The sequence below is a fragment of the Sparus aurata genome, chromosome 8 (genome assembly GCF_900880675.1).
Source record: "Sparus aurata chromosome 8, fSpaAur1.1, whole genome shotgun sequence".
Classification (NCBI taxonomy): Eukaryota; Metazoa; Chordata; class Actinopteri; order Spariformes; family Sparidae; genus Sparus; species Sparus aurata.
The window spans coordinates 29,838,224-29,980,815 of NC_044194.1; the positions used below are offsets into that span (position 1 = coordinate 29,838,224).

Here is a 142,592-nt window from a genome sequence, read left to right on the forward strand (position 1 = left end):
GGGTCTGCAGCTCAGGCCCCGGCGTCGCCAGGAAACAAGTCGGAGAAGAAATGCGTCCCGAGCTGTCTAAGACATAAACGCAGTATAAAACGTGTTGGCTGACCCAGGAGCCCCTGAGGGGCCGCAAGCAACCCTTTAAACCCCAGCAGAAACCCGATGGCCACCCAGTTACGACTCTCACAGTGACTGGGAGATCAGTCCTCCAATGGAGAAGTTTATTCAGATTCCAATTTGGACAGCTAGTCCTGTGACTGAGGATGACTGAGGACAGTGTTCGCTTTATTTGCGGTCCGTCAGAAGAGAATGAAATGATATTTTTCCTACATGTTCTGTGTTTAGAAAGTGGAGACTCTCTCAGATTTTTTTAAAAAGACAAATATAGCAAGTTCCATTTTTAAAGAACTTCATGAGTGTTTTTGTTGTTGTTGTTCAGCAGAGTGTAACTTCAGTGTAACTTATCTTGTCGTTCTTTCTATTAAATCTTTTGTTCCCCTTCAGTCTCCAGGACAAACATCACTTTTTCATCAGGCTGCCTCCTCCCCTTATCTTACACCTTCCCACAAGACTTTTTAGAAGTAGTTTTTTTTTTTTTTTGTAGCTTGTTTGCTTTGTTTTGCATTCAACACATACATTTTGTGTAGTTACTGAAGAAAAAATATGTCTACCACTAAACACTACTGTGCATGTTTTAAAAATATGAAGAACTCTTTAATTATAGACATTGATAACCAACATACATCACATAAGAAAGGTCACGCGCTGAAAAAGCTTTGATGATATCTGATAAATGTGGTCGCAAATTAACAGTTTGATATGAATGAAATGGCAGCTGTTCTGTTCTTTGCATGCTGTGTTGTTTTTGTAAAGTTGTCTCTTAAACGTGCAATAAAAGTTTGAAGAAATCAATCACAACAAGTTGTACAGAAATAACGTGTTCCTGCAGGACGCAATTACCCATACTAAGAAGCTGATTGACAGAATTGGTTTAGAGGGCCATTTAAATGTTGTCTTTAGACCAAAGATGCACATAAGGACTTCCACATTATATCCGCAGATATTGGAGCTCAGTTGTTCCTGTGGGGATACAGATTCTTATTCACAACTGCAATATTTAACTCAGAGGCCACAAGTTTTAGTCAATCACATTTTGGTGGCGTCTATGACACATCTTTAAATGACACAGCTCAGCCGGTAACAGGCAATAATAAGTCAGGATTCATGTATTTCTGGCCAAGAGGTAAAGGAATAACTCCAAAACAAGATGGAAAACAGCCCTGATATATTATCAAGTGATAATGTCGTCATGGCTAAACCTTTCCAACTTACACATTCAGCAGACAGGGACCAATAAGCATCCATTCAGAGTTGTATTTCTGGTCTTCTTTTAGCTCAGCTCATCAACTCTTGAAAAACATCTGGCTTTAGCTATTTCTCTTGTATATATAGAACTCTCTGCTAGCTAGGTCCTACGTTAGTTTGCTGTTTGGTGCAGGCAGTGTACGGTGAGAGCAGTGAGTGTGAACACAATACACAATCAGTGGTACTCATAGCCTTAAATATATAATATAGAGGATTTCAGCATTTAAATGTAGAAAAATGACTGGACCTTTATGATACTTTGTTGAGTTGTGTACTTACAATATCCCAAGTGATTCTAACAATGTTCCAAACCGAAAGGAAACTCAGAGTTCACTCAAGGTAACGATGCGCTCCATTTTGAAGTCGCCTTTGTTACATTTGGGAGGGAGTCAGAGAGTGAGGACAGAAAGGGGGCGAACATAATTAACATTTGTGCCTCAGTTGTGTCACATTAACTTTCATCAGCAATGGTGGTAATGGCGAATTCACCACCCACAAAGCAAATTTTCCCTCATCTAATAGTTAATTCGCCTCAAACAGCCAGCTGACTTCAGTTTACATTAGCTGTAAGCTAGCCAGTAACAGCATACAACCGGAGTGAGTTTGTCTGTGTGTTTGAATTCAGGTCAGTCGCTAAACTCAGCACTCACCAGGCTTTGACTCTCACTCCTCTCGCATTCTAATGTTCATGAAGTTAAGAACAGTTTCTCTCCAGCTCCAGTCTGGAGTCTAAAACTAAATACTAAAACATGCGGGTCACTTCTGCGCACCACTGGAGGTGTCAGGTTGAGAAACAGGAGAGAAGATAAATCCAAATTTCACTCCTAAAATGTGGTACATGGCTCTGGATCAAAGCCGAGTCTAATTTGACATTGGGTGCTTATTCTTCCAGAAAGTCTGGCTCTGTCTGTGATTCTCTCCTCCAGAGCTGACCGGTTAATGTTATTAAGCCCAATACTTTGGTTTAATACCAAATACTGTACACAAGCTAAAGACATTCCCATAAGCCTCAGCTGTTCTTTTTGTTGATTGCCTATTAGGAAAATGTTAGCTAGGAGCAGAGAGGGAGCATGGTAAACATAATACCTGCTAAACATCATGTGGGTCATTAGCATTGCGGCAGAAATCTAGATTTGTTTCAATCTAGCATGGATGCAGATTTGCCCAGATTTAATGGCCTCTTATCTACACCAAAAATTGAATGTCCAATTTTTTGTACCTATCCATCTTAAAAATGAAATAAACTATGTCACAAAAGGCACTAAAATACAGAAGCCCTAAAGGGCCATGCATTCATACATTTTATTTCCTCCGTTTTCCTGAGATAACGGGATAATTAATTTGAGATATTCAGAAAACAAAACGATAGCGTAGTATATTAAATCATTGCAGGAAACAACATTCAGTGTAGCAATGTCAGAGGAGCATATTGATCACTGCATCACATATCTTTTCAATCAAGGCCTGTTGCTATTACAGATAATATACACATTAGTGTGTGTAATCTAAAAAGACGGTTAGCCAGGCTTCAGCTATATCGGCGGTGCAATCTAAGCGAGCCTGACCTCGTCGTTAACTATAGCCTGCTAACAGTCTTTTTATATTACGCACACTAATGTGTATATTATCTGTGATAGCAAGGCATAATGCTATTTCAGCCTGTGTCAGGCCTTGATTGAAAAGATATGTGACATGGTGATTGATATGATCCTGCTCCTCTGACATTGCTACACTGAATGATGTCTACTGCAATGATTTAATATACTACACTATTGTTTTGTTTTCTCAAGATCTCAAATTCATTATATCGTTATCTCGGGAGCATAAAGTTTTGTTATCGAGATCTCAAGGAAATGATCCCGTTATCTCGGGAAAAAGGAGGAAATAAAACGTATGAATTCATGGCCCTTTAGGGCTTCCGTAATAAAATGTTATTTATGGCATACAAAATGTAATCAAAATTCAATAAATTGCAGATGAAACAGCGTTTTAGTAAACACTGTCTGTAATACTTGTTAGAGAGGGAGAATCACATGAAGCAAAGGAGAGGTGGTCGGATGGAAAAGTACAAATTGAGAAGAGACACAAGGTCCTGAAGTTGCCACTTTGTTTACTGCCCAGAATTATTCATTTGTTGTCCAAATACTGTGGAAACTACAGCTCACCTGCACCTTTGCACATCCGAAAACAGAGAACCAACTATGTGCGTGTGTGTGTGTGTGTGTGTGTGAGCGAGAAAGACAGAGAGCGAGAGAGCGAGAAGGAGACCTGACACTGGGGGCCCATATGACCGGACAGCAGCCCCCGCTGATCAGACAAGTCTGCTGCTGAATGTTTCATGGCCAAGATGCTAAAACGGTAACGCAGTGTTCCTGTGCATCAGGGTATACGTCTCTCTATATAGGTGTGTGTGTGTGTGCATGTGAGAGTGTACCTGAACGTGAGCGAGGAGTCAGGTTGTAGAACAGGAAGCCAAAGCTCTGGTTTCTATACAAGGGGAAGCTGATATGTCAGACTTACAACACCCACACACACACACGCACACACACACACACACACACACACACACACACACACACACACACACACACACACACACACACACACACACACACTCAACAACAACAACAGTGACCTGTAAAAGAGAATTGTGTTGGCAAAGACAGTGTAATTAATCATAACAGTTCACTTCAAAATTATATAATAGTATAATGAATTATAGTGCTACTAAGAGTAAATCAGTGTTCTTGGTGTGCTTTAATATTAACACACAGTGTCAGTCTGATGGATGACTGAATTATCAAAAGGTGGTGATAAAAAACTTCACGTCACAGTGGCAGGAATCGTTTCAAAAACTGCATCATCGATTTTTAGATCGCTGCATTTTCCTACTTTCCCACAAGGACTTAAATGCACCAATGCAAACTTATTTTTAAAATGTGACCGGCAAAAATGTTTTTGTTTAACCTCAAATCATGAAATAACGAGGAAACATCTTGGGGATTACAAAGTTCTCTAAAACAGCTCTGTAGTAGAGTTTAAAATACGCATAGTTTATATCCATTAAAGGAACAGCTCAACCAAAAATGAAACTTCAGTCATTATCTAGGCCACTACCCAATAAGCCAACGCAAAGTCGGTTGAAGTTTCCTAGTCCACAAAACATTTCTGGAGCCTTTAACAGCATGAAATGTAAAACAATAAAATGCTTTTTTTTATGTTTTAAAACAAATCCCCATTTAATTCAGCTGTTTGGGAGAATTCTACATTGTTATGTTGTGAAGATCCAGAAACAGTAACAGTAAGTATTTTTTAAATTTTTTATTTAGTGTTTAACCTTTTTAAGCACCCAGCAGATACAGAGCCACCTTATCATTTCTTTGAATCATGTTCGTGTCCACCTCATGAATGTATGTCCAATATCGACTCTCTTTCAGCTGTTTGGGTCTCTTCCAAGTCCTGTGTGAAAAATGTGTCTCTTTACCTGCTGAACGCTCCGCTGTGTCCGCCACATTATTTCTGTGCTGTCTGGTGCTGTCAGGTGTATTGTGAGTTTGTGTAATTAAAAAACAGAGAGAGCGTCATCCATCGTTTTAATTGCCTGTGAACGACCTGTCGCAGGTTTTCCGCAACTCAAGCTCCGCTTTCATACTCAAACACACACTTACGAGTCCATCAGCTGATGGGTGTCAGCATCTCATTAAAGTGGTCAGTGTCTGCTCTGTGCAGGTGTACTTGTCTTACTGTACAACGTGAGCTTTTGCAGAGGTCCACACGTCACGTGGAATATTTTGGTCAGGTTTAGTTTTCAGCGTGGGCTACGGCACATATGAATCAGGGTGGAGGTTACAGGTCGGGGTTTAAAATAGAGCCAGTGGAAGGTGTTTACTGATAACATGTCTCTCTGCAATCAATGTCAGTTTGCACCGTCTCTGTTTTGAAGTCTTATTCTAAATCTTTGTACAGAATGGCCTGTAAAAAATGGCTAATTGTGCTTTTTTGGGGTGTGATCTCTCTTTAAAGCTCCACTCAAGTCAAAATGTATCTTCCCTCCTTTCTGCAGTCAAATGTTTGAGCTTCACTGTGCAGAGGGATGTCTGTGCAGGGATTTTGACACTAGATGCTGTTTTCTTATTGGATCACAACATTACATACATGTTTACTTCAAGATAAACATTTTCAACATTGGTATGATGTAATGAGTTGTGTTTGTAGTTGTTAGACCTGCGATCTGGAATTACAACAGTGGCATTGCACTGAGAAACTGTGCCAACTTCTACATAATGTTGCTTTAAATATGTGAGATGAAAAACATTTGCAAGCTCGTAGAATCTTGACTCCTTGATGAGGGAGGAGTAGGTGTGAGTTCAAGGATTTTATAATGGTACAGTTTTTTGCAAACTCACAGACACATGTTTTTATAAGTGCCTCAACACATGCTTAATATGTACACCCAGTTTCCACTTTATTAGGTTCACCTACCTAAAACTAATGCACTCTTAATAAAACAGTACTGCAACAATTCCTCCTTCCATGAGGGTTACAATTTTCATATTATAAACTATGTTGTTTTTTTTTTTTTTAAAGTTTTCCTTTCACGTCTCACTTGTCTTGTGTTGCATCTCCTAAAAAAACCTAAATTATAATTTTCTTTTTTTTTTCACTGTTTTGGAGAGGTGCTGATTAGCTATATCAGCGTGACTTGTCATGTTTTCACCTTGCGAGTCTGTGTGTGTGTAATCATGGCAGAACGTGGTCCTGCAGACACCTTTTGTAGCGGCAGCTAACACAGATGCAATATGGTGTATTTTGCCAGGTGTTTATATGTCCATCTGTTTAACTTAACTGTGGACAGACTTTGTCAGAGTGAGTGTTGCAACTGTGCAAAATGCATTCACAAAACTTTGTACATGGGTAGTTCAGATCAAAACTGAAGGGTGTGGTCTCATGTCATAATGTAGAAATGGTTACTGAGTAGATGGTTTCTAGTTCAACTCAATGAGCATCTTGGATGTTGTGGATTATGGTGCTGTTGAACTATATTGCCTATTGTAGAGAGGTGTTTGTTATTTAGCTTAGCTTCATTGATATAAATATGGTGGACAAAATAATAAACACCCCTGACAATAATGCAATACAATTTAACTGCAGCATTGATCATAAAGTTGAATCAGTTCAGTAAAGTGGCATGTTCATGTGTAAAAGGAGAGTCACCTACCATTAACTGTAACATAACGTCTGTTATGGATTTTAATCACTTTTTTAAAAAAATAGCCTTTTAGAGTGTTTCTCAAATCAGGGCAAAATGTAACGAGCAATAAATTCACTCTCGACACAGGCAGAGTTCATCTAAATAAAAATCATTTATTTGTCATTAATATTATTATCATCATCATCATCATCATCATCATTCTATCTAGAGAGTCCACCATGCCGCTTTCAGTACTGGAGTAGTGCTAAGACGTCTGTCTGTCTGTTGGGGGATACAGGATGGTACGGAGGGGGGAGGGCAGACAGACGGATGGATGAACAGGTCGGGAGGGGAGGGGGGGGGGGGGGGGAGAGGGCTTGTACAGGCTCACACTCCTGTTCATTCTCCATGCTGATGCAAATAAAGAGGGGGTGACATAAAGGAGGGATGACAGAGAGGAGGGACTGAATTGTCTTTAAAAGTAGTTTGTCCTTGTTGACCTACATGAGACTGAGCTGGGAGGAAAACGACGATTTGGGGGACGACGGGGGAGCAGCTTCAAGCTCATTGGTCAGGCTGCTGGACAGGGAACCAGGACAAGCCAATCGCAGACTGATACAGAGGAGGAGGGTGTACGTATACATGTCTGCATAAGTGTTTGTATAGAGGGTGTGCTTGCATTGACGTGTGTGTTTGTGTGTGTGTCTGTGTGTATCCGTATGCACATATCTGAGTATGTAACTGGTCAGAGTTACTTTGATCCATTGTCACTGTACACTTGTCAAAGTTACTGTCACAACCGGGTACAAAGTTGAGGTAACAAACATCCTTCTTCTTCCACTTCTGCGGAGAGAAAGAGAACAGAGGAGAGTGAGGAGGAGGACACAGCAGAGTGGACATGACATTTCAACAGGCATTGTATCTGCAAGGTTGACCTTTTTCCCTGATCAAATTGCTGTAATGAAAACCCATCTTTGGCTGTTTATCCTTATTCTCCTCACTGAACACTTTGTAACTCTAATGACATCCCCTGGGCAGCAATCTTGTAAAAAAAGACAAACATTGTTCTCTGAAAGCTGAGAGGAAAAAAACACCAACAATAATTCTTTGGTTGAAAGGTAGAAAAGTGACATTAAAATGTATCTCAATGTGACCCTGGACAAAGTGTTGACTGCTAGCCCATTTAGCCTAAATGGAACCTGACGCTAGCTTTCTCAGCACCAACACTGCCTAAATTGTATTTTGAATATAATCAATTGATTTGGTATAACATTTACTCTCCACCTTTTACAGTATATTTGAGACAAATATTTCTACTCGATGTTGTTTGGAATTTTCATTATATTCTATGTCTACATTAACTAACTAACCATACATACATACATACATACATACATACATAGATACATACATACACCCTATGAAATCCAATCTAATACATTTTGTATTTCTAGTCTTCTGCAAAACTGTGATCAGATCAGCTCAGATCAATAAATTAGTGTCAATTGTATCCTGGTGTGTGATAGAATATTGATTTCATTGGTTTCATCTACTGTGACTCGCCCTGTACTGGCTGCACGCAGAAGAGAAGCCCTGCTGCTCACGGGGTATCTTCATATTTTTTAATTTATTTTCTTGTTATAACTATTCAGCTCTACTTCTTTCATTGCTCATTTGTCTTTCGCCATAACTTTTATACAGATTTTACAAATTATTATTACATATACAGTATATATTATGTGATATTTGTTTATTTTGTATCTAAAATCATATCATCATAATATCATATCGTATATCTCATGGCTCAGTTAGCCGGGGAGCCAGTGGATCTACAGTTTGTCCGGACTGGGACCTCAGATCTCAGGTCACCATGGGCAACGGGGCCCAGCCAACTACATTTGGCAGCTCGACGTGACACTGAATACGGCTTGGCACCAAACTGGGACCGAACACGGCCTCCTGGACTGCCTGAGGTCAGTCTGACTACAGGCGATACAGTGCGGAGGTGATTTAGACCACGGCTCAATTCAGCTGTCCACCCTCCGGACATGCAGACCGAGCCCTCGCATTCTTCAGTCATGCATACTGTGACATGTTCAATGCAATCCCATCAAGTCTGCAGGGTATGAGCCACTGATATCTGTGTACAATCTGCAAATGTATGTATTTTTGTATTATGATGTGGGAGTATTTAATTTCTGTCCGACGTGATTCAACAAACATTTTATCATGTAATTGTTTCACATATTCAAAACGAGAACTTCAATGTCACGTGCGTTTCGTTTCGTTTCGTTTTCATTTCCTTTTCTTCTGCTTTTTCCGTGAGGGTCGCAGGGATGTTACCGCTTTTATCCCCCTTTTTAAAGGGGTCGCGGGGGTTACTGGGGCCAATTCCAGTTAACTCTACGGGCGAAAAACGTATTGCCATGAGTTGTGGGCAATGAAATTGTCCTCTGACGTCCCAAGTGAACTTCCTCTACAAAAACTCTGCTTGAGAGTTTTTGTGGACAGGATGCACTGTGGGTTAGGTAGCACTCAGCGCTTGTAAAGTGCGATCACACCCGCAAAGTTCACAAGTCTGCAAAAGTAGTGACATCTGTACAACAGCTATTTGCCAGTGCAAAGTGTTATTATGAGACAGGATGGGCAGAGGCTGGTTAGCATGCTAACTTCAGTAGACATCTAGACAACACGTCAACGCTGTTGTTTCTTCCCATTCTGTTGGTGATGTGAGTCCACTTATTTCAGTGTTAAAACTAAAATAGTCATTGTCAAGTTTTACGTGTAGTGGCTTTAATACCGTGTATTACATAAAGAAATCATCAAAATACACCGTGACCAGTGAGTAATCTTCAAACTGTTACCTGTGTTTCATCGTGCTGTAGTGTTGCCACTGGAAACCATGTTGTTGTCAGAGTTCGACAGAGACTGCTCCTTTATTACTGGGTCTGCAGGAGACAAACTGCATTTTTAGACTTCAATAGAAGTTAATGCTACTTTGATTTTATATCATCTTTGAAACCCAGCAAAAAAATGCATTTTATGCTGCACTTACCTGACTTCATCACAACATCATAGCAGTTACTGTCCTAGAAAACCCCAGAAGGCTCAGTGTGTATGCTACGTGTGCGCTGTGTTTGGAAGTGTGTGTCCTGCTTACAGAAGTACGGGTGCTCCATGGCCTCTGTGGCAGTCAGTCTCTGTTGGTGGTCGTAACGTAGCAGCTTGTCCAGCAGGTCCAGAGCTTCAGGACTCACCAGGTGCTGGTTCTCTGTCTGCACAAACTGTTCCCAGCGCTTCCTGCTCTGCCTGTGGGAACACAACACACACTGCTGAGGGGACGGCTACTGATAGTGCCTCTGATACTAACAGTGACATTACTGACCCACATAACTGTTATAAGGACATTCTCTTGTGTCCTGTACTCTGGTTTGTTTTTGATATTTTTTCCCTAATGCTCGCATAGGATGAGCATTAAACTTTCCTATCTGACCGGCACATGACAACAGAAATAAAAACTGGAGTACTCAAACAGCAGCGGGAACTAAAGCAGCGGTGAACAGTGGCTGTTTGCTGCTGCAGTGACACAGAACTTAAAGGCGCCCTGTGGAGTTTTGAACACGAGTGGTGCTGTGGATCGGAGTCCAACCGATTTATCAGGTGGGATATCGGCCTATCACAGATATATCAGTATCGATGTTGTCCAATGTGTGCAGATATCAAACTTTTTTTTTTTTTTTTTCCAGAACATAATGCACAAACAACATTCGTTGGAGTAATTTATAATTCTATAAATGTAAAATATTCTGGCTCCATCCCACATTTAAGGGAACACAGTGTGTGTATTCAGTTATCAGCTTCATTCCAAATGAATAAACAATACATTAAAAAAAGAAAATAATAAATAAATATAGTAATAAAGTAAGTGGGTCCATATATATATATATATAAAACACACAATGGACACACATATCTTCAGCATTGCACTATTGCACGGTTCAACAGTTGTACCAAGAAGTGTAACAATATGTCAGAAAAAGGCAAAGAAAAGCTAGCTGGTATGAGCCTGGATTTAATGGAATCAGGTTTCTAAGGCTTCAGCGTTCTGGTGATTTACAAGAAAAATTAACAGTGAAAATTTAAGAGTGTGTAAGTGCGACTCAAACTGGTGTCAAAGACGTTTCCCCCCCAAATTTCCCCTCAGCACATTACATAACAGGAGCAATCACAGGGAGCTGCAGTGGAAAAGGTGAACTCATGTTTGTAACTATCACTGTGACGCAGTTTCAACCCAACACGTTATGAAGGCAGGCAGGCAGGACAACACGTTTCTTTGTGCGCTGGAAAGTGGAAATCGATGGTCCTAATGAGGCGTGCTAGGATTACAAGGATAGAGCCTATGATGGGGCTTCCTTTTCCAGATGTATAATGCCCTTTTTTGTGTGTGTTGGGACTATTTTAAGAGGCCAACTGTGAGTCAGAAGAGGGCCTGCAGCACTGAAAGTGTAAAAATATCAAATTAGCACTCTCAGTGAGTTGCTCAAGGACTGTAGCAGGGCAGATGTTCTTCGGCTAGTGCTCATATGGATATTTTTAGCCTGTATTCGGTCTCAACCTCTACTTCAGATTCAGCTCTGGAGCAGCTACTGTATGTCACAATATGTGAGATGGGAATGCCAGAGGCAAAGTCAGAGTGGACGTACTGTCCCAGCAGGTCTTTGAAGCGAGGGTCCAGTTCGATGTGGTATTTACGCAGGTAGCCAAACAGCTCGTCTGTCCCCAGGACCTTGGCGATTCTCACCAGCTGGAAAACACAACAGACCACGACAAATTCTGTGAAGCGCTTTGAAACACGAGGAACTCTGTCACATTGTGGTTGACACATTTATCCACTAACCCTTTACAAATAAAATCGTTCTTAGCCTCTTAGTTCAAATCTTAGAAATCTCCTCAGAGCTCTTGTTGTGTTCGTGCTGAATGACAGCGCCCTCTTTTTCTGCTAAAACTGATGACACGTGAGAGTAAGGCGCGACGGATTACAGCCGATACAGTTCCAGGACACAAATACAGGTTGTCTCCATTACATGTTTCTGACATCCTGCACCTAACCGGGACACAGGATGCACCGAACACCTCTTGTGTTTGCACAGAAGTGAGCCAGACGTTTGGATTTTTTCCCGTGAGTGTGCATGAAATCAGTAAATAACCATCTGTACTAATCTGTTTCAATCAACTTGAGTGTGCTGCTTTTGTTCCCGGTGTGTGTGTGTGTCGCAGGTACCTGGTCGTAGTTGTCTTGTCCATGGAAGAAGGGCTCTTTCTGAAAAATCATACTGGCCAGCATACAGCCCAAGCTCCACATGTCTAGACTGTAATCATACATCTGAAACACAAAATCATCAAACAGCACTGCCGATGATGAGAACACAGGCGTCAGGATTATCCATGTGTGGTGGTGACAACATTGTCTCATCAATGTGTGACTGCAGGCCTTTTAAAAATGTATATGTTGCGTGTGCACGTGTGTTCTTCTTGCGTGTAAAGCGATACAGAAAGTGAAGTATCCCTGATGGTTGTTTAAATGTGGGCAGATGTGTGTGTGTGTGTGTGTGTGTGTGTGTGTGTGGGCGTCTATGCGTGTGTTACCTGGTAGTCCACCAGCAGTTCGGGGCCTTTGAAGTATCTTGACGCCACTCTGACGTTGTACTCCTGGGATGGGTGGTAGAACTCTGCCAAACCCCAGTCTATAAGGCGTAGCTATGGAAACACACAGTTTGTCCTCATTTAGCTACACAGCCTTGGGACGGAACGTAGAGGAAGTGTGAATGAACAACGCCATCAGGTGTGACCTAACATCAATTATCAACACACCCTGGTATAAGCTGGGTGTGTGTCTGGTGTATTCTGTAAGGGGATGTTGAGTTATTTCACATCCATGTTCACCTGCTGCCCCCTGCTGGACAAGGCCAGAAGTGTATTACATGATTTAATATTGCTTTGCTCAGCAGATAGGAGTGTATTAATACAGCTGCAGTTTCAATCAGGGGGAAACTACAATGAAAATGAACAGTTGATTTTTTTTTCTTTTTTGGTGCTGATAATTAATTTGTGTGTTCTTCTCCACTCCAATTCCCAGAAACCCCTGCAGGCTCAAGCTCTCACTGTAGCCATAGCCCGGGGCTGTGACCACAGATTGAGTGACTGGGATGAGGTCAAAGCTTTGTGACCCTTTATCCATCACTCCAACAGTTACTGTGTTTTATGTCAACTGTATGGAAAGTAGAGCACGACTGAGACTGGACTTTTAGTGCTGATGCAGAAGCCGATTTAAGGAAATAAAACATTCTGACACATCAGCCGATATATATGGAAACAAGACACATTTAAGTTAAACAGTAAACGTTACTGTCTGAAATGACAGTATTAATCCCCGGCACCTTTTAAGTTTTCATGTCATAAACCCTGTTATTTCGGCTGGCCGATACTGGCCAATCACAGATACTGCTGTACGTTTTCAATGTGTCCCAGTAGATGGCGAGAAGTAAATTGTATATTTTTTTAGAGATTACAATGCAGATAAAGATGCTCGGGATAATTAAGAATTATTAAATTCCCAGTAAGTTTATGGTTTCAGTGCACTGCTGTAATTTTACACATGAAGGTTATTGCTGAAATGTAAACACCCCGTCTCTGCTACATGTCTTTGTCACAAGTGTTTGATAACCACATTAAAAATGTTATGTTAAGCAGTGTTGTCAAAAATATTGACACAAATTGTAGTTAGTAACATTCTTCTATTCTAAATTTGGACACCATGACTTTATCTTTAACTGTAATCGCGTATTGGTTTTAAATATCTGTCATCAGTCTCCGTGATTACTAATAAACGGTATCGCCACTGAAAAAACATATCAGTCGATCCCACGTAACAATTAAATGAACTTAGGTTGTGTTGTGCTTTGCACAATGAACAAGCCTCGTCATACTTTACTTAAAACACAAAACTGGAAATTCCAGTAACCTGACAACACAAGTGTATATCGCAGATGTATACTGCAGATGTACTGACAACCAAATGTTGAACTTATTTACAGTGGTATCGGAAGCGACCACACAAATCAAGTATTGGCTGGGCTTTATTACCGATACCAATTTATCTGTGACAGGCCAATATCGGCCAACTGCTTTATTGATCGGGCTCTATTGTTCAGCTCTGCAGTTGGTTTACTTAGTTTAGTTTTAATTAAAACAGGCTGATCTGTTTTCCTCTGGAAACTGATATTTTAGTCACATTGTGCCAAGATTGCGGCTGAAAAGTATCGTGTTTATAACAGGTCGCAAAGCAGAGTCTTTGGAGCTATTGTCACAATAGCTAGCACAGGCTAATTATTTTGAGTGGCTAACGCTAGAGCTGCAGTTGTGGCAGGTTGTGGTCGTAGCTGTGATTTGACTGTAGCTGTTGGCTGTAGATATGGACTGTACATTGCTGTTGCTTTGATTACGGCTATGTCTGTAGCTGTGACAGTTTAGGCAGGCTGTGACAACATTTTAATGTGTAACTCTAAATGCAAGCCACAGTGAAGCAGCAGGTTATGGTTGTGTCTGGCATCATGAAACTTTTTCCGGTCAATGTGACTATATTTGGTGCCGTGAAAAAAAGAAAAGAAGCCAGCCAGTCACAATCACAACTAACGTGGCAACTACAGTAATAGCCATTGGCGCCAAGAGCCATAACAAGACAACAATGCCCACTAGCAGCCAGAGCCTAGCGCTTCAGTCCTCGCTTGGCTTTCCTCATCTCTCTTGATCGACACAGACTTTGTTCTGCCACAACTGCTCGTGCTCATTAGTCTCCAGATTATATTTCACACTAAATGCATTCATTAGCCGGGAACAGAATGAACTGTGTTGCAGCACCCGCCGACAGAGCATAAAAAAAAAACCTACTAATTCAGATGGAAAATAAATCTGCAGTCAGTTTAATCATCTCACGCAGACCGGACTCAAACACATTACGGGGACAACATGCGTATAAAAGCCAATGCTAATGCATTACCAACCCACAATTATCTAGCTCATTTTCAAATGTGGGAGAATATAACAGGGGAGTAATGAAAGGAAGACGAATGCCAGAGAGAAAATAAACAGAGAGAGAGAGAGAGAGAGAGCGGGTGAGAGATAATATTCAGAGCGCGTGTGGGTGTGTGAAAAAAAAAAGGACTATATGGGGCACCAACTACCTTTCTCAACTGGTGGTCGATCATCACATTGTGGGGTTTAACGTCACGGTGCATGATGCCCATACTGTGACAGTAGTCCAGAGCCTGGCAGACACAATGAGCCCACATTAGCAGGAAATGTGTTGTTATCTTGTCAGGAATAGTGGGAACATTTCTTATTCATTAAATGGAACATTTTAAAAAGTGAAAAAACAGTCTCACCTTCAGTAGTTCATACATATAGAAACGGATATCATAATCTGTCAACTTCTGGTACAACTCCTGCGGGGGAAGAACACATTTACATCAGCATTTGAACCGAAATTTGAATTTCAAATTAGTTCCAGGGGAAAAAAAAGCTGATGCCCCCCCCCGCCCGCGCCATTTGCCCCCTACTGATCAAGAAGCTGCAATGTGGGTCGTGATAAAACAGGCAGCAGGGTCCGGTGAGGGCACAAAACATTCAATGTGACATCAAAGACCAAACAGCAGACCCCCAGAATCATGCAGAAGAGAGGTGATGGTTATACCTTGAAGTCTGTGTTATTGATGCATTCAAAGACGAGCGCTGGAGTTCTGGACTGTACAGCCACCGTAGCGGGAGAGAAAGGGGGGGGGGGGGCAGAGAGTCGAAATCAGTCAAATAAAAATCATCAACAACAATAAAGACTGAGTCACTCAGTCGCCTGATTAATCCCAGATTTAACCGCACCGTGATCTGAAGCTTGACAGACAGAAAGGCAGGCACTGCTGCTTGATTTCAAAACTTTTAAGTCTCCAGAAACTATGAATATAATAATGATCGTCTAACCACTGGAGTTTTAAGGGAATGTGATCCCAAAACAAAGGCTAAGTCAGTGCTCTTCCATGGCTTCCACCCCTGAAAGGTTCAACAAAGAGCTTTCCAGTCTAGCACAGACTTGAGACTAAAAATACAGGAAGGCGGCCCATTTGTTCCCCAAATTCTCCAGGTAATTTACCAAGATTTCTGACTCCACTTCTAAGGCTTTCACAGCTGCGAAATTCCAGGAAGCCCGCCACCGTAAACCAAAATAATCACAGGACGAGTAAAAATAAAACAGGGATTACAGTGTTCCCACGGCGACAGGTTTCACCCCCACGATGAACACAATAATCACATCCAGTCTGTAATCAATTAGTGCCTCCCACAAGTGATTAAATCATTTGCAACACCTGTGATCGCTTCGTAAATCCATGATTTCCTCAAACCCATCAGTACACTGCCGGCAGTTGCTTACGTGTGCTTTAAATATCCATATGCGACACAGATGTGAGGCAGCTGTTTGATCATATGCTGCAAGGGGAGTGTTATGGGGGATTGTTAAGAGTGAATGGAACAAAACAAAAGAAATGCCATCTAAACTGTGTGCTTCGTGTGAACATTAAAAATGTTACGTTACGCAGTGTTGTCAAAAATATCGACACAAATTGTAGTTAGTAACATTCCATTGCTGGCTATTCTAAATTTTGACTTTATCTTTAACTGTAACAGCGTATTGGTTTCAAATATCTGTCATCAGTCCCCATGATTACTAATAACCGGCATCGCCCCTGAAAAACACATCAGTCGATCCCACGTAACAATTAAATGAACTTGATGTATCAAACATATGATGTTTGTACTTTCAAAGATAATTTAGCGTGTCAAGACAGTCCGCTTGTTATGGAGATTGTAAAGTACCATTTAGTACCATCATCTTGCGTCATGTACAACACTAACACCAACGTGGCCGTCGCCTTGGCAAAAGGAGAGTTAGTCAGTTCTGTGAGTCTACAATTATGCAGGACTAACTCTATCAAGCTGTGGTTTCGGGTTTTGATGAGCGCTAAAAGGGCACTGTGTAGTTTTGGAGAATACATTCAAATTCAGAGTTTACATTTTTACAATATTAATGAGGTAATAATACAAACTCCAAAAAAAATAAAAAATAAATAAATAAATAATAATAATAATAATATTTATTTGTTCCATGTCTAGTTCCAAACAACCTGTTCTTGGCAAAAAATATTGTCCCAGAACGCTATTGAAGCAAGAAAGGTGGCAGGGTCCGCCACATATAAACAAAGTAAAGAGTGCGCAGAAAAAAAATCATCAAGATCTTTCTCTTCCTTGTGCCCCTTCAAATGACACGACATTACTTCCGTGTGTGTTGGGTGTGTAGTCATTCTGATAACCTACTTCCACACTCTTAAACTTAAACAGTTTAATGACCAACAATGACTTTGTCGAGTTGGAAATTGTCGATTCAACTGACAAACACCAAGTGTGTAATTCATAGCACCATGAAAAGAGATTAAAAAAAAATATCCCACACCATTAACTGCTGTACGTTGTTTCTGAAACAAGGTCCCATGGTGGAGCCCAGGACGGGGCAAAACTTCAACTCTCTGCGGGGACTCATAGCTCCCCCTGAGGTCTAGTCCATGTGTACAAGGTTATAAAACAAGAACGATCTCCATCAATACAACTCTAATCTATACAACGCGTCTGACAATGCATATCACATGGTCAGTTGAATATACTGGGCATGTGCATGCAGCAGGTCGTATACTGGTTGCTTTGTTAGACGGCGGCAGCAGGACTGCTCGTCACACAATCCTCCTGGATGCTATTATTTTCAGTAGGAATTTGTCAGCAGCCATTTTTTGTCTCGCTTTTCCATCAGTGTAGTATCAATGTCACCTTCTGTCCCTCTAAATATACAAAATATAACATCCAGATCCAAAAATAAATTCATTAAACAATCATTTTTTTAAAATAAGTAGTAATGCAACTACAAACGGCTGCAAAAGAAGAAAAATATTAGCAGGAAAAATGTGCAGATTTCCAAATACTTTCATAGTAAAAATGCCTTCAGAATGAAAAATCGATTAGCGCATCCACACCATACAAAAGGTGCATTTAAGGCAAACATTCAGCAAGTATTATCTCGTCCGTCCTCTTGCAAAATCAAAGCCAACTAATGTGTCAGAACAGTTTCAGTCCAACACTCTCACACTCATTCCCTCATCTTAACAGGACAGGTAGCGGTCCTACCACTGGGTCTTTGACTGTGTCCACCAGTCGGATGATGTTGGTCCCTCCTCGCAAGTTCTCCAGGATCTTGATCTCCCGCTTGATCTTCTTCTTTTTGACGGGCTGGTTGCACAAGGAAACCAAGCAAAGATTCAGAAGAGAGGTCTTTGGGGTATAAGAAAAGACACGCATCAAAAAAAAATCACATCATGATGTAGAAGCAGAGATGATTTCCTGTGGGCTATTTCTGACTCTGGATCTCCAACCTGCTGATCCTGATTGACAAGCTGCTGCTGCTGCTGCTGCATTCTTTCCCAGGGAATGTTCAGCATGTTCGCATGAAGAATTACTCAAATAATTACAATCCGTGCAAACAGTGTCAGGAGTTTTCAAGAATTCTAACGATGCATGACTCATTCTTCTTTTCACACTATCACGCTCACTATTTTACTCATATTTCAAGGGAGAAGGCCTCACATCACACATACAGGAAAGACATTCAGCATTCAGCTCGAGGAGACCGGACTGCTCACCTTCAGGATCTTGACCACCACCTTCTCATTGTTGGTGATGTTGATTGCCTCGAACACTTCGCTGTACTTCCCTCTGCCCAGTTTACGAACCAGCTGGTAGTCCTCCTGGTTGCTATAGGGACAGACAGAGAAACAGTGCTGAGCTTGTGTGACTATGTGAGAACGGGGGAAGATTATTTTCAGCCTCGGCGTGCAATCAAGTCACCGAGTAATTTTGAAAGTGTGCTTGTCACTGAGATGAGCTTTGCTTGAGGGAGTGAAGGGATATGTGGCTCTGAACTTGAGGTGGGTGTTATTTAAGTCAACAGACGGGGTGAACATGGGGTTACACGGTGCAGAGCCGCAGGGCAAGTGTGCTGCGAGACTGACAGACAGACTGTACTACCACCGTGTCATCACACCCTCACAGCAAATGTTTAATAATAGGCACCCATCTGCCACACTTTCCCTCTCCCACCAACACACATGCATACAGAGATCCATTATCTGCTGTGGTCAGACATCACATGCATGCAAACACAGCGACCTGCAGTAAACAGAAATATCCTCACTTCCAGTTAGGTACGTGGGCCTCGTAGTCCCAGTATTCCCGGCTCTTCAGCGTGTTGACGTCTGCGTACACACGGGACTTGCTACCGGCCACCGGACCCGGCATGGCGAGACCCGAGGCTCGGGCGCTGCTGTGGGGCGTATGTCACGGAGATCTGCTGGGGTGGTGGGGATCACTGGCAGACTGGAATTGCTGTGTGTGTGTATGTGTGTGTGTGTGTGTGTGGGTGGGTGGGTGTGAAGTGGAACAGGCCAGCCAGCTAGCTTCGCTCTGCAGCCAGGCTGAGAGAGAAGAGGGGGAGAGGGAGGGAGAGAACCGGAGATTCCGCCCAGGGTTCGCCGCAGTCAGTGCGCGCCGAGCAGCGCTCCTTGGTCGGATTGTCAGAAGCAGCAGAGCCGGTGTCGGTGGGGCTCGGAAAGGGGGCTGATGAGAGTCTGGGCGATAGTGCAGCAGAGGTTAGACACAGGGACGGGGAGGCATCGGGGTGCTGAGGTAGAGAGGAAACGGACCCCTAAAAGGCCACAGAGGAGGAGAGGGGGTTGGTGATAATATCACGGGTTAAAACTCCGAAGCTCCTCTCTTTGTGGGCCCGAAATCCGAAACGTTAGAGGGGGGGACGAGCGGGCTTCCTGCGCTAACTTAGCCGATGGACGGTCGGGGTGGGGGGGTTGCCATCGGTGGTCCAGTGTAAGCTATCAATCAACTGTTGAAGTGACGGATCGGTAGCGGGGGTCGGCCGGAGGGAGAGGGGGGTGGAGCAGCGGAGAGATCGATGTTGTTAGCTAATGTTAGCCAGCGATGCTACTTCAGCGCGGAGATGTCGCACCGACGGGGAGCGCTCGGCGCCGTGCACCACCATCGGCGGAGCCCGCGTCATGTGAGACCGGCTGTGCGGGGAAGCAGCGCCTCAGTGGCCCGGTACCAGACGCCGACGGGGGGCCCGGGATTCGGGGGTTTCTTCAACAGCCGCAGACCTCCCCGGTCGAAAGCGCAGGGAAGGAAGGCGGATTGCGATTGAAGAGGAGCGAGAGAGCCGCCCGGATGTGAAAGCAGCTGGCTGCCGGGGTGAGGATGAGGAATGTGTCGTTCAACCGAGCGGCCGGGACACAGCGCCCTCTAGTGACGAGGATGAGCTAGAGGGGCAGAAGAAGTACAACATTACACTTATTTTTATTTAATTCATTCATTTAATTTTGATTTTAATTTAATTAAACTTTTCAAAATAAATAATATAAAAATAATGACTGCTGTCGAGGGTAGCTGCTGGCGTCAGAGCTGTTTTCCTCTGACAAAAGCCACTCATACCCACTGGAGCACTCTTTCAATCACTCAGATTAATTAAAGGTGCAGTGTGCAGGGTTTGGGGGGATCTATTTGTAGGAATGGAAACAAATATTCATTATTATTATGATTATTATAATTTTTATGTTTTCATTTCATCACCTGAAACAAAGGATCATTGTTGATCCTCTTCCACACACTCCGCCATGTTTCTATAGTAGTCCAGAAAAGACAAACCCAACACTGGCTCTACGGCAGGCCTTTTGCATTTCACGTTTTTAGTAGCCACCTTTTCCCACAGGCAGGTGACTGAACGGGTTGGGGAAGGATGTCAGCAGCGCAACATCTCGCCTCTTCCTGAGGCATCTGCTGCTCTTTTGAGGTCATTAAGTGGCCATCAGGGTCTAGTTGTGTGATGTGACCACTTGTGCTAAAATAATATTACATTGGTGAAAAGTAAATTTGCTCTAAGGTAATTGAGTAATTTCCAAATCCCCTCTACAACATCTTCAGATGAAAATATTGTACTCCCCTAGATTTACCTTTTTCTTTTTTTATATATGAAGATGTTTTATACAAAATATTACAGTTTCATGAATATGATGTATGTCTTCACTACCCCACAACATCTAAAGTAATCAAAATAATCTCAATCAGAATTACATATTAATGCACCAGTAATAATGAATATATCTTAACAATGACACGAAGGGGAAGGCCATCTTCCACGGGTAGTTTTCTGGTAACTGCAATGCATTTTTTAACATGTTGTTTCCACCAGTTGGTGAAGACATAAACATGTGAACACTGCAAACTATGTGAGCTATGGCTAATGGCTTAATCTAGAACACTTAATCAACAGAGGACAGGTCAGATACAACACCTGTCTGGTCAGACGTTTAACGCTTGTATTTTCTCTACATTTTAATTGTATAAATTATCTTGGCGGCACTGACGAAGAACTGAATGAATGTGGCCTGCTGGAATATAACTTTTCAAGAAATTAAGTAAATATTCTAGAAATTAACAAAAGCCACCAATTACTAAAAACACTTCTCATAAATCAGAATCTCTCTCTCCTTCTTAAAATAATCTCTTGACTCGTGTAAGTTTATAAATGAATTTTTTTTATTTGTTAGTGCTGTGTAACTGAATGCTACATACATACAGATAATCTTAGCATGAATGTACATGTACTGTACGTCGCCACAAAGTTTTTTCTTTTCTTTTTTTCAACATCATTCACATAAACTACAGTACAATTTGAAAAAGCTATAGGAGGGAACAGTGCTGTGAGGAGGAGGGTTAGCACCAGTTCCCAGGGACAGAACACAGGAACTAACACAGCAAGCATGCAGAGGGCGAGAGACACCAGGGTCTGACGGGTTTATTTATTGGAACTGAACAAGGCAAGAGGAGGGTGGGTGGGTGAACTTAACTCAAATTCAGTCAAAACACAGAAGGATGGATTTATTTAGTTTGTGCTTATACAGGATACTTTCCTTTCCTTTCCATGAATTCTTGATGGACACGGGAAGTTCTTTTGTTGATAAACCCAGTATAAATCAAGACGTAACAAGCGCAGCTCTCCCCGGCACTGAATGTTCTACACACCTGAACAGTACTACATGACAGAGGACAAACGCATGACCAGGCAGTCATCCTCATAATGCTAATAACTAAACCAGTGCTGCTGGGGCTGGGATAATTCTTAGGCTTTGAACATACACTTGTATAAAATTAATATTATTTTTAAACAGTATTTTAGGTCCTTGCCCTGCACCTGGAGTGACTTTCTGCACATCTGATACTGGATCAGCACCAATTTACAACTAAAACGTTATCAATCACACAGAATTCTTGGCAAATATGAACCCACTCTTACTGATTTCTGATGCTTTTTGTTGATATTATGCAACTTACAGACCACCACCAACATAATTCTTTGCGTAGAGGTTGTGCAATTTGGCCTCAGAAACAATTATACATTGTAAAAACTGTGTTAAAAAATAGGGATAGACCGATTATCTGGTGGCCGATACTGAGCATTTTTCTAAATATCGGTATCAGTGTTTTTTTGGTGTCCGATTGCTGATCAGATCAATTAATTTAGAAAGGCAATAGTTTGGCTCTGATGCAGCATCCTTCTTCGGTAGTCACCTTTGTGCTCTCAATTAATGTCACGGCCACAGCACTATCTGACTGGTTACATTCTATCACTGGTTATTCCAAGTTTCATCAAGATTTTAATTTTCACTGCAAATATGTGGGCTCCAAATTTCCCAATCGGCATCCTTGATCACCACTCATCTGTATCTGGTCCAGCCCGGTCGATCCCTAAAAAAAATAGCCAGCCTTATCCCAAACCTACCCCAAGGCCCTGGTCTCTCCCTTGAGGAATATAGATATTCATATCAATTTAAAGAATATTCATTAAAAGAAATATAAACAAATGTGAAAAAAAACAAACATACAGTACTTCAATACTTTAAGTTGTTGTTCTCAAAGTCTTATAATGCCAGATTCAGGAAGTAAAAAATAAAAAAAACATGATGGATGATGGAACCAACCATCTGACCTCGCATGATGAAGGAGAAGAGACAGAAAGCAAGCAGGGAGGCACTGTGGCCTCATTTTAAGGCTAAAACAAAAACCAAAGAATTTTATGCCAGAATAAAAAAAAAAATTTAAAATGACTTCCGTCTCCTTGGCCTCCTCTGTTTGTATTCAATACTGCACTCAAACCATGAATCAACAGTGAGTGGAGGGGAGGGGAGGGGAGAGGGAGAGCAGCTCCCCACATGAACAGAGCAAGAAAGAGTGGTGATCAACGCTGAAATGTAAACCAACTTGTGTTCCAGACGTCTTATGCGCAACAAGAATCTCATAGCATTCATAGAGGAGGAGGGTGTCATTCTCTCTGACGGACACAACATCAACATTAACGCAACATGTAACAGGAGAAAAACAATATTAATATTTCTTTGAAAACATGGAAAATATTTAACACAAAATGCAGGTTCATCCCGCAAAAACAGCTCACACAGACCAGTAAGGTTAGTAAAATTTTTAAAAAAAGGCGCCGGTCTGTTGAGACATTTCTAATACAATTCTCTACAGTCTGAATTTCCCTGTTTGACAGAATACTGTTTACATTCACACACTCAGACTCACACACACGCAGGGGGCTCTTTGAGATTCCCTGCGACATACCGATACAATCACTACATGGACTACAAAAACAACAAGGAGCATTTGTCAAAACATTTCACATGGTAAAAAGTAGCAATAATACAAAAACAGTTCTTACATATTGTTTTTAAGAAAAGACACGTTCAGACATTTCCAACTCGTCTCATACAACCACAGTATGTACAGGCTGAGAAAGGAGAAATGTTCAAACGCGGATGCTTTCAGGACGCATTAGTCGCACAGCACTGACCTCTCTACGAATATGACAGGTATATTAGTGTGAAATATATATTTCTACATACTCAAATGTGAGATCGCCATCAATCATCGGGGATTTTATTGGTTAACTTCAGCTGGTTGGTTAGTCTGCACACCTTTGGGATTGGGTGCTGCTTCATACTGGTGTTTTGGTACAAACATGTGTAGCCATAAACACCATGGCCCACACATACACTCAGATACTTTATCATCCGAATTATTTCACTCTAAGATAATAAATCCTAAAAGTCCCCCAGCAGTGTTTCCCTTCACATATGTTGAGGAGCTTACTGGCCATTTCTTAAATAATAAGTGTAAACATTAAAACTTATAGAGGGATGGGGAAGCGGGCAGGTGGGTCAATAGACTGTTTCTGTATTACTGTGGGGAGATGGAAACCAAAAGTGTTAGTCAAACTTCCCAGTCTATTGATGCTAAACAGAGACAGGCTGAGACAGGAGGAGGAGGATGCAAAAAGATATGGACAGAATGAGGGAGGTAGAGACTGAAGAGTGGGGAAGAGATGTCATAGGAGAAGGAGAGGGAGAGAAAACAAGGTAATGATCCCCCCCTAGTGGAAACTATTGTCGTATAGACAGTTTCTGTTACTCACCAAACTATTACAAAAATAAAGATGTTTTTGTTGTGGGCAAGAAATTCGGAAAGATCTAAGTATTTTCTAGATTAACCTGTGTTACGGCACCCGTTTCTGTGTAACTTCTGACACTGCTATCAACTGTCTGAGCATGCGGCTGAGAAAAAGTGGGAAAGGACAGATTCAGCTTCCATCTAAGAGGTGTAACAGAAAGGAAAGTGCAGGAAGAAAAACAAAAGGCCTCCTCATGATTTTCTGGAATGACAGGGACATGGAGTATAGACGGGAAGTTTGGAAAAGCAAAATTACACTTTATGTATCACTGGTGGGAATGAGTGCATCAATAGTAGCCTGGAGTGTCCTGTAAATGTGATGATAGTTAGGCTGAATAAAAAGCCTAAAAGAGACAAACAAGAAGAGAGGGGAGCGTCTGTTGAGGGGAAATAGTCATGAGGATTTATAAGCACTGGGGCACAGGGTAACCCCCTCCATCAGCTGTGTGCTGCACCGTATGATCCTGCAAAGAGCCCAAGTCACTGAACCGCTCGCCGCACCAAACACACTTGAACTGGCCCTCTCTAGAGTGCGTGCTCTGGTGTTTGGTCAGGTGCTCGCGCTGTTTGAAGCCCTTGTTGCAGTGGCCACATTCGTATGGTTTCTCCCCCGTGTGTACACGCCGGTGTCGGTTCAGGTCTGACGAGTATTTAAAACGTTTCTCACAGTCAGGGCACTTCAGCGGCTTTTCTCGCGACGGGTCGCAGCGGTGCTGGACAAATTCCGAAGAGGACAGGAAGCGCCGGTCGCAAAGCGAGCACTTGAGGGGCTTCTCTTGGCAGTGAGAGTTTTGATGGCGCTGTAACGTGGAGCTCTTCTTGTAGCCCTTGCCACAAACGTCACACTTGTACGGCTTGTCGGGCGAGGTGTTGGACGTCTCACCGCACTTGTGTCTGAGCAGCTCTCCTGACTGGCTGAACTCCTTCTGGCATGAGGCGCACTTGAACAGGTTGTCCATGCCGTGGACGTGCTGGTGGTAGAGGAGGTGAGAGGGCTGCATGAAGCCCTTGTCGCACAGATTGCATTTGAACGGCCGGTCAGTTGGGTCTTTGTGTGTGCGTCTGTGTCGCACCAGTGCATATTGCTGCTTGAAACTCATCTGACACTCGTCACAGTGGAAGGGACGCTCTTCTGAGTGCGTGCGCTCATGTTGGCGAAGGTCAGACGGCCGCTTGAAACCCTTACCGCATGTGGCACAACGGAACGGGCGGGAACCCTGCGGGTGGCAAGGGTGGTGGAGGAGCTCTGATGACTCTTTGAAGTGCAGCTCACATAAGTTGCATTTGAACAAGTGCTCACCAGAATGCACGTACATGTGGCGCACGAGGTGGGAGCGGTGCTTGAAACTCTTTTCGCAAACGGCACACTTGAACGGGCGTTCACTGCTGTGTGTTCGCTGGTGGTGCTGGAGGTGTGACGACTGGCTGAAGGCCTTGTCGCAGGTGTCACATTTGAAGGGTTTCTCTCCCGTGTGCACCCTTTCATGCCGTGTGAGTTCTGACAGGTGTTTGAAGCCTTTCTGGCAGACAGAGCATTTGTAGGGCCGGTCTCGGGCCGAGGGAAAAGGGAGAATGGATGAGCTGCTGCTGGCTGACGCCCCATCACTGCTGGGCTGCTGGGGATTATTTGAGTTGGGTGTGTTGTTGCCAGAAGAACCGGGGCGATAGGTCTTCTCACATATTGAACACTTCATTGGGTTGTTGCTGTTATGGGAAGTGTGGTGCTGGGCTAAAGAGGTAAGTAAGGAGAAACCCATCTTACACACCCCACACACAAACGGCTTCTGCTCCACCTGAACACACTGATGTTCTAGCAAGTCTGTCGCCTGGTGAAAAATCTTCATGCACTGTGTGCACTGAAATGACCTGTCTTGACTAACCATACACTGGTGCTCATGTGGGTTGGCCAGGTGGGAGATATCATGTCCACATGCCCCACATTTGTGTCCTCCCTCTGCCCCTACCTGCAAGGATGTTTGCTGGGCCTGGGCGGGGTGCTGTTGCTGACTGTGCTGCCCAGCTCTGTGCTGCTGACTCCCGCCATGTGGCTGGCCATGTTGGCTGTGCTGTCCATGCTGGGTCTGCTGCTGTAAAGACGTAGCATCTGGCTGCAGTACGATGCCATACACAGCACAGCCCAATGCGCTCTCAGCTCCTGAGGGGAGGGTGTGGACAACTTGAGGTGGAGCGACTGCATGCTGCTGCCAGGCCTCCGTCATGCGGGCTCGGGTGTAGGGATTCAGTTTGGCAGCTGGTGTGGCCCAACTGAAAAGAAAAGGTAAAAAAAAAAAAGGTAAATGGGATTAAATAATGTGCCAGAGGCTTCAGAGTGTGCTAGGATAACAGGGCAAGAAACTCACTCCATTTCAGCAACTGGTACTGAGGAACAGGCAAGCGTGCTTGGTGGTGGGGCTGTGACGGAGGATTCAATGACAGGAATCCCCGACTTTCACTCTACTCTGGGTCTTCAGGTGGTATCTGCATGAAAGAGAATAAAAATATCAATGGTCGGAAAGAAATAACTCATTAACAACAGTGTCTTTGAAAAAGTATTTGTGTTGCTTTTCAAAGATTGAATGTATAAAGATTCACACTTGCTCCATCAGCTTGAACAGCCAGTTCTGTCCCCTCTGTGTAAACTAAACAGAAACAGGGAGACATTAAGAAAATGAAGATAAGTAAAATAGTAGGCATGTTGCAATGTTTACAACAGCCGAGTACCAGACTTTGTATTCAGCCTCTCAAACAGGATGTCTGAGCAGTTCTTTCTGACAGGAGGTAAAACGTAGGTGACAGCAGGACGTGTTTACATCAGTCTTATTTACGATCCAAAAAGCACAGAGGACAGGGGGATTCAGAACATTTTCACAATAGTTTCTACTGTAAGTTGACTTTGCTAAAATCAACCCAGCGCTATGAAACGTAATCATAAACAACTCGGAAATGTGCAACATCTGTGATCGCACAAACGCACAGCAAGTGAGCACTCACTATACACACTTAGACACGACCAATTAGCGCTAGGTCGTATATTTATATTTTTTATTACACTGGTTATGTAGTCCCACCCCTGTCTATGCAAAAATCCAAATGCTGAACGATTCGCGGTTAAAAAAGTGGAAGGCAGCGTCTGCGCATCATAACGTTTTTCGTCTCCAGGCAAAGATCACTATAATCAAGATAGGTTAGCTGGCAAGCCTAGCCGCTTGCTAACGCCGCCACAGAGGCGCAGGAGAGAGCTAACGTTAGCAAGCTAGCCACGGCACAATAATAGCCTAGTAGCAACCGCTGCGGCGGCGCGTTTGTTAGTGAGTGGTGCATGTAAACAGTGATGAGAAATTCCGTATTTACATACCCGGAGAGTCCATTCAAGCGTACTGAGTATTCACGATAAATTCCCAGTCTGTAGCAGGCTAGCTGTTACCCCGAATAGCGTTAGGTTCCTTCTTCACATCCGCAAATGGTGCTCGGATGCTCTCTTGTTCGGGCGCTGTGGCTCCGGGGGCCGAAATAATTGGGATTCGCGGGTCATTAAAATGGTCAAATTACTCCCGCGACTTCCCACATCACGCCATAAACGCTTTCGTTTCACATATACATGTGTTTGGCTCCTAGGGCATCCTCTCAGCTGGCGAAAACATATGCATTTTGTTATGTATTGCTAGCTAGCTATCGGCTAGCTTCTGAGCCTCTGCCCGCGCACGGGAACATGAATAAACCAAGAGTTAATTGGCATGCTCACAACACACGCACACACACATACACAAACACAAACGCACACAGCTTCAATGAAACACCTGCAAATGTAAATAAGATCACCACATTCAATGCTGCTGTCGTAACGAGTGAAATTAATGTTTTAGTGACTGGTTATAAGTCAATATTATTTATATAAAAATAATGGAACCTTACTCCAGTTTCAGCTTGAACCTGTCACCTCTTTTAAATGTTCTCATATAATAAATACATTATTGACAAATTAAGCAATATCAGTTTTGTTTTGTTTTTTTATTATGCCGGCCACATCGAAATAAAATGAAAAAAATATATATATATATTGCAGTATAGTAGCCAGCCTCTGAAGGGGGAACTGATTAGAGACTCGACTGTGTTTCAGTCGGACCTAAATACGCATTACAACAGGTTGTTTACATCGGAAGCGCAAAGAGACGCTGGTTGGCAGATGGAAGTCACTTGAAAAAACGTTTGCAAGCCAAACAAACATGTTTCATTCCTCTGTAGTCTAAATAAGTGTGTTAATAACTCAGTTTTATTGTTAAACATCATGTTTATATAATGTTTGATTGGTCCTGACATATAACGTAGCGTTACTTCGGGATGTTGGTGGGCTACAGCAGCAGCTCGGAGGAGGAAAATGAAGCGGCGACTGCTCAGAATAAAAGCTGCTCTCGACAGTGCCGAGAGGAAGATGATGGTGAGGGTGACTGCCCAGCGAGGAAGAAAGCAAAAACTGAGGAACACGTTCCTAAAACAAGGTATGTGGAGAGTTGTGTGGTGGCTTTCTGTAGGCGGAGTATTATAGCGTGATTTACCAGACTGTATGAGGAGAGATGACGACAAGGGAAACTCTTAACTATTTGGAAATGTATTTATTAGTTTGTTTGTTTTTTTATTTACTTCTGATAACTGTCACCACCACACTGGATGATAAACATATTGAAACTGTATTTTTAAGGTAACTGTGAAATATGAAATGGGGAATGAAGTGAGCACTCTGTGATCTGTATGCAGCAGGTTACCTCTTCCTGGATGCCTTTTGGCCATGTTTCCAGAGGATGTGGACCCTCAGGCTGAAGACGGCACACTTCATGGCGGACGCATCCGTTCCTTCAAACACGAGAGAGGCAACTGGGCCACCTATGTTTACTTGCCATGTAAGATCAGCACACTTGACACTGGTTGACTGATCATCAGCACACGTCCTGGCCCATAGTACCCCTGGAACGTCTAATGTGCTTTCTCTCCTGTCTTCTCTCCACATCAGACCACCCTGAGGAGGAGTTCAGGGACCTGTTGGAGGAGCTGCTCTCAGTAGCGAAGGCCCACGGTGTGCCTTTGAGCTCGCAGGAGGAGTTCCACCTCAGCCTGTCTCAGACTGTGGTGCTGAGACACCACTGGATCCAGCCCTTCACTCAGAGCCTCCGAGCAGGCCTGGTGCACTGCAAGAGGTTTGCCATTGCTAAATACCCATTCACAGGATTCAGTTGGCTTTTGTAAGAACTTATATTTTCTTATGATTTGTGTACTCTTTCAGCTTTACACCAGTGATCGCTAACACAGCTTTACACCAGTGATCGCTAACACTGGTGTAAAGCTCTATTCTCAGTATATACAGAGAATAATTTTTAATGTAAATGTAATTTAATTGTACAAGCACCCTTTAATAAAAAATACAATGTCGGTAAATCTTTACCGACATTGTTGGTCGGTAAATCTTTACCGACCAACAATGGTTGTTTTTTGTGATGAGAAAACAACCATTGTTTTTTCATCACAAAAACAATGGTTGTGCTGATGAAATTAAAAAAAACCTGTAGCACAAAAAACAAGGTCAGAAAGTAAGTAAAATTAAACTATGAAGAGAAATTAAATAAAAAGAGAAATATATAAAAGCTCTGTAATGACTATCTCAAGGTGATGTGTTCAAGCAGCATCCTGAGCATCACTTGTCTCGAGCAGTAGTAAGTATAAAGTTGGAAAAAAGACATGCAATGGACCAAAAAGCTGATTAATGTTGACTTTCTTGTTGACAGGTTTGTGTGCTCGGCCGGGAGATTGAGGGTCTACTGTAACGCTGAGAGAACAAGGTACAGTTAAGGTCTTTAACTATCTTTGTCATAGTCCAGATATACAGGATGACTTGGTTTCCAGCCAAGGTTTCATAATTTAAAAATGATCTGTCTGTTGCCAAAAAGTTGGTTTATGTGCCACATATACATTTTCATTATTTGGCAATGGCCAAACGATGAAAATATTTGAAGACCCATTTATGCATGTATCTGACTGGTGTGCTTTCCTTATTTGTGTTAAGTTCCTGGGAATTACTTCTTCATATCTTACTCCCTGTGCTGTTTTGTGTCTGTCTGATGTCTCCTGCAGGACATTTCTGGGGATGGAAGTGTGTACTGGGCATGCTCAGTTGTTGAACCTGGTCCAGGCAGTAGACAGAACAATGACAGAGTTTCGCCTAGACACTTTTTATGAGGTTGATTATTTTTTTATCATGTGATTCTCAATGTGAACCAGTTAATTTGTCACTCTTAAATCTGAATTAGTCTTTAACAGTGAATACAGTGAATGTGCTAAATTAGTGAATCGCATGATCAAAATTGTAATTTTAGCCAACAGGACTGGTGTGTTTTCACATTTACATTGTTTAGCACAATGTATTGATGAAAGAATGATCAGCTAATTACTGATGAATCATTAATATTTGTTTTCTCTTCAAGGAAGAGTTTGCCCAAAAATTGAAATTCAGTGATTAAAGCTCCCATGCAATGAAATTTGTAGTCCGCTAAACGTTTCTGGAGCTTCACAGCAAAACAGTGTCGGAGCTTTCTCCTGCTGCAGTAGATGAGAACATGTTTTAAAAGTAAAAAACAACCAAATAAATGAATAAAATTGGCCCCATACTGCTCATCTGACATAATCTGAGACTCGGGTGAGCCTTGAGATTCCAACGTTATTAGAAAAGACATCGTTTACCCCCTTGTAGATCTAGATCTTCACTTTAACTGCAAAACTGAAAGTGTTGGCATTACCCACGTCTGAAGTAGGTGCATAACCCCAGCTGTGTGTTGTAAGATATTGCCTTTGTAAAATCAATGTTGGTATCCCCACCTAGTGCAGCTGTTTAGGAGAAGTCTGCAACACTGTTTTGCTGTAAAATTCCAGAAATGTTTTGTGGGGTACAAAACTTCACCCAACTTTAAATCAGCATGAGGGTGAGGAGATAGCGACAACATTTTTTTCACAACATCCACGTGTTTCTGCCATAATGTTCACTCTGATTTGTTTTAATAGGATCCGTCTTTCCATGTGAGTCTGGCCTGGTGTGTTGGAGACATGACAGGACAGATGGAGGAGTGCATGAAGAAGCTGCAGGTACTCAAATCATTGCGTGTTCATAGTATTTTAGGCCATGTCGTAATGTACGAATGCCTTGAAATTTTGAAATCTCCTCAAAAGCACTTTATAAATGCTTGGACTGGGAGACAAAATCAAATATCACCATATTTTGACCAAACTACTTCAATATCAATATTGCATCAATATTGTAGGCATGACTGTTCGTCCATCCATCCATCCATTGTCAACCGCTTATCCAAAATCGGGGCGCAGGGGCAGCAGCTTTAGTAGCGAGCCCCAGGCTTCCCTTTCCCCGGCCACATTGGCTAACTCTGACTGGGGGGAGGCCAGGCCAGAGAAGAGATATAATCCGTCCACCTGGTCCTGGGTCTACCCCTAGATTTCCTCCCAGTTGGACGTGCCAGGAACACCTCCCTAGGAAGGCGCCCTGGTGGCATCCTCATCAGATGCCCGAACCACCTCAACTGGCTCCTTTCCACGCAGAGGAGCAGTGGCTCTACTCCGAGTCCCTCCCGGATGGCTGAGCTTCTCACCCTATCTCTAAGGGAGACCCCAGCCACCCTGCTAAGAAAACCCATTTCGGCCGCTTGTACCCGAGATCTCATTCTTTCGGTCATGACCCATCGCTCATGACCATAGGTGAGGATAGGGACGAAGATTGACCGGTAGATTGAGAGCTTTGCCTTCCGGCTCAGCTCCCTTTTCGTCACAACCGTGCGGTGAAGTGCATGCAACACTGTACCCACTGCTCCGACTCTCCTGTCAATCTCACGCCCCATCATCCCCTCACTCGTGAACAAAACCCAGAGGTACTTGAACTCCTTCACTTGGGGCATGGACAGATTCCCCACCTGGAGTAGGCAATCCACGGTTTCCTACTGAGAACCATGGCCTCAGATTTAGAGGTGCTGATCCTCATCCCTGCCGCTTCACACTCAGCTGCGAACTGATCCAGTGAGCGTTGTAGATCTACAGCCGATGATGCCATGGAGACCACATCATCTGCAAAAAGCAGTGATGCGATCTTAAGGTCACCGACCTGTAACCCCTCCATACCACGACTGCGCCTCGAAATCCCGCCCATGTATATCACAAACAGGATTGGGGACAAGACACAGCCATGGCGGAGGCCAACACCCACTTGGAACAAGTCCGACTTACTTCCGAGTATACGCACGCAGCTCTCGCTTTGAGAATATAGGGATTGGATGGCCCTGAGAAGGGATCCCGACAGCCCATACTCCCGCAGCACCTCCCACAGAACATCCCGGGGGACCCGGTCATACGCCTTCTGCAGATCCACAAAACACATGTGGACTGGGAGTACTCCCAGACCTCCTCCAAGACCCCTGCCAGAGTAAAGAACTTGTCCGTTGTTCCACGACCAGGACGGAATCCGCATTGTTCCTCTTCAATCTGAGGTTCGACAATCGGCCGGACCCTCCTTTCCAGCACCTTGGAGTAGACTTTCCCAGGCAGGCTGAGTAGTGTGATACCTCTGTAATTGGCACACACCCTCTGGTCCCCCTTCTTAAAGAGAGGGACCACCACTCCTTCAGCACCGACCCCGACCCCCACGCAGTGTTGAAGAGGCGTGTCAACCAAGACAGCCCCTCAACACCCAGAGCCTTCAGCATTTCTGGTGGTATCTCATCAATCCCTGGGCTTTGCCACTGTGGAGTTGTTTGACTACCACAGTGACTTCACCCAGGGAAATTGGCGATGATACCCCATCATCCTCCAGCTCTGTCTCCATTACAGAGGGTGGCTGAGTGGGACTCAGGAGGTCACCAAAGTACTCCGTCCACCGCCCTATGACCTCCTCAGTCGAAGTCAACAAGGTCCCATCCTTGCTGTACACAGCTTGGATGGTTCCCCGTTTTTTTTATACATGTGTATTTTGCTGAACACTCCTGAGCATCAGCAGCTGAGATGACAGTGGGTACAGATGATACGACTTGGCCTCAGTCACAGCAGTTTTGACTCAATGACTTGCGTAGAATTGATCAGCTGGTTACTGTTCTTATGTGTCTGATGTTGTGCTTGTTAGAGTGTGGTTGATGAACATGAAGATGGACCATTCCTGCTCCGGTTGGACTGTGTGGAGCTGCGCTGCAGGACGGGAAACAAGACATTCTGCTTTCCGCTTGAGCGATAACATTTGACATGTGTATGCCCCCGACCACTGGACCTTTTACAGCTGTGTCCTCCTGACAGATATGTCCCTACAAAGACAATCAAGGCTCAATGGCTAAAATAACGAAAAATATCTTGTTGTATATTCCTACAATATTTTTATACTGTATTTAAATAAAGTTGCTACTGGTATTAAGAGTTTTTTTTTTTGAAGAGCATAATGACGCATGTGTGAGAAGCAGCACATTTGAAAGGAAGTTGTGGGCGGATTTGATCAAATTCACGTCTCACTGTGTTGTTCCAACATGCAGTCATATCTCTCCATTTACCTCACTGAAATGAACACACAGGAGGCAGTTAGTCGTCACTTAATACGGTTAAAATGACTGTTATATTACTGAAACTTGACAAAGCTTAGGGTTCTGGAAGGTCAATATCCCATTCCCTGTTTAAGTAGTTCACTGAATTCACATGCCACTCATTTCATCTCTAGCTTGTAATGAAAACTATGCTTGTTCAGGGACAGGAGGGTCTCCAGAGTGCAAAAATGAAATGTATTTAACACAGTGTGAGAAAGAAGTATACTAGAGAAATTAAATGCACAAAGACAAGTCCAATGGCTGATTGTAATATTTGAGATATTTACTCTATAGAAGGCAGCACATGTTTGACTCACATTTATGATAGTTCACAGCAAATATGAGAATATCATTTTGGTCTGGCCCAGAGGGGCTCGATGGCACTTTACAGTCACTCACGTCAGAGAGATTCTGGCTACACGTCTACAAGGACAGGAAGTCAGGGTTTAAACTCTGCACTCAGAACTAATCAAGTCTGTTTAAACAGAAAGAGGGTATAAGCAAACAGTCATGAAAAAAAGAAAATCTGATTTATAACATAAAACAATGAAAGTCCCCTCAGTTGTTCCTGTCTAAATCCAGACAGTCGAGGGCACCTGATTCAAACCAAACCTGGGTAAAAGTTAGGCACAGAACCATGAATATACTGTATATAGAACATTTGAATAGAAGAAAAAGCGTGTGACATTGCAGGTGATCCACTTTTGTATTATACATGATTGCTAAAATTAACGTCAGAAGCAGAATTTCAATGAATTTGATTTGTTTAAACACTTAAAAAAAAATAACTGAGCTTTAAAGCTGTCAGAAACAGTTTGGTAAAATAAACACTGACTATGCACCTGCATCTCATGATCTCCATCGGCGTCCGCAGCTGTCGTGACTCGGCCTAAGTGTGGAATTTTGGTGTGATCTTTGGACTGGACAGCTCAAAACTATTGAGCAGACGAGAAGACCATGTGATGCTGTTGAAAGCCCTGGAAAAAAATAGTAACTACACCGTGAGTTAAGATTTTCTTTTTGACAAATCTTTTCACTGTACTGTTGAGGCAGCTGTAATTTCTTTCATAGAGCTTTCAACTGCATCTCCTGGTCTCCAGCAATAAACAGCAAACTCAATGAATGGACCCAGCTCCATCCATTAAGACGATGAGAAGCAGTTTAAAGCTCCTAAAAATGGCATTATAAATGGATATATTTTTATTTTGTCAGTTCTGTAAAGCTGTTAACCTTTGAGCGGCATCAACGTGCCAGAAGTCAACTTCTACAGCGCAGGTGTGGTTCCAGTCAGCCCCTCAGCACATGACTCATGTGACATGGATGACACAGTTAAACCAAAGTCCTTGAACAGCTTGTGCTGCATGCGAAACACGGATCAACGGACGAATCACTCGAAAACAAATGCCATCTGCCCAGGTCACCCGCTGCACTGAGAAAGATATGAACACTGTATGTGCTTCACCATTTCATCCAAACAACATTAGAGACAAAGGAGTTTAGAAATGTCTTCCACAACATTAATAAAAAGATCTGACTGTGATTAATAACTCTGAAAGTGGCACGTTCTGTATATCCCTGGTTTTTGACTGGTACATACACACGTTCCCCATAATAAAACGCAAATGTAGTAAGTAAAATCTCAGGTTCTTTGCGAGCTGAGACCGACATATAAAAGTTAACAACCCCCGACAGTAAACAACCCCACATTAACATAACTTGTACAGTTACAGCTATAAAATTAATTTTTTAAATTTTGACTCTTCAATTGTACTAAAACCTTTTAATACTATTTCTTCAGCAATGTGGCATGTGCAGGGGAGGATTTGGCAGTCAGTGTCCGGAGAGACAAGCGAGCTGAGTCAGTCTCTGTCCGTCCTTCATGAAGCTGTGAGTGTGAACCAAATAAATCAGTGTGTGTGTGTGTGTTTGATTAAAGCCATCTTCCTGCATCATGGTGAGAAGAGCACATTCTTGATGTAAGCCACAGTCGTGAAGTTCAGCAGCATGTTCACATGTTCGTTCCCTGGGAGCTCCATTAGCGTCACAGGCTGTTTCTGCTTCCCTATCCACCGCTTGCACTGCACGGCGCTCATCAGGTTCACAGTGCCGTCCCCGTCGCCGTACACCACGGTGGGCTCCACGTCCGGGAACTTCTCGGTGTACTGGAAGGCCTCCGACGTGTCGATGCCGCTGCCGTACAAGCAGTGGATGGCCACGCCGGGCGGTGTGAGGTCAGTCACCAGCGACTCCGTGTCCTGTCGCATCAGCCAGCCGTCCTCGAAACCGATGTCTGAGTAGAGGCGCTGGTAGTCCTGCACAGTGTAGTTGGTGGTGGGTGTCTGCACTAAGACCTGTTGGTGGATGGGTGCGAAAGACAGTCAGTCAGTAATTTGATTTGGTTACTTTCCACCAAATGCCCCCAAATGCAGCTTCTAAAGATAGCTGAAAGCTTTGACCAAAATCAAAATCAGCAAGATTACTTGACAACATTTTCTGCATGACTTTCATTATGGAGACATTTATTTTGAAAATGTACCCCACTTCCTGCTGGCTGTAGTGCATTGTGGGTAGGCACTACTCACCAACTGCTCAACAGGTTTACATTTACTTCAGTTTCAAGCTGCAGTAATTGATTTTTGGCAAATTTGGGGTTACCCTTGGAGGTTGTTTTGGCTAACATGCTAGCAAACAGTTGCCCAGCTGCGCAACCAGCAAACACAGAGCAACATTTTCCACTGTCGACAGACACTGACCGCTCAGAAAGCAAGCCAAATGGATAACTGAAAAGAGCGACAGAGATGGAAACAAACGGGAAAGAAAACGGCAAACACCTTTCTGCTAACATACACAAACACTCGCGCACAGACCTTATCTTTGGGCCAGGTGTGGGCATAGGGGAGCAGCCAGGAGGTGGAGACGGCAGAGCGTTGCTGGGAGCGAATCTTCAGCGGGCTGATCACTGGGATGCGGTTATTATCACCTGTAGGAGAAAAGAAACCAGCTATGAAGAACTGAAACTGAGCTGAGAATTTCCAGTCACAGACCCAAAACCAGGCAGGAGTTTCTTTGTGTGGCTTCTCAAAGAAAGACTACTGATGATCAGAAAATAACGTAGCCCATATCTTATAGTTTAATCCACTGTGTGTCAGGGTTACAGGTAGGGTAAGGCAGGACAGCATTTACCAACTTACAGGATCTGACATAACTGTCAATTTTGCAATTTGACCCAAGCACTTGTGAAGAAATCTATTAGAGGTCATATGAGTGCAATTGCAGCACATGATTAGGCCCTTTCCCGTCACATCCTATGAAACTGCACACAACAACTTCCTGCTTTGTTGACTCCAAAAGACAACTGAATGTTTGTCAATTTTAAAAGGACTTTACTGCCCAGTTAAGATACAACCTGACACCATTAACCTGCAGTTTACAGTTCCTTTAGTGGCAAAACAGCGGTGGACTAAAGGTTAAAGAAGGATCTTTGAAGCACTCACATTTACAGCTAGTCTCATCAGACCACCTGTTGGATTTTGCACTCAGGTTTTGTTGAGTTGCACTAAACACATCAGATGGCAGATATTTACTTCATAGTGACTCTATTATATTTTCTTTAAAAGTTACATTTTGGTTTAACTAGAAAAGATGGAACATTCGTCTCTTGTTTAAGCCCCAGGCCGGTCCTACCATCCCAGAATTTATCTGACGTAACAGCAGTAGGTGAATAATAGTTTGCCTTCAAATGGACAATAACAGACAATGTGTAGCAGTGTGTATATTTCTGCACTTGCTAAAATCACCAGGGCATTACACATTCCTGTAAAATGATGGACTCGATTGGAAACAGTTTTAGCCAAGACTTTTATTGTGAAGGGTAAATTTCACACTTCTGAACTGGGTTTTACCTGCCATTTGTAAACCCATCACCAATCATTTTGAGATGGAAAATAACTTCCAAAAAAATTGGTTGTAGGTTGTCTAACAATATATTTAATCTAGCCTCGGGCCTAAAGTCGAGTGTCTCGGTTACCACTTGAGGACACGCATTCCTCACATATATTTAATCTAATCTACAAGTATCAGATATTCTGTAATTTAAACCTGTATACTCTGTGATGTTGTTTAGTCTGTGGCTCCTCCTGAGGTTTTTCTTCCATTTTCCACCCCTGCTATGTGTTTTTCAATTTATTTTATTCTGGGGAGTTTTTCCTCTCTTGAATCAAGGCTCCAAGGACTGAGGATATCGTAAGCCACATGAGAGTTACGTACACCTTGAGATTAGTTGAGCAAATATTTATCAATCTCTCCATCGTCTGTGCTAAAACTTTATCATTTTATCAATACATAAATCTCCACTTTGTTAACAATACGCTACAACTAGGATACGTCTGAACTCACAAAGTTCTGGTTGTCTGGTTGCCCTTACGCTTCTTGAAGTGTTTTCCTAAAGGTTAATATGTTCTAATGAAATCATAAACTTTCCTGTAAACTGTCTCCGTTTTAAACGCAAAGTTCAGCAACTTCTTTTTTTAAAGGAAACGCTTCACTTCCCCTGCTAACCTCACTCTTCATTTGAAACTCATCCTTGAAGGTTAAGCCTTTTTTTTCACCGCTCCCCTTACACTTAATGTGTTGTTTTTTTCCTGTATGTGTGATACTGAGTTACTTAAACTGTACTATCGAATCAGTGATGGCTACCTGATGTCTTCTGTTGCTGCGTTTATGGTGTTACACAGAGATCCATTCGTGCGAGACTGCTTTGTTGCTCTACTTCAAGCAGGGGCAGTATGTGTGTTCATGATTAACCATGTTTCTTATTATAATGACTCACAAGTAAAGTTTAATTGTTTTATGAGAAAAGTGACTGTAATGTCGGTGTGCACGCTATGCTCTTAGTGGGACATCACTACATGGTCCTACCAAGAGAGAGGCCTGCATGTAAACCAAAAGCCTAGCATGTGGCCTCCACACACTAACAAAGCCTGAAAACAAAATGAAAGTGCGCCAACTTTCCAGTAGGCCACACCTGGTGCTACGTTTCTCCAGGTTTGAAACTCCCTTCTCCAATTAGCTGAAACACACTTGAACGCACCGTCTTTCCGGCACTATCGGAATGGTTCGACCAACTATAAGCACACAAAAAGTGTTCACATAATACCCGCGTCATGTCTTACCAGATGTGAGCACACGGAGGGTCTTGGCCACCCCGGCCCACGGTGGCCCCAGGCAGATAAAAGCTTTGATGTATCTGTCTTTCCAGGCCTGGGGCTGCTGGTTGAGGAAGTACAAGGTGTACATGTTGCCCATGCTGTGGGCGATGAGCACCACGGGCCCGCCGGCCTTCTCTGCCATCTCCTCAATCATGCGCTGCAGCTTCAGGAAATACTCTTTATTCTCATCTGATAGAGGAGAAAGGAAAAGACGATAAAAATCAGAGTGCTCCGACTGGTGCTGCTTTGAAATTCCATGCACTTGCATTGTAGGGCTGGAGTGCTTCCAAGACGACACGTTTGATCGCTTCCTGGATTAGACAGAGAAGCTCTGGCAGGAATGATCCGGTTGAAAACATGTGGCCTGATGAGTTAAACTCCCCACACCTTCCCAGGTTACTAACCCCTTATTTATTCTGACTTGACTTTCTGGCTAGAATACCCCTTTCAAAATAAAACCTCCCACCTCACCTCTTTTAAATCAAGGCTGAAGACCTTTCTGTTTGCTGCAGCGTTTCACTGAAGCAATTCAAGGCTTTCTATTCTCTAGTCTTGTCTCTTTTCAACCTATTCTATTTAGCTTACTCTCCTATCTCTTAACCTGTTTTAATGTTTTGATCGATGTCTTCCTACTTGTTTTTAATGTATTTTAAATTCAATTTGGATGCCTCTGTAAAGCACTTTCAGCTTCCTTGTGTCTGAATTGAGTATACAACTAAACTTGCCTTGTGTGCTTTTGTCATTGTGAGGAGCAGCAACACGAGCCGGACAAGTCTCAGGTCTTGTAGTGTGATTGACTCAGGAGAGGTGAGGTTTCATCATTCACAAGTTTGAATAAAGGTTTATTTATAAAAAGGATAAATGCAAGTCATGCTGGCTGTACACCTGTGTTGTGTGTGTGTGTGTGTGTATGTGTGTTTGTGTGTTGTTGCTTACTGGGGGCTTTCCTCCAGTCATACGGAGCTCCTCTGACGTCATCATCTCTGGTGTAGCCCCACTCCACCAGCGCCTGCACGATAGTAAAGAAATACATGCCTAGGAAACAGACAAACATGCACAAACACAAGATAAAAGAAATTAAGGCGACAGATATTTCAGTGTATTACTCAAAACGGTGGTAAAGGTGAACATGTGATTCTCCTTTGTCTATCATTGTGAGGATTCTTTTAAACTTTAAGAGTGGGCACATTTTTGGGAACAGAGGAAATTTCCCACAGTCCTCACTTCTTTAAAGAACTGTCTGTTTCTGGACCCTCGACTCACCAACACTGCGTTTGCTGGGGTCCAGATACTCCAGCGAATACGTCTGTCCGAACCCCGGGACACGGACTTCCACACCTGGCGGGGATGAAGTACTGTGTGTGGTCCTGTTGTAGATCAGCCTGCACACACACAATCAGACACACACACAATCATCACCAGGAGACAGATCAGTGTCAGTTCTGCATCTGTGGTGAACCAAACACACTCACAAGAACATGATACTACGACTCAAAAGAAGCACTTCTCATTTCAGTTCACCTTTGCTCTACCATCACATTAGCTGTGTGTGACAACAACTTCCCTTACTTGGTTTTATCTAAAAACCCATACAGATGTGAGAAAAAGGAAAAATCTGTGAAGTATTTCGGACATTCTGATGTTTTGTAAGCTAAAAATCTGTGCATGCTGGATAGACATATAAACTGACTAGGGCTGGGTATCACCAGGTACCTCGCGATACGATAATATCACAATATTTTGTCCACAATAACGATAATATCACGATACAGCGATTCTGCGATAATCAATATATTGCAAGAAATTTCATCCACGATACATCACGATATCTGTGTCACTGAAGAAATTCAGAATTTATTGACTGCACTGAATCCATTTCACCGGAATTACAAAACATTGTCAATCAATTTTACATGAATCACAGCCAAGTAAACAAAGAGTATATTGCACAGTGTCTCTTCTTAACACACATACTGACTACAACTATCATTAAATATCTATATGTGTGGGTTTCAGAGCTACTTAAACCATTTTTAAAATTTTATTTGGTTGTATACCTATGTTTGAATAAAGATAAAGCTGTCCTCCGAAGAGGGGTGGTGGTGGTGGGCCAAAAAAAAAAAAAAAATAATATATATATATATATATATATATATATATATATATATATATATATATATATATATATATATATATATATTTTTTTATTTATTTTTTTTTTTTATTTTTTTTTTTACATTTTTAAATATCGATATTTGGCACCAGTGTATCGATAACGTACCTCAAGACGAAATATCGCGATATATCATAGTATCGATATTTTGGCACACCCCTAAAACTGACGCCTGGTTACTTCTTAAAACAGTGCAAAATTCTAATCCACATTATTTTTGGTTTACCTAGGAAGGGTTAGGACTCTGAATTACACCCTCACGTACCAGGATGCACTGAGGATGCACATGAAGAAACTGTCGCTCTGTGACTCAGGCTATTTCTGCCCATTTCGCCTGATTCACCTAAACATGCACAGACCTGTAGCGCGACTCTGCCGTCTCACACACGTGTTTTAAGTCTGCCATTAGAGTAAGAAGGTTCTGGGTACATTTTAGCACTTGGCTTAGAACATGTCTTTGGCAGTATCATGTTAACAGCTGACTCTGAAAACGGCCGGTCTGGTATGACCCGTAAGCTGACATTTTAGCTGAAGTTTGTATATAATGCTGTGTAACTGACACTACTGAGGACTAAGGATTAAAAGGACTTAACATAAGTGCTGTTTACTCTTAGACTGAAACAACCAACTTTATGTTTTAGGTGTTTCCTGGACGTTGAATTAACTATTGTGCATCTGCAATAATACATGTGCTGTTTGTAGCTACTGTGTCATACCAGCCAGTCGCTTTAAGTCCAATCATGTGATCAGCCAGTTGTGCGAGTTTTAATAATTGTTTCCAGTCACTATTCATGGTGCCTTCATTTCAAAATAAGAGCTGGCCCGGAGCAATAATTCAACATCACTGCAATCACGACAAAGTTCTCATTTTGGGATATTATAACTCACAGTTCTTTTGTCTAAATGAATAAACAAAAACAACATATAAACGTGTATTTTCGGGGAAATGACAAGATTGTGGTCACTAACAATGTCTATGACATGATAAGTCGAATGGTTTAAATAAAGGCTCACTCAGTATCCAGCATGCAAGTCTTTTTTAAGTGATTGCTGATGGAGACTTTTAAAGGAATGCTATCTCAGCCTTTGTGTTATTCCATACCTTGTTGATAAATGGACAGCACAAAGGTCAGTTTATCTAGTGTAGGTTGATAACTGTTCACACAAAGTCAACCAGGTCATTGAACCCCTCTACCTACTCCTTTCTCCTACTGACAGCACTTCCAGGTATTTGCCGTTTTGGAATTTGCACCACAGAATGTTTTCACCAAAATCGAGTTGTTCTCCGTAGTCATTTAGATAAAGAAAGTCGGTAGATAAATTCATCAGCGTCTGACAAACGGTTCTTGATTGATGTCTGAGCCATCAGAAAGAGAAACCCTTCGGCATACCTGATGTTATCTATCCAACAGTCTATGGCCACAGGGACCAGCAGCTCCAGGTTGAGCCACAGGGTGAAGAAGGAGTCTGTCTTCTTATAGCAGATGTAATGGACCACACTGGGTTTGTCCAGCTTCGCCTCCAGCTGGTTTCCCAGATCCCCTGGAACTGCAACGAGCGACATTAGCAATGAGTCAGACGTCTGCAACACCAGATTTGTGACACTTCCTCTTTCTGTTAATGTGGATACACATTACAATACAATTAAAAGGCAGTAACACGCTGACCCTGCCTTCACATAGATACAGTGTTTCTAATAAGAGCTGAATGATATGGGAAAAAAAATAATATTGCAATTACTTTTGGCAAAAATTTTAGATTTTGTACTTTTACTGAAAAAAAAAATATAAATAATAACCATGATGATGTAATTTATACTGCATGTTCCCTTTTGTCTTGAGAAGATGATTTGCCTCACCATCTCTGTAGAACCACAACTTTATAATGGTGCGTTGTGACACATTTAACTTTAGACACAAAACTGAAGATTCCTGCGATACGGATACCGCACTTGACTATATTTGGAATCTTACAACGAATATTAAAATCTAATATATTACAATTTCGAATAATTCGACAGGGGCCGGCATCATATTTTTATTTGCCATTTGTCCTCAGCTTGACAGCTAGTCCAAATCTGGAGCAAATGTGAATTTATTGTGTGTAATTTTCCAAAACGTTGCGCCTGAATGTGACAGAAACAAATTGGTGGATGACTTGAAGTAAATACCTGTCACAATCTAGAAACATTAACATAGTCAACACAATCAAAATGTAAACTGGTCCAACACTGGTCAATGTATGAACTTACTTTTAAAATCATGATGCTTTTAGAATTTACTTTTGACAGCGATAAACGATGACTTTACATAATTAGGGTCGTTTTATTTGACTGGGTTTTGCCACTGCAGCAACACTCACAACATTAAGGATTTATGCTTTCTGATGCGATTTTCTGTCAGTTGGTTTTGAATACATTTGAATACTTATATCAACCTTTAGTCATACAGGCCTTGACATGACAGAAGCTGTAATACGTTACTGTTTAACCACAAGCACGAACGGACAGCAGGAGATCACACAGGGTCAAGCCGCTACACACACTCTTATCACACACATGAATTCAGACAGGCTGTGGCTTTAACCTGTGTTTGAACACACACAGACCCTTTCAATGATCGTGTGGGAGAGGAGGGGGACTTGCAGATTTATGTATTTAATTTTAGTTGACGCTTACACTTTATTGTAAGTTAAAACCCAGAGTCGAAGATTCTAGAATAGGACCTCGTCAGTGTCCTGAGACCTTAATTGTCTGCAGTGCTGGAGTCAGTCATATGACCGCAGCACCGCCGCTGTCAACACTCTCTCACAGCTCTCACAGAACAACTTGTAGCATGTTTGAACACAAAACGGTTTAAATGTCTTCCGACTCTCGTAAATAACAGTCTCGACACCGCTGTGGTGACAAGAGCCCCTTTTTTTCCGAATAATCTTCGACACAGGAGTTCCAATCGTCGACAATGTCTAGCCAAACTCCGTTCACAAACACAGCAATGTAAAGACGCCTTCCCTGAAAGCGACATGACATCCTCAGCCAACGATGACTAAACAAATTCTCGGAGGTGATGGGGACAAGACATCGACACAGCACAGACCTAATACTCAAAATTACATCTCAGCGAATAAAATTCAACAAAACAGCCTCATACAGAGCGCTGTTTAAGACGAGTCGCTGGTTGTTTTGATGGACGAGGATAAAATGACCGACAGGCCAAATATATACAAAAGTTTCCATTTCCTTCACGTATATAGAAATTGGACTAATACGTGCCAGCCGAATTCAGGACTGACCAATAAGTCATTTAAACAAGTGTTGACTCGTATCGTAAGTTCCGCACAACGTTTGAAACAAGCTAGGAGAGAATAAATTCATCAAATTCTGAATGGAGTTTGGCCTATCTTGAGTATCGCCCAGCATCGCTAGCTGTTGATGAGCTGGCTGAGAGGCTGGTAAGTTGCGCAATTATTTTGTCAACAGATAGTAAGATGAGCCTGACTACGAACCACGTTAAACACTGATGAAAACACTTACTGAGGACCACAGGGGGTCTCGGGGGCTGACAAGACTTGTCGCCGGGACATTTCTCCAACGGTCTCCCGCTGCTCCGAGCCGACAACAGCAACAACAACAAACCGACTTGGAGCAGCGAAGAGAAGGCGGTTATCCGGTGCCAAGCCGCCATGGCTCCTGGTGTCTCATAGCCAGGCGGTCATGGTCGTCTTCCCCTCGGTGCGCTCAGGTGTGCAGCGGACTTCTCTTTGTTTGCTGTGGAAGCCGTCTGATGCTATCTCCAGCGATGTAAACGTTGTTGATGATCAGTGAGCAGGAGGAACGTACTGATCACGAGGTACAGATTACAGAGCAATTCACCCAGCAACGCTATTTCAGCAATCAAGTCAAAAGTCATCGACCGCAGATGTAGTCGGACACACCTACAGAGATAAGCTTTGACTTGACTTGTTTTGGATCTAAACTCATCATTTGACACACGTGACTTTTGTGACAATAGATGCTTTATTACGAGTGGAGACATTCAAATACATTTGGCATTTTCAATGACAATATACAATATCCCATTTATTATTATCTTTAGTTTAATGTGTGTATACAAGCTATCTCAGCTAACTTTACAATTATTCAAAAGATTTTACACAGATCTGAAAAGATCTTAAAATAAGAAATAAAAAATATAATCGGATTCAATCCATCAACACCAGATATAAGGAGATACTAAAAAAAATACACATCTTGGAAATAGAAATGAACAGATCAGAGTCGAACATATTCTACAAGTCATCAGCCATTAGTTGAGATAAGGGGGTCATGGTTATGGGCTGGGGGGGTCAGTGTTAGATTACTTGCTGATCGCAGATTGGTTTGGAACTTTTGCATTTACTTGGGCTGTAACAGGGTGCTAATAAACGTTGGAGTTGTGTGGAATGTGTTTTTTTTGGGGGGGGGGGGGGGATGCTTGAAGAAACTATAACATCAACTGAGTAAAAATCCAGCACACCATGTGTTTTTTTTGTTTTTGAAACTCTACATGTGGCTATCTGCTATTTACTTCCAGAGCGGACATCAACCTCTTTGGGTATGTCTGATTTGCCCTCAATGACATCTTGGATCACGCTGAGCACCTTTTCATGAAACACTATATCCAGGTGGGCCAGACCTCGGTACTCTGTAATGTGGACAGGCTTGTCCTGCTGCCCAGTCCAACGTTTGCATAGACCCATGCTATTGCTGTCCACCGTGTCATCTCCATCGGCATAAACAAAGTCCACTGGATCCACGTTTGGAAACTCGTCATCATAAATGTATGTTACTGGAGTTGGAATCCCCACTCCATACATACACCACACCTCTACACCAGGCGGCTGGAGATCACCGGTGAGGTTCTTGCTGTCCTCCCACATGTGCCTAGAGTCAACAAGAGGATAAACTGGGTTGTAAAATGGAGAGGTACAATTACCAAAACATTCAAGTAGAGTCATCAATATTTTAAAAGTAATAATGGATCAAAGATGTCATCCATCATGAACCTTGTAATTAATCATTCAAAACACAGTTGTGGTTTGCCAGCCTGCAACTTTACAGTTTTGGTTCACTCTGGTTTGCTCTCCTTGTGTAGTGTTTTGAGTAAATAAATATATATATTATTTTAAAAAACAAACAAACAAACAAAAAGAGTAAAATCTAAAATCTAAAATCTAAAAAATTTTTTGTATCAAGCTGGTGAACCGAGTGGAGCATTTGACAGCTAAATAGCCGGATATATTTCCCACAGTCATGTGGAGCTAAAGTGAGGAGTAAATATTTGACTTGTTTTTTGATGGGAGTCTGAAATCACAACTCCAAAATACATTTTGTGTAAAATACAAAACAAATAAAGTGTAAATACAAAAATATCTGCCATTGTCTCACATGTTCTATATATCAACTTACATGGAAATAACAAGATGTTAAAGCTGCTGTCAGTGGTACATTTTCATTAAAATCACCATAGATCTGTATTCTTAGAGTAATCACTGTTATAGAGTATTCAGTCAGTAGCCCACGTCTCTGTTCCCCCCGCTGGTCATGATAGAGGTCAGAAGACATTTTTTGGTTATCCCTGTCCGCTTTATCAAATCAAGAAAGAGCACTTCATAAAGAGGCGGTACTGTCTGCTCGTGAATATGCAGAGAGCAGGATCTTCCTGTGAATTCATGTGGGGACGTATAAAGGAGAGAGAGGATTTCTAACAGCAAAACAGACATGGAGTTCGCTACAAAAAACAAGGCTTTCAGCAGCTTTAAGGTTGTGTTAACAGCGTGTTTCTGCTGCCCCCAAGTGGCCAAAATATTATATATAATACATTTAATGTCACTACTGTTTAAGTGGGATTTGAACTTTTTTTGACTCAGTGTGAAAATCAGTGTTAGTGACACATATTGTTTTTCTACAGACAAAAATTTTGGACATAAGAATGGCCTAGCCCTAATCCTATTTCATGACGCTCTGAATGCATGAAATAATGCACATTAAATAATAATGTAGAAGATTTTCATGTGCATAAATATCTATTAAATCACTGTCTATCACCGAATTAGGTAACACAATGACGATTGCGCCTATGGCCAACTGATGAAAGCCCTGTAATACCAAAGATGAACACTGGGTGTCGGTGGCGACTTATCAAGAGAATACCACAAGTGGTGCACAGTTAGCGAGGTGTTCACCCAACACTTCTGTTTGTCCTGGTCTCTGCTAGCTTTGGGATTAAACGATTAACGTTGCTGTTCACGGTCATGGCCGAACAAAAAAAGAAAGATAACAGACGATGAAACTTTTAAAAAAGCATTAGAACAAGTTGAACATTCTGGTTCAGAATGTTCGGAAAAAGACATCACTGTACTTTATACCATGGTCTGGGGGAATACTCGATTCTGATTGGCTGCAGGGTGTTCATTAACCCCTGATATATGGACACCTATATGGATATATGGACACTTCGCAGAGGCAACCGTCCTCCGCTGCGCGTCGGACGGTTCTTAGGCCTCCACGTCGTCCATTAACTTCTGTTGATGGACACCTCGTCGGGCATTTTCCCTTACGTAATGCAGCCTTTAAAACCAGGAAAAGACTACATGTATGTCCTAAGACAATATATAGATTCTAACACAATAGCGAATATATTGTATATATTGCCCAGCCCTACTACTGCCACTACATAGCCACTGTCTGACCCAGTAAGATTGATTCATGAACACAGAAAATGATACACCTAAAACTGAGGGAATAATACAATCAAAACTGTTTATTACCATCCATCCTCAAAACTGATGTCTTTGAAGAGGCGCCGGTAGTCCTGGTTGGTGTAGTTAAAGGATGGTGTGGAGATAAACACGTGGTCCTTAGACCAGGCTGCCTCAGAGGGCAGCATCCAGGGATTGGTTGTGGTCATCCTCTGCTCCTCGCGGATCTTGATGTTGGAAATCATGGGGATGCCGTCATTTTCACCTGCAATGAATAGCAAGTCAAAAATATGGTGTTGAGTATTACAGTATGAAATACTTTTTTGCTGTATTAAGGGTGTCAGGTGCAGATCCATTTTCTTCTTGCACTGCATTCTATTACAAGTACTTTGCCATTACCTGACGACAGGACTCGAAGTGTTTTAACAGCACCCCCCCATGGTGCACCCAGGGAAATGAAGCCTCTGATGTACTTGTCCTTCCAGGCCTGAGGCTGGTGGTTGAGGAAGTAGAGGACGTAGTGGCAGCCCATGCTGTGTCCCAGCAGGTAAACAGGATTCTGGTACTGGTTGTACATCTCCTCAACAAGGTCCTTCAGCTTGATAAAATATTCTGCATTCTCAGCTGTGGGAGGGGGGATGACATGAGGGCTTCAGGCTGATGGCAAGAACTTTGAGATAACTGTATGTCGAAGTGTGTGTATTGATACCAGTGAAAACAGTGTTTTTCTTTAAAGCTTTATTAATTCATTTTGGCCACATGCGATAGAAGGAACTCCACAACAAATGGACAAATCATTAATGTATTATTTAGACCTGGATATGCATCATACTAAGTCACTCTCACTATTTCAACAAAATATTCCCTTGGGCACCAAAAAGCTTTTTCTCCATAGAGCACTATCATAAAAGAGACGTCTGAGAAAGTATTGACAGGACACCAACTGCAATCAAGGTCAATTACGTCTCTTTCCATCATGAATTTTTAATCCATTGAGGTTTTAAATTATATTACTTCCCTTGAGCTAAGAAAAGCCATTCAAAAGTATGTGACATCATCACAACGTAAAGTCTATGGGCTGAGCGAATGTGTGGGTTGGGCTGGTGGGAGAAACTGCGCATATTTAGTGGGCTGCAATTCGGCTATTATTCTAAGGTAAAATAGTTACATAATGTTGCTTTAAGTTACAGGTGCAATATGTAAGAATTGGCATCTTGTTGAATTCATACTCAAAAGAAATAGGGGGAAATATATCTCCAGAATGACAGCTAACTGCTAGTAACTGTAGCTTCCATTAGCTAGTTAGCTCAGTGAGCCATGCAGCTAGCGGTCCAGACTGGGGCGTCAGAGCAACTAGGGAGTGTTGGTGTTTACACTCCCAGCACAAAAACTTTGGAACAAGATGGGCTGGATCTGGCTGAATGGCATGCTAACTTTAATCATTTGAGTGAATTTTAATGTTTTTTTAAACTAAGTCTCATCTATTGCACCTTTAAGGGGCAGTTTTAATGTTGGGGTAGTTTAATAAAGGGTCACTGTAGCTGATAATAATTATAATAACAATTGAGTAATGCCATACACAATTATTCCATAAATCACAGGATATTTCCTGAGATGGTCATTGTACTGTGCACATCTCATACAGCTGCAAGCCTACCTAACATATTACCTCTTTATAAGGTTGTTTCACATTCAACACTGTAACATTTTGAATTAATTATCATTTGTTTCTGGCCTTTTTAGAACCTGAGTGTCTAACATGCACTTTCCTCTCAGCTCATTGTTTTGGTTTTGCAGGCCACAACTTCCCTGTTTTGGTTCTGTCTCACTGCTGTCGTCAGGGATCAGCCTCACTTACAGTCACGACAGTGGAACCCACTGTTCACAACTGTTCTAACGCCAAAAGCCAGCAGGGAACGACAGCCCAAACACTACACAACAAACTACACAGGACCTCATATGTAATAAGTTCAAGCTAAGGGGCTACACTTTTATTTTTCCTTTTTTTTCATACTCCCAAGCACACACACATGGAAAACGCCAAACCTTTACATATTCTACATTTATTAGACAAAGCTATGTTATTGCTACTCATTTAGTACAATGTGAGTGAGTATGTGAGGTTGCAGTTTGTAGTTTTGCTACTCACTAGGCGTTAATCTCCAGTCGTACGGTGCTCCTCTGACTGTCTCATTTCGGACGTAGCCCATATTTACCAAATGTTGCACCATAGTGTGAAAATAACCTGTAAAAACAAGCAGACTAAATCAATACCAGACCAGAGTCTAAAGCAACATCACCTGGTTTTAAGAAGCTGAGCTGCAGAGAGCATTAACTGAAGATATCCACTGAAGGAATAATGCACAGACCTGTATATCACTGTTTACAGGAAAACTATTGACATTTCTGTATTATTAGAAAAATAAATGGATAGAAAGATTACAGAATCCACAGATCGTCAGAAGTACAGTATTCATCTCACCGGCCAGTTTGTTTTTGTCAAGAAACTCAATGGGATATGTCTGTCCAAATCCTGGCACCCGCACCTGCACACCTGGTGAGTTGGATGACCGCCGAGTCGTCCTGTTGTAAACAAGTCTGGGGCACACACATACACATTCATGTCAGTTAACCCTAACCTTGGGCAAAAAAAAAAACTGTGGTTCACCCCAGTATAATTGTTCTGTCTGGATAGATCAGACTGGAAGATTTAAAGGAGTCCTGTTATGCGTTTTCCTTTCTTTGCCTTTTTCATCCTGTTATATAGGTTCTTTTGCATGTTAAAGGTCTTGGACGAGAAAAAGGTCAAAGTCCGTACAAATAAGAACTGGCGTAGAAAACACTGAAATGCCTCTTCAGTAGCCCCGCCTTTGTTTCCGTGACTTCTTGACATCACACTTTGCTACCATGTCACACAACTTCATGATTTGTGCCTAGCAGCTAGTCTGACATGTCAGAATTGATTTAGCCCAGATGCCCTGTTGACATGAGCATTGCTAGCATAAAATAAATAAAATAAAACTGTCAAGCATCTTGGAGGTCAAAAGTAATGCAGAAAGAGTAAAGAAGACATTAAAAGTCAGGCTATGTTACCTCATGTTATCAATCCAGCAGTCTATACCTATAGGCATGAACATGTTGAGGTCGATCCACAGGGGGAACCAATTCTCAGTTTTCTTGTAGCACATCCAGTGGACCAAAGTTGGCTTGTCTAGTTTAGCTTCCAGACGGTTTCCCAAGTTCCCTGGGACTGAACATATGAACACACACATATTAGCGAATCACACTGCAAGGAAAGCACTAAAATACTGTGGGTCGGTTTCCCCCATCTATTGGATCAAGATGAATCTGAGGGGTCAGAAGAAAGTTAATGACATAAGAGGACGTAAAAGACTTTTTTAAATAATTCAATTTCACTTTTGGACATTTCTCTAATATTTGCTTTGTTTGTAAAAATATTGGACAGGTTTTTTTACTCTACAGGCCTCTATCAACTGTTGAGATTGATCTTTATTGAACGTTTACAAGCTGTGACAAGGGACTGCATGTTGACTTTGCCTCAAATGATTGGGAAACACTGCTATATGCATGTCATCTGATGAATGTTTGACTTTCATTCATTGGATGACATCAGGACAACTGATGAATGCAAGTCAAATTGTCACCATCGCAACTGTCTTTTGGTCTTCACCAAATATACAAAACCACTCTTTAACTGCTTTGGCAATCTTGTTGCCTGCAGATCCAGCACCCGGTTGCTTCATCAGATCTTGTCAAGTATTACGTATAACGAATAATATAGAAATTACATTTTGTACGATCTTAAATGTACCTTGTATTGTAAAAGAGTGAAGCTGTTACAGATTGCTGGGAAGAATTGGAGTTGAAACTCAACTTTGGGTCCCTAAAATGTTTGGGACAGCTCTATAGGTTGGAAAAAGGGCATGTACAATCTTATCTGGCCCTTGTAAATCTCCTGACTCAGAAATATACGGCCAATCCTCAAAAAGTTAGTCAAGCTATCCATCAAATAGTGCCGGACGTGTGTGCAAAAGTGTATTTTTTTTTAGAAGCCACAACACTGTTTTTCATATCTTGCAGGATGAGTGACAAGTGTGCTGTAAACGTTTCTGACTTAACAGCAGGTTTCAGAATTTTTTTGTCTGGTATTTGCAGGTGATAATCTCTATATCCTCTTAAACTTGGCCTTGAACAAAATGTACTGTGTGTTGTCTTTGTCATCATGTCATTTTGTCATAATAACCATTATAGACAAGGAACCTATATACTTCAATGGGTATCGTCCACGTGGAGCTCCTCTGAAGCAGACTGTGTGTATCCAGATCTGGACATGACCTTTTGACTGCAAACAATGGGTCACAAGTGGTGGGAACAGTAAGTGCAATGCACTGTAATCTTCTACAAACTGATTCCAAATAAGGGCAGTGAACACAAAACCTATGCTCTTTGGCTAATATCATACTTTGAATACAGATGTCAGTGTCAAACAAAGTTGAATGATGACTGCAAAGGAGGAGCTACAAATGTAGACAGCAAGTTTGCCCAAAAACCTTTAAGAACACTTTTATACCGTTTGTTTTAAGAAGATGAAGAAGGGTGTGCGGATGTCTTGATACTGTCTTTCCATGCACTGTAACTGTAACACTGTAAATGGGTGATGGTCTTATATTACTGTTCTCAGAAACATGGAATTACTCACTTTGATACAATAACTTCAGAAATATCCAAACCCGATAATCAAACATCAAGGACTTGATTTCTAAATTTTTGTTAAGACATAAATAGAACAAGGCTTGTGTACTGTCTGTTCAGCACGACACAATCTAAGTTCATTTACTTCTGACTACAGTCAACAGAGTGGGAGGAGGTAGGCCTCTGTGGGCATTGTGGCAGTGTGAGTCAAATCGCTAACAAAGACAAGAGAGTGAGAAGGTGCAGGTCATACAGGTGTATCCATACGGCAGAAAATGAATATTGAAACAGTTTGAAATATTCAGAATCCATATGTATCAATACTTTGTTATTTTCCATAATCTGAGCACATTTGGCAGAACGACAATTTGTGATAGAAGTCAGTCAATTCAGGGACTACAGAAGCCCTGAGAGGCAAGTGAAAAAAAAAACAACTTAAAGCTGCTGTAAGCTTTATTTTCTTATCAAAGTTAGTGTCACCTGGCTCTATATTCCAACAGTAATCACTGATATAGAGTGTTTGATCAGCAACCCACGTCTCTCCTCCCCATGCTTATGCAGTAAAAGAGAAAATACATTCTGCCCACTTTATCCAGTCAAGACAGAGAACTCCAAAAAGAGGTGGTCCTGTCTACTCGTGAACACGCAGAGAGCAGGATCCTCGTGTTTGCTGCCATGTCTAGTGATTTACTGCTGTGCATTCATGTGGTGATGTGGAGAGGAGAAGGGCATTGATAACTGCAAAACAACAATGACAACACGATGACACCGCTTTCAGCAGGTTGAAGGAACTTTGAAAGATTATTCTGGCCAAACCTTTTTTTTCCCTTAAGTCATAAACACAAAAAACTAACAATTCAAAATCATACTTAGTATATGGATCACCAGAATGTATTTTCAACAGAATGTGAATAACGGCATGACATTAAAATGTGTCTGTATTGTGTTGCAGAGATATCTACTGAATTGAGCATACCAACACGCAAGTCCTGTCCTGTTCCAGTCCAAAGCAGTTAGTGGGGACGCTAGTGATATGCAACCCCCTGTATTTTTTTGTGCATCTAATTAACAAGTGGCCAATTCTTACATATTGCACCTTTAATAAAACCCCAAAGGTAAATGCAAATATCAGTGGGACATTGTAAGTTTGTCAGATTTCAGTAACTTTTTGGGCTACTCTAAGTGATTTCATGACAGGAAATCTGGAATTTTTTATGAAAAATGAAGGATCAATCATGAGGTCGAGGAGGGAAAAATTGGCAAATGGCCAAAATCATGGTTCATTCAAGAGAAAGTAAAACCCCTACAGCCAAATTGTGGAGGGCTGGTGCGGAGCATGACCACCAAATCACGTTTTGGCCTTTCAGCCTAAAACGCCTTAGTATGACCTAGATAAGCAGGAAACAAACAGTAAAAAACAGGGTCAAATGTACAAAGTACAGTGTACAACCTCACTGATAGCCTCAGCATCAATACACCGACAGTTAGTGAGTCAGATAGATAGATAGATAGATAGATAGATAGAAAGTAAAGAGTATGAAATTGTGTTGTCCTTTATGGACAAAGACAGTTTGTTATTTAGTTTATTTCGGCATTTTTAAAAACAAAAACAGTCAATGTAGATATTTCTTTTCTCATTCAAGTGTCTTCTGTAAAACTACACAGTGCTCTTTGTATGGTGGGTTTCAGCAGATAACACTTACCTATAATGAGAGGCGGAGTGCTGTTGCTCGATGCTCTGGGTTTGGCGTTTGGCGGGAACACAACATTTATTATCCAGAAACCCGAGGAGTGATGAAGCCCCAGCAGAAAAACGACCAGCAGCACCGAGCAGAGGTGTCCCGCGGACCCCATGTTTCTTCCAGGTCGGTGTGGTGCCGGACTGTGCGCTGCGTCGGTGTGTGTGCCGCTGGAGGCGCAGGGAGGGAGAGGGAGAGGGGGAGGCGGGCCGGCCACAGACCTTGAGGTCAGACCAGTGGGGACATGACAGTGTTACCTGACCTCCCGTAAAAACTTCACTAACGGCCGACACAGTGGCGGGAGCAGGTGCTGAGCGTGTCCGTCCTGTCTTAATGTCTGACACACCTACTTACAGTCACCAATAACCACACTGCCCCCGGTCTACGCGCACGCTCACGCGGACACAGGGATGCAGCACTTGAGCAAACACAACGTGTAGGTTTCAGGTGACCCATTGCCCCATTGATTCCTCCACATCACAGTGTAGGCTTTTTGTTTACACAGCAGAGGGCAAATGGTTGACAAAGAGCACTGACATGGACATGGCTGTCTGTAACCTAAAAAACAACAAATGCAAGTTAAATAGGCTGAGAAGTCATGTGTTTGAATTAGCGACGGAGGCATACCGTAGCGTCCCTGTCTAGTCCGTGGAAGCCGATGTTAAACTCACACTGTGCAGCTGCACTCTGACTGCACGCGGCCAGCTGTGAGTCACCGGACTGAGAGAACTTTCAAGGACAGCTGGTGAGGCATTCAGGTTCCGCGTGAATTCCGCACTTCTGAGTGCTTTAGCGTGGAAATGATCCTCGTTGCAGTTGTGTATCTCATTATCACGCTACAGCATGGAACAACGCATTTTTTTCCTTTGGATCGTTTGCTTCACAAACCAACCTACACACTTTATATTTTCCAAGAATAAAAAAAGAATAATATTTCTATCTATGATCTGATTTAAACAATGAATTCATGCTCTGTTGCCCTCAAATGCATCATTTAAAGTGCCAACGTACTACTTGTGGAGAGAGAATGGACTTTGTTGTCGACTATTGGTGTCTTTTTGTAATTTAAGCCCCAGAGTTTAAGACAGTACCGGGAGGCGGCATGCAGTAACGTCATCATATCTTGATGTCACCATGGATACAGAGAAGCAGCGACGCTCCGGGCTTCATTAACGCAGCAGGCTCTCTATCCTAATCTGTTATTGAAACAACACAAAACTGTTTTTTTCTTCACGAGGCCAGAGACAGAAAACACACCCCAAGCAGAAAGACTCACAAGAAGATTTATTAGCAGCCACTTTAGCTGAGCGTGTCAGCAGATGTAACAACCGGCTGACTGTAATACACTCTGGTCACCTTTTGTGCTTGTGTGCACAGGCCCACTTATGACAGCAAACATGAGAGGTTACCACAGAGCATAGGATATGTTTGGCCTGTATAAGGTGTGCACGTGGTCAATGCCTCAAACATCTTTCTCCCTAGATTTTTCCATCATTAACATCATAATGTAATGATTCTTCCTATTAACACCTGGAAATGGGCTTAATGGACACAGATTCCTGCATAATAAAAGATTATACGTTGTAGATACAGTAGTATGAATAAAAAGCCTATTAGGAGTCATGCCGATATAGGCAGACAAAAACAGATATTCTTTGATTAATCTACTTATTGACTAATTGACCTTAGCATGAGATCATCTTTGTTGTAATCCAAAGTGCAACTTTCTTTTGTTATTACACAACCCCATGTATTGATTCTCATTGGCCCCTGAAGTCCTTGTTCCAATCATCTGCTGTTCTTGAGAATGTTCCCCTTCCCTTTTCCTGTTGTGTTTACAGTACTCATGGATGATAAAGGGGTCCGTCCCTTCAAAACAAGAGGGTCCTGGGCGCTCTGGGTTTTTTTTGCCTTTAAGTCATACTGGTTTGCCGTGTCAGACTTTTCATATGTGTCTTTTTCGCTGATACTTAAGTGCTGTAGGGTTTATGTTATTAGTACAATCAAAAATGTTACCATAATCATTGTTTCCAGTTGATCTGATGGATTAGTGAGGCTCAGGTCGAAGGTGGACAGAACTGTGCTGGTAAAACACACTTTTCACAGCAAACATTTTGTCTATCATAGCAGGAGAAGCACTGGTGAAATGAATAATACTTATAATTGCCACATTCGGTTTAGGTCAGCCAGTTCCAGTGCTCAGGTATTGTGAATGGTCTGCCGTTAAAAGGTCTATCAAGTGAGGGCAGAACTGTCCAATTTCATACAAATTCCAAGCAGATGTTACGTTCACAGTTGAAAAGTAACTTATTGATGGTTCCTTTAAAATGACTAACCAACAATTAATCGCAGCATCGCTCTGGTCTCTACAGAGTGGACCAGTCTTGTTAAGTGAAAGCACCTGGCAGGATGTCTGCAGGGCATTTAAAATGTTTTTTCTTCAACTAGAGGCTAAATAAACCTATTTATAAAAGGAAGGAATATTGTGGTAAGATGTTGCAAATGGCACTGTATCTTCATTTCATACATATCTTAATCTATGTGTCTGTGAGAGATAGAGTAATAACTCAAAAGTTTAATTTTCCCCATTAGCCTTCATTATAAATATTGCCGCAGCTCTGGTGCTGCCTTATAGTCCTCTATTAGCTAGATGTTGAGAATAAACAATCAAATGATACACTAAAATGTCCCAATATCCCCAACTAATTCTGAGTCGTGTATGTACAAACGCAAAGTGACTCTGAATCGTCAACCATCCACAAGAGGGCGCTAGAGTGGCCAAGAAGCGCTTCACAATGCCACAGAAGAAATTGAGTGACCCGGAAGTAGGCGGGACCTCGGTTCTGTAGAAGAAGAAGCTAGCTGTTAGCCTCCCGGTACAGCAGGCTCTGGTTCTGTCTCTAGCCGATCAACATGGTCCAACTGGTGGGTCCCCTCCGAAAAGAGCTGGCTGACTCCCTTTCCACCTGCAAGGTGCTGGTGGTGGGAGCGGGAGGGATCGGCTGCGAGCTGCTGAAGAACCTCGTCCTCACCGGCTTCAAGAACATCGAAGTGGTCCGTCACGCTTGTGTTTGTTTGTGTGTGTGTCTGTTAGCTAGCTAGCTAGCTGGCTTAGATGCTAACGTTAGGTCTTTGTGCTGCCCAGACTGAGCCTGGAGGTGTGCGGGCTCGGGCTAATTCCCGAGACGTGGCATGCAAAGAAATAAAACAAGAGTGTCCGTTGCGGGTTGTTGTTATCCCCTCTGTTAGTAGGTAAGGGCACACGCCCGAGTGCGAAGTTAGTTTGTAAAAATATGTACACTGCTTTAGCAGTGTAGCTGGAGCATTTGGCGCCATTAACACGGCTAAGTAAGCCCGACAACTTCTTTGTAATGTAATGGCTAGCTAGCCAGTAGTCCGGCTAAATATCAGAACAAACACCATTTTCTTAAGTTGTATGGAGTTGTGGATGTTCTGCTTTCGAGGGTTAACGTAGCCGAGCCGTCAGCTGCTTGGAGGCGAATTCTGTCACTGATCGCAGAAAGACTTTCGGGGACTTCTAGATGTCCTTGAAGAATGCTGAAAAATTAAATGAGAGATTAAAATTGAGTATAGCTTATTTTCCACAAAAATAAGGTGTAAATTGTTATGGATTGTGTAATTGAGATATCCATTGCAAGAGAGCTGAGAGGAAGAACCCTTCAGAGTCAAACAACCAGCAGATTTAAAACACATTTAAAGCCATGCACATAACTATGAGACAACAAATGAAGATAATTAAAAAAAATCACGGTAATTGTAAAAAATATCTGATAGTAAGGTGACAAACCCTTAAAGGGGAATGAAAGACTGCAGCTACTGATGGTATGTAGTTCACCCACTCCCTTTAAAATGTGCACAATAGCTAAATAGTTTTGCCAAAATAGCAGAGAACTATATGATCAGTGTTTAAAGAAATTACTGTGCAGATCACAGTAAAACAATGACATGTTGACTGACTTGGTAAATAAAAAAATAAAAAATAATAATAAATATATATATATATATATATTATATATATATATATATATATATATATATATATATATATATATATATATATATATATATATATATATATATATATATATATATATATTAGACCTGTTTTAAAAATGATGGATTGTAGCCTATTAATCATCGTGTTATCAGAATAAAATGGGTCTTTTAAAAGCACCTATAGTGATTGTGTGACAGGGTGACTTGTGGTTCTGTCATTTATATCACATTACATTTCTACGCTACTTACATTACAACTGTTTGTTTATATCGGCAGATTGACTTGGACACCATTGATGTCAGCAACCTGAACCGTCAGTTCCTCTTCCAGAAGAAGCATGTTGGCAAGTCCAAAGCACAGGTATGTAAACATCAGGCGATGGACCTCCATCATTAGAACGTTTAGGATTTTTCATCTTGTTTGACCCCGTGCTTTTGTTTTGTTTTTTTCAACACCCGGATATATTTTTCTCCTTGTTGTTTTGCAGGTGGCCAAGGAGAGCGCGTTGCAGTTTTGTCCCACTGCAAATATCACTGCCTACCATGACAGCATCATGAAGTGAGATTCTTTCTATTACTTGTTGGTTTTATTAATTAAAGAAGTCAATGAGTTGTATCACACTGAAACACAGACTTATCAGTACAGTTAGGTAAGTAGAACATGATGGAACTGATTGACTTTTTATTGTCTCCCTAACAGCCCTGACTACAATGTGGAGTTCTTCAGACAGTTTGTGCTGGTGATGAATGCTCTGGACAACAGAGGTATTCTCACGCTACCTCAGTACTCAGACACATGCCAACACATTGAAATTAGGAAAAATAAAAAATAAAAACTTTCTTTCCCCATAGCTGCCCGTAACCATGTGAACAGGATGTGTCTGGCAGCAGACATCCCTCTGATAGAGAGTGGCACGGCTGGATACCTGGGACAAGTCACAGTCATCAAGAAGGTAGAACATGAACATCCAACCTTAACCCCTAACCCTGTCCATTAAAAGGCTGAAGGGCAGTGATTAACCCACCTCTCACTGTCTCGCTGTCACCCCTTTTTCTTCTCTGTCCTTGTTCTCCAGGGAATGACTGAATGCTACGAGTGCCAACCAAAGCCCACCCAGAAGACTTTCCCAGGATGCACCATAAGAAACACACCATCTGAGCCTATTCACTGCATCGTCTGGGCCAAGTATCTCTTCAAGTAAGGCTCATTCTAATTATAACCAAGTACCAATATCACTAGTCAAAACTCTCAGCAGACTAAGAGCACATGTTGTGATAAAAAATTGGTAGTAATATAGAATATATATGATTATGTTGCAAAGGGGCTAAAATCCAAGCGTGCCATTGCAGAATCAACAGAGGCTAATATTCTGTGTTTTAATGGTCATCTTGTATTGTTTGTTTTTTTGCCTCTATAGTCAACTATTTGGAGAGGAGGATGCAGATCAAGAAGTGTCACCTGACACAGCAGACCCAGAGGCTGCATGTGAGTGAGAACATGACACTGCATTGCTTCAGCTTTTATGTCTAATAATGTGTGACAGTTTTTTAAGGTCCAGTGTACAGGAGGTAGTGACATCTAGCGCTGTCTGTTCCTTATGGAGGCTGCTAAGATGTGAAAGGCCCTCTCTACAGTTTTAACATTCCTCAACAACCTTTTTTTATAGATAGATAGATAGATAGATAGATAGATAGATAGAATTACTTTAATGATCCCAGACTGGGAAATTATTTAATAAAATTTGTATTTATGATTAAAACATAAACGTGATAGCTTTTGGTTGGCAAAAAGGGATACACACTTTATAATTCGTCAAAAAGAAAAAAACAGTGCAGGAGAGGGAGACGGAGATGCTTTATCAAATAGTGCTCATCACGTGTTGCTGCTTGAACTTTTGTAGCACTCATGGTTTTTGTTTAAATGTATTTTATTATACAAGTGGCCCAGCAGCTTGTAAATGTGCAAGATTTGTGTCACATACTTTTTTTTTTTTTACTCTGTTTAATCAGAGTGTTGGTTCAAAGATGACATGCATGCATACATACATAAGCAGAGCCTAATTAACTTAATTAAATGGGTTTAAAAAATTGGGGAAGAGGTCCCACTCTCCGAAGTTTGAATGTGCTCACTCTATGGCAGTAAAAACACAATTCTTAGTTTCAGGTGATTACATTATTTAGAATATATTACTGTATTTTCCATTTCTGCCAATACATCCCTCCTAAATCTAACACACTGAACGTCAACGGCTAGTTTGTTTTGTGTACACAACAGAATGGTTGGTGAGATGACAGAAATACACAACCACCCAAAACTGAGAAATGTGTGTGCGTTCTGTAAACAGGGAACCCTGAAGATGCGACAGCTCGCGCAACAGCCTCAGAAAAGGATGGAGACGTCAAGCGAGTCTCCACCAAGGAATGGGCCCGCTCCACAGGATACGACCCCGTCAAACTCTTCAACAAGGTACCAGTCAGATGAGTCCAACTTAAAGGGCTGTTTCAGAAATTCAGACTTTGTAACGTACTCCAAGTGTGATGGATACAATACAGAGTTCTGTTTCCAGAACAAATGTGCACAGACCTACTTGTCTGGGCCTCACCTGTCGTGTTGTTGAGCCATAAAGGCGTATCAGAGTTCATGTGATGCTCAAGCATGGGATTTAAACTATGCTGATGTTAGTTTAGTATAATTTGCATATTCTTAACGAAGTTTAAAGTACATCAAATGCAAAATTTGTACAGTTAAACCTCTACAGCAGTATTATAATTAAGTCCCTCTATTTCAAATGATGACACAGCAGATGCAGTGTTGGAACATGGCTTTATGTTTTCTTCACAATGCATAACTTGAGGAACACACCTGGCTGTGTACTTGAACTCGAAAAAGTTTGGGCTGTTTACAGGAAGAAAATTTCAGTTTCACACTGAAATGGGAGCACTGCATTTTGTGATGTTTGCTGTGCTGTGTACAGGCCTGACCAGCTGAACATGGAAAACAGTGTTTCATGCCCTCAGTCCTCTGTCAAATACTTTTGTGTTGTTTTAGATCATTTTTTCTTGTTGGACTTGTTAAACTTGTTGTAGTTTAGGGCTGTTTTTATTCTAGTTGGCTGGATACATGAAGCACCAAATACAACATGAATTCCATCTTATATGAATTAAAGACACAAAAACATAAATAATATGACTCATTTAGGAATGACTGCAGTAACTCTAATCCACGTTACTCACATACAGATGGAAGTTAAACTTCAGTCTACTGTTAAAATGTGCTTAACACATTGTCCTTTTTTTTTAAATCAAAACAGTAGTTTGAGTTATTTATTCAGCACAATATTAATATTTTATGATAATGTTACTACAGACAAACAGTAACAAGCTCTGTTCTGATTGGCTCTTCTCCCCAGCTTTTCAAAGACGACATCATGTACCTGTTGACCATGGACAAGCTGTGGAAGAAGAGGAAAGCTCCTACACCTCTGGACTGGCTGCAGCTAGAGAACACTGGTATGTCTGTCTTTAAATATTTATGTCAAAGACAACATTAGCTTTGACTTGAGTGAAGTTTGAGGGCTGGTTGATTGTTGATTGTTGCTTGCTCATTCTACGTTATTTTTAACCACTTTGTTGTTGTTGTTTTTTTTTTACATTTATTGAGTTTCTGAGGGTCACATACAATATAAAACAACCAAGGAATGAAGAAGAATAGAACCATGTTTTTAGCCCACCCACAACTCTCCACACAGACAACTAATGCAAACAAACATATTAAACAAAAAAAAAAAAAACAGAAGGTTTGCACAGTTGAGACATAATCAGGATAATCCGTCGAAATGTGCAATGAGGGGGGAATCGCTAAAAGAAGAAATTCAAAAGAATGTGAATAAAAAGCAGTTTCTATATTATGTCTATGTATTTTGTTGCAGATATATCTACTGAAGTTGGCACGCTAACCAGCTAGCTCTCTCCTGGTCTTAAGCTTTGGTGCCCATGATGTAAACATTAACACCCCCTGGTCCCCAAACTCCTACTCTGAGATTCCTAACTGCACTGCTGAGCTAACTAGTAAAGAGTGGCTGCAGTTAGCGCTTACTCTAGTCATATGCTGTGAGGAAGCACTGTTTGTCACCAAGTTGGCGGAGCTTCATTAGCTTCTGTATACGCAGGTTTAATCAATCAGATATGGGCATTCTCATTATTCCAAATCATTTGTCTGTGGAGCAGTTGAGATGTGATGGGGAGAAATGGCACAAACAGAAGGCCTTGTTGGGCTGTGGACAGCAGACGCTTCCTGTGATTTGTGACTAGCACACTTCCATTATGTCATAAAAGTAAACAACTTTACCTTGCTTTGCTGTGCATTAGAAAAAAACTCCACTACCTCGACTACTATGGGAAAAACCCAACTGTCAAGAATTTCATATTATTTTATGCATGTAGGCAGCCGTTGAGGGCCTGATTGACTATCTTTTGGCTGTCTAAGGTCTTAATGTTCCTCCGTACTTTTTGTGTATCCCAGCATGTCCACAGGACGAAGCTCCAGGTTCCGGTTTAAAGGACCAGCAGGTTCTGAGTGTTTGGGGTCTCTGCCAGATGTTCCAGCACAGCGTGGAGACTCTCCGCTCACAGCTGCAGGAGAAGGGAGAAGGAGCCGAGCTAGTTTGGGACAAGGTAATGCAAACAAAATGAAGTGCCGTAAAAATCTGAGAAGAATGGGGGGGGGGGGGAGATATGCATGTATTAATAATGACCAAAGGCTTGTCTTTAAATGAATGAACATTTAAACATTTTTTCAACCTTCTTGTTGTCGTCAGGATGACCCTCCAGCCATGGACTTTGTTACCTCAGCAGCCAACCTGCGTATGCACATCTTTAGCATGAACATGAAGAGTCGTTTTGATGTAAAATGTAAGTTTGTTGTCTTGATCATGTATAGGTCTGTGTTTTATTTATTTTTGTACATGATCCAGATTAGTTTGTGAAAATTCAATCATTCAGTGGTCAAGCACGTCCACATTCGTATAAGTGGCCTTTGTTAATTTGTTGCCTTGTTTGTTTCAGCCATGGCTGGTAACATCATTCCAGCTATTGCTACGACCAACGCTGTCATCGCTGGACTCATCGTACTGGAGGGGCTGAAGATCCTGTCTGGGGAAATTGAGTCCTGTCGCACGGTTAGTTCAACTACCAACTGTCCATGACGGCCCAAATTAGTCCAGGCAAGAGTCACAACCTGGACATTTGCCCATAATTTTAGCAATCCCTGTTTTTGATTGATTTATAAGGACAATCATGCAGGGTAAAGAATTCCAATATTAAGCAGTAGTTGCTTCCATGTTGTTTGACAAAATTTATATCATTCATATATAAAATGTTTAGCTATATTTCCACTTTCAGTAAAATATGGTAATAAACCAAGCAGCTGAATGTGTTTGATATTGTTGTGTCCCTCATGCCAAGTTGTCTGTTTTCCAACCTTTCACATTTGTCTTTTGGATGCCTCTTCTTCAGATTTTCCTGAACAAGTGTCCCAACCTCAGGAAGAAGCTTTTGGTCCCATGTATCCTGGACCCACCCAGTGCCAACTGCTACGTCTGCGTCAGCAAACCTGAAGTCACAGTCAAACTCAACGTCCACAAAACCATGGTCCTCTCTCTGCAGGACAGGGTAAACTGATCAGCTTGTTTTCTGCACAGACCTGCCACAATGAAAGAGATGTTAATAGTATGCATTCACATTGACAGTGAGTTGCTTGTATTTCATGTACCATGTGATCTGCTTCTGTTGGATTATATATGTTGCAAAGGGCTGGTGTCATGTCAGGTCGAGGTGTTTACGGATGCCCGTTGAGTGGTAGCTGACTTGCTGTTTTTTGCTTTTGTTTTTTCAGATCCTTAAGGAGAGGTTCGGCATGGTGGCTCCAGATGTTCAGATAGAAGATGGAAAAGGGACTATCCTCATTTCCTCAGAGGAAGGAGAAACAGATGGTAAAGAATGTGGAATCATTGTAGTTATTCCTCATTTGAACAGAAGAGGGCACTGTGGTGGTGTTAACCCTCGTTAAAAACACTGCTGGAGAGAGAAGTTAAAAGCACAATTAGGGGCCATCCACATGGAAACGCTTTTGTGTGTAAACACACATATTTTGCATCGTTTTTGCCAATCGTCCAAATGGATCCTGTAAACGCACTTTTTTGAAACCTAGTCTCAGGGTGGAAAAAAGATTGTTCTGGTACGTGTGGACATGGCCTTAGTGAGCCATGCATACTGTTTTGCAAGAGCTGGAAATGAGCAGTTTGGGATTGGACCATGTTAGCCTCATTTGCACTAAAGTGCTTTTGTTATAGTATCCTTTCGAACCTGTATGAAACCCAAGGTACTGTTAGCAAAACACTTCAACTCCTCCAGAATTTGTGAATCAATGGGGAGATGGTACATTTGAGTTGACTGAATACATGTAAGCTAAATTAATAAATACACATTTTTAGCACATTAGCTGTGTATGTTAGGGTTATCATCATAAATGAATAGATGTCCCTCACATATGTAGGACTACAAACGCTTACTTGTTATCAGCTATGCTTGTAACTTCCATCTTATCTGCCCCTCCACAGCCAACAACAACAAATTTCTTTCCGATTTTGGGATCCGTAACGGCAGCCGTCTCCAAGTTGATGACTTCCTCCAAGACTACACGCTCCTCGTTAATGTCCTGCACACGTATGTACCTCTCTGTGTATAAATGTATGAATGAATTACACAGTTGAATGGGCCCTTTTACATTTCTTTGGTTTAAAACAATAAATATTAATTCTGACTTAAGTGAACAAAACTATAAAGAGGCTGTATGTGTGTCCATTGGCAGTGAGGAACTAGAGCGGGATGTGGAGTTTGAGGTTGTAGGTGAGGCCCCAGACAAAGCTCCACCCCCTCAGACGAACCAGGAAGAAGTTAACAGCATCACCAACGGCAACAAGGACTCCGCCCAGCCTTCTACCTCTTCTAAAGGTCAGCAGAAGAGAAGAACATATTGTTCTGTAACACCCCATCTTGATGTGAATCTCTGATCTACACTGATAATTAGCATGTTTTTGAACTAGTATCTGCTTCTCTTTCATCTGTGAACACCAGCAGCACCAGCCGATGATGATGATGACATCATGATCGTAGACTCTGACGAGGAGGAAATGGCTGCTTCTAGCTCTGCGGCAGCAGCGACCAGCGGCACCAAGAGGAAGCACTCAGACGCAGAAACTGGCGAGACCTCCACCAAGCGCCCACGGACGGACCAATCAAGCGCAGCAGCTGCCGACAACGATGATGATGACGACATCATCGCTCTGGACTAACCCATTCTCCCTGGTCTCCTGAAGGACTGAACTCTTTGAATGCTTTTTGACTCGAGACTGACAGTAGGCTTAAATAAAACACCTCTTTTATGAAGAACAATTTACTGCCCTGGTTCATCTTTGGTCAATTCCTCTCCTTTGGTCAACGCTGTGTTTGTGCTTTCATACTCTTCTCTGACATGATGCTGTAAATAGACTCCACATTTTAAAAAGTTTTGAGAAAAACATAAAATTGCTTTTGTTATTTTTATTATTTCTGGTCCCTATAAAATGCTTCACTTGATGGTTTAAAAGAAGTGCTTTTTTTGTATTTTTTATAAACGTACTGTATTTCTCATGCTACACAAACCAGGGTGTTTTGTGCTTTGTGGTCAGGTTACAAAAGATTAAAAACCAAAACATTTTCAAGGGTTGGAATATTGATCTGGGTTGTTGTTGTTGTTGTTAAGGGATGGTAACAGACAGAACCAGGAGTCTACAGCATGTCATACTGTAACCAGGGTGCCTGTCTGTAGGTACTGTCGATGTCTGTGATGGGGTCGGTAAAGCACAGAGGCACTGACGGAGAGTTTGGCCACTTTGTGCCATGGGGTGTCAGTTTGCTACCTCTTTTCTAGAACTACCATGTTTTGGCTGCAAATGTGTAAACATGCCCTCCATAACACCGCCACAGTGAGGCATCCAGCTCTTCAGATATATGGGGGGGGGGGAAAAAGTTTCTAAGAGCCATGGAGCAGCACAGTGGTACTAATGTGGCTCCCTTTGAAACTGCACTGTATCCTCAAGGCTCTGGCTAAGCACAACCGGCTTAGATCCAGGCTAGTAGTTTAATGTACACCCGTTACGGTTGCTTTTTATTAGTTTGACTAGGTTCTGTTTTAGCAGAGGTCACAGTTTGTTTAGACAGAACCAGAGATGTAGTTGTGGTTTGACCAGAACCAGTCATTCTTTTTCGTACTGCGGGGGTTAGTCGGAAGGCAGCGGAGTCCTGCACTGAAACAACCAACAAGCAAGTGGAGCAGCTGAGCTCCAGCTGCCTTCACCAGTCTGACCCGTGTGCCAGTTTCCATGATATCATACTTCATTGTGATCTTGTTATTAAAAGCCTATGAGAGCCCTTTGGACCAATTTTGGTGAAGATAATAAACTCAACCAATGCAGAGCTGTCTTTGTGATATCTTGTTTATTTGTCTGTCCTTCATGTTGGTACAGAGTCCTCTGAAGTACTACTATTTATTCATGTTTTGAATATCTGACACATCCATCCCATTATTAAGACTGTATATGGGAAGTTACCCAAAATATGTTCTCTGGTCCTGTTGTAACAGTTCAGCAGGACATCGAGACATCAATGCACAATACCACAAAGCTCACAACAGCATTTGACTATTTTCTTGGTTTTGTTTTCTGATGGTCCCTGCATAACAATGAGCTGTCTGCAGAGCTGGCTGCAGTACCCCTGAAACGTCCCATGAACCTCGACGTGTTAGGGAAGTTATAGCTCCACCAGGGGGCAGCAGCAGTCAACTGGTTTGAGCCAGGTGTTAAATGGCAACTGAGATGTCACTCACCTGCTAAGTGGCACTGTGGGTAATATACTGTAGGTTCCAGGTTTTGGACAGGATGAAGAATGTGTGCAGTATAAAAGGTGAATACTCCAATTCTGCTGTGTACTTTAATCATTTGTTTTAATCTGTTCATAATGAGTCCAACAGTGTTAAAGGAGTGCAATGTTGGACAAGTGGACTGTCTTTTAAAACCTGGAGCCTACATTACCCACAATGCTACCTAGCCTCTGAGTGACATCACTGGAGGCAATTCATCAGATTACATGCAGCCTTCTCTGGAGCCATAAAAAGCTTTATAGCACTTTTTCACATTATGCGGTAGGCAGCACTCCCCAGGACCTGTGAACTGTTATTAATGAGTATAATCGGTGGAGTTACCCTTTAATTACTGACACAACCTGTTTTAAAGGAGCCAAGAAAGACATGAGACATCAACATACAATAGCACAGAACTCGTGGAAAATTCCGCAGGGTCGGAGAATGACCTAAAGCAAACACACTACAACTACATGTGGAAACACGTCTGTTGGAGCCTGTTTCTGCCAAAGTGTGCGTTTTTTTGATGCTTGTTTGTTTGTTTATCATCTGGTAAATATGTTTGGTTTGGCTCAGGGGTTAAAGTCTGACGGTCGTGTGGTCATCTCTGTACAGAGTGTGACGTACAACACTTACAACCCAACAAACACCACACACACACACACACACACACACATACAGCACTTTATTATAAACACACGTAGTCAGATTAGTAGTTACGTCAAAGTCAGCTGGGGTCAGGACATGAGATAAACATCGAGAGTTTTCAGGCGGTGGCTTGACTTTGCAAAAGACCCTTTCATAGCAGACACTCTTGACTTGGTATACTGTAGCAGGAAGGCAAGTTTATTTATATAGCACAAATACACAGAGGATGAGAACAAGGGAAAAAGAAATGTTTGCAAGGAAATTAAAAGTTGAAAACAGACAAACACAGAAAACAGATACAGAGTACAGGATGGGTAAATATCTATTGACAGGATCAGTGGCGTGCGCAGACTTTTTGAAGGGCAGGGGCGAAAAGAAGGGCACTTTAGCGCGTTTTGGCTCCCAAGAGGGCACTTTAGCGCGCGTTTTGGCTCCCAAAAGGGCACTTTAGCGCGCGTTTTGGCTCTCAAGAGGGCACTTTAGCGCCGATTTGGCTCCCAAGAGGGCACTTTAGCGCCTGTTTTGGCTCCCAAGAGGGCAGTTTATCATGTTTTAACCAGCGAAGGGGGCAGTTTAGTGTGTTTTGCCAACCAAGAGGGCACTTTGGCACGCTTTTTTTTGGCTCTCAGGAGGGCACTTTAGCGCGCATTTTGGCTCTCAGGAGGGCACTTTAGCACGCGTTTTTCAACAATTGGGTCACGAGGGGGGGCGACTGCCCCCCCTGCCCCCCCCTTGTGCACATCACTGGACAGGATGGTTAATGAAGAGGAAAAACACATGTGTAACATCAGTGATGACTGTTCTGTCCTCGACTCCCGGTAAGACATCGGTGTATTCACTCAAGTACCACACATATGTACAATTTATATTTTCCTTTTAGGCTACTTTAACTTCTGGTCCATTACATTTAATATAATATATTTATTATTTTTTGACAGCTATAATTAGGATGATCTACACAAATCTTGTGATCGTCTTAAAATATGATGCATCATTACAGATCAAACTACCTAGCAGTCTATAAAGTAAATATTATAGAATTCATTAAATCCCATCCAGCTCCAACATTAAATACATGTGTGTAATAATGCAACAGAATAGAATCGGTCATTATGCATATGAGCACTTGAACTTGCTTAATTTAAATGTCACTGATAACACACGTGATTTTCTTACAATTAAATGTTGTATGCAGGACTTTCCTACTCGTCGTGTAATGTAGTGGGGTATATTTGCATACTTGTTTGTACACTGACACTTTGAGTTACAGTACCTATAAAAAGTATACTCTCCTCTAAACAATGGCTTAAAGACAACAAGGTGAATGTTCTGGAGTGGCAGAGTCAAAGCCCAGGCCTCAGTCCAATAGAGAATTTGTGGCTGGACTTGAAAAGGGCTGTTCATGCCCGATCAGCGTGCAACCGGACAGAGCTGGAGCAGTTTTGCAAAGAAGAATTGAGTTAAATTGCAGTGTCCAGATATGCAAACCTGATTAAGGACCTACCCACACAGACTCAGTGCTGTGATTGAAGCCAAAGGTGCATCTACTAAATACTGACTTACAGTGACGTATCTTACATTATACATTTTTAATCAATTAATTGAAATTTGATTACTCTGTAGAAATCTGTTTTCACTTTGAATTGTAGGTTGTTGAACAGATTTGGCCTTATGGGGTTATCAACACAGGTTGATATCAGTGTTTATGGTAAGGGGTTGGTTATAGCAGTTGGTTGTATTATTACATCACTCTTATTATATTTTGTATCATGATCATTACCTGCACGGTATCATGATGACGACGTGACTGTGATATATAAACGTACATTGATGTGTATCAGTGACACGTTCATTCTCGCAGCCCACCTGTCTGACATACGAATCTGTGTGCCGTCATCATCGTCGCTTACGCCCCTCAGTGGAGGCCGCTGATTGGTCCGGACCGTCGCCCCCCTCCTCCTCCCGTCCTGCAGAGTAAACACTTTCCTATCGGCCGCTCTATCTAATCATTTATCGAGGCTTTGTACCGGCACGGACGCCGCTTGGCTGGGCTGTTTTGACGCCGTATGTTCGGGAGGAGCGCTTGTTGGCTTTTGCGGTCACATTTTGAATGTGTGTAAAGCGTAAGCCAGCCCCTTCCCCCTCCTCCAGGAAAACGGTATGAGGGCAGAGCCAGAGAACAGCAGGCAGCCGGGCGATAGTTGTGTTGTTACCGGGCTGCACTGACAGCTAACTTTTTTGGGGCGTTAAAATACTTAGCTAACTGTTAGCCTCAGATAAAGCCGCGCGGCGGAGTGTGTTGGGGGACGTTAGAGCGCGTCGTGTAACCGCTTGTTGTTAGGCTGGTAACGTCAGCTCGATCAATATGGTGACTTTGTCATCCGTAATAAGACCTCTGACTTCTCAGCTTCACCGAAAGCTCATCGGACACGCCAGAAGCCAGCGGATAACGCCAGTCAGGAGATGTAACCTCACGGCGTGCTCAAGCAAATATGTGCTGTCACAGAGTAAGTACTCATGGGAGACGTGTGTTAAATAGCTGCACTGTGTTTTCTTGTTTCCTCCTCCAGCGTGTCGACACAGCTGCTTATTATGGTACAGCTATTGAAGGTAACATTTAATCCCAGACAGTGCCACTGCAGCAGCGTGAGTGTGGTTGTGTGTGTGTGAGAATGGCAGTGGTTTGGTTTGTGGCTCGTTGTGGCTCTCATTGTAGGTCACACACACATACACACACAGCATCAGTTAATGGTCACTTTGTTGTCATCCGTGAAGCGTGCACGGTGTCCAGTGGAAATCTCGGACTGGATTTTCCTCATCACTGGATTCGGATCAGACACTGCTCTGTTGACTCAGCTGTGTTCAGGCTGGCGTCTGGCTCCAGGTTTTCCACACAAGTATTGATATCCCTGATCGCTGCCCCGAAGAGGGGCCCTTTGAAGCCCTTTGACCTACATAGGAGCCAGTATGTGATGCCACAACATATGTATAGTGGGTCATAGATGTTGTTTTCAAGAGCTCACTTTTATTATTTTGGGCCTTTATTGTCTTCATCACACCCCAACTGTGTATATTCCTGTTTAGGTTTGTCACCCACATCTCCCAGGCTATAGCACTGAGGCAGAGATGTGGATGTAGTAGCATTGCATTATATGCCAAAATTCACTAATTTGACAGCAAAGTTATAGGATGCAACTGGGGTCATTATAAACATCTTGGATGCCGCTTAATGAGCATTTATTTCCTTTGCATGTTAGACCTCCGGTATGAGTAATTCCCCTTGATTTTGACATGCCCACAGAATATTCCAAGCGGTAAAGCTCGTCAGACAAGTTGCAACGACTTCCTCACCACACCCAATAACAGCAGCCGTGTCTTGTTCATCATCTCATGCCAACCGTAACCAGAGTCAATGGCAGGCAAACACACATTGGGAAGTGGAAAAATAGTCCAGCACAGCAGAGCTTTTATGTTCGACCATGACAGTAAACACAGTTTGAATTTAACTTTAACAAGCTTGTTGTGCTGGACAATGTCTGTCCAATGCTTTATGAAAGGGCTTTTGGTTTGGCTTTGAAATAGTCCACTAGAAATTAGGTTTCTTGTCAAGTCCATTGGCCTGCTTTTTGGTCTGTCCTGATGCTGTTTCTTCAAAAAGAGACATTTCTGCTTTTCAAAACTCCGCAGGAAAAAACAAACAAACCCCATCTGACTCAGCAGTAGGTGCTTCCATGATGTAGGATGGCTTGTTTCCATCATTTCATCATAGAGGGGTTAAAAGATTAAGATCTCTGTTACTTGAGTTGAGCCTCCCAGGCATGACTTCAGAGAAGGTACAAATCACACCTCCCTTAGTGGATTTGTTTGACCGCAGTTCTGAGCCCCAAACCTTATCTCTAATGTATAGCCAAAGCGTATCACTTTTGATACACACCAAGTGAAGAAGTGCTGTCTGAAAAGACCTGTCACTCAGAGAAGAAAGGTACCTTAAGGATAAAAGATATTATGAATGATTTGTGTAATGAAGCAACAAGGCATTTGCTCCATGTTTTGTTGACTTTTGCACGTTCAGTTCATCATCTCAAATGTTTCCAATAATGTTCAAACCCACAGGAATCCACAAAAAAGCCATCAAGGTAATGGTCGATTCAAAGAGCGAGGAAGGAAGTCACAAAACAAGACTAAATTTAACATTAATAAAACTTGAAAATATTACCTTGTCCATGAATATTTGTACCTGAATCATTTTCAAATAGATTCTAATTTTCTGGCCCAAATCATTAAAGTTACTTTACTGTGCGTTAGCAGTTAGCTTGAGAGCATTTAAAAAAAGTGGGGCCCAATGTATCGCTGAAGTCGTTAAAAAAATGTACACACATCTTCAATGTGCCTTTTGCTCACGTTTCACCTTGTGTCTGGTGACTGTTAAACCATGTCACTGACTCTTCTGACTTCAGGGATGGGCTTGTACGCATACGGTCAAATATGCAGTTATCCGGCAGGTAAGACTGGAGCCGCAGCACTGTGATGCTGCCACTTGTAAAAGTAATGCAGAATCCTTTACCACACACAAGTTTTCTCAGGTGCACAGTTGTCAGAAAAAAATAATGACAGAGCAGTGATGGAAAGATTTCCAGTTTAAAAAAATACTGATACATCTCAGCCCTCAACACACAGTGATAGATAGACGACAAAGAAGTCAAATCTGATGGTTAATAGGAGATGCCAACTGTCCCACACCTGCTGTATCTTCTGTCTGTTTTTGCCACTAGGTGCCAAAAAAAGTTTAAAGGTTCATTATTTCAGACATTAGTGGCATTTCATGTTGCATGTTCACAACAAACTGAATAGGGTCAGGGTTGGATGACCGCTCCTATTTTCATATTGTCGTATAGTTGTTACCCAAGATCATTTTACTGTTTCAGTGCATGATTTCATTTTGGGCAATAAAGTTTATTGTTATGTTGTAAAATATCGTGCAGGATCATTACAAAAAAGGTGTGCTCATGTATATCCTTTATATATTTGTATATGTATATATATATATATATATATATATATATATATAGATAGATAGATAGATAGATAGATAGATAGATAGATAGATAGATAGATAGATAGATAGATAGATAGATAGATATAGATATAGATATATAGATAGAAGAATATCGGGACAATATATTGAGGTCAGATTCATCTGTATCGGCCCTACTGTCAGCCAAGCCCTAATCTAAAAATGTTTTAACTGTAATGTCTTGTATCAGCCCTTTTTTAGAAGTCTGTGTGTCTGTGCTTTGTATGACAGTATTGTGGTGTAATCAAAGTTATCCTTGATGTCATCAGGCCTCGGATTCCAAGCAGAGTTCTGAGTAACACTAACCTGCTGCTAATGCTGTGTGTGGCATATGGAGAACAGAGATACAGGGTGTCAGACCCATGGAATCTAACTGTTATAAACTGTAATCAGGCTTTGAAGGGTCAGTTAACCCAGAAAAACACAAATGCACATTTTCCTCCCTTTCTTGGTGTTATCTAGACCTGCAGATAGTTTCAGTCTTATCTCTCTAGGTTTTGAGATAACGAAACCTTCTCCAGATGGCCCTCTACTGAGTAACAGTTTTTCCAGGAAAAACAATGTTGGCGTCATTGTTATAAATTACCTTAGATTTGTCTGGTATGCAAAGTTGCACTATGTAGTTTTGGGGAAAATACATTTTAATCAGAAGAGAAAGATCTTTATTAACTGCTGACCAAACAATTGTTTTTATGACAACAACTGGATAAACGGAATAAATAAACAGACCTATAAAGAGAACACAATTTCAGTTTTATATTTGGCGGACCCTGCCACCTCTCTAGCTTCACTGAGCTACTGGGAGAACAGCTGGTTTATTCAGTAATGGAAAAAAAATATTTCTGATTTTGTTTTAGTGTCCCACTTATATTGTGAATATCAGAATTCTTTTGAATTTCTTCTCCAAAACTACATAGTGCCTCTTCAATTTAACAAAAGTGCTATTTACTCCTGGTTATTTTATCTACAAACAGTTTCTAAGTTACATTTTTCTTCAAATTTAGTATTGAAGATAAATTAATCAGGTATGCAAATTTAAGCAATTTCTATAAATGATAGTTGGCTGCTTAAACAATCAATTAGCAGTTAATCATTACCAATATAAGAAATATGTTGGACTTTTTCCATTAGAAAACTATTTTAATCTCTGACTTGAAATTAGAGCAGGTTACATTAGCAGAAAATAGAACAAAGTGAATAGCAAGTTACTTGAATGATAAACTACATCTTGACTTGACAAAATCCAACCCATATTGAGGGTACTAAATGGCCAAAATGTAAAATATCAGTTTGTATAAAATGTCAAGTAACTTTGTTATACCAGTATTTTGTATTATAGTTTCATATATTTTATAAGCAAGGGTTTTAATAATTACCGAGATACCTTCTGATTTATTTGTGCCCATATCTAATTGTCAGTAAATATATTTTAATTAGTTTAATTAATGATTAATCATGGAAATCCCTAATATCAGTATGGTGATGTAAGTGTATATATACAATCATAGAAGCTTTTATCCATATTGCCCATCCAAACTTGATTATGAACATTTAGACCAGGTTTATTGTTGTCAAACTTAAGCTAATGTTTCATGATAATGCTGTGCACACTGAAATAAATGGAATCCTCTGTCTTCCTGAAGGATAGAAAAAGCACATTCAGCAATTCAGAACGTTGTAGCGTCAAGTATACAAGATGTGTAGTAAATAGCCTAAAATGTGACAAGAAACGCCTGATAGATAGAACACCTGGGGGAGAAAGGCTGGACAGTGCCTTCCTTAAAAAAAAAAAAAGAAAAAAAGATGCTGTGTCAGCATTTTATGCTTGACAGGTCGGCATTCAGTGTTTGCTCAAGGACACTACTGCAGGACAAATCTGTGGTGAGTTTAGGGAGTCCACTATATTCATACTAGGCCTCTTACTAATATCGGTTAATGTTCACCATTTGTTGATGCAAAAAAATCACCTGGTGTCTCAGAGCTCTTCATACACACTTTTCATTTTCTGATTCAAGACATCTGGCTGTCACATGACGCTCTCAGGAGCACTGCAGAGTGACACTGTGGCACTGACACGCCACGAATCAGAACAACCTCGCAGCTTACAATTACGCTGCCAATGAGCACAAATGGCTCTGCAAGCAGTTATTGTGTGTCCATGCAATCAACAGACTCAGGCAGCCAACTCCCCCAGGAGGAGCTGCTGAAATCCGATGAAGATGAAGGTCATCTCCCAGTCAGACCTGTTCAGCTCAGCTCTCAGCGGAAACCTTAAGCTCTGTGCTGGATGAATGGAGAGAAAAACAATTGGCTGCGCTGCTTTTGTGCCCTCTGACATCAACACTTGACTGATTGTTTTCTTTAGCTCTTTGTCAATAGAGAGATGGACACGATCTTTTAAACTGCGGTTTTTGTAAGTGAAAGATTTACAAGTGGACAAATTTTGTTTTGTGGGGGGATTTCATGGATAAAGGAAAACAAGAAGGAGGGAGGTAAGCAAAGAGAGCAGAGTTTCGCGTAATTAGAAGTCGGGTCCGTTGACAGATGCTGGCCCGAGCTGGCGGTTTGACCGGCCAGAGGTCCTGGACGGATTCCCCCGCTGTGGAGGAGAGCTGGGGGCGTGCCAGGACATTCCGCGTGTCACTTTCTGTACAGCCAGCCTACTTCTCTCTTATTTTGTAATTTCCTTTCAGGAAAAAAAATGTAAGAGGACTAGGAGGAAGTACTATTGCTCACTTGCTCCTTTTTCAATCAGTTCTTTCTAGCGGCTCAAGGAAGAAGGACGGTGTGTGTCTGTTTCGCACTGACGCTGTAGTCAGCTTCATTTTATGATTGATTCTATTTTAAGTGGTTCCCTTTTAATATTTTTTGTTTCAAAATGGACTGTCTTAAAATGAAGCAGGCAGCAGAGTACAACATGAAAAGTAGGTGTCAGCGTTTTTCTGTCCAGTTTTTCTGTTTGCATGGGCAGCCGATGCTTTACCTCCAGTCTGTTTTTAAAGTTTACATTTCTCTGGCTTTGTATGTTTTTGACTTCCTTCCTCTCCTCCTTCTTCTTCTCCTCTTCTCCAGTGCATCCCATGTGGCAGGGACCCCTCGCGGTACCAGGAGGTGATCGTCAGTCTCCCATCGACATTATTGTGCGAAAGAGCGTCTTCGACTCAGCGCTGAAGCCTCTGGTCACAGATTATGACCCGGAGACCTGCCAACAAATCTGGAACAACGGTTACTCCTTTCTGGTCGAGTATGATGACACTACAGACAAGTCCAGTGAGTAGTCCCTTGTGTCTTCTGTATACATTGTCTTTCTTAAGATGTAAGTCTTTCCATTAATTTGCTTACAGAAATCTCGAAGGTAAAACTACAATTTGTTCCTTTTTAAGTTCCTCTTTGTTTATGACTACACTGTGAACTGTGGTTTCCCTTTAAATCTAAAGGGATTTGAAGGAAATCTCGGCAAGAGGAATGTATGTTTTGATCTAGATGAGAGGATTATATCCTTCTCCTTAAAGAGCCCGCTGCCTGGAGGCAAATCCACCGATCAATGCTCCACTTTAAACCACAACTTCCACGTGGATCTGGTGATAGTCATGTGACTCGCGTGTCTGTCTTGACCTCAACAACGACTATTTAGCTTGTCATTAAAGCACTGGTGATTTTGGTATAATTACTGGGCTAGAACAAAACACTATATAGCTTTCCAAACCGTCAAATAAACCTTATTTTTGGTAAAATTACAAATGTCTTAAAGCTGCAAAACATACCACTTTCGAGGTTTCATGTGCCCTCGTTCTTTGTATTATGAGCTTAGTCTGGCTCTGAGAGAACAAAAACAGGTTTATGATAGTGTTTTATTACCAGTACAATAAATGGAGAAACAGTGGAGGTTCCAGGCATGTCTGCAGATTCAGTCTTTAAATGGATGTTTTTTACCTCAGCAACATGTTATGCCCCAGTATCTCATCCTTATCTGTTGGTGGCATTACTGATAAAAACTTTAACGGTGTAATAAAAAGTGATTGAGTCATAGGTTATTGTTGTCTCACTATGATATTTCCTGGATGTTTCTGGGTCAGTGTAACGGCCTGAACAACCTGTTCCTCAGCAGACGTCCTGGTTGGGATCATTTCCTCCTTTTTAGAGGAGGAAGCAAATACTGTTGAATACTTTCAACTGAACGATGAGATGAGACCATTTGAGGACAAGCATTTCACTCTTTTTAAAGGATTTTAAAATGTATTGCACTGATTTACATGTCCTTTTACTTTTGCCGCAGCACTTAAAGGGGGCCCCCTGCAAGACCAATTCAGGCTGTGCCAGTTCCACTTCCACTGGGGTGAGAGCAACGCCTGGGGGTCAGAGCACACCGTGGACAGGAGGCTGTTCCCTGCAGAGGTACTGTAGAGAACATGTAACGTGAGTGATTCCTGTCGGGACATTAGCCTATCTGCCTGTTTCTTAAAATATGTCAAGAACATAAGGGAAATGAGGTAGGAAGGGAATTTTGACATAAAACCAGTTGATTAAAAGACAAGACAGACAGGAAGAAGGATATCTGTTTGTCTTTAGAATATTCTGATACAACAGTTCTTGGGCAATACTTCCATCTGTCTCACAAAAAGATCTTATGGGATGATAAAAATGTAATGTCAAGATTATCCTGGCCAAAGTAATTGCAATTAACATCCTGATAATCATCAAGGTTTAATTAAAACCTTCAAAATGGCACTAAAACATACCGGACTTAACCTTACAATTTGTTAAGAATTTCTTTTTTAATTGCATATTCGTGTCGATATATATGTCTGCCCATAAGTAACAGGAAAAAGCACTACAGTAATTATAATTTTTAAAACGTTTGCACACTTTCACAATGAGGGAACACAGACAAGTTGATTTTTCAGCTGTTAAATAAAGTATCGTGGTCACTTCTTTAGAAACAACCAATAAACAGATCTTTCTTAGGAATGCCTGTTTATTTAAACAAACATTATTTAATGTAAAAAGATTACTATTGAACAATACTATATTTTCAGATTTTTATAAAACAAAAAATAATTATGAATATTGATCCCAGTATTGGTTAAAAAAATCCAGTATTGTCAGGACCATAGATTGTTGCTTTTCACCTCGTGGTTTATGTGACCGTGGACTGATGCGACATGTAGCCGGCTATCGACTATGTTCCTTTTTGAATGAGAGTAACCTGATTTCAATTAACCTGATTGATTGGATATATCCAATAGATGGATGGCTGGATGGCCCCTTCAGTATATTTGTATAAGGCTATGAATGTCATGAAAAAACAAAGACAAATAAACTCTTAATAAAAAAAAAAACAACCTAGATGCACACACACACACACACACACACACACACACACGACAAAAACACATACACACGCATACACACACACACACACACACACACACACACACACACACACACACACACACTCAGAAAGCAGTATAATGCTCTCAGCAAACAGGAACAACATTGTGCTGAGCAATATCCTATTAATTTCTGAAGCGACTGTAGCCACAGGTCTAGACCTATGCTGCTCTACAAGGGCCTCATTACCTGTAACAGCAGTATCTTTAGCTGGCTATTCACAGCCTCCGTTGTTGCTTTAAAAAAACTCAACATGCCTCCTACTGCAGTAATGGAGCATGTTAAGAAAAGGGGCGCTGAAGTCACATGTATGGCAGGTGTTTGTGTTGTCATGTGACCCGGCCGTTGAATGGAAAAAGTCAGTCATGTTGTGCTCAAGAGACCGATACACAGTTAACCCTCTTCACTTACTTTCCACATGACTAAATGGTTTCTTAAGGGTTAAAAAAAGAAAGGAGGAAAGGAAGAAAAGCATTCGGCACTGTTTAAATGGTAAATGTTGACTCACTCGCAGACCCATTTCTGTTTTTGATCATTTGTCCCTTAGATGCATGGAAAAGTACTGAGATCAGTGACATGATGTTTTGGTGCAGGACAATATTTATCATGCTCTGTCTATATGAGAACCTATCCCTCCTCTCTTGTATCAGGCATGCTGCCAGATTCTTTGATCCAGCTGTGGATCCCTTTAGATTCCTAAAGATCAAAAAAGCCACATTCAAACATAGGCACTGTGTTTGTCTCTCGGTGTTGGGATTTGACTCACGTTTGACCACAGAACATCTATTTTCATGTTGTTCCATTAACTTGGCACACTTATGTAATGACAGGTTCCACTGACACTGTGTCCCTTGGCCAAGCCCTTGTTGGTGGTGTTGGGAATGTGTTCATGTCATTCTCATCACTCAGCAGTCTTTGTATGTGAGCGTGCAGAATCAAGTTACAGTCCTGACTGATATCTTTTTCTATCTTTGCATGTACAGTAAATTGATGGCTATGTGTCAGCTTTGGTTTTGTTAAATGCTGTGTTAACATTAGTATATTGTCCATTCTTGATTATAGATAATGACTTGAATGTATATTTTCACCATTCATAGTATAATAGGGGAATTTGTGTCTTTGAATCAAACATTGCAACAATCGACTTTCTTCTTGTAAAACCAAATAGCTAACATAGCTACATATCTACTTTTCATCCATATCAATTACATAGTTTGCACTGCTAAAGAGTTTGATCTCCGTTTCTTTTTCTTTCTTTGTTTACAATACATTTAATATTGGTTATAAAATTCAAAACACATAACAGTGAATTCAAAATGAGTCAATGACAAGAATAACCTCTTATTTTGAAAATAAGAACTAAGACAAGCATGGATTATTGTGGGTCATTTAGAGGACAGTGGTTTAAAAGATTAAGGTTATAGTTTATAGTTACACACACACACACTCATTTTGTGTGTGTTTGTTTTTGTGTGTTCTCAGCTCCACTTGGTCCACTGGAACTCTGACAAGTACAGTTTGTTCGAGGAGGCAGTGATCGAAGACAATGGACTGGCTGTTATTGGAGTCTTTCTCAAGGTATACATATACAACACACACACTGATGTCGTGTGTCGGTCTACAGTATTGCAAATGACTGCACATGCAGATAATGATGTATACATGACCTAGTATGTATTGTATATGCAGCCTCAGGCTGTGCGTACAATCCAGATTAATGTCTAATCCTTGTGTAGGTGGGAAAGAGACACGAGGGGCTGCAGAAACTGGTTGACGCTCTGCCTGCTATCAGACACAAGGTAAAATCATACACACACACACACACACACACACACACACACACACACATACACTACATTTTTGCTTTATTAAGATCTCTGAAATGTACTCTCATCAGTCTGAAGACTAATAAATGTATTTGTAAATGTAAATGTAAATCTTGGTATGAATGAAGAGAGATACTGATGCCCTCTTGTGGTTCAGTATAGACACACGTAGGACGGGCAGGAAGCAGATTATACTGATACTTAAAGTACTGATTAGCTTTTTTTTTGCCCAAAAAACAAAATTCAGGATAAAAATCTGGAACTCAAAAGCTTTTAACAACTTAATGTTTGCACACCCAGGATAAGACAAATTAGATCAACCAGGGATTAAAAAACCTGTGTTTGAGATGTAACAAGACAACTACTCACAGTCAGCCATTGAAGTTCTGGAAAGTTAAGTGCAAAAGAAAAAGTATAAAAGACATATATTATTTCACAAGCTACCTGTTACCACTAGATGTTAAATGAAGGTAGTCCTTAGAGAAACCTTTTCTGATATGAAACTATGTAGAGTCTTACATGCTGGTTGTTGTACATTAAGGTGACTGACTGGAGGTCATAGTTCTGCATTCTAGGCTGCATTCTTTCACATCACTGATATTACACTGCTTATCACTAATAATGTCTGATAAGGTTGGTGTGTGTTCAATACAAACGCAATTTCCCAGTTGTAAAACACTCATTGTGTAATACTTATTTAACATTTAAATTGTGGATAATGGTTGGATAGTGACGGTTGTAGTATTTTGATAACAGTTTCAGTCTGCTGTCATTATATTAGTCTGTGGCGGACTGATACTGAACTTTCTCTGGGACTTCAGCACATGTTTAGTTAGTATATTTTAAACATTAGAATGTTTCTTTATTGCGTCTTAAATATTGAAATGTTTGTGTGAGCACTGCAGCAAAGTTCAGTTTTTTGTCCTGTGTCTCTCTGGCCGTCTGTAGGACAGTGTAGTGGAGTTTAACAAGTTCGACCCTGCCTGTCTGTTACCCACCAACACTGACAACTACTGGACGTACCACGGCTCTCTGACAACGCCCCCTCTGACAGAGGCCGTCACCTGGATTGTCATGAAGCAGCACATAGAAGTCAGCCACGACCAGGTATGTGTGTGTGGAATATAATTTTTTTCCTGCAGATCATCAAGAGCTGTAATTTAGCTTTTAGTGTTTAGAGTTTTGTGATATTGAGCTTCACCCTAAAGGCATAATATGCGACAATTGTTGTTTGCAAACTATTCAAAGTTGTCCCCTCCTCCCCGTCTTGACTAGACTGAGTGAGGAGTAGTCAAGGGAGCCAGATTGTGAATGAAGAGAGGGAGCAGTCTTAGCAGTCGTAAACATGCCCAACCAGGATATAAAATTACATTTTTGACATACCTGCCAGTGGCAGGTAGGGTTTAAACTTTAACCAGCCAAAATATGTTTTGATGGCCACTGAAGTGTTCACAATCACGACCTTAACTAACAGATTTCCTGTAGTAAACACTGAACAGCATAAAGATAATTGTTAATTGCCGACTGATTGTTTCTTAGTAGAGAACTATCTAAACTACTACTTCCTCCTCTTCCTCTACTACTCATAGGTGTGATTGGCAAAGGACAAAAAAGCAGGAAAATATACGACCTCACTATGTCTCTCTTTAGTTTGTCCCGTTTTTGGCTTCAGCTAAGAAAGAAATAGTTCGCCCCACACGTCCGAAATTCTTTCGAACACAGTGTTTCCCCGATATTTTATTGCAGCAGCGGTGCTCTGAGTCAGTAACCTAGCAACACTAGGGGGATCAGGGGGCATGCCCCCCCAGAGGAAAAATTTAAAAATAACCCTTTAAATGTTGACTACTGGTGAGATTTTTGAAAAATCTAAGAATGTAAGACATGAGACAAAATAGTGTAGAAGTTGACATTGCTGTTTGAAAATATGTTAACCTCTTGAGCATTAGAGAACCTTTTTACCATTATTTTATGGAAACAGAATCTGTTTCAGAAGTCAGTGGGTCACATGGGATTGGTATTGAGAAAAAAAAGAAATTCTGCATATTAATATTCATATTAAATAGAGGAAGCACTTAAATACAATAAAAAAGATCTGTGTCTCATTCGTTCAGTTTACTAATACAATCTGCTGCTGGATTGGAGTCACTGGGTCACATGACATGGAAGATATCGAATAAACTGCAATTATTTTGTATTAATATAGTTATGCTAAGTAATTTAATGAATGAATTTAATGAATGACATGAGGACATCAATCAGAGGCACAAAAAATGTTGACAGCGGTGGCCGGTCATTATTGCGAAACTTGACACATTTTCAAATGTGGATGACGGTGGACAGCGAGGGACAAATTTGAAACGCAATCAGTAGATCTGCTGTTGTAAACTGTGTCTGTTTTACTGTTTGGCATTTATGTTGAAAGTTATATAGCAAAGTCGGCAAATTTCCGCAGCCTGCCAATGGCGTGTGACCTATTTATTTCACTCGCCGAAACATGTTTTTACACGCATTTGGCGAGTGGCGGGTGCCAATTTTAAACCCTGTACCCAACATGCCCTCACATCTCTGCACCAAAGACAGTATGGTATAGATAATGATTATAAAGCTAATAATATAAAACTGAAGCCCTTCTCTCCTCAGCCTTGTTTCTAAGCAAAGTAGGCAGCTGTTTTCAGCCAATATGCTCTGATAAACATTACCGGCCCAGCCCCAAACATGAGACATGAGGGTAGTGATTAGCTGCTGAACACAGTGGAGCATTTAGAGTTATGTATTTTTGCAAGACTTGATAGGGGACTATTACAGAACAAAAAGGAGAGTGAAAATTGAACAGGGTCACAAAGACTATAGTTAAATTGAAAGAGAGAGAGAGAGAGAGAGAGAGAGAGAGAGAGCTGCCTCTTTTTCTCTCTGTTGGATTGAGTAAGGGCCGTTTTTTTCGACCAGTCACAACTTGACAGTGCTGATGAACTATAAACCGTGATTCTGTTACTACACTGCCTATTTCTTGTCTATAAATGTTTTCAGAAACATATTTAGCATATTGTTAAGCTGCAATAGAGAAAGATCAAGAACTGGAAGTGGCGGCATATTTTTTCTGTATTCTGAAAACGTAGTGCTGATAAACAGTGAAAATAGTTTTATGCAAAGGCCATCATTCCATCTGTGAAAAACGTCTCAAATGCAACTTTAAGCTGAGCTGAAGACGAAACCAGCCACCAGAGGGCTCCTGTTGTCCTTCAGAGCAAATGCAGCAGCAGCAATTATACTTCCAAAGTGATCAGGTGGGAAACTAGTAGCAATTCTTTTACGTGCGTCAGCTACTATAAAGTAGTCCTCATTATGTGGAGGTATGTCTGACTACTTGAGTTTGCACTCAACCAAACTTGCATGACAGCATTTTTCTTGCCTCAGGTATGGGACTGATTCTATCACTCAGATGACAAAAGAGCCTGAGTCTCCTTTTTTTTTCTCATGACCCCCTTTCCTCGTTCAGCTGGCGGTCTTCCGGAGCCTTCTTTTCACCTCAGCCGAAGAGGAGGTACAGAAGAGTATGGTGAACAACTTCCGTGTGCAGCAGCCTCTCTGTGGTCGCACCGTACGCTCTTCATTCACTCCTTTCCTTCAGGAGGCTCCGTCAGCTGAAGGCGACAAGCACCACCACTGACGCTGCTGGACCCAGTGCAGACATCCTCTCACACAGTAACACGCACCATGACCACCGTACAAAAACTGTGGGGACTCTCTTTTCTTTTTACTCCGCCATAGCAACAAGTTTCCCATCGACATTTGAAGCAGAAAACAATTTCACTTTTAACTATGACAAAGTTTCCTCAGAGTAACTGTAAAACCATTTTACATGGAGGATGTAGGTATAAATCTGTCTGTGGGATTTTGAGATTTTTATTTCTTTAGATTTTTTTAGATTCTGGTTTGACTACCAGTGACAAATAAGGGATGGTTGCTGTGGGGAAGATATCTAGTTTTATTGATTTTAGTAACATGAATCATATTTATTACACATTTACCATTCATCCAGTTACTGTACATTGGTGCTGTTCTCTACACTGAGCACTAACCACAGTACTAGCGCAGAGGCTGCTCTGACTTTTCTCCATATAAGGAGGCTGGAGCTGCTGCTAGTTTACAGCAGAGGAGATTTTAAATGACCTGAGTTATCACCTTGGGAGTGCCTCTCGTGTAGAGAACATAATATATCATCAAGGCCTTTGTACCACAGTGTCACTTTTTTAAATCCTGCATGGTGGTTGGTTGGGTTTATCATTAATTTGATAATTTCTGCATTAATAAGATGAATAGAATGTATGTTTTCTTAATCTGTTACAAAGAGATTATACTGTATACAGTACATCTGACATTCAGAAACATTTGTTTTTTTACATGATGTGACATCAAACATCCATATAGCAGAGTTTTAAGCAAACTCTACTGAGCTTTGGTTCTTCTGCACAGAACTGTTACTAATACGCACAAAAAATGCCAGGTTACACTAGCATATACATTCATTTGAGGAATATTCAGATTGATATAAAGCAGTACAGTTCTCTTTTATTGTTTTGTTTTTCAGTAGTTCATATCACACCACAGTGCCTAAATGGTCTCTGTGTGAGTCATTGCTGTTAGCAGAGATTCACTCAGCACGTCTTTGAGCATGAAAAGTATCCCCATTCCACACTTGCTCCATTAAGTTATGGCTCAAGCAAAGTGGTAAGTGATTGTTCACAGTAACGGTCAACGCTCAGGTGACATTTACTATGATCCTCACCTCATTTATCTGTTTTGAATGAAGGGGAAAGTGACATGGAATCAGCAGAGCTTCAACAACTAACCGCTGTGCTTTAGCTAATGAAGAACATAGTAGAAGAGTTTTGTAAACCTGGAATCACTCTCAGGTCGACTGATTGAAACAATTCTGTATCTGGAGGGAACTTTGGTCTTCATTTGCCTTTCTGATTTAGTTTGTTTCTTGTTGTCTGTCACGTCTGGTAATTGTTGTGTTTTAAGATTAATCAACCTTGATTGGACAAGTCTAGTTTTACTTGAAAGGGCTGAAAGAGTAAAAATGTTGTTTTATTGTAAAGTCTCTAAACTGGATACTACCATGAACAGCTGTGGTAGACACATACATAAGTACAGTAGGAGAGACTTTCTAAGAGAGCTGGTTAGACATGTGAGAACAGTGGGACCAACGGACGTACAGCCTCGTGTATCAGCCTGCTTGTTTAAACTTTTAAGGTCAAGATCCCAAATCATGTAATCAAATCTTGTCTTGCCTCTGTTCGTCTAGCTCCTGTAATTCAGTGCACACTATCATTTAGCATATTGTTTTTTTCATCGGTCGAAAACTGGAGCCTGCTCCTGAGGTTTACTTTTTATGTTCTAAAAATAACTTGAAGACACTGCATGTTAAGCAACAGGAACTCTGTGACTAGAGTAAAAACTACAGCTACCATGAAAGAAACTACTAGCACGGTCTGTGCTGTCTAAACATGTCTACAGCTTCCTCTCGTCTGTGTCCACCTTTGATTAAAGACATGTCCCAGCTAGCCGTGACACCCCTCACCTTTTGTTAAACTGTGGTTTTTAGTCCACAAAAATCTAGGGCTTATGGGAAACGGTTTTCATTGAAGGCTGTTTTTTTTTTTTTACTTCAGACTCCAACAAGCATGCACAGTTCTGATGAGGAACTGTATTTGAAATCAAGAGTCGGCTTGTGCAACCTTGCATCATCTGAACAAGTCTGGCAGTTTGCCCGCTTTGCCTGATGTCCATCAGCTGTAATGCGCTGTGTGAATAATCGTTCTTAGCACTATTAGGAAGTGAAGGAGAGGTTTGAGGTAAAGTTGGGGAAGCGAGAGAAGAGATGGAAAGCGGAATGACGGTTTTGAATCGGTCAGGAAACTACAATTGCACTACAAACCGGAAAACCACATTTAAGCGTATTTGGCATATTCTAACATCCACATGGGAAAGTTTCCTCCTCTGGCATACATTTGGGTTTAGGCAGGGGTGAGAGGTCACGGTTGTCTTTATAATCCCTGAGTAACAATGCAACTGTCCAAACTGGCTCTCCATCTCTTTTCAAACAGCCGTTCCTCTCCCTCCTGCACGGACACTTACATGAGGCGCACACACCCTCCTCCATCTCCCCAGTAGGTCCTCCATTGGCTCCCTTTGAGGGCTAGCATGAGGCCACAAGCTGCTCAGACTAACTTGACACTTTTTCAAAAGATTGGACGCCATGTGATGTTAACTCGTCGTGAAGGCTGCTGATGTGCTGTATGAACGGTGGAGGGGCTGCGGGGGTACTTGGCAGGTTTCATAAGGTTTTAGAAAAGGTTTTTAGGGTGTGTGGAATTAAGTGACGCGAATCAGTAAGACTTTTAGGAATGTTGCATGGTTTCTTTTCCGTCATTCAAAAATGATGCAATACAGAATCTGTGTTCAATGTGTTTTACTATCATGGAGACAAGGGACCGACTACTGCCTTCATCTTGTACAGCTGTGTTTTGTTGTATTTGACTTGTACACCATGACCTGCCTTCATGTTTCATGGCATTTTACTCGTGTTTTTTTTTTTATGCCTTTTTTTTTTCTTAAAACAAAGAAAAAACTGCAATGCAATGAATATCAATATATTACAGTACAAATGTTCAGTCTATGGAAAATGTGTGTTTAAATGGCTTTTTCTGTCAAAGCTGGAGTCATTTTGATATGGCATCAGAAAATCAATTTTAAAATGATTTTGTTCATAAGCGGTTACAATATAGATGATCGTTACATCTTTGGGGGTTTGAACCTCCCTGTTCTTGCAACTCCTTCTGACTTGTGTCTCTGTCTGCCTTTCTTAACATTAGTGCATTACAGAGTGCTGTCATCATGCTGTCTACTCTTCATGATGTTTCATACTTTGGTACATGTTTCCTTGCCTCCTGTAGCTCAGTGTGATGTTTTAGCAGGTGTGTTGTGTATGTTGTGTATGCTGTACACTGTATGCAGTACATATTTGAGCTGTTTATTTGTCGAGTGGGCAGCCAACATTCCTGCCCTGTAGGGCTTCACTAGGCCCCTCTCCCCTCCCGGTGTGCTCTGCTCCACCTGGATGCCTCCTTACAGGACTCCATTCAGCTGTGCAACCAGGAAGAGTTTTGCTCCCAGAGACCCCTGCTCCTCAGGGTGGGGTGTTGGAAACCACCCAACAACGTAACATGATACGGATGTAAAGATTATTTTAGAGAAACTGACATATTAATAAATGATGTATAACAATAAAGTAATGTATGATAAACAAAGGAGGTGTAATTCTTTTGTGTGTTTGTGGCCCCAATGACAGAAGTAGAGATGAAGGCGGTTTTCATGTCATCTGTTTGAAATTACAGCCAAACCTGAAACGGTAGAAAACACCTTCAAAAGTGCTGCTACATAAACTGTCTTTCTGAGAAACTCATACATCCCCACTGTTCCTCCTGCAGACACACCTGACCCAACTTCGAAAACACTCGGAAATAAGAAAACGTTGGCCACTGCCTCTCCGCCTCAACCCCCACCCTATCCCCTTTGAAGCCCTCTGACACAGAGAGGGGATGTTTGGTGTCCCCCACCCAGACGCCCGGGGTCCTGAGGGTGGGTTGTTTACACTCTTTTATACGCTGTTACCACGGCTGGGTGTGATTTGGGTCTCCATCTGATTCAAACCAAAGAAATGGCGATTGGAGCCGACCTCTCGGGGTGTTTATTGTACTTGGCTGCAGGGGAGAGGAGCCTGAGTGTACAGGGACACTCCAATCAGTCTGTGCTGGGCTTCCCCTGATTGTATGAATGGACAGACTGACTGGAGACCCCAAAGCTTTGAACTGTACGGTGTATGCAATTCTAAGGATGCACATGTGTCTTTGTAGTAGTTTGATAGAGAAAACATTTGATATCCACTGAATGAACGTGACTTACGCTGTGACTTTACAAGCACGTAGTGTATGTTTTTTTTCTCTGTGATGTAGATGATATCTGAGAGGGAACTGAAACACTGCTGAACTCATGCGAACACTGGTTGACCAGCTTGGACAAATATTCGTTTGTGGTCCTGTTTGAGGTGACCACATCTCTTTATCATTGCTAACAAGACAGGTTTCAGTCTATCCCAACTTCCTCTTTATATGACAAGCTGTGGTAGCCTGAAACTTGGTCATCAATATATAGGAGCAAAATCCCTTCATTGACAACACATAACAAACTCATCAGAGCGCATACCTCCACTAAGGCCCTACAGCTCCCTGTAATTGAATCAAGCCTATTTTAAATCTGCTAGATCCAGATTTTTCTTTGGATCCGTATCAAATTGTACTCAATCATAGATACCAGCGGCCTAAGTATGCCAGATTTTCTTTCATCAAGATCCATGCATTTATCCCTGAGAAATTAACTAAAATGTTGAAAAATTCCCTATCTCTTGATGTTTGAGGGAGAAAAAAAAATCCTGGATCTGTCCATACATCTGGATCTGCACCAAAAGTTAATGGAGCCGATACGCATCCCACATCCAAGTTTTTTGGAAATCTGTGCAGTAATTTTTGCGTAATCTTGCTGACAAACCAACCAACACATTGTTTTCTATGTTTTTTCAAGTGACATCGTCGACTCAAAATCCAAATTTTTGGCGGATGATCAAATACCTGCGCCACTGATGATGTTCCCCTCAGCTTCAGCTGTAGTTTCTATTTTTGATGCTGATTAACAAAAATTGGGATGCTAACATGCTAGACTAAGACAGTTAACATAAGTTTACCATAAAAATACAAGCAGTAACATTGTCTTTGGTGAAAGTTTCAGTGCATCTGTTGAACAAAATATTATTATTATCTCATACATGAAAAAATCTTTTACTTGGATCAGCAGACCCTTGATGGCTGACTATAAAAACAGTTAAAAGGTCAATTGTGAATTGTACTCATATGAATGTGATCTCTAAGAAAAAAGTACTTCCATTGCCTTTTACTCTGCACCATAGTAATCTTGTTCCTGGCCATCAATGCAGCAGAAAGATGAAAAGGAGATGAAGAGAGCAGGTTCTAATTAGAGAACTCGTCTTCCCGCTGTCCTTCTGTTCTCTGTTTGAGGGGAATTGTTTTACGAACCCCTTCAGTTCTCCACGCAGGCAGAGATATAAACAGGAACATACAAGAGAGGCCCTTTTCTCTCAGAACTCCAGGCCAGCTGCTCTTCCTCCTTATCTTCCTCCTGTTTAACTTGTCTTTGTGCTCTTCAGCTTCTCTGATGTGTTTGTTTGGTGCTTCAGATATTTCAGACAAAGGACTTCCGTCCATGTGATCCCGGGTTTGACTTTGATGCCGAACTGAAACTTGGAAAGTTTGGAAACATCCTCAAAGCAGCTTAATTAATAGCAATCGAAAGTATATCACAGCGGCGCCAACTATTCTTATTACGTGACAAAATTACAGGTTTAGCAAAGGGTTGATCGACTTCAACTTAAAACTAGCAGACATTCTACCATTTTAGGGCTTTTTTATGCTTTTACAGCTGCACTAGAGAGATTACTGTAAATGAGGGGCGAGAGGAAGACATGCAACATATGAAGACCCCCAGCCAGACACTAACCAGCAACGCTGCAGGTCATGATCAGTGCTTTATATTGCTTATATACGCTTATATTGGGGGAAAAAACAACTTGTTACACCTGAGCTGCAGTGAGACATAATCAAAATAAACCCTACATTTACTACATGAATACATTTAAGAGCAATTAAAAAAAAAAATAAATGGGTTGATGGTTAACTCTTCTACGCTGGTCTTGAAATCAAACGTCTATATGACACCCACTATTAAAGATGCTATATGTAAGAATTTTAGTCAAAAAGAATAACAAAAATCACTTAAAATATCAACAGAATGTGAAGAAATAACAGTTTTGACATCATGATCTCTTTGTATAGCGTTTCAAAAATATCTACTGAAGCATGCTAACATGCTAACTAGCTCGGCTTGTACCTGTCCAAAGGTCCTGTGGTAGCAGTGCAATCCCCATCACTCCTCCGGTACTTAAACTCCAAGTCCGCACAGCTAGCTGCGCGGCTACCTGAGCTCACAAGCTAATGGCAGCTGCAGTAAGAAGCAGTTAGACTTTACTCTGGTCATGTGCTGCCCCCCATTTTTGGGTATGAATATCAACAGGTAGCTTTTGGCTTCTTTCTGGTTTCCAACGCCTCCTGAAGGAAAAATTTAGGTTTAAGTCATTTAGATTGTTTATTTTGAGTTTTAATTCAGGTTTGGATTCATCCAGTTTTAAAGCACTCACTGATAAGAAAAAGCACGTAAAACTAGTTTAAAAAAAGAAATGGATTTATCCACAGCAGCACCATAATCTTCTACAATATGGACAACAAGAGGACTCCTAATGACAGCAATGCAGACACTGTAACAGGTGTATTCAATGCTACTGTTTCTACTGTTAGGCCTCTCCTAACACATCTTGCTTCATTGCATAGGTTGAGGACAATGTTGGGTGGATAGATTTTTTTTAATATGTTCGTACATTTGATGGTTTTAGCCTACATACAGATTCCTGGGAGAGAAGCTGGTAACAGTGGATGTTACTACAGCTGCCAGGACAGGACCTCTCCCACTCCCACACCCACACCCACAGTGTCACAACTTCGTTTACGAACATTTCCCATCATATCTGCAGCTCCACGCCCTTTGGTAAAAAAAACAAACAAAACATTTCTCTTCGACCACAGTGGGAGGTTAGGAATCTGTTCTCATTCATGTAATGTGTGGTCGGTACTAAACCAAATCAATAAAACAAGAAGCAGTATTGTTAAAGGTGCCACGTGAAGAATTTGCGCATACTGCTACATTCATATTGAGACATTAGCACCACAGAGGACCAGGACAGAGAACAGAGTCAGCCCAGAGCCTGTTCACCGCAATTCACTTTGAGCCAGCAGGTCAGGCTTTGTGGGAAAAACGTTCTGAACTTTTTTATGAGCCATTGTCTGCAGCTCTCTGTAAAATGGAGTAAAGATCTGCAGAGAAAACAAATACTAAATCCTGAAGAGGAAACAGCCGTCATGCATCATGAAGCAACAAATGAAATGCGAAATGTGGTCTTAATTTTGACAAACCCTCCCACTTAAAGTCGTGCCAGTATTGCAGAATGTGTTGCGGCATCACAACAAATCTCCCGTGAAGTACCAAATACCAAATACCAAACATTACATTAATGTTTCAGTACCGTTAGGAGCCTTTTCAGCACATATAAATGTACACTTGAATCCACAATGATGCATAAGCTTCATTCATAGAAAAGGCTCAATAATTTCCTTAAAGAGCTTGGCATCGTAGCTTTTAGCAACTTGGGTAAATAGTGCATTTGATAAGGACTAACGTAATCTGCGGATTAATGCTTTTTTGGTGCTTTTACGAGTTTTAACAGAAAAGGGAAGGTGTGTGTGCTCAGAGAAACGGAGAAGCTCAGTGGTATGTTTTATAGTGTATGGAAGAGCCTGATCCTTAAATATGAAATACTGCAAACTGTTTATTATGACTGCAGTGAGCTGATCCAGTCATTCTGGGTCAAACAATGACTCACAACCATGCTGATCTTTTCCCATGCTGAAAATGTGACAACAACAAACTGTCTGTTTGAATTATAAAAAGCAATTGAAAAAAGTCAAGAGTCCAGATAATTGTAACATTGCATCCATGCATGTTAATTGGTTGGTAGAAAATTGACTGAAATAGAAATATGATAGGTGCAGTAAAAAATTAAAGCAGATAAGCTGCAGACACAAGGGATCTTTTATTTCAGTTCTATGTTGCAAATGAAATTGTATTAAGAAATCAGCCTCTCACAGTGAACAAAAGAATCGCTCCATCATTTGTTCTCTTGTCTCTTTGGGGCCTGTAGGAGCTGTTGTACGAGTTTACGGAGACAGACAGACATGGATTAAGGTATATTTGTGTCTCCTGATCTGTGGCTCAACCTGAGATGAAGGTCCTGCATTCTTTAGGCCCTTGCGCAGACAGACAGAGACAATATCAGGACGCACCTTTAGGCTGGATTTGGCCAATAAATGTTGACCGTGTCAACCTCGTCTCAGCAAAGGAAATTGTCTGTTTGTGGCTGTGTGTGTGTCAGCGGGTGTGTAAGTTTGAAAAATATTTTAAGGAAAAGGCTCGGGCGTGTGTGTTTGTCTTTTATAATAGATCTCTAAGGGGGTATCAGACTTCTCGTCCATGTATGTGTGTGTCTCGTTGTGATGTGAGACAGGATACAACAGTGTTCTGTGTTGTTAAGCTCATGTTTAGTGTGCGCGCGCCTGTTGGTGAGCTGCTGGGTCTGTCTCGGAAATGATGAGGGCGTCAGCTGTCAGAGTCATCTTGCAGTGAATGCGTTGTCTGGTGTGTGCCTGGCCTGGATGTGAAGCCAGTGCATTCATTTCAAGTCATTGAAAGGACATTTACACTGCATGCTTGCAACACCATCATATCAAACACTGGCCCTGGAGGCGAGGCTGGGCTCCAGTGTCACGCCCGAAACTAAACCACTGGGTGCTGCCACTCCTTTTCCCCTGGAGCATCTTTTCTGTGGCCTAATAAAATATCTGGGTCATCATAAAGGTTTGGTTGATTAGGCGGCGTTTGCCTAATCTAACCTAACTACTAACTTACTAGTGTTGCAACGCTGTTTTGCTGTGAAGCTCCAGAAATGTTTTTTGAAAGCTCTTTCACAGAAATATTCCACGCACTGAAAGACCCAAGCACGGTATGAAAGCATAAACCGGAACCCCACGTAGCATCTCTTGCTGTACCATTCCATTGTCTTTGATTGTGTTCTGATATTTGTAGAATTGCTGGATTCAGGGTAGAGCTGGAAATCTTGAATGTGTGCATGTGCCCTGCCTATGGAGTTCCTTAATGTGGTTCATACAATCACATCCTGGCAGCCAGCTTTATATGTGAGGGGCTGCTCTGGCTTTCTATGTGGGATTTGCATCTACTCCTTGTGTCTCAGTTATAAGACAGAAGGGTTAGGTTAGGTGAACTGGTGCCACCATTGTGCGTTCTGGTGCGGGTGTGATCATGGTTGTCGGTCTGCATAAATAAGTCGAGTGGATTCAGACTGACGACCTGTCTGTCTGGGTACGCTGCTTCTAACTCAGCGATGGTAGAAATATGTTTCAGTCCCTTGAAGGCATGGGACAATATGATATTTGATTGCAGGTCATGATAAAATTGCTCAGGAGCCCGTATCTTTGCAGTCATGCCAAAATCCCTTAACCATGGCTGAAGGCTCGGCTTGCCAATTGTATCCCCCCCTAAAAAGGTAAATCCAACGTGTGGAAGTACTCTGGATCCAAACTGAAGGACAGGGAGATGAGGGGCCCACGTGAGGAACCTGCCGGAGGAACCGCCTCCATCTCCATGACCACCATCCAACAGTTTGCTTCTTTATTATCCACAAAAAAATGATATCCCGTGATACAATAAAAACATTTGTTTCTTGTCCAAATGAAAGGTAAAGTCAATCCATACTGTATGATTTTTGCCATTTTAAGATTTTGATCCAAGAAAACAATGACATGAACATTTTAATAATGTCCAATGCCTAACTGCCTGTGAGCCTTATTGGCATAGACTTGCCTAGAGTGTTACAGCAGAACTGGTTTGGGAACTGTATTTGTGAGTTACAAAGTATGCGTTTGTAAACATGCAAGGTATTTGTTCTAGAAATTGCATGTGAAATGATTTGCGGGATAAACACTGGCTATCCTTTAATAGCAGGCCGGTATTTCAATTCATTTCAATCCAGGATGCATCGTCACAGCAACTTGCAGGACTTCACATTCATTAAATCATTGTGACATACTTATTTTTACTCATGAGTCAAAAGGTTTCTGGACTCCAGGCTTCAGTTGGTGCTTTAAAGAGGATGCGCCGGATCCGTCAACGACACGAGTTGTTGTAAATCCCAATTCCTGGGGGCCTCAGCTCCCCTAACTCTATTTTCAGACTCTCTCCTTGAGATTCCAACACCATGAAACCAGTCCAACTGTTACGAGTGCTTGGCTGGAAAATAAGATAGGAGTTCCAGTTCCTCCTGCTCCTGAACAGTATTATTGGTATTTCCATGTCATTTAATAAAGAAGGGGGTCCGTCATGTGGTCCCTCCAACCAAGAGCAGAGCTGTGGGATGCGGAAGTGCCGAAGAAAAGTACCGCCGTCCGCCGCTAGAGGGCGAAAGAGACAAGTGATGTGGGCATTAGTGAGGAGACGGCGGTCTGAAAGCAGGGGCTGGCCTTGACGGAGGAGGGCCATCATGCCAATTTCCAGTTTCTTTGTACTAGGATAGAGTAGGTGAACGAGAAAGCACGCTGCTCTGACTCAGACCAACAGACACACCGCTCCTCGTGGCTGAGCCCGGCCGGCACCAGACCACAGCGGACACAGAGGGGACTAACGGACTGGCGACTGAGGGAGAGAGGCGGCAAAGTGGGAAGCTTTGTGTCCAAGAAGAAAGAGGGAAGAGGAAACTAAGCCAACGATGTCGGTGCTAAAAAAGAGAAACTCAAATTCCTCCGCAGACAGAGAGGAGGACAAGCAAGTGACGGAAAGGATGCTGACCCCGGGCAGCGGCGGGGAGAAGGGGGACCCCAACGAGACTGGAGCATCGGTAAGTGACGGCAAGAGCCCCAACAACGCCGCCGGAGGAGAGGACGGGGTCGTCCTGAAGAGGACCATCACCCTGGTGAACGGCGTGGCCATCATCGTGGGCACCATCATTGGCTCCGGCATCTTCGTTACACCGACCGGCGTGGTGAAGGAGGCCGGCTCGGTGGGTCTGTCCCTGATAGTGTGGGCGGTGTGTGGGGTGTTCTCCACGGTGGGAGCCCTCTGCTACGCGGAGCTGGGGACCACCATCACCAAGTCCGGCGGAGACTATGCCTACATCCTGGAGGTGTACGGCTCCCTGCCGGCCTTCCTCAAACTCTGGATCGAGTTGCTCATCATCCGGCCGTCCTCGCAGTACATCGTCGCCTACGTGTTCGCCACCTACCTCCTCAAACCAATTTTCCCCGTGTGCCCGGTGCCGGAGGAAGGGGCCAAGCTCGTGGCCTGCCTCTGTATCCGTGAGTATCCGAGCCGGGCCATGCTGTCCAAGATGATGCAACTTTAGGCGTCGTTGTGCTGAGGTGTGCATGCCAGCGGCACAAATGTAAATGAATTAAGATGCGCATCCTGTGTGTGTATTTGTGTCAGCCTGTCATAATTAGCGCGCACCTGTGTGGCTGACGTGACTCAGACAGATGGGATGACCCACCGACTCGGCGCACACTCTTGCGTCGGTGGGTCAGTTTCCATGAATAGTGTCAGTGCGACATGTAAGTGACCACGTGTGGTGCCGGCATAAGACACAGGCACAGAACTACACATTCATCCACGCGCTCAGCCTCAAACAGTGGTGAAAAATGTCGCGATATTACATCAGCTCAGGGATGAGAGAGGATGCTCGCGGGCATCACCAGCTAGTCTCACTCAGTGAGGCCATAAGAAACACTGTGGAAATTTAACTTAGAGCACTTATACGCATTTTCTCACTAACAGAATGACATTAAGTGGGAAGTGAATATGTTACATTTAGAATGTAAAATAAAACTAATGTAACTAAGTTTCTAAACTTATAAACACAGACGTTAGGCCCCCCCAGGCTTGAAGCTACTAGCTTAATGTAATGACAAATTTTCCGAATTTGAGAGAATAGTGAGGCCAGTGTTCCAAATATGACATGAAATATAAATAAGGGAATAATATGTTGAGATAAATAACTCTTAAATCTTCAAAACTAAACAAAGAAAAACGCTTTAATAAACTTTTCCCTTAAATTATTTGTTTAATGATCATATGCAGTCTTTCCCATTAGCCTGCCTGACACCATACTGTAGGCTACCAAATTGTCACACTGAGTCTTTCTTAAAGTTTGCTTAAATCTAGAGTGAGAGAAAATATTAGGATATGCGTTGAGTTATTCAGAAAAGTGAAAAAATATAGAAATTATCAGTAATGTTTTGTGTTCATCGCTGTCCAGTCTAAATCTCCAAAATGGCAAATTTCATGATCTTAGAAAAACAGTCATGTTTTCAGCTTTGTTGCAATGCATTTTTCAGATGATTCAGTAAAAAATTGTGTGTTTGGCTTAAGAAATAGGGATACCGTCTCAACTCATAAAGGAGCACCCCCTCCTTTAATTTTATACAAAAATTCAAAAGTAGAGATATGTGATTTTCACTGGTCAGGGCCACATTGTGTAAGATGTTAAAATGCCAAAAATATATAAATTATAAATTGGGCTGCATGTGATTAACGGGTAACTAACATTTTTAATTCCGCTCAAAGTAGCCAGTTAAATCTCTACTACAGTGCTGCATTTAGGGTGAGTAAATGTGTTTAGCCTGTTGACATTAGCCTCACAGTTCAGTGTTTGTTAAAAATGCTGGTCAATTTGAGTGTGTTTCACCAGACACACTGCCTTGTTTTGTATGGAGTCTTAACCAGATTAACTCTGGATTATTAGCTGCTTTAGCCTACCAGGCACTGACTGTGCCGTTTGCTTCAACTGCCACTCACAGCAAGTAGTTATTCCCCCTTAAACCTCGCCCACTCCTTCTCTATCTGATTACATGATTACACATGACCTTGTGTATGCATATATATTAATGTGTGTGTTTGATTGTACGTGTAACTCTGGCAGCACCTAATCTTCAAACTGTCTGCAGGCTAAATCCTGACTGAAACCACATGACAAAGCCGCGGACCGTCAGCCTCGCTTGTGTGTGTGTGTGTGTGTGTGCGTGCGTGCGCATGTCTTTCACTCGCTTAGGTGTGTGTGTGCATGCCAGTGGTGTAGGCAGTGGGGTGGTCAGGGTCACCGTGGGGCTGAAAGCCAAATCTCCCCACACGTACTTATGTACACATAGATCATACGCACATTTGGATGTGAGTTATTGTTTTACCTAACCCACGTCTGTGGTAGTTTGTGGAATTGAGATCAGTTTATTTCTATGTCAGTGTGTCCGCTCACAATTGTGAATAACATATGCACACGTATTTTCTGTAGTATTGAGTGTGCATGCCTGTGTAAATTTTGATGCCAGTGTGTACGTGTGTCTAAGTCTGTGTGTGTGTGTGTGTGTGTGTGTGTGTGTGTGTGTGTGTGTGTGTTTATGTGTGTGTCCAGCCACTGTACTCAGACTCCCTCTCTTTGTCCTGGTCTCTTTAACACAGAGCCTTATTGTGTTCAGTCTTGTCTTTCTGTTGTGGCCCCGACCTGATTTAGGAGCTCTGAAGGAACCTGCTGCTTTAGTTAATCACTGTTGATGGAGTCCAGGGTTATGTGCCGCTTTAACAAACTTGTGTGTGTGTGTGATGGAGGGGGTGGCTACCAGCACCAGAAAAAGGGAAAAGGTTCTTATTCCCTCAAGAATTTGTTAACCATCTCTGAATTCTTCTCCAGCTCCAGTTCTTTAAATTCCGAAAATATTTGCAGCACAGTACCCAGTAGATATAGTAAAGACTGAGGGGGTGTATATATGTTGTAGTTCTGTGTGTACATTTTGAGTCATTAGAGTGAGTGGATGTTTCATGTGGTTAGTGACAGACAACAGAGGGGCTCATAAGTGTGCCATCACCTACAGTCTCTCTCTTACTCTTTCCTTTCTCTGTCTCTCCGCAGTCTTGTTGACGTTTGTGAACTGCTACAGTGTGAAGGCGGCCACCAGAGTGCAGGACTTCTTTGCAGCGGCCAAGCTCCTGGCACTCATACTCATCATCATCATCGGCTTCATCAAGATAGGCAAAGGTACTTCGCACAAGCACCAATACCCCGAATACATAGAAATACACAAACGCATACAACTTTGAATACAATTGCCTTTGTATTGCATTATGATATATACCAGTACATGAAATATTAATATCAAACCTAAATATAATACATTTTCTTTAGTGAAGAAACATAATTAACCAGTTAGTTACATTAGTCAGCTATCTACGTAGCCCCTCTGGTGACATTGGTGAATGTGGCCACGCGTTAATAAGCAATAATATTTTTTCCGCCAATGTCACCAGAATCCCTCACACAGTCTTGTATTGCGTTGAATGAACAGACAGACCAAACTCTGGCCCTACTTGGAGCTTAATTTCTTGTTTTAAGCGTCCACCATTGATTCTCCTATACACTTGAGGAGACTTGAGGTATATTCAGTTGGTTGCAATCTGCAACCTCGTTGTAGAAGCCACTAAATACTACACACTGGTCCTTTTGATAATAATACCACTGATAAGGTGTACTACACATAAGATTAAAATGGTAAACTATATATTTGTTTTAAAGGAATGTTAACACAATTGTGAATCAGGTCACACATACATTACAATTTGAATCCAGATCAGTTCAGTAGTAAAGTTAATGACATGCTGACAGCAGTTTGTAAAATATAGCACAATGAAAGCTTTGGACTTGACTTTAGCTTTTGGGAATTCTTATCCTTGACATGTTCAGTTTGGAAAGCACACCCTAAGTGTGAATTGCTCCCTGCAGGTTGCTTGTTTATGTAACTGCCAGTCTAATAACAGTTGTCTTAAATTACACACAGTAGCACAGCACGCACTGTATAGGTTCAGGTATTCATACAGGAAGCATGCCATTTTAATGGTGCGCTGTGTGCCACACAACCTAGGGGTGTGCCAAAATATCGATACTACGATATATCGCGATATTTCGTCTTGAGGTACGTTATCGATACACTGGTGCCAAATATCGATATTTAAAAATGTAAAAAACAAAAATAATTATTTTTATTTATTTTTTTTTTTTGGCCCACCACCACCACCCCTCTTCGGAGGACAACTTTATCTTTATCCAAACATAGGTATACAACGAAATAAAATGAAAAAAAAATGGTTTAAGTAGCTCTGAAACCCACACGTATAGATATTTAATGATAGTTGTAGTCAGTGTGTGTGTTAAGAAGAGACACTGTGCAATATACTCTTTGTTTACTTGGCTGTCATTCATGTGAAATTGACTGACAATGTTTTGTAATTCCTGTGAAATGGATTCAGTGCAGTCAATAAATTCTGAATTTCTTCAGCGACACAGATATCGTGATGTATCGTGGATGAAATTCCTTGCAATAGATCGATTATCGCAGAATCGCTGTATCGTAATATTATGGTTGTCGTGGTCAAAATATCGTGATAGTATCGTATTGCGAGGTACCTGGTGATACCCAGCCCTAACACAACCTGAAACAGGAAGCGGTTGCTTGAGCAGTTCTGTTTCTTTCTATAAAGTCTCCCCTTACTGCTTCCCTCCTCTGACTTGAATAGATAAGCACACCCATGCTCTATGAGGGGAAATCTTAACTGAAATATTTTCATTTCATCAGTTTCTCACTTACATAATAGTGATATCAGTTGGATTTTATGTTTTGCATGTTTCTGTAAATCTCATGTAACCATGACAAAAATAATCTCGTACTTAAAAAATAATTGCTCTAAAATTATTGAATAACACAAACACTTTCTTATTAAAATAATCCTGGATTCAAAGACAAATGAGCTCTAATTGAGGAAATTATGTGAAATAGAAGAGCCTATGTTGGCATTTTCTTTCTCTGTGTGAAGCCTTGTAACCCCAAGTTTATGTTGCACAGTGTTTGTGTTGTGTCTGATCAAATTCCAGCATTGTAATCCCACTCTGTCTAAAGTTAATCTCAGCCAGCACTCACTGTTGTCTTTGTCCCATCCAAGCAGTGAATGTGTGGAAGCAGAGTAGCTGGTGTTATGCTTCCTGGAGTTGGGCCGAGACCTCATTAAAGCCACAGGATGTTGTGAAATGTAGCCAAAGACAGTACTGCACACAAAAACCTGACAATGACTCTTGAGAAGAAGGCGGCTCCTTTATAAGTTATAAGACATCTGAATCATACAGTCTGTTTGAACAAGCAATAGTTTGTATCCCATTCATTATAAGTCATCAGACCACTGAAGGTTTACTGATTGTGTATTATGACATCCTACCCATCTGTTTAAGTCTAATAATGTGCCTTCAGTAAACACTGCCCCCTAGAGGAAGACAGTGCAACCCTGAAGTGAGACTGTAGGGCTCAGTGGGTTCATGTCATAGAAATTAGACCACTATGGTTTGCAGTTTTAAATGTTAAAGGCAGCGTAATACATTTTCCGCTTCCTTTCCAATGAAAAAAACTTCCACCAGGTAACTGCAGGTTTATATACCCCACCACCGGCTGTATCTGTGTGTGTGTGTGCACGCGCGAGTCTGCTGCCAAGTCCTGCTGTGCACCTATGGCCGCCTCTCTTCCTGTCCGTAGTGAAGCTGTTGGCTGCCTGCTATCCTCTGAGAGAGACACAGGGGCGAACTGAAATCAGTGGTACAGTAGATCAGTATTCGATGAGAGTGGATCTGTGCTCTGTTAGGAGGAGAATGTTCAAAGGGGCAACCCACTTAAAAGAAAGTCAGCAAGCATGTGTGTTGCATGTGAATGAGTCAGTTTGAGACACGGACCAAGTTTTGCAGACTGAATTTAATCACACAGCAAATAGTTACAGATGAGTAGATGGATGCTGGGAGAGGGGCTCTTTTTGACAGTGTTTTACTCAGTAAAGTGTTTGACAATTTGAGATATGCCTTTTGATTTAAAAGAAAAGAGAAATGTGAGTTTAAACTGAAGTGGAGCTCACACAGACTAAGGGGTGATTGTGGATAGCAGCTGAGCTCACCAATTACCTGTACGCTTCCTCCAGCTATGTGTTTCCTCTGTCTGCTGCGCTGAGCTCACCCGTAACCTCTTTGACCTTACACCTGACTTTAACCCTTGCTAAGCTTTGAAGCTCCGCTGTCTGGACAGTCTCAGTTTAACTCAAGCTGCGACACCAGACCTCCAGTTTTTGAGTTGAATGTACCTTAAACGGATGAAAACAGATGGAGCTTCATAGTATACACACATGTATAGTGGGTGAACTGACAGACTGCTTGTTTGTGTGGAGGTCGGAGGTCACAGGTCTCAGATCAGCTGACTGGTGGGCAAACGAGACTTCAACAACACTGACTTGAATTGTTCAGAAGCTGAGCAGAAAGAGCTGGAACCGGGGGAGGAGGTCAGGATCTGGGTTAGAGAGAGGGAAGGTGGGGAATAAAGAGATTGAGAAAGGGAAATAGTGTGCTTTTTTTTCTACTGGCAGGGATCAGTAGCAGGTTACCCATGGAGAAAAGAGAAAATGTTGCTTTAAGATATAACTTCTTAAGAAGGAGCAGGGAGCATTGTCCCATCAAATAAACTTTGTCTTCTTGGGAAAGAGCTGCTGATGAGGACGTTAAAGATCGGAATCAGATGGAATGTTGGACATATATTAACTTTTGCCAAAATAATGAACCCTGAATTCATAGTCTTGCCTCCAAATAGTAATGCAACAAACAGTAAAGTACTTAATCCTGGGTAAAGTAAACATTTTTGAGACTTTTTTATTGAAAACATTTAAACGTATAAGGTTGTTAACTGATAAGGTCAGAGGCCTTAGTACACCATTACAGTGGACGCATCTCATTGAGTGGTACAAGAAGGATTAGAGCTGAGTAGGTTTCTCAAGATTGCGTTTGATTTCACAGATTCACAGACCAATTATCTCAAGTTTTATCAGTTTAAGAAGTCCTGAGCTTTGGCCACAATCACTTTAAAGAAATGGGGGTCTGTGGCCAAGAACGTGTTTTCTTACATCTTGAGAACAAGATTTGTAGACCAGGGCATCTCTGCAGCACTAGAGTACTTCATTATAATGCTGTTTTTTCACACATCTTACCTTTAGCAAAAACCTGCGGCTTCTTGTGATTTGAATATTGCATTTAGCCATATCGCAATTTCGATTATATTCTGATTAATTACGCAGACCTGTGCATCACGGTTTGTTCCAAATCTGTAAAAGGGAGTGAGAGAGAGAGAGAGAGAGAGAGAGAGAGATGCTCCTCGCCGTTAGCCGGGGGGTGGGGTTGGCGCTTTTCTGTTCTATTTAACTTGCTCCTCCGGTGCTCCTGATGGGCTCCCGCAGTTCAGAGTGCTGTTTTCACAATATTAAAAACTCGCCAAATGTGGACTAAAGCAGCCCAAATTTTATTCACCCGCCCCATGTATTTTTTTCCCGCCTGGCGTCAACAAAAGTAGCCCAATTGGGCGGAAAACCGCCCAATCTGGCAACACTGTGAGTAACAGTGCCTAGATTTATAATTTAGAAACACTGGGCCCAGATTAACAAACCATGCCGCTATTAAGAAGTTACCCACACCCGCACTAATCACGTTAGTAACTTTGTTTTTCAGAAACGTTCTTTTGTTTGTCTGCACTCAATCTCGACTGAAAAACATGAGCCCTAACTGATCCCAGCCCTTTGTTCAGTGGAGGAAGGAAGTGTGTCGGTGTCTTATTTTGGAGCAGACTTAATCCACATAAATTGAATGCGAGCTCTGCCGGTCTAATACCTGTTTAGGTTTGAGTGTAGCTGCAGCATGAACAGTAATTCTTCTCATTTGTAATTCTAGTCCTTTACTAAGTGCTGTCTGAAACGGGATCTTTTCTGACATCATGTGTTGTCTCGTGGCATTCGTTAAATCTTTAACACCAATCTATCCCTCATAGTGCTTCTAATAGCTGTTTATCTGAGACAGCTCTGATTATATGGAATAGGACAATGATGTGGCTGTGATCACATCAACAAACTCACCTGACAGTCTGTCTTCACTGCAGTTGGAGTGGATGTTACTGATTGTTTGGTCTGTTTTTAGATAACATACTTGTATTCTTTAAACAGCCATGTGATCAAAGACAGAAGAGAGAGAGAAAGAAGAATGTGACACAGACTATATACTCATCATTTATTTCCTGAGCTAAATAGATAATTTGGAGAGAGGGGTATTGCAGAACGGAGAAGTTGGGGAACTAGATAAATGGGTCACACTTTTTTTTTTTTTTTTTTTTTTTTCAAAGATTCTTGCAAGACAGCAGAAATGGAGATTTCAATTGCAGGGAGGCACCGTGATTAAGTTACATGACATATAATAGAAAAGAGCTGACACTTAATATCAGTGTCATAGAAGGGATCCTTGTATGAGTTATGTAAAACTGAGCATGTGAGCGTAAACATCCAGTCCCTCATTTAATATGATCATGTAGCGATCTGTCTATTGTAGTCACCATGGTGATGTGAGTTTAGTAAAGATAAACCAAACTGGCACCAGATGCACTCTACTCATCCTGATCCATCATACACTCGTGCTTTTATACTGTGTTCACCGTGTGTGTGCGTGTGCATGGAGCTCTGTGGCTCATAATGTCGGAGTCTGCCGGCGTCTCAGATTAGGGGACAATAATCTGATTAGCTGCAGTAAACCCAGCTTTCTCAATCTGACGCCTGGCCACACTGTTTGGAGGTGAAGCACTCACACCGACTGATCTCATACTGACCGGCAGCCACGTAAACTTACCTCTGATTTACCTCAGTCTCATCTCGTCACAGTACAAGGATTTTCCTCTCTCCTTCTTAGTCTGTATCTATCTGATACTCACACGATTTATTTAAGAAAACATGCACAGATACACTTTCTAACATGTTCTGACCTCCATTAAAAGTCCTGGTTGACATCTAGAAATGGTTTTGCTCTGCTGTTTCACCCACAGCTGCCTGAGGTGTTCATGAGTAAAAGGTGTGTGTTTATGCAGTGGGAGGGTTTCACATCAGAGGTCTTAGCAATTAGCCCAAAACATGGTGAACTCCCTTCATGGCAGTTTTAAGAGTACGCCTAATCCGTGTAATTCCTTCGCCTTTACCTGATCCGCGGCCTCTTTAAATTTAACGTAACCTCAGTCACTGCACCCTCGCAGCCAAATATCTGTTGTTAAATTGAGCTTAATCCACATGAAAAACGGTTTCAAATTCACCATGTATGCCCATGACCGTTCTGATGAAAAGAAGCATGAAGACCTCTTTGTTACAGCTAGTATGAATCAGGGCCACAGGTAATCCTTTAAACTGTTTCGTTAGCTCAGCCCAACCAATTACCATCTGTGCAGTTGCACTAGATAACTTAAATAACGACAATCACCTTTCTTATCCCTAAAATTGTATGTGTGATTTTCATTTATGTTCAAAACAAAAGAGGGACACCTTGAGGAGAACCTTTTTGGGAGCTTGTTTAGAAGTAAGGTTATTCTGTGGGGCACCCTGGTGGCTCACTTGGCCAGGGTTCAGTTCCAGACTGTGGCCCTTTTCTTCATGTCTTCCCCTCGCTCTCTTCCAGCTCTCCTGTCTTATTGTCATAAAGGCCAAAAATAATCTTTAAAAAGGTATAGCATAAAAATCTTTGTGATGGGAAGACTGACCACTCTGCACTCAGTATGAAGGTACAGCTGTGATCTGATTGATGTAGCTCAACATAAATGCTATGTAGCTGGAAAAGAGCTAGCCTGGCTCACTTAATGGTTTAAAATATGTCTTTCTCATCAAAATGTGTGACTTAAATTTGTGAACGAACAGAGATGAAAATGGTTTTAGGTTAGGCTACTGGGCAGGGGATACAATTGTTGGTTGTCAGGACATAGTTGCACCAGATATATTCCCCTAAAACCAACAACATACAAAATGCCAATTAGCCAGGTTAAGAGGTGTTAGCTAGCAGTTTCCCCCTGCTTCCCCTCTTTACGCTAAGCTAGGCTAATCAGCTCATTGATCTAGCCTCAAACGTATAGCCTTTGGTATTGATATTCTTGTCTTACATGCATTTTTCCCAAAATGTTGAACTATTTCTCAAAGGTATTAGTTTTGTGGAATAAGAAGATATCAGACCAAACCAATTAGTAATTGCAGCCATTCTACTCTTCATTTAATGCTTAAAATCCTTTTACTTCCAACCATTAAACACGGTCTAACTGAAGCTCACTTGAAGAAAGAGCTCAGGTTGTCTTTGTGCACCTTTGAGTGTGTGTGTGTGTTGCATGCACATTTTATTTTATGTGTGTGTTCATGTGTCTCACTTTCACTGCCTGGCACTGGTGTCATGTGACCAGCTGATTGCAGATCAGAGTGTTTCCTGACCAGTGAGGTGGAAAGTAAATGGGGGGTAACAGTAGAATGAATAAAGCTGTGAAGTGTTAATTGTAAGAGCTAATTTGACACAAAGTGGATTGAACGAAATATCTATTTTTTGAGTCCTTGTCCTACAAAACAAGAGCTGGGTAGATTGAAGAGGGCGGAGTAAGAGCAAGAGTCAGGGATGACTCAGAATTTGCCACCATATGCTGTAAAGGTCAAGAATAATTTGGGTGTTCCACTGACATGTAAGGTGAGCTGTGATTGCGTGTATTTGTGTGTAAAGAAATGGGCAACCAAGACCTGGGGTATATAATAATCACATGAGGTCTTTGTAAAGATTCTCAAATTGTTCACAAAAGACTCCTTTGCAGATACATGTAAGAGCAGGAAACAACTTAATGTTTGAATGGAGCAGTCACTGAGTCAAAAATGACTACTTCCAGTAATTAGACATCCATTAGAGGTGCATGGGTGTATACAGGCTATGGTTCAGCTGATTGGTATGCAAAAGATCCAGATGCAACTGGTTCCACCTACGGTAGTTTCGCATTTCCTGTGATAATCGTCCCATATGTAAGAATGACTGGAAAAAAGGAAGAAATAATGGTTTGGGTTTCAAATAGCTTAGCTTCATATGGGAAACAAACCCTGGTCTCCCATGTGAAAGTCCTGTGTTTGACCCATCCATCTATCCACCCTGACATCCCCTCCCTACAAAGACTTTGTCGCTCTTTATACCACATTCATTGTTCGTTTACAACTCATGATCATATTCTAACCCTAACTGAGTACTTTTCATGCCTAAACCTAACCAAAGGGTGACCATTTCACAACCTTAACGTAAACATATCAATATACAGGCAGAAACGGTGAACCACTGAACAAACTCCATTCTTAACATGTTCTTCGGTACCATGTTCTTGGCGCCTGACACACAGCTCCTGTATGTCAAATATTTCTCATCTGTACTCAACTCGGCTCTACCTCATCAGTAAAGCACTGTAATGGCAACACAGTTCTGTTTTTAGAGTTGTGAATTTTAGTAAGGGTTAGGTTTACTTCAACTGTAGATATTTCTGCATCAGTATTGGCTGTGGAGTAGAGTTGAAACGATTAGTTCAACGAAAAATCACTGGCTGTTTTGATAGAAAGCATTTTATGATTTTTCAAAAATAATTTCATTCAGTGGTTGCAGTTTTACTGCCTTTCTATGGTTAATATCGTTTCAAATTCATTTAGGTGGGATTTAATCCTTACTGATAGAAGTAATTTATTGCTTTTGCTAACAAGTTAAAACAACCGTAAGGACTTGAGCTATAGACATGAGTTTAGACAGGCTATAGACCAGGATCCAGAGACCCCTTGCACAGCTACCATCTTGCTGATATGTAGAGCAGGACTAACCAGGCAGGGGTCTTGGGATGCTGTAGTCACATATCTGTGTGTTTGTTATGAGTCCAGTAATCGGGTGTTTCCCACGCTGCATAGCAGCTTAGGACTAACCCTCCCAGTACCAACACTGCCCAGGGCTGTTGGTTTAGCAACCGTCGCTGTGTCTGAGAATGTGTGCCTGTTGTGGGGAGGAATGTGGCACAGATCCCTTCAAACCAGCATCAACCCGAAGGTCTGAAGAAGGGCTATGACCAAAATGTCATAAATCCTCACAATGGCTGGTCGATTCAATTACAATAGTCCCTCAGCTTCTGGTTACCTCCCCTTGAGCAAGGCAATAAACCACCAACTTGCCTCTGCTTGTCTCTTCTTGTATCCATCCAACTGTCTGTTGTGTGATCCGTCCCTACCTCGGGGAGATCCACAGGGCCCTGCCACAGCCTGGGTCACTTATTGAACGTCTCAGCCTGTCTTAACTCCATTACATTCTGCAGTCCATCACTGATCCACATACTGAGACAGATTTAACCATTCCCACTCCAAAGGTATTCTGTTGTGTGTTGGGCACCTACACATGACTGTTTCATTTATTGTTCCACATTTCAGGTTCACCAGACTGGCTGGTAAATGCCTCCAGAGCAGTAATTCAGACAGATGGATTTGGGCTATTTTTTATTTTTTTTGACCAAATTTTTTCTCCTTGTTCTCCAGGTGAGACAGATGGCCTTCTTCCGGAAAATTCCTTCAAGGGGTCCAAATACGAGTTTGGCAGCATTGGTCTGGCGCTCTACAGTGGTCTGTTTGCCTACGGTGGCTGGTGAGTTACTACATCCAACTACCTGTGTGGTCAGGTTGCAAGCCACTGTGCTGCCTGGTCATTATCCAGTTTATCATTTAGGATCAGACGACTAACATTGTATAATTTCTTAGAGAACCCCCATGGTTGAGAGATGAAAATGAACCCATGAAACCATGCACGGCTGGTTCCATGTGTGTTCATTTTGGCAGCCTAGGCAAGATTGGGATTTGGGGCAGCCTGATTATTTCTGTACAAGCAAAAACATGTAGCTGCAGCCTGCACGCTACTACTTGCACCAGTCCTTCAACATAACAAATTATTACCTACTTGTGATTATGCATCAGTAGGATAAAGACGTTGAACACGATGTGGAGAAAATTTTGGGTAGGAGGAGGAACCCTTAACAGCCAGCAGCAACAACAGCAGCAGTTAACCAGACAGCAGCAACAGTTAGCCAAATAAGTTAACAGGCTTAGAGTTCAGATGATTTATAAACATCCGTAGCAGCTACCATTTTAGCTAGCTCATCGGTGGCGCACCTCCAGCATGTGGCACTTAAGACGACTGCCCATTTGGCCTTACACCAAGAGCCGGCCCTGGAGCCATGGATTATTACTTTAAACTACAAAATTATGTCAACCAATGACATTATCTTACCATCATGATAAGACTCCACCTGATGTCTGTTAACTATATTCATGATTTGTCACCAAGCCTTCTTCCTACATTCTAATTAGATTGTGAATTCATATTCAAGTATCAATAACATCACATTGTTTCTTCATTCTCTTCACTTTGTCGGAATAAGAAGTAGAATTTTTTTGTGTTTGGGAAATGTGTTGTCCTTTTCCATTTAGAGATTAAAACACAACAGTTTTAAATGCACAGTCAGCATTATATATGTTTAGCTACAAAACAGTTTTTTTAATTGTTCATATTCTCTTCTGCTTACAGGAACTACTTGAACTTTGTCACTGAGGAGATGATCGATCCTTACAAGTATGACTGATAGACTTGTATGATTTCATGATAAAATACAGGGGATTGATTGAAAATCTCAGAATGTTTGTTTATCTTCCTCAGAAACCTTCCTCGTGCCATCATTATCTCTCTGCCAATAGTGACAGCAGTGTATGTTCTGACAAATCTCGCTTATTTCACCACCCTATCCCCTGAGCAGATGCTGGGCTCAGAGGCTGTGGCTGTGGTGAGTGCACACATCTACTTTCTGTCTATGAACAGTGACACATACAGTAGATATACATCAGACAATAGGCTAACCTACAATCACAGACCCAAAAGTCATGAAAGTGTTCCTGGTACGTCACTGATCAGTTGCCTAAATGATAGCTTTGGCCTTGTCACACCAATAGTGTGTCAACGTTTCACATCAGTCAGCATATTTCAGCTGAATTTCGTCTATCAGTGGATGTGTTTGCAGAGGTGAAATAAAGCCGTATCTTCCTCCATAACGCTTTATTGAGTAAAATAACAAACAAACTTGATGACAAAATGCCAGGTGCAGAAAATGGACATTACAGAGAAAATGAAAATAACGTCATAGTGCTATTGCCATTGTCTGGTGCTAACATGTCCCTGGCTTGCTAACGTAGCCCTGCCAGTAGTCCCCACGCCACCGAGCCACGTGCACTGCCTGTTTAATATCACTGAATTTTCCCCATCCCTTTTTGATATGACTGGACCTAATTTCCTACTTTTCTTGAGTTCTCATCACATCTGAACTCTCTGTGTGGGATTTTCCCTACAGGATTTTGGTAACCAACACCTGGGTCCGATGGCATGGATCATCCCTGTGTTTGTAGGTCTGTCCTGCTTTGGATCGGTCAATGGCTCTCTGTTCACATCGTCCAGGTAACACACCGACACGCACTGCAAATGATTTTTTATTTTTTTTTAAATGCCAAGAAACATTTAAACATATTTAGACTAACCAGGTTTAGAGACACAGTGAGCTCTGCACAAACAGCTAGAATCTTGCCATGAGATCATAATACAATCCTTGGAACCATTTTCATGTTCATGCTCAGAATCGTGTCTGTCCGTCCCTTTCAGGTTATTCTTTGTGGGTTCCCGGGAGGGTCACCTTCCCAGTCTGCTGTCAATGATCCACCCCAGCCTGCTGACCCCACTGCCATCACTAATATTCACTGTATGTACCCATATTGTCTAATTCACTGCGCGCTAGAACGGTATACAGTATCTGTAACGCCACAAGAATTGCATGCCTAATTACTTCTGTCTCGTGCTCTACAGTGCTTGATGACACTGCTCTACGCCTTCTCCAATGACATCTTCTCCGTCATAAACTTCTTCAGTTTCTTCAACTGGCTCTGCATCGCCATGGCAATCGTCGGGATGATGTGGCTCCGCTATAAGAAGCCAGAGCTGGAGAGGCCAATCAAGGTGAGCCGAACCTAATGCACTCAGCCAATCTGAACCAGAAACCAGAGAAAAATCAGCACAGGAACTTGGATAAGGCTCGCTGTTTTTGTTTGTTTTGTGCTCCCTGACTTTTGTGATGATGGACAGACGAACGCAGTCTGAACACAGGCTAAAGACGACTGGACATGAAAGTCTCACTTGGACTTTGTCACCATCTACTCCCACTTGAGTTAGCTTTGGCAGCAGGAAATGTTTCTTTTTCGTCTGATGCGACCAACAAAGATCCATTCAGCAGAGCTCAGATGAATAGAGACTGATCGCAGATTAACGGACAGAAGCTGGATGCTTGTCAGCTGGTGTCGAGGCCTGTGGCTTGATAGTGCGTTTGAGTGTGTGTGTGTGTACAAGAGGAAGAGCACTATTCTTTCTGAAACCAGTTGCTGCAGGACTCCCCAGCACACAGACGACCATTGTGCAGTGTTTGCGCTTTGTCTGAATGTGAGTGTGTGAACTTTTACGTGTGATGCCGTACATGTGCGAATCCCTTATTAGTGCCTAATGGCCGCCCTGACTACTCATCGGCCCGCTGAAAGGCGTTGTGTATTGGTCAGAGGCGGAGTCTGTCGGGGCGGTGAAGTGAAAGAGGCAGACAGATCTGTTAGCCCAGCATTCTGTGTGTGCGTTTGTGCGACTAAGTGGAGGGACAGTGGTGGCACTGTCTCCCTGCTGACCTCCATTTCTCTCTTTCACTCTCCCACTCTATTTCTCTCTCCTTTCTTTGTCTGTCAGATTCCTGCTGTTCAACAGATTTGGAGCAGAACTCCCAGTGAATCACACAATTACTAATTACTCGTTTTGAAGAGGCGCTGTACATCTGCGATCTTGCAGAGTCATGACATCTTCAGTTCACATTCAGTCTATAGCTAAAGGTGTGTGGTCACCTGACCGCACCTCCCATAAGTGATTGTTGGAGGCATTCATATGATTCTATAACAGCTGCCACTCTTCTGAGAGGGCTCTCCACCAGGTTTTGGACATGGCTACAGGGATCTGCGCCGTTTTAGCCACAATTAGTTGGGTCCAATACGGATGTCGGGTTATAAGGCCTAGCTCACATTTAGCGTTCAAGTTCAACCAGATAGAATGGGGTTGAGGTCAAGTTCTTCTTCACCAAACTCAGAAAGCCATTTCTTTGTGGACCTTGCTTTGTGGACAGGGGCGTTGTCATGGTGACACAGGAAGGGCCTTTTCCAAACTGCCAAAAAGCTGGATGCACGCTGTTTTCCCAAATATCATTGTATGCTGTAGCGAAAAAAATGTACCTTCATTAGAGCTGAGGAGGTATTGTCCTTATCAAGAAAAACAGCCTCAGACCGAAGGTGCATTCACTGATATTGTGTAATCACCAACTCTGCACTCTCCTTCATTCTGGTGCCTTTCAGCTGATTGTTTTGGTTCACTCTCATTGTATATTTTTTTGGTGTAATGTGCATTATCAGCCTCAAACAGCAGAAGGCGAAAGTTAGCAGCTAGCTCCCAAGCATAGTGGAGTATTTAGCAGCCTAAGAGCCAAATATTTCTCTCAGGAGTTGCAAAAGGGAGTGTGGATACTAGACTTGTATTCATCAGGTGATCAGAAACATGAATGCAATGTGGTCCATGCTTCTGTGAGGCTTTTGACCCACTGATCCACTTGACACATACCTTTACTGGTTCATTATCATCCTCTGAGGGGAACTATATTGTAGTTGCACTTTTCTCCAGTCTTAAAGGTCCGGTGTGGAGGATTTAGGGGTTGAAATGGGAAAAATAATATCTGCAGGAATGGAATATAATGTTCAAAATAATATTTTCACGAGTGTATGATTACTAAAACCAACAGTTGTCATGTTTTTCTTACCTTAGAATAAGCCTTATATATCTACAAAGCTACTGGGTCCTCAGTTTGCCATGTAGCAGTGCAACATTCTACAGTAGCCCAGAACAATCCCTTTGAGATGGGGTTGTGCAGAACTCTTCACCTAACCTGATGATCTTTTAGAGTTTCTGTTATAAATCCTCCTGTCTTCTCTCTGCAGGTGAATATTCTGCTGCCAGTGAGCTTCGTGCTGGCCTGCCTTTTCCTCATCATCGTCTCCTTCTGGAAGACACCAAAGGAATGTGCCATCGGCTTCGGCATCATCGCCACCGGTATTCCTGTGTACTTAATCGGTGTGTGGTGGAAGAGCAAACCCCAGTGGCTACAAGAGGGAATCTGTGAGTACAGCACCTGTCTCTGCTCATGATCGAGCTTCTGAAACTGCTGTTTCACTTGACATTGTGTGTAATCGTCAATCGTGTGTGTGTGTGTGTGTGTGTGTGTTCACAGTCTCCACCACAGCCCTCTGTCAGAAGATGATGGAGGTGGTGCCTCAGGAGTCCTAAAAGCCAGTGGCCAATTGGGTTGCACCAACAGTGACCTCCGAGCTCTGACATCACAGCTGATGAAGCCTGACCTCTGTTGACCCCTCCCGCATCAGTCCCTCTCTCTTACTTACACACACACACACACACACACACACAAAGACACACACACACGCACACTAAGACACACACACACCCTGTCTGCTGGCTGCTGATAAGGACCTGATGAAGACAGAAACGTGCAGGCGTTAGGGGCCTTTAACTTTTTTCTCTTGTTTCTTACGTTGCTGACATTTTTGGGTTGTTACCTGTATTTGAGTATGAACTATTTTTAGTGACTAACTATGCTTTGTAGGATGTTATGTGTTGTTTTTTATTACAATGCATTTCAGTGAATTGTTTTCATTTGTGAATATGTTGATGCTGAATATCCTCCCTCATCAGATCACTGTTGTGTTTATCAAACTGTGCCTTATATGGCAAATGAAGATGTACATGTCAGCTGTGGCAGTAATTGTCGATGATGTCTGAGACCACGGTCAGCCTTCGTACTGACCCGTATATAGCTGTAAGCAGCTGTCAACAGCTGTGAAGAGAGCTCTCTCTCGGGTCTAAAACTTTTGCATCCAGGAGCTTTTTTTGTTAAAATCCTGCAAGCATCTACTTTTAATCTCTTGAAACCAGTTTTTGCTTCCAGGTAAAAGTTAAAGTTAAAAGATTAGTTTTGTCAGATATTCATGAAGGAAAGCTTTTGACCAGTCACTACAACTCTAGCACGTTTAGCTAAAGTCTTTGTGCTCTCTGTGTTGTTGCTCTTTGGTCGACGTCGTTGCAGCACCACTCAGTGTCTGTCGTCTGTTGGGTTCTAACCCGGACCTGTTTATGTGACCCAGTGTAGTGTGAAAGCTGCTCTAGGAAGAGGTTTCTGTTTCTTGATTTTGACTGTTGACAGAAGTGTCGGTTCACATGAAGACTGTCATGTTGTCATTAGTCAGCTGAATTATACACTTGCAGGTGGGTAGTCAGTATATTGAGCTTACTCATCTGGCTAATGGGAACACTGAGAGGGAGGAGACAGATCTATAGGGAGATGTTAAAATGTTCTGTTAAGTCACGTTTTTAGTTGAAGCCTGTTTGCATTATATATTTATTTAAAAAGTATGACATACCAGCCATGGTGGCAAATTCTACTGTTGATATCCTCACAGGATTTTTTGAATTGAAGTTTACCATTAAAAATGCATTAGTCTGAGGTCAGATACACCTAGGTGCATATACCAGGACTGAAAAGTGTGAAGTGAAAAGTGGGTCAAAATTCAAAGTATGCGCCATTTTCCTACTGTTGAGTTTTTTTTGGGGGGTCAGCGATGTCATTATTAGTGGGGATCAATATCTACTCGTACTGAGCCCAGCTCACAGAACGCCCTGTGAGCTGTGAACTCATCACACTGAGAGTGTTCTCAGACACAACATTTCAAACTGAACACTGAACCAGTGTCAGGTTAGAGCAAGGGTTTGTTTGTGCTCATGTGGAAGGGGGAGGGAAGTGTCTACAGTGGAGGTTCAGTCACTTTCAAACACTTTTGGTTTTTCAGTCACTGGTGACATTTCCATGTAAACATCTCACTGTTACTTCGATCTTCTGTCACATTATATAGTATTTTAGTGTGTGTGTGTGCGCGTGTGTGTGTGTGTGTGTGTGTGTGTTTGGGAGTCTTTAATGTGTGGGTGGAGGTAGGTTGGGGTAAGAGGTCAAAGATAATACAGAGAGAGATGTTGGAGAGGAAATGAGGGGTTTTGTTTTTTATTAAGAAGTGGAGGAACGAGCACATTTTCAGATCACATTATGAACTGCTAGTTTTTATTTTTCATCCTCATGTTTCGTTTTTACTTGTCCGCACACAGCCACAGTTAGTGCTGTATTATTAACTTGGACCCTCCTCCTGCCAGCAGACCAAAAGTTCCACTTTACTGTGGCCGCGTCATTTCCATAGAGACTGTGTGAGAGGGGGCAGAGTCGTTGCCGGTGGATGCAGGATGGGTTAATGTGTATGTTATAGAGGTAGATCCTTTCTAACACTCCAGCCATCGCACAAAGCCGATGGGAGACTAACCAGAATAGGACTGTAGAAATTGTATTTATTTATTTTTAGGAAACTTTGTCGTCTATTGTTATTAGTCCTTCTAATTTGTTTACAGGGCATTTTGTGGAAAGTGCTTTACAAATAAATCTTGAGGTTTTTTTTTCCACTCTCGTGTTCTGTTGTGTTTGGTTTTGGTCTGTGTTGTCTCATCTGTTCTCCTTTCATTCATTTATTTTTGATTTTATTTTTGTGTGGCTAAATGCCAACTACAATCACAGCATAATCGGCAATACCCAGAAATATAATTTATGGGGAAATGCTTTTGAATATGGTTTATTTTTACTTAGAGCTGCTTGACTTGAACTTTAGAGCATCTTTTAGCTCGTTGTTTGGGTTTTTATGGCACCTAAACATGTATAGTAGACCCACTATATGCTACCGGAAGGTTTCCTAACATCGGACAGACTAAGGTAGCAACTAGCTGCTGAACATTGTGGAGCATTTAGCAGCTAAAGTCCAAATATTTTCTTCAGGAACAGCTCTAAAAGTGGAGTGAGTATTGAGCTTACTTTCATAAGGTGAACAGAAACACCGCTCTAAATGAATGCCAAAGTTGAGTCAGCCACAAGGGTAGCAATTTTCTGCCAACATTTTAGCCATAACAGCTTTAGGAGCTGATTATACCTGTGTTAATGTGTTGCGTATAGCTTGTTGCGCTGCCCCCAGTGGCCAGAATAATTATTACAGGTTGGAGAAGGCGAAGACTTGCCATTGATTCCAAGTTCTATGTGTCTACATAAAAAGGATACACACACTTGTTTTTGAATGGGATAAGTAGAAATAGACAATGACTGCGTTGAAATTAAGGACATCTTGATACTGAGTTTTATATCCTTGTTCTCCAAGATTAAAATCTTTATCTCCAACTTCTCGATGGAGGGTGACAAACTGTCAAAACTCCTGTCCTTAAACTTAGAGCAATCGCTACATTAATTCTTTGCTCAGCTGCTTTTGACCAAGTTGATCACTTTATCCTACTGGACTGCTTCAAGCATGTTGTTGGCATTCAGGGACTGGCCCTTCTCCTACATCCAAGACCAATCACCCTCTGTCAGAATTGATACTGTGTGTTCTTCGTCTGTTTCCATCTCGAGAATCATAAGGCTCCGTTTTTGGCCCTATTTTGTTGTCATTTTGCCTTCTTTCTTTAGGGTCTGTTTTCAGAAAATATGATACTATGCAGACGACTCCCAGCTGTACCTCGTGCTCAAACCGTGTGATCCATGCAGTGTTTACTCTCTTTCAATCGCATTAAGGATGTAAAATCCTGGATGGCAAAATGCTTCCTTAAGCTGAACAAGAACAAAACTAAGGTCCTGGTTTCTGGTCCTGCAGACAACTCTGCATCCGCTATCAATGCTGTGCCTCTTTCATCAAATTTTAAAGTCCCATGTAAAAATAAATCCTTCCTAAAAATTCAATAAACAAATCAACTCAATTGTCAGCAAAGCGTCTTCCATCTCAGATCTACTGCTAACATCAGTCCTGTCCATTGAAGATCTGGAAACCTTAGTTCACACTTTTAATTTCCTCTCGCCATGATTACTGCGATTCTCTCTCTATAGGAATTAATTGGTTAGCCCTATCGCACCCTAACAAATTCTTCTCAGTGGCTACAGGAAAGGAGACCTTGTCTCCCCTGTACTAGCCTCTGAGGATTTATTTTAAGATTCTTTTATTTGTTTTTTAAGCACTGCATTTACTGGCACCGAGTTACATTTCAGAATTACTCACCCCGTACTACTCTACCTCCTGACCTCTCACATCTGCAGAACAATCACTGCTCTCCTTTTCACCCAAAGGTGATAGAACATCTGCAGTTTCTGGCCCTGAACTGTGGAATAGTTTGCCATGAATAATTAGATCATCCCCCTCCATTTCAAGACCCTCTTAAAATCTATTTTCCTTAGCCCATGAGCCATCATCATGAAGAGCATTCTTTGTTTTTTTTTCTTTCTTTGTATGTCATTTTATTGTTTTTGTCATCTGCTATTCTATTCCAGTAATTAACTTTAAGTGTGCAATATGAAATCATTTTTCTTTAAAACATTCAAAAATGAGCAAATGTTATCAAGAAAATGGGATCATGAGCGATCTATAGAAGTTAGCATGCTAACCAGCTAGCCCCTTGCCACTTTGTACCTCAGTAGGTGATAGTCTGCTAGTTCCATGGTTAACTGAGCTTATTAGCTAAGGGCAGCTGTAGTAAGCAGCAGTTAGCGGTAACTCTGATGATGTCCTGTCCCCTATTGGTTTAGAGTTAGATTCTGAAAGGTGGCCAAATGTGACATATTGCACCTTTAATTGCTGGTGTTTCATGTAATCTCTTTGTAAAGCACTTTGCTCAGCGTACGTAAACGTGCTCTCTAAATAAACATGCCTTGCCTCAACTAAGTTAATATGCAAGACCATGACTAGTCTGGGCCAACTTCACCAGGGATCTCTGTATCTCTATAATCATTTTTTCGCTCTGGTTGACATTTTATTTTGAAAACCTCTGCATGATTTATTGTTAGAAACCAACAACGTGACAGACTCATTAACTGATGTCAAAAGCTGCACCATAGGAACAAGGCGTTCAAACAGTGGTGGCTAAAATAATTTCCTCTTGACTGGTGCCAAAAATAACACTCTGTAGGAAAACATTAACTACACAAACAATGTCACCTGCGAGTCAAACTTGCCTTCAGAACAGGATCTCTACCGAACAGCCGTCAGTTGTTTACTCAGACCGGCTTCTCTTCAGACTGTTCTATGTTTCCCTTTGGTTATTTGTGCCTCGCTGTTTGTCTTTTTCTTTTATTTGACATTGGCGTGTGTCACATCGCCACACCTGTGCAGCACCAGAGTAATTATTGGATCAAACGTGTAGAGAAGCGTGCGTGAGAAGAGGAAGCGCTCCCGCCTGCTCGCGTGTGTTTGGCGACTGAGTGTCTCGTATTTTGGTCTAAAAGTTTTTAAGATAAGTTTTTGCTTGATATTCCATTCAATTACAACAAGCTGCTCTATCAGCCAGTGTAACACATCTGTATCCTGTGCCCTGTGTTCATTTCCCGGTAACGTAGTGCTATGTGAAACCTGCTTTGTACTATGTAGCAGCACTAGAGGATTCAATTTGTGTGCTTCCTCTTTCTTTCCAGATCCTCTCTTCAGTCTTTCCAGTAGCATTGTCCACCTTTGCGAATAAACCCCCTTCCCCTAGTGAGTTGCATTTGCATAATATACTTCTCAGTAATGAGAACAGTATGCGTTCATCTGATATTTAACATTTTGTACCATTTATTTACAGTAACCTTTGGTGGTCACCTTAAGATTTTCAGAGGCCTCTTCTGGCCTCCCCTACAAAAAAAATGTCAGGGTGCTCCTGTTTAAAAAGCCTTACTTCTGTACATTACTTCTGTTGTTGCCAGAATTCTACATTTTGGTGTTTTTTTTTTTTTTTTTACAGTATTGAGATTTATTTTTGACAAGCTTGGGTGATTCAAATAGATGTAGTTTCAGTTAATTTATAGTTTAAAGTTACTTTTTTTATGTGGAATTATGACTTTTTTTGAATCAATGCCTGCAATCAAACTTTATTTATCTGTAGTGTGTAGGCTTAGCACCAACTCCACTTGGAAAATGACTGTGATCTCTACTAAGCTTGGTGCCTACTAAACATTATATTTTGCCTTTGTGCCTGTGTTAAACTGCCTCTCGTCTCGCTCTGTAGCATCTACAGCACAGACAGGAGGGGTGAGCGTCTGACTGATCTTATTGTTAATAATGTACCTCTGTTGAGCCTCTTCCTGATCTTCGTCAGGCCTCACTCTGCCTTCTCATGCTCTCCTCACACTCATCCTCAGTTCTTCAGTTTCCATCGAAGTCTTGCAGGCAGTTGGAAATTCCTGTTTCCCACTCCTGTTCCCGCTTGTAGGTCACAGCTGAATGGATGTGGAATGCTAACGTCTCTGACTTTTCCTCAGAACGTGTACTGTGCAGATGTAGCCTTTAAAACAGTGACATTTTCCTTTGACGCTGTGGCACAATGGCAACAGGCTGCTGCTTTGTTTCCGCTGAGGAGGCAAACGCTGCCCGCTTTAGAGCCGTTAGTTATTAGTTGCGTTGTACAATGTGACAACCTGACGTGTAGTTTCAGACAGATAACAAACACACAAACAGAATTTTTTTTTAAAAAAACAGTCAACTTACAATTTGAAATGATTTCCAAACATCCATTATTAGTTGAGTAGACACTGAGCTGGATTGAGAATGTGATGAGAGCATGAGAACAGAGCAACATTCACCCACTGTGCTGCTGCTGCTGCTGCTGCTGCTGCTCCTGATATTTGTATGACTTTGTATTTCTTGTTTTTATTCCCTAAATTGAAAAATAAAGACGGAACAGAAGAAAAGCAAACTCTTCTGCTTTGTATAAGGTTTGATGCACAGCCAGGTAAGAAGTCAAGACTGGGAAATGACATTTTTGGCAGAGCTCTGACATGTGACCGCGACCACACTGCTGTTCGTAAGACGTCAGAAACCAAAAGAAAACGTTTGAAACAACTGGTTTGGTCTTTAACGTGGTCTCGATCGTTATATCATCCATTGTGTAAAATCTTCATCTTGAGAGTAACTAGTAACTTAAGCTGTCAATTAAATGTAGTGTAGCAGAAAGTACAATATTCCCATCTTAAATGTTGGGTATAAAGCAGAAGTATAAGTAGCATACAATATTCAAGTAAGGAACAAGTAAGTAAGGAAGTCAAAAGTTGTGCTTGGAACGGCCAGAATTGTGAAAAGCAGCCAGTAGACGTACTTGAGCGAAAGTGTTAAAATATTACTTTAGGAAAAGTGAAAGTCACCCATATGAATAGTACTTGAGTAAACGCCTCTGAGTATTTGATATATATTGTGATATACATGATCATCTTCATTATTAGCAGGAAATGGAGATACTCGAGTGAAATACAAGTAGCTCAAAAATATGAGCTTGAGTAAATGTACTTTGTTACGTTCCACCACTGATAATCAAACTGTTACTGTTTCATTTACATTTAAAGGGGCTCTACGTCATAATTTGTAGTCATTTGAATGTATTTATCGCCTTTATATTGGCCAAATGTGATCAGAGGCCTTCCCTGCCTCGCTCAGTCGCCTCTACAAGCCTGTGGACGACTTGTTCAAGTAGTTTAATGCTGCTGGACGGTGGATTTCTGTGTGAAGGACTCGTATCAGATATTTCTTCATGCACATCCCCGAGTGCCTCGTCCCAGTGCCTCTCTCTGCCCCGCTGACGGAGGGAAACGGTGGCTAATTTTAGGTTAGAAATGGAGACCACTCATATAAACTAACAGAGCCCCTTTGCTGTTTGTTGTTGATGATAGGAGTATCACATGAATCTGTACTGGCAGTAAACTGTCGGAGATGCTTAAAGCAGGACTCTGTCACGTTGGTTGCTGAGGTAAACATAACACGCAGCTGATAAATGTTCATGGAACCAAACAAGCTAATCCGCTCAAGTATTCAAAGTATTCAGGGCAAGCCTGGGGTGGAAGTGAAGGACTGATCCAAGGTCAGTTTGACAGCCTCATGGTAAAGGTGAGGTGTGAGGACAGAAGCCGAACCTTGAACCCGCAGACAAACAAGGCCTGGTTAGAGGCCGCTGGGATGGACGAGGTGAATCGTTTCACAACATCGGTGATCCGTGTTTCAAACTCAAGATTGTGTGTATGATTCTTCGTATCTGGCCATCTCAGCTTAAATTCAGCTTTTTGTTTTGATGTCATTGCTCAAAAAACTCCTGCATCACCTGATTGGATTAAATATTCATGTGGGTAACTTCATCACAGCACTCTGTCTGTGTGCTATCAGTTTTCCAATGTTTTTACAAGCAACACGGAGTCAGAAAATTGATTGAATCACTAGAAATCAAATGCTGCTTTTGCTCTCACGCGCAGGTGCAATTGTAAGAGCATCACATAGCATAACAACACATGTAATGTCACTTTAGAGGACCTTCCAATCAGAGAGCGATCTGTGAGGAAGAAGAGGTAGCTATTGTTTTCTTCTGGAAGGGTGGCCGTTGCATTTTACTGGGCTGTCTATACAGTCGAAGGAAATATTCTTCGAAATCGGTGTGACACGACCAGAGAAAACAGAAAAAACAGCAAGAAAAAGGGGTGTGGAGAGGTGATGCTCCCTCGTGATCCAACTGCACTCTGTGATAATCAGTTAACCGCTGGAAACGTTCGTTCATTTCAACAGCCTGAACTCTGGAACTGAGAGACACCTGGTTCAGCTGCAAAGCTGCTGACAGATGTGCAGAGGATCCTCTTCCAACCATCACGTCCCTGTGCCGCCACGCCAGCGGAGCCTTGTGAGGGCTCCACGCAACATCACAGTCACAAACTTTGCTACTCTGAAAAAGTGTTTCAGGAAACTGAAGTATGGAGGGGTTTGCTGCAGGTTGCTGCAACATTTCACAGAGGGGCCTCAGCTGACCCCGAGGGTACCAGCTGACAGGGTCTTCTTCACACAGCCTGAGAGATGCTTCTGTGAGAGCTGATCATGAGTCTGTAGATGGAAGGATCCTTCTGTGTGTATGTGTTTGTTAGTGTAGGTTTAGGGGTGCATAGTCCTCAATTACATGTAATCCATCTCTGAAAATGATTTTTTTGTGGGTCCATCTGGAGTCATTATTGGGTTCATTAACTTGAACGTGTTTGTCATATAGTCTTTACTAACAGGACATGAAGGTTGGAAATCTGGAATTTCTCCGTTTTTTACTGACACTCTGTGAGAAAACGTTGGAGCTCGGTGAGATCCATCTTCAGCTGAACTTTAAGTGTCTTCATAGTTCTCGTCCAGACTAGGATTAGCTGCGTCTGTAGACGTAGGCCTGCAGTTTTACTGCTGTGCATCTCTGATCAGTGAAAAGAAGCCTGCAAACATTTGCCTGATGATGACCTGATGAAAGAGGAATGCCTCGCTGTGACGGCACTCAGTAATTTCAAAGACTAAATCACAGGAAACAAGTTGGAGAACCTGAAGGAACTTGTGCTGAAGACATTTCCAAGTCGTCCTTACTGTCCAGCTGTGGGTGTCTGTAACAGATGATCCTGTGGTCATCTTTGTTAGTTCACAAAATTAAAAGAATATACATAAAATCAAAATGATCTGGAACCTGTTTTGCATGTGTGACCACTTTAATGGCTGATTAAACATGTTAAGCTACAAAATAGCAAAACCTGTGTGTGACAGATGGTCTGTGTTGGCTTGTGGAAACTATCACAGACCAGCTGAGCACCATCAGGACACTGTATGCAACACATAAAAAAAACCATCACACACAAACAGAGACAATAACACGAAGCACTGGAACCATTTGGAGTACCTGAGCTGTCAGCGATCACTGTTCAGCCTCTACAGCCCCCCGATAAGAACACTCTCTCTGCCTCTCTAAGTTTGAGGTGTGGTTGCTGATCAATGGGAGGTGAAGGAAAGTGGGCGTGAGCAGACAAGCTGCACTGTACAAACAAATGAACTCCTGACAGCTCACCGATGTAGCTAAATTCCTTATACTTAGTCTTAACACAACCGCTTAACCTGTGCAATTCATCATCCGATGCACAAATCAGATGTAGGTCAGCCGGTCAAGCTCACTTTCAAATGAACAAGCAGATGAATAATTTGCACTGAATAATTCATTATAACAATAATTCATGTGGTTCACAAATGTTTTGCTCAGTAAGTTTCTCATGAATCACCTCATAAAGCGAAACAAACCAAGAACGTATCCGAGACCAGAGGAGTTCAGGCGTATTAAGATTGCAGTGGAGAAAAAAACAATGGCCGTGCACAAGAGATAGAAAAACTGAAATATGCAGACTCCTTCACAGATCACTGCTCTTTGTAGAACAGAAAGACGGCTAGCAGAGTCACTGACTGTCAGAGACACTCGCAACTAAAACATGTTGCAACGAGCCACCGCACATGACGGCTCAAAATGAATTTATTTAAAAAAAAAAAAAAAAAAACACATTCGATTTATTCCTTACAATCATTTATACTGTATTGTATCACATATATGCACAAGAAATATTTCTATTGGACCTGTTTTAGACTTGATGCAGTGACAACATTTTCTGCCTCCGCCCATGGTTTCTGGGTCAAACTGGGATTCTTGCAGTTTATTTTTTGCTTTAGACAGCAATGTTATGTTGCAATCATTGTGTTTGCAACAGGGAGACATTGGGAGGGGGGATTTCAACTTTAGGTAAAAGTCACAATACTACAGTGAAAAAAAGACTGCGTCACTTCAACGCTGCTGCTGGCAAAGGTGGAGCTTAACTTGCCGATGTGTAGCTTAACCTGCTATATTACATCACATTTTGTTGATTATGTCTGCAAAAGAATTAGCAAAAGCTCCTTTTTACAGCCGCACCTTTAGGAATACTACGAAAAACAAACAGAACACTCCACACTTCTCTCTCATTCGTCCTAATTACAGCACTAGAGGGAGTTCAGCTTATTTTTCTTGCAGTGTTTGGGTTGCATCCATGAATCTACTCATCGTGAGTCACTTCGGATAAAAGCATAAGCGACATAAATGTAAATGTTCTATTTTCTACTTTTCCCACACTCTGCTGCTGCTGCTGATAAAGTCTGTGGGAGAGGAAACCAGAAAGAGCAGCGGCTGCAGTACAACAAACAGTCTAGATCCACACTGCAGGGAACACTGGCAGGTGTGAGCTCTGATTTTCACTTCCCTGTAAACACAGACACACACACACACACACACACACACAAAGACATCCTCACGTAGTGGCATTTTCATGCTTCCCAAACATACGTGCATATGTGCATTGGCGCTTACACAAACACACAAACACACTGGGTGGTGCGCTGAGATCAAACACTTTAGTTGTGTTTGTCTTTGTCTATTGTCTGTGAGGTTGAAAGGTGCGACACCCACACACACACACGCACACACCCACCCACACACACCCACACACACACACACATTGCATTCTTATTTGCATTTGCCTTACAGCTGATTGGATTTTTTCAAAATGAGTAGTCATTGTTACTCCAGTGTGCGATTACCCCAGCACTTTGTTATGTAGTATTGTTTGACCTTAAACAGAGAGAGTGAGAGAGAGAAAGAGAGAGAGAGGGCAGCAGTGGTCTGAGACTTGAGAGTGAACGAAGAGACAGAGCTGTGTCAGCGAGGACCAAGCAGTAAATCAGACAAAAACATTTTACTTTCAAATGGTTTCATGGCAGCTACTTTCCACCATGTGGGACGGCTGAGAGCAGAGGAGAGATGTAGACCTCGCTACTGTGTTTTTATGGATTCACACTCGCTGTCATCCAAAAATGTCCCATACATAAAATACCATAATGCACAAAAAAAATTGAATAATAATGGGGAAAACAAACACAAAACAAAACAAGAAAAGGTGGAGGGCAGAGCAGAGACAGACTCCACCTCACTTTGTCAGAACTCTTCACACAGTCAGCGCACAAAATGTGTGTCACTTTACAAAAATAATGTTTTACTGACCAAATCTTACAAAACTGAACCGTTTTCTCACTCAAGCTGAACCACCGCCAAAACTCAGTGTGTCGTTCTATGTCTTCCTAATATTCTAGAAATTGTTAAATTTACATTTAGAGCCCGATAAAGCCAAAACCGAATTACTGCAAACTAGACTGCAAATTGCAATTTTCTGCAACATGCACGTCTAAAAAGAAATAAAAAATATTCTCACTAATAAAAGCAACATTATGGAACTTTTGTACTTAAAAATAACTGCTTCAGAATCATGTTGATGGTACAGTGTCTTGTAACAGGGTGAATGGTGTCTCGCTGACTTGTAACTTTAGGGAGAGGAGAGGATCACACAACACATAGAGGTTTCATTCATGATACAACTTTTCAACACATGACATTGTTATGACGTGATGAGTTTTGTTTATAGTCAGCACCTACATTATGTCTGACAAATTGGTACAGACCTGGGATTTGTATTCCTGACAGTGGTGTTGCACTCAGACACTGTGGTGGGCACAGGTACATAATGTTGCTTTCAAGGACCTGTTTTTAAGTAAAGTTGATTTTTGATTTGAAATAGGACGTTTAAGACGAACATTGATGAGAGTCTGTTATCATTCACTGACGAAGTCTGTGACAGACCTTTGCCTGGTGAGGAAAGAGATGAAAAAGCAAACATTTTGTAACCCAGGATGGCCTTTCCAACTTCATCTCTTTTTCTTGAGGAGGTAAACATTTTTATGAGGGGTGGAAATAACAAAAAATAATTGATAAATTGAAGGTGATGAGGATAAGGGAAAAGGAAAAACAAGGGGGACAAAAATGGACGGAAAATGAAAAGAGAGATAGACTGTCAAGTGATGTGTTTAAAGGTGCATTATGTAGTTTTTGAAGAAGAACTAAGGCAAGGCAAGTTTATTTGTATAGCACAATTCAGACACAGAGCAACTCAAAGTGCTTTACAGGCACACACAAATTACATTAAAAGACATAAAAATTTCATTTAAAAGACATTAAAAATTGCATTAAAAAACATTAAACATAGCATTTTAGAACAAGTAAAAACATTAAGAAACAAACATTAAAACAAGTAGACTGAAATAGAAAAGCTTTAAAAGAAACAAGACTGTAGAGTCAGAGTCATAATGCAGTTCAAAGACTTGAATTGCCTCAGTTAAAAGCAGTGGCAAAGAGAAATGTTTTAAGTCTTGATTTAAAAGAGGTGAGAGTTGGAGCAGACCTGCAATTTTCAGGGAGTTTGTTCCAAATATGTGGTGCATAGTAACTGAAAGCTGCTTCTCCATGTTTACTTCTGACTCTGGGGACTGAAAGCAGACCGGTACGTGACGATCTCAGAGGTCTGGATGGTTCATAACGCGGCAGCAGATCAGAAATGTATTTTGGCCCAAAACCATTCAACCATTCCCCATTGGGGACTTGAAGGTGCTGGTTCACATCCTGGGCATTGCCGAGGTGCCCTTGAGCAAGGCACCGACCCCTAACACTGCTCATTGGGCGCCGTGGCATGTGTGGCTGCCCCTTCGCTCATCTCCTCTACACTGCATGTGGCATTTCTCCAAGGAGATTTTTTTCTTGCCAGAGACCACCTTCACTTTAGTGGGTGCAATGGCATTCATGACATTTGTAATTTTGGAATTGAAATGGTGTACAAGGTCATTGACAGAGAGAGGGGTGGTGTGGAAGAGAAAGCCTCAATGAATATGTCACCAGTGTTTTCAGTGATGTATCGCTTTGAGACAACCTCAGTTTGAACATTTGTGTACACAGATATATCACTCTCAAAGAAAACACAGTAATGGTCAGATAGAGCGACATCAGATACCAGAACCTTAGAAATGTTCAGACCCTTTGAGATAACTAAGTCCAGGATGTGGCCCCTGTTGTGTGTGGACTGTGTCACATGCGGAGTGAGTCCAAAGTTATCAAGGACACAGCACAGTTCTTTAATCCATCTGTCCTCAGGCTTGTCGACATGGATGTTAAAGTCACCAACAATTAACACACAATCAAAGTCAGTGCAGATAAGAGACAGTAGCTCAACACAGTAGGTCATCAAAGAAATACGTACAGTATTTAGGTGGCCTGTAGATGTTTAGAAATATAGCTCGAGAAGATGAGTTTACCTGAAGAGCAACATATTCAAAAGAAGTAAAACTTCCATAAAACATCTGCTTGCATTTGAGTAACTCATTAAACAGAATACTAACACCTCCTCCTTTTTTATGCATTCTAGTTTCAGTTATGAAAGAGAAATTTGGAGGACTTGATTCAATGTGAACAGCTGCCCTGTTATCCTGGTCTAACCAAGTTTCAGTTAAAAACATAAAAGTAAGATTGTGTTCGATGATAAAATCATGTATTAAAAAAGATTTTCATGCCAAAGATCTGATGTTTAATAGAGCAACAGTTACAGTATCAAAACCAACTGCAATTTTTTGCGACAGTTAGTGGCTGACGAGGAATGGGAGCTAAATTGAATGGATTGGCACATTTAGTTAGGCATTTCCTGTTTCTCAACAAATTCACAATTTGTCTCTTACCTGTAAGCACAGGATTGAAGAGGCTGCCTGAACTCCATGGGGCCCTGGCTTTTCTCGGGGGAAAACAGTAGTGATATCAACTTCGTAGCCCGGACCCGGCACATATCAGTAAGCGTTAATTGTACTGTCAGCATGGACAGGATGTGCTTCGCTGTTTTCAGACTGTAGAGACCGAGGATTATTCAGAGGAGGTGGAGGGGCACGATGACGTTTTGGCGATGGTGGTTTCAACCATGGCAGATTTGGATGGGGTGTCAGTCTGAGTCCAACATTGACAAGCTTTTTCATCTCATCCGTGAAATCCAGGAGGGGGGAAGAGGGGGAGAGGCTGAGGCCGGCTGGAGAGGGCAGAGAGTTGGTTGGTGCTGTTGGAGAGTGGATGTTCCCTCTTGTTGTGACTGGGGGGCACTCCTCCTTGGGGGGCAAAGATGGCAGCAAGGACTCCTCCTCTTGGCACAGCTGACTTGTCTGTTCGAAGCTTATCTCAGGCACAAGTATTTCTCCTTCCAAGGGCTGTCTAATCAGTTGTTTTGGTTTGTCTTGCCTGCTGTCCTTGAAGGGAGGAACTGGTGTGTGGTGCACTGAGTAGAATGTGTTGGAGGGTAACAACCTTACTCCTGACTTGTTAAGGCAGAATCCATCTGCCTTAAAGAGATGTCTGCGGAGAGCTTGCAAGGTCTTGATAAAGTGGAGCAAATCTGTTCTCCAGCTGTATTTTTGTTATTTGGGTAGGTTTGCTCTTACTTTTTGTTTTCACTGTTGTCCACAGTTATTTCTTCTTTGGTACGGGCGTTGAGGAGGCACTCTTTTCAGAAGACAGTGCAGGCCAACCAATTGCAGATCTCAGGGTGCTGGGCTCTGCCTGTTACACGTTCTCCCAAAAACGATTTATCTTTAGGCTTTGCGCCAAGAGTATTCCAGCAAGGAAGAATGTTCCAGGCTTTTTATCCAGTCCCCAGAACTCCTGTTTTGTCGAGTCATTGTCGGAGCTAATTAGCCGTGTGTTAGCAGGCTCTTGTCCGCTGTTTTGATTCCATGGGAGAGTAGTTTCGTTCCCACATAGTCCATTCACTTCCACATTTACTTCTATTTGGTGGATCTTGGCTCAGCAATTTTCTGAAGGATCTTCTGAAAGTTCACTTTCATGTTAACAAGAGGCATTTTGGTGCTAGTTAGCTTTAGCTGCTAATAGGCTTGTGCTATTTTGTAGGCCTCTTCTGAAAGTACTGAGTTCTGAAAAAAAAAAGAAAAAAGAAAAAGAGAAAAGGAAAGCCTTGGGTCCATAAAAGCCTAAAACAAAAACTCTCTTTTCTTTCACTTTGTTTATATGTGGCGGACCCCGCCACGTTTCTAGCGTGTTCTTGGGACCTTATTTTCCTCTGAGAACAGCTTGTTTATTCACTTCTGGAGAAAATAAAAGTTTCTAAGTTTGTATTATAGCCTCATTAATATTGTGAAATATGAAAAACTACACAGTGCCCCTTTCATTTAAAACAGATGATATAACAGTTACACATTATACAGTTGAACTGTGATGAAAACAGTCAAGTTTCTATCATTTCAATGTTTTATGTTTATCAATCACTACAAAGAAGGGTGGAAGAAACAAAAAATGATGAAATCAAATGTAAATGATGAATTATAGAAATCGTTAAAGGAAATGTATCTGAAAACAAATAGTGAACATTTTTTGTTAAACTTTATTGACATTTTATTGAAAGTGTCACTCTGATATCAACCAGCGATCATTATTTACAATAACCAACTTGCATTTGTTGTTTACAGACATTTTTTTCCACTTCCACCCAAAATCCTGCCGTCTGACTATGTGATCGATTTTTTTCACAAATACAATGATAGATGTATACTTGATGTGCATTTGCTTGAAGAGCATATTTCATCATGAAGAGTGGTTGCTCTGTTTCTGAGCAACAGGAGGATGATATCGGTTTTCCATACTGGTGCACAATTGCGTGTGTGTGTTCCTGCTCCCTCGTCCGTGTGACTGCAGCAACAGTGTCTATTTCTAATCCCATCCTAATCACAGGCTGGATAATGGTCTTTCTTTTCAGGTATCAACATCTGCGCTCATCTCATCACCTCAGCCCTTTATTCTCCCCCTCCAGCGTCAGTCACGACCAGACGTTCAGGCTAACAGGCAGACGGCACGATGCTGAGGGCAGTATTGACGCAAGGATGCTGAGTCACAAATGCATTTGTAGGTGTGTGTGTGAGTGTGTGTGTGTGTGTGTATTCATGCAGAGGGGCACAGGTGCAAGCCAGCCATCTGTTCTTCTGTTTCCATCACGGTAAACAACATTTGTTCAGAGAAGATGTCCATGTTCCCTTTTGGCTCTCTAAACTGGGCTTGAAAAGTACCTGTGTTGTCAAGTCCAGTTAAATTATCTTGAATGAAGTCAAGTCACATTAGGTCATGCCAAAAAAAAAGCAGAGTTATTTCAGGTCAAATGTAATTGAGTCCAGGTCATATATTCGGAGACCAGAAGAGCTAAATCTAGTCAAATTGGATAATCAAAACAAAATAAAGTAAATCAATCTATTGATCAAGTCAAGGAAAGTCAAATAAAAAAACAAGCAAAAAAATGTATCCAATCAGATCAAGTTGAACCAAGCCACATCAAACTCAAATATTCTCAAGTCAGTTAACTCTAGCTTTTTCCAAGGAGAAAATGACAGCAGCAACTAGTTGAAGCCAGGGTCAGACAGACTATAGAAACCAACAAGAGAGAGCTACATTTGGAAAATATCCAACCGAAAAACTCCTTCACCCAGAGCCACTCCTCCAAAACACAAGAACTTATTGGTGTATGAAGCCAAAAAACTTTGACTTCCTGTATCTTCTTCAGAGCTTCCAATAGAGTGTGGATTCTATGTCAAATTGGCTTCAATACCCAGAGTTCTCCCTGAGGGCTTACATGACCTACACTGATCAATACTTCCCGCAGGCCTCCCTGGCCAGCTGGGAGGGATGTGATGGATGCTAGTTTGCTACATTCCACAAGCTTTCTTTAATGAAATAGTCTGATAAATAGACAAACAACTCTGTTCAATGCCCAAATTGTATAAACACTTGCAAAATAGACCTCACCAACATAAATCCATTTAATAAGGCTACCCAATGAAGACACCCAACTAGATTAGCCACTAAACAAATCCACTGCTCAGGAGCCGTGTGCTCTGTGCTACTCGGTTAGCGGCTGAACGACAGACTCACAGGCTGTCTACTGTGAGTCCTGAACATTGTTGTCATCGCTTATCAAAACCAATTTACATTACCTCATGTCTCACTCACATGTTAAAGAACATCTAATCAAATAAAAAATTAAAACTTTTTCTGCCATTCTTTTGCGACTCCATTGGCTTGGCTAGAATTATAGAAAAAACTCCCATTCTTCACTGTAAGTTTTTATTTGATACTGGCTCTCATTAAAAAAAAATAATTATATATTTTTTTCATTGAGTTTTTATCCAGTTTATTTCTCAGGGACAGTGCATAATATTGAACAGGCTAGTTTTATCTGTAGTATCCAGGTGTCAAGGTTGGCAACCTAAAATCTAAAAAAGAAGATTAAACCAACAATCACGATTGACAGCGAGGTTTGTCAATGCCAGTAAAAGCTGGAAAATGACATGGGCAGCAATTAAATAATAAATAAAAACTGAGCAAATTACAGCCTGTCACTTTACTCAGATATCCCTCACACATGGTCAGTCACTGACAAGTCGTTACATTGACACTGTGTTGATGGTGTGGGCAGAGAATTTCATTTTTTTGATTACAACATGCCTCCCAGTAATTTCAAACATGGAACATTTCAGAAGCTTGACGCAGGGATATTCACCATGTGACACCCTGTCTGCTGATCTGCCTGACTACCCCAGTATAACTTATGTTCAATGGGCTTGGTCTCAAGAACAATGGGTTGTGAACCAGTATTGCTTTTGGGCCTTTGTCTCATGGGTCCCCACATGACTACAGTGAGATGTTTTAGTGGGTCTGGCTCCCAGGATTGGGGTTGGGGTGGGGGTATGTTTCTTATTTGTACCATTCATACAATGCAAAATTGTGGTTCATCATGTTATTCACGTGCTTGATAGGCTGAGTGCTTGTGATAAGATGTATGACTGTCCTGAGGTAGAGAAGATAAAGGCACGGACCCCGAGGCTCTCTGTTAACCTTCCACTCCTTCACTACACAAAGACTCACGCACAAACAGCCACGGTTATGAAATACGTCCCTGAATGGAATTGAAAAAATTCACTTGCGTTCTGTAACTCACTAACATGCAAGCCCACACACACACACACACTGACTTACGCAAACACACACACGCGCACACACACACACACACACACACACACACACACCAGCACAGTGGCACATACCTCGGGGCACCTCAGAGGAAAACCACCAAAGGTTAGCAGTCAGGAATGGTGGGCAGAGCAGTCATGTGCCATATGCATTTGTCTGTGTGTGTGTGTGTGTGTGTGTGTGTGGTCAGCTGATGTGTGTGTGTGTGCGTGTGTGTGCGAGCCTTTGTGACTGTTTGTAGATGCTGGGAAGGAAAATGAATATCACAATATGCTGACAGATGGCTGGAAAGGGCTGATACCCACAGCAGAAAGTGATGAATTCACAGGTCAGCGGTAAACATTGTTTCCTCCATTTTTTTAATCACCGTGAACAGATATGAAATAATTGCAAGTGATGGAGATGAAGGATAAGATTTCCATTTGACCAGGGAGGAAGGAACCCATTCAAAGGACAGGAAGGCATAGATGAGAAATCCTCAGTGAGACTGCAAAAGCAATTTAAAGCCGTATGTATCTATCTGAGGCTATCATCTGACTGTAATTCTGCACTGGGCAATTTTTCTCTCTTTGAATAGCATCCCGCTATAAAGCAGATATCATTACTCGGTATGCAGGTGTCGCTTTAGTTTAGGCACTAAAACACTTCTCAAGATCTTATTATCAAAGGAGAGTAAAATTACACCTTAAAGTTGTCCTCCTGGAGTGGGTTCAAGTCAAGGTTTTGAAAGACTGGCACCAAAGAAACACACAGCTGCCCTCTTCTGGTTATAATGTGTACTGTCATCCAGGTTCAAAGTGTCCTGGAGTCTTTCTTTCAGCATCTCCTTGGTGATCACTTAATTTGTGAGAAAAAGGGTCTTTCTTTCAGCGTCTCCCCATCAAATCATCATATCTTATCTGAACATTAACAAATGTTTTCTGGATGCTGTGTGCATGCACGGCCTGCCAGGAGGGGTTTTCAGTGACAAACAAATGCCCTATTAGGGTGTCAAGACACTTTCCTGCTCATTAGTACCTGTCGTTTCTCTCTGTGACATTCCACACACACTGAAGATAAATGCACACGTGTATTCAAACACGCAAACAGACCCTCAGGGGCATGACGATACTTCAGGTTGTACTTTAACTTACTTTGTAGTTTCATCCATCAAAGAACACAATTAAAAACTGTGACATCAGGGACCTGGGCCTCTGTTTCATTTTATAGAGAGGCCACAAAACAATGTCATTCCTATATGGTGCATGAGGTGTTGTTAAAAGTACCCAAAGTCATACTTGAGGAAAAGTAAAGATATCATGTTAACATAGTACTTGAGTAAAAAGTCTTTAAGTATCTGATATTACATTTACTGAGGTATCAAAAGTATTATTCTGCCAATAAATGTATTTGAGTATCAGTAAATTCAAGTAAACTACACATATCCTTTAGATGTATCTATGTATATGTCATTTACTGTGGGTCATTATTGGCCTGGCCCATTGTCAGATTTGATTATAGATCGTTAGTGTTTTTCAAAATATGATTGTCAATAAAACTAGTTAATTTTAAAAATGTGCCACTTTGACTGCGATGCAGCATGTGCTCTGCAAAGTAACTAGTAACTAAAGTTATCAAGTATATGTAGTGAGTAAAAGGTAAAAAAAAACTGCCTCACAAATGTACCAGAGTATAGAGTACGTCAGCATAAAGTAGCAGAAAATGAATATACTCAGCTCTTCACACAACTCTTGACTCTGTACTGGCATGCAACCAAGCACAACAGTCAGTGCCACACCCACAAAGCCACAAATGTAACCAACGCACAAACTGACAACGTTTGTCTGCCAACGGTGTCACTCATTATATATCAAATTAAAAAATGTGGAATTGGTGTCACTTTTGTTTTTATCTATATATTGAGCACATAACCAAGACTGCATTTCAACAAAAATAAGGTCAGCTGTTTATTGCTGAAAAAGTTTGACATAGAAATGAGCAAGACATGTTTCAGTAGGCCTTTTTTGGATCACTTTTTAATGCTTTGTCTTTCCTACTAAATTGTTGAGTCCACTCTGACGTCTGCTGTGCTGAGTGCAAAAGTTTTGAAGAAGTGAACTTGCACAGATAAAATGTGACTTAGCATTTAGAAAAAAAACAACAACAAGAATAAAATGAAATAAAAATGTAACAACAAATTTAAACATTCACTATTTCCTATACCTAAGATTAAACTTCAGCATTTTTCATTCATGGCCTGTGTTTTCGGGCTTCTGTCGGATTAAATCATATTCAACCATGTAGGTAACCACATCCTTCAAGGCTTGCTCCTGGAACAGCAGGCTGCTCTCAGCTGCACTCTGTGGTATACACAGTTCAAGTTCAGTGTTTGGACATACTGACACCTGAACGTCTCTTTGTCCTCTGCCGCGCTAGAGGGCGCTGTTACATTGTTACACCGTGTTAACTTCCAGCTTGTTGCCGGAAGTGAATCTCGCTTGACAGAGGAAAGGCATGCGGGTTTGTTTGGATTTCCATGTGACACCGACTTCGTGTTTGAAATAACAGATAAAGCCTCTTTAACTCGGACACTGCCTGTCAGCGCTTCACAGCAGCCATGGGCAAAAAAGGCAAGAAAGAGAAGAAGGTGAAGGGGGCGGAGAAGACAGCCGCCAAGATGGAGAAAAAGGTTTCAAAGAGGTCCAAACGAGAGGAGGTAACACCCCACCTGCACTAAATGATAAAGGCTATATGATAATATCTGTTCTTTGTATGTCACACAAAGAGGACAAAGCCAAAAGTTATGTAGCTTTGTTCAAATGACAGTTAAAAGTGTGTTGTGAAATGATTTGTAGCTAGCTGTTAGCCTCGTCACTGCATATAATATCCATACAACCCACAGCTAGCTATTTTTTGAAAGCCATTTACCTCTTTCTGGTTTTGTCCTTCCCACCTTTCATCATTCCTTCCTCCCCTTTCTGTTCTCTACAGGAGGATTTAGAGGCTCTGATTGCCGAGTTTCAGAATCTTGATGCAAAGAAGACTCAGGTCGTAGAGACAACATGTCCACCTCCATCACCACGGTAAAAAGACTGCATCACCTTCTTTAGATTTATCCTGTGCAGCCAAGTGAACCACAGAACACACAGAGGCTTGACCAAAGATCACGACAAAAAACATCATATATAACAATTGTATAACACATAACAATTGTATAACACATAATAATTGTGTAACACATAACAAATGTTGCACTTGCATTAAAAGTGTTGATTACCATCAGCCTATCATGATCCAAGCTAATCAGCAATGGTTAAAGCATAGTCAGGATTATCATCCTCTGCCACGTTTATTATGCAAAGATCATTAACTGACTCAAGAGCATATAACAGCTGAATTGCACAAGAAGCAACATTAATTACCATCCTGTTAGAGTTGGCCATTGGAGATCTGAATCTCTATCCAGAGCGGACCTTAGAGATGATCAATCAAAGTAATATGGAAATGTAATGACTGATTTGACTGTAGAGTTGTAGAGGAGTTTCGCGAGTTTTCCCACACACCTCAAACTTGCTGTGGTTGTGTCAGATTCATGTCATTATTGGTGTTATCATGCTTTAATGCTGATGTTGTTGCAGGCTTAATGTTCACCATTTAAGCATGTAAGCATGCTAACATTAGCTAATGAGTACTAAATATAAAGTATAGCTGAGGCTGGTGGGAACATAATTGGCTTTGCAGGTTTTTGATGATAAATCAAAGTGTCGCTCAAATTCAAATGCTGACCAAATGATGTTGGTGATGATGATGTGCATGTCTTACAGTCTCTGATCTCTTTTTATGTTTTTCAGATTGAATGCATCTTTCTCTGCCCATCCTGAGAAAGATGAACTCATCCTGTTTGGAGGAGAGTTCTTCAACGGAAAGAAGGTAGTGAATAAAAACCCTCAGCAATATATGAAACTCGACACTGTTGTTACAGGCTTTCCTAAAATGTATTGTGTAGATGAACAATTTTGCGGCCTCTTTAAAGCAGAATTAATCTTTATTCTTCATGTATGCTTCACGACTGGTCAACTGAGATTTTGTACACAAAGCGTTCACATGGTCAAACTGTGTATAAAGCTCATGAAGTTTGATGTTTCTGTTTCTGTTTCTGTTTTGTCAGTTTGTTACAGCAGTATTTACGGTGAATAAATGCTTCACTTAAAATCCTGTTCTTGCCTTTTTTTGCAGACGTACCTGTACAATGATCTGTTTTTCTACAACATCAAGAAGAATTGCTGGGTTAAATCGGAGATCCCCAACCCTCCCCCCCCACGCTGCTCTCACCAGGTACACCCACAGCGAGGGGCTTTACACCACCAAACAGTGCAATGTTCTTTGCGCAGTTGAACGATCCAGCAGACAGTAAAACAACAATTACCCCTCTATTTGTCCATCTGCATGTGAGTTTTTGATTCTTTGTTATTTTAGTACTACATCCAAGTAAACAAAGATCCGGTGGACTAGTATTAATCAAAACCAGGTTTCAATAATAAGTTCACAGCTATGATAAAAGGAGAAAGTGCATGGCGTGTGATGCATCATCCTGGTTGTCGGCAACAGCATCCGACAAAAACTGCCCACGCTCGAATTGACTGCAGCAGAAATAATCGCTTTCTGTTGTCATCGAAAGGGCAATGTGAGCAAACACACCACCAGTCACTGTCTCCTGTCAGCAGCTCTAGATAGTCTTGGCATTTTAACTATGTCCTCTCACGCTATTTCGGCTGCGACTCTGCCTCTTTCTGCTGGATGTCTTCAGCTGCTGACTCGAATAAGTATCCTGCCAGAGTATCATAGTCCTTATACGGCACCCGCCAGCTACACAGAGAACTTAATTTCAATAGATGGAGTTTAAGGTAGAAAAAGGGTGAAGTTACCCTTCAGTAGACTCTGGTATCATCGCATTTGCTTGGAAGTCCTTGATCAATGTTGTGATTCTTCATTCTAAGCACCAGGGGGCAGATTACTGTCGCACCGATCAGAGGAAAATTATCAGCAACTTCATCACCGCTGATGGCCTGCTGCAACGAAAGCATTTAAATCTGAGGACATCAAACCTCTTTATCTCTGTTCATGCAGCAGCCTTCCTCACTCCTCTTTGTCCCTCCTCTGTGTCTCTGTTTTCCCTCCCTCCGTCCCTTAGGCGGTGGTTGTTCCCCAGGGCGGGGGTCAGCTCTGGGTCTTTGGGGGAGAGTTTGCCTCTCCGAACGGGGAACAGTTCTACCACTACAAGGACCTTTGGGTGCTGCACCTGGCTACACACACCTGGGAGAACATCAAGTATGTTCAGAGAGTCATTAAAATCGGGTCGCCATAAAGACTATTTTGTGATTAATTAATACATGAGGAAATCTGAATTAGACCTATCCTTTTTATATCAGTCAAATCAGTAAGAAATATCCTGCTTCATAAGTAAAGCGCTTTATTATGTAAAATAAGCACCATAGGTGCATGTTTTTCTTTGTATTGATAGTTATGATTTCATCGGGGATCAGGACTGAGTTTGGGTGTTGTGTGTTTCAGGGCTCCTGGCGGTCCATCAGGTCGCAGCGGCCACCGCATGGTCCTCAGCAAGAAACAGCTGCTGGTGTTTGGAGGTTTTCATGAGAGCACCAGGTAGGCAGAAGATTACTGAATAATAAACATGGCCTGTACTGCATGTCTGTAATTGAGTTGACCAAGGGCAGGTAGCATGTTTGATTACATCTTTACTCTGTCTATACCCTGACATTGACGGAGGCAGACAACCTCTTAAACGTTGTGTTAGTTTTAGTGCTGCTAGAAATCAATTTTATCCCACAGAGATCAGCAAACTTTCATCTGTGCGAGTCAATATATGAAAATGAAGAAGGTGGACTTAGTCATAGGGACATACATGGCCTGGCTGTAGAAGTAATGCATTTTTGAAAGAAGTGTCATTTTAAATGGCAATATTAAAAAGACAGCAACACATTCTTCTGTTATGTAGATTTGTTGACATAAAAAAGATGACCATTGAACTTATGTTGTAAGTTTCTATGCGCACCATGAAAAGCACTATAGAATTATAACATATTCTTACTCGCCTTATTATTGTTTAATAAAAGCCTAAATCTTTTGCAAATAATGGTCTAGAGACAATCACAGTGAGAATGTTCCTCTGCCTCTGTAGTTCTTCTCAGCCCAACAGAGCATTTTAGTGTCTTTCAGCAAATTCTTCTGCTTTTAGGGCCCACACTGTTACTGTTTGGTTCAGTTTCAATACCCTTATGAAGTTTGTTTCTACTATTCTAAGAAAGCACTCTCCTTTCCACGGTACACTACCTGTCCAACACCAAACAGCACACAGACATAGTGGACACCAAAAATATCCCAAAAAAAGGGTGAATATTTGACTTGGATTGATGAGGTGGAAACGAACGACGACTCCAGCCAATTGCTGCTCTGTATATGTTGGATGTAAATGTTTGCCGTGTCACTTGACTGTTCAGTTTAGTTTCAGTATTTTCACCTCCCACTTCCCTTTCCTTCCACCGCAGGGATTTCATCTACTACAATGACGTCTACTCTTTCTCCCTGGAAACCTTCTCCTGGTCACGCCTCACTACGTCGGGCTCCGCCCCCTCACCGCGCTCCGCCTGTCAGATGTCCGCCACGCCCGACGGCACAGGCGTCATCATCTATGGAGGATACTCTAAAGTGGTGTGTGTGTGTGTGTGTGTGTGTGTGTGTGTCTTCCATATGGATACTACTTTTTAAGATCTGAAATCAGAGAAATAACTGTGTGATTTCTTTATACAGAGAGTGAAGAAGGATGTGGAGAAGGGGACCATCCATTCTGACATGTTTATCCTGAAGCGAGAGGGTAAAGTTGACCAAGGTACGAAAAACTTCACAGTTGGAGACAAAATAATTTGAGGCAACATAAGCGGTAAAACCTTCGGCTAATATCCTGGGACGGTATTATTTTGTTCCTCTGTCCTCCAGAGAAGTGGTCGTGGTCCAGGTTGAGCCCCTCCGGTAACAAGCCCCCTCCTCGCTCCGGTTTCTCTATGGCGGCGGGCCCAGCTGGGCGTGTGGTACTGTTTGGTGGGGTTTGTGATGAGGAAGAGGAAGAGTCACTGGAGGGCGACTTCTACAATGACCTCTATCTGTATGATACAGTGAAGAACCGCTGGTTCCCCGGCCTGCTCAGGGTGAGACTCTGAAGCTGCTGCATGAATGAGTATTTGTTTGTGTTCAGGTTGTCCTTGTGAGCACTATATCTGAGGAACGCCTCGGGGGAATTTCCAGTGTTCATCCTTGAGTCCAACTCCCTTAATTAAACTACAGCCTATAACATGTGAACGGTTCATTACAATATTAACCGTGTTTAACTGCTTGAACTGCTGTCTGCGATAGGGAAACAAGTCAGAGAAGAAGAAACGCCGGAGGGGGAAGAAGAATGGAGCTGAAGGGGAGGGAGCAGAGAAGGAGGGGGTGGAAGAGGAGGCGGCATCACAAGCACCCACTGAGGTCATCAAAGAGATCGTCACAGAAGATGGCACAGTGATGACCATCAAGGAAGTGATCCCCGGAGCTCAGGAGGAAGAGGAGGAGGAGGAAGAAGAGGAAGAGGAGGAAGATGATGGCAAGATTACACATGAACACAAACACTTAACAAATTCAAAATGCAAAAAAGGGAAAAAATATAGACAGGCTGGATAATTACATGTTTCATTTTAATTTCTTTAAAACTCAGCCTCGGCCCCCCTGGTGGAGCCCTGCCAGAGGTCCAGCTCCATGTCAACAACGCGCCAGGGCAAGCTCTTCCTGTACGGGGGAATGTTTGAGGTCGGCGACCGCCAGTTCACCCTGAATGACTTCTACTGCCTGGACCTCCACAAGATGGACCAGTGGGAGGTTCTGGTCGAAATGGACCCGAGTAAGTAAAGAAGACATGCAATCAGAATAACACGAAGAAAGATATGAAGTGAATTCATGGTGAGCTCAGCTGATAGTGGTGAAGCAGCCAGTGTGACGTGTTGTCTGGTCTGAGTATCTTGTGACGCAGGAGAGCAGTGGGAGGATTATAAGATGGGAGAGAAGGGTGTGAGTTTCATTTGGATTTATGACTCTTTCTCCTCAGAGACACAGGAGTGGCTGGAAGAGTCTGAGTCAGAGGAAGATGATGAGGAAGAGGAGGCAAAAGGAGCGGAGGGGGAGGAAGAGGAGGACGAGTCTGAAGAGGAGAGCGAGGATGAGGAAGGTAAGAGATGGTTCTGCCTCTTCACTGTCTCACACTTGTGTCTCTTTCATTCCCACTTCACCTTTTCATGTGACTGTGATTAGAAACAAGCACAGCATCTGGATCCGGATGTGTTGGACTTCAAAACAGTCACACAAACCTTCCAAACACACGTGAAAACTCTCCAAAATAAAATCTGATATTGCATCAGAAGGAACGTCTTGGCACTGAAAAGCTAGATTTTAGAGGAAAGCAACATGTTATCTATCTATTTGAATTGGCCATACCAATATGTTTGCTAATATCAGCTTTTTTCAAATATATGCATATTGGTCAATATGTTAGCCAAGAGTGAAAAAGATGTTACACACAGAAATCCAAACTTTTGTCTGAGATGGGCTGAGACATAGAGACATTTTTATATTTCAGCTTTTGAATGTCCTGACCAGTACAGGTCACAATTAAAAAGAAGACTAAGGCATGGTTGCCCAAATCTGTTTCTTGGCATTTGATGGTTGTATTCAGACTGATTTTTAGAACGTCTGCAGAGCAAAAAAAACACATTAAATGTGAATTTTGCTAATCAGGTCCTAAGAACATTTAGAGGTGGTTTGAAATATGATTCCAACTGGATCTCCACAGTTACGTCTCAGTACGGACGCTCTGGCCACTCAAAGTTTCTTTTGCGTCACTTGCAGTGCGACACACAGCAACATCAAATCCAGAATGACAGATGCATCAGAGTGACTGAGCAGAATCCATGATGCGAATTTCAGATCAGTAGGGAAAACACACAGTTACTGTCTGTGGACTGTCTTTGATGGCTCTCCATTTCTCACGCTTCTTTGTTTGAAAGACACGTCACAAGCATGTGTAATTATGCCCATGTTGTTCAAACAGCTACTTATGCAAATAGGTTTGTGATGTTTGTGTAGCAGCTTTTGTATGGTTGGAATGAAATGGAATATGACTCAGACCAGGAATCATGCGCATTTATTTCCTACAGGACTAGCGAGGGACAGGCTGTCAGGCCCTCTTTCAGTCTCGAGAACAAAAGCCTTACAAGTTTCTTCTCCCAAAATAAACATAAAAAAATACTGCTATATATAAAATGTACACACCAAAATAATGGGTGCCCTTACAGTGATAAAAGAAATTAAACTGAAACTTAAATTACCAATAAAACAGGAATATTGAGTTAAAAATTAACAAAACAAACAAAATGTAACATTCTCACAAAGTGCCCAACACTCCAGTTTAGATGGGAAATAGGAATAGTTTCTTCATGAGAAAAATAAATTGCACCTTTAATAGGTGGCTTATTTCCATTTTGTTCAACTATGCAGTCCTTTATAAAAGTACATAACAAAATTACAAATAATAATTTTGTACCATAACACACCTATAGGAGTAGCGAGGGACACAGTCAGTGCACACACAGGCTGTCAGGCGCTCTCAGTCCCCTGCAGCAGCTCATAAAATATGCAAATGAGGGCAAAATCTCCATCAAATTTAACAAAATAAACAGCTCTTTGCTGCTGACCAAAACAATCATAAATATTCAGCAGTAAAATTAAATGATAATAGGTACAGCATATTGACACAGCTACATTTGGACACAAATCCAATTTTATCAGTTGTTGATTGACTCGGGTCACTAATCCTGCAGACAGTCTGTCTGAAAGATCTGACTTGAAAAACAGATCTGATTTGCTTGCAGTCTGAACAAAACCCATGAGTCTACAGCCAGGCAAGCAGATCTTTAAGGTTGAACCCTGGACACAGCTATGATTTAAACTAAGTGCTCACATTAGCATGTTAACATACTCACAGTGCTAACAGCAGCTAATATTAGCATGTTAAATGATGTTTAAACAGTTATAATATTTACCATGCACTGCCTTAGTTTAGTTAGTCCAATGTTGATATAATTTCACAATAAGGGCAGCCTCGTGGTGGTGCTAGACAGAAACTCGAGAGATCACCAAATTGAGTTGAATTCATCCTCTGTGGACCATGAATGTTAATCCATTCAGTGTTTACTAAGATAGTTCAGCCTTAGTCAAAGTGGTGGCCTGGCCAACTGATTGGCAACAGGCCTTTTTCACAGCAGACATTTTGTCATATAACAGTAGGAAAAGGACAAGTGTAAATAAAAACTCAATGATTACTTAATTTAGCTGCTTCAGTTACAGAGTTCATCCTCATTCACTATAACACATGAATAGGATTGAGCCACAGCTTCTTTTACTCCTCTAGCAAGTCCAGATAATCACAATAGGTCTCTGCATTCTGTACAGCCATGCCCCTAAATAAATATGGCTGATTTGTCATTATCAGATTTTTAAAGACTCAAATATGAATATTGGTATCAGCCTCAAAAATATAGTATCAGTGGCTCTATACATATGTAAACTTGTACTGCCTAGCTGCCTGAGTAAAGATTTATTAACAATGGAGCTCAGATTTGCTGTCATGAGACTGATACATCTTGCCTCCATGCTCTCTGTTTGTAATCTTTATGTCTAAACCTGACTGTTACGTCCAAGATAGCCAGTCTTAAGGAGTTGGACTAACTGTTGCCTTGGCCACTCCTGCTCATTTAAATCTACTTAACTCTGCTGGTGGGAAATAAGGAGCAGATAGGCTCCCCTCAAAGTTGATATTAGATTTGGCTTCGAACAAGCTAGAAGCTGTTCACATTAAATTTGACCATGATTTTGTTAAATGTTATGAGCATCTTTAACCTCTCTACCTGACTGTGTGTTTCCAGATGAAGAAGAGCACCCTGTGGTGCAAGAAGGAGAGACAGTGACGGATTACCAGGTCCGTACAGAGCAGTACTGGACAGGACTGGCACGTGCCAACATGGGCCCTGACGCCAAGGACAAAAAGGTTGCCAAGGTCGCCCTCGCAATGGCTAAAATCTTCTATGAAGACCAGTAGTGGGATACGCCAAACTGTCTGAGTGACTGACTGTGTGTGTGTGTGTGTGTGTGTGTGTGTGTGTAAAATATTTTGTTGTAATTACCTTTTATAAAACATCTCATTTGAACTGTACTGCAAATAATTACATATTACAAGATACATTTAATTTTAATACAGAAAACAAAAAAACACTTGTAAGCAGGTGAAACTCAATTGACTGGACTGTTTTACATTTGTTGATATACTGGTACATGTAACTGTTTTCATCCTTTTTCAATCAAATAAACCCATCATGTGCCTAAATAATAT

The 142,592-nt window shown here is 41.7% G+C and overlaps 9 protein-coding genes across 13 annotated transcripts; 5 read left to right on the plus strand and 4 right to left on the minus strand.

The window, feature by feature from the left end:
• Positions 1-6,703: 6,703 nt before the first annotated feature.
• csnk2a2b (casein kinase 2, alpha prime polypeptide b) lies at positions 6,704-19,940 on the minus strand. The gene is made up of 12 exons (XM_030426397.1): positions 18,891-19,940; positions 18,340-18,451; positions 17,828-17,929; positions 15,300-15,350; positions 14,992-15,051; positions 14,791-14,874; positions 12,197-12,307; positions 11,832-11,933; positions 11,254-11,354; positions 9,711-9,859; positions 9,415-9,498; positions 6,704-7,393 (listed from the first exon to the last, which is right to left on the minus strand). Exons 1-11 carry the CDS (start codon positions 18,992-18,994, stop codon positions 9,422-9,424), a joined length of 1,053 nt encoding a protein of 350 aa, XP_030282257.1. The 5' UTR covers positions 18,995-19,940; the 3' UTR covers positions 6,704-7,393; positions 9,415-9,421.
• A 1,336-nt stretch (positions 19,941-21,276) lies between these two features.
• Positions 21,277-28,042, minus strand: znf319b (zinc finger protein 319b). Of its 2 annotated transcripts, XM_030426392.1 has the most exons (4): positions 27,624-28,042; positions 26,863-26,907; positions 26,629-26,746; positions 21,277-26,533 (listed from the first exon to the last, which is right to left on the minus strand). In XM_030426392.1, the coding sequence occupies exons 3-4, from the start codon at positions 26,631-26,633 to the stop codon at positions 24,673-24,675; spliced, it is 1,866 nt and encodes a 621-aa protein (XP_030282252.1). In that variant the 5' UTR covers positions 26,634-26,746; positions 26,863-26,907; positions 27,624-28,042; the 3' UTR covers positions 21,277-24,672. The 2 variants fall into 2 exon arrangements, with proteins under 2 accessions (XP_030282252.1, XP_030282253.1); XM_030426393.1 differs by lacking the exon at positions 26,863-26,907.
• A 339-nt stretch (positions 28,043-28,381) lies between these two features.
• Positions 28,382-33,710, plus strand: usb1 (U6 snRNA biogenesis 1). 2 transcript variants are annotated; one of them, XM_030426399.1, is made up of 7 exons: positions 28,382-28,764; positions 29,024-29,163; positions 29,274-29,457; positions 30,043-30,096; positions 30,389-30,494; positions 31,313-31,393; positions 33,429-33,710. In XM_030426399.1, exons 1-7 carry the CDS (start codon positions 28,607-28,609, stop codon positions 33,534-33,536), a joined length of 831 nt encoding a protein of 276 aa, XP_030282259.1. In that variant the 5' UTR covers positions 28,382-28,606; the 3' UTR covers positions 33,537-33,710. The 2 variants fall into 2 exon arrangements, with proteins under 2 accessions (XP_030282259.1, XP_030282258.1); XM_030426398.1 differs by having other exon boundaries at positions 28,391-28,764; positions 29,021-29,163.
• A 421-nt stretch (positions 33,711-34,131) lies between these two features.
• pla2g15 (phospholipase A2, group XV) lies at positions 34,132-45,137 on the minus strand. Its single transcript, XM_030426396.1, has 7 exons — positions 44,786-45,137; positions 42,645-42,801; positions 40,344-40,462; positions 40,017-40,115; positions 39,045-39,269; positions 36,741-36,853; positions 34,132-36,224 (listed from the first exon to the last, which is right to left on the minus strand). Exons 1-7 carry the CDS (start codon positions 44,934-44,936, stop codon positions 35,823-35,825), a joined length of 1,266 nt encoding a protein of 421 aa, XP_030282256.1. The 5' UTR covers positions 44,937-45,137; the 3' UTR covers positions 34,132-35,822.
• Positions 45,138-45,709: 572 nt separating this feature from the next.
• Positions 45,710-54,558, minus strand: lcat (lecithin-cholesterol acyltransferase). Its single transcript, XM_030426394.1, has 7 exons — positions 54,408-54,558; positions 51,085-51,241; positions 50,474-50,589; positions 50,141-50,236; positions 48,391-48,615; positions 48,061-48,256; positions 45,710-46,174 (listed from the first exon to the last, which is right to left on the minus strand). Exons 1-7 carry the CDS (start codon positions 54,556-54,558, stop codon positions 45,811-45,813), a joined length of 1,305 nt encoding a protein of 434 aa, XP_030282254.1. The 3' UTR covers positions 45,710-45,810.
• Positions 54,559-57,253: 2,695 nt separating this feature from the next.
• Positions 57,254-66,974, plus strand: uba2 (ubiquitin-like modifier activating enzyme 2). 2 transcript variants are annotated; one of them, XM_030425880.1, is made up of 17 exons: positions 57,254-57,497; positions 58,738-58,821; positions 58,949-59,019; positions 59,161-59,225; positions 59,313-59,413; positions 59,537-59,658; positions 59,879-59,946; positions 60,806-60,927; positions 61,871-61,970; positions 62,983-63,134; positions 63,278-63,371; positions 63,525-63,637; positions 63,975-64,130; positions 64,354-64,450; positions 65,078-65,183; positions 65,329-65,471; positions 65,595-66,974. In XM_030425880.1, the coding sequence occupies exons 1-17, from the start codon at positions 57,357-57,359 to the stop codon at positions 65,810-65,812; spliced, it is 1,953 nt and encodes a 650-aa protein (XP_030281740.1). In that variant the 5' UTR covers positions 57,254-57,356; the 3' UTR covers positions 65,813-66,974. The 2 variants fall into 2 exon arrangements, with proteins under 2 accessions (XP_030281740.1, XP_030281741.1); XM_030425881.1 differs by having other exon boundaries at positions 65,598-66,974.
• A 3,042-nt stretch (positions 66,975-70,016) lies between these two features.
• Positions 70,017-87,668, plus strand: ca5a (carbonic anhydrase Va). 2 transcript variants are annotated; one of them, XM_030425883.1, is made up of 7 exons: positions 70,017-70,571; positions 76,211-76,408; positions 77,415-77,533; positions 80,012-80,107; positions 80,266-80,328; positions 81,304-81,462; positions 83,852-87,668. In XM_030425883.1, the coding sequence occupies exons 1-7, from the start codon at positions 70,430-70,432 to the stop codon at positions 84,020-84,022; spliced, it is 948 nt and encodes a 315-aa protein (XP_030281743.1). In that variant the 5' UTR covers positions 70,017-70,429; the 3' UTR covers positions 84,023-87,668. The 2 variants fall into 2 exon arrangements, with proteins under 2 accessions (XP_030281743.1, XP_030281744.1); XM_030425884.1 differs by lacking the exon at positions 70,017-70,571 and adding an exon at positions 75,908-76,062.
• Positions 87,669-94,648: 6,980 nt separating this feature from the next.
• Positions 94,649-114,796, plus strand: slc7a5 (solute carrier family 7 member 5). Its single transcript, XM_030425882.1, has 10 exons — positions 94,649-95,522; positions 98,123-98,248; positions 107,653-107,758; positions 108,695-108,739; positions 108,824-108,947; positions 109,509-109,612; positions 109,814-109,910; positions 110,015-110,164; positions 112,222-112,399; positions 112,512-114,796. The coding sequence occupies exons 1-10, from the start codon at positions 94,937-94,939 to the stop codon at positions 112,565-112,567; spliced, it is 1,572 nt and encodes a 523-aa protein (XP_030281742.1). The 5' UTR covers positions 94,649-94,936; the 3' UTR covers positions 112,568-114,796.
• Positions 114,797-133,570: 18,774 nt separating this feature from the next.
• klhdc4 (kelch domain containing 4) lies at positions 133,571-142,586 on the plus strand. Its single transcript, XM_030424632.1, has 13 exons — positions 133,571-133,817; positions 134,093-134,184; positions 134,953-135,031; positions 135,338-135,436; positions 136,293-136,429; positions 136,673-136,765; positions 137,668-137,830; positions 137,930-138,008; positions 138,116-138,324; positions 138,530-138,758; positions 138,870-139,052; positions 139,257-139,376; positions 142,129-142,586. Exons 1-13 carry the CDS (start codon positions 133,719-133,721, stop codon positions 142,299-142,301), a joined length of 1,755 nt encoding a protein of 584 aa, XP_030280492.1. The 5' UTR covers positions 133,571-133,718; the 3' UTR covers positions 142,302-142,586.
• The last annotated feature ends 6 nt before the right edge of the window (positions 142,587-142,592 follow it).

What these genes read in the sequence shown, in the direction of transcription:
- pla2g15 (XM_030426396.1), bottom strand. Translation starts at nt 44,936, where the DNA reads ATGGCGGCTTGGCACCGGATAACCGCCTTCTCTTCGCTGCTCCAAGTC. An exon ending in GAGACCCCCTGTGGTCCTCA is followed by an intron (nt 42,802 to 44,785) that starts GTAAGTGTTTTC and finishes CGCTCGTTGCAG; the next exon opens with TTCCAGGGGATCTGGGAAAC. An exon ending in TGACTGGAGGAAAGCCCCCA is followed by an intron (nt 39,270 to 40,016) that starts GTAAGCAACAAC and finishes CTCCTCTATCAG; the next exon opens with ATGAGAATAAAGAGTATTTC.
- lcat (XM_030426394.1), bottom strand. Translation starts at nt 54,558, where the DNA reads ATGGGGTCCGCGGGACACCTCTGCTCGGTGCTGCTGGTCGTTTTTCTG. An exon ending in TGACAAAAACAAACTGGCCG is followed by an intron (nt 50,237 to 50,473) that starts GTGAGATGAATA and finishes TTGTTTTTACAG; the next exon opens with GTTATTTTCACACTATGGTG. An exon ending in CGACTGGAGATTAACGCCTA is followed by an intron (nt 48,616 to 50,140) that starts GTGAGTAGCAAA and finishes CCCCTCCCACAG; the next exon opens with CTGAGAATGCAGAATATTTT.
- ca5a (XM_030425883.1), top strand. Translation starts at nt 70,430, where the DNA reads ATGGTGACTTTGTCATCCGTAATAAGACCTCTGACTTCTCAGCTTCAC. An exon ending in TGACACTACAGACAAGTCCA is followed by an intron (nt 76,409 to 77,414) that starts GTGAGTAGTCCC and finishes CTTTTGCCGCAG; the next exon opens with CACTTAAAGGGGGCCCCCTG. An exon ending in TGCCTGCTATCAGACACAAG is followed by an intron (nt 80,329 to 81,303) that starts GTAAAATCATAC and finishes GGCCGTCTGTAG; the next exon opens with GACAGTGTAGTGGAGTTTAA.
- uba2 (XM_030425880.1), top strand. Translation starts at nt 57,357, where the DNA reads ATGGTCCAACTGGTGGGTCCCCTCCGAAAAGAGCTGGCTGACTCCCTT. An exon ending in TCCTCTCTCTGCAGGACAGG is followed by an intron (nt 64,131 to 64,353) that starts GTAAACTGATCA and finishes TTGTTTTTTCAG; the next exon opens with ATCCTTAAGGAGAGGTTCGG. An exon ending in CTCGTTAATGTCCTGCACAC is followed by an intron (nt 65,184 to 65,328) that starts GTATGTACCTCT and finishes GTCCATTGGCAG; the next exon opens with TGAGGAACTAGAGCGGGATG.
- usb1 (XM_030426398.1), top strand. Translation starts at nt 28,607, where the DNA reads ATGTTGGTGGGCTACAGCAGCAGCTCGGAGGAGGAAAATGAAGCGGCG. An exon ending in GAACACGTTCCTAAAACAAG is followed by an intron (nt 28,765 to 29,020) that starts GTATGTGGAGAG and finishes ATCTGTATGCAG; the next exon opens with CAGGTTACCTCTTCCTGGAT. An exon ending in GCCTAGACACTTTTTATGAG is followed by an intron (nt 30,495 to 31,312) that starts GTTGATTATTTT and finishes TTGTTTTAATAG; the next exon opens with GATCCGTCTTTCCATGTGAG.
- csnk2a2b (XM_030426397.1), bottom strand. Translation starts at nt 18,994, where the DNA reads ATGCCGGGTCCGGTGGCCGGTAGCAAGTCCCGTGTGTACGCAGACGTC. An exon ending in ACACAGTCAAAGACCCAGTG is followed by an intron (nt 15,351 to 17,827) that starts GTAGGACCGCTA and finishes GTGGCTGTACAG; the next exon opens with TCCAGAACTCCAGCGCTCGT. An exon ending in CATGGAGCACCCGTACTTCT is followed by an intron (nt 9,499 to 9,710) that starts GTAAGCAGGACA and finishes TGTCTCCTGCAG; the next exon opens with ACCCAGTAATAAAGGAGCAG.
- klhdc4 (XM_030424632.1), top strand. Translation starts at nt 133,719, where the DNA reads ATGGGCAAAAAAGGCAAGAAAGAGAAGAAGGTGAAGGGGGCGGAGAAG. An exon ending in GGTTTTCATGAGAGCACCAG is followed by an intron (nt 136,766 to 137,667) that starts GTAGGCAGAAGA and finishes CTTCCACCGCAG; the next exon opens with GGATTTCATCTACTACAATG. An exon ending in AGAGGGTAAAGTTGACCAAG is followed by an intron (nt 138,009 to 138,115) that starts GTACGAAAAACT and finishes TCTGTCCTCCAG; the next exon opens with AGAAGTGGTCGTGGTCCAGG.
- slc7a5 (XM_030425882.1), top strand. Translation starts at nt 94,937, where the DNA reads ATGTCGGTGCTAAAAAAGAGAAACTCAAATTCCTCCGCAGACAGAGAG. An exon ending in TCTCTGTTCACATCGTCCAG is followed by an intron (nt 109,613 to 109,813) that starts GTAACACACCGA and finishes CGTCCCTTTCAG; the next exon opens with GTTATTCTTTGTGGGTTCCC. An exon ending in AGCTGGAGAGGCCAATCAAG is followed by an intron (nt 110,165 to 112,221) that starts GTGAGCCGAACC and finishes TTCTCTCTGCAG; the next exon opens with GTGAATATTCTGCTGCCAGT.